This window comes from Chlorocebus sabaeus, chromosome 17 (assembly GCF_047675955.1).
Source record: "Chlorocebus sabaeus isolate Y175 chromosome 17, mChlSab1.0.hap1, whole genome shotgun sequence".
Classification (NCBI taxonomy): domain Eukaryota; kingdom Metazoa; phylum Chordata; class Mammalia; order Primates; family Cercopithecidae; genus Chlorocebus; species Chlorocebus sabaeus.
The window spans coordinates 7221995-7366173 of record NC_132920.1 but is presented as its reverse complement, the minus strand read 5'-3'; the positions used below and the strand labels follow the sequence as shown (position 1 = coordinate 7366173).

The following is a 144179-nucleotide window of genomic DNA, read 5'->3' as shown; positions in this document are numbered from 1 at the left end:
TATCTTAAAAAAAAAAAAAATTACTTTTTGATTTAGCAATTTCATTTCTGGGTATAAACCCCACACAATTGAAAGCAGGGACTGGAACACACACTTGCTATACACCATGTTCATGCAGCATTTTTCATGGTAGCTAAAATGTGGAAGTAACCCAAGGGTCTACCAACAGAAAAATGGATAAACAAAACATGGTACACATGTATCATGGAATATAAAGTCACTGGCCTTACAAAGGAAGGTAATTCTGACACATTATTACATGTATGAACCTTGAGGATATATGATGAGTGAAACAAGCCAACTGCAAAGTACCATAGGATTCCACTTGTAGGAGGTACCCAGAGTAGGCAAATTCACAGAAACAGAAGGTAGAAGGGTGGTTACCAAGGGCCGTGGGGAGGGGAATGCAGTTTCAGTTTGGGAAGATGAAGTTATGGAGATGGATGGTGGTGACGGTTGCACCACAAGGTACATGTACTTTATATTACTGTACTGTACACCTAAAAATGGCTAAGATGGTAAATTTTATGTTATGTGTATATTCTGCAAAAGAACAAGAACCCAGAACTGGTTCCCCTTGTGAAGCAAGTGATGGATGGAAACTCAGGGGATTCCAACATTTAAGGTTCAGGCAGAGGAAGAGGACTCTAAAAGAGGCTGGGAAGGGGCAGTTAGAGGTACGAGGAAGACTCAGAGCAAGAAATCATGCACTCTAAAGATCTCCAAAGAAGAGAGCAAGGTCAAATGTGTCAAATGCCTTGGAGAGGTTTGGCGAGATAAGGATTGAGAAGTGGCCATAGAGTTTGGCAAGGAGAGTTTCGGCAGAGAGATGAGGGTGGCAGTGGGCCGACTGCAGTAGGAGTGGGTGCAGCGGTGGGAGGTGGAGAAAAGACTTCAGGTCAATAAAGTGAGGAGACCAAAGCCATCCTTGATGGTAGAGCAGTGTCCAAGCCAGCCAGCGGTGGGTAGATGGAAAGACGGACTGAGTCCATGGCTGCAGGAGGAGAATGCTAGTAGTTAAAAAGGTGAGACCCAGCTAGGGGAACAGAAATGTTTAGGGGTTACAGACGAGTGCTTCTGGCTGGTAAAGGATCCTGAACCACCGAGCGCGTTCATTTCTGTTGCCCTTATTAATCTTAAGCATTGGTTATATTCACCCAGACAGGAAGCAAGAGTTCTCTAAGTGTTATTTAAGTGACCGGTGAACAGGAATTATTGAGCACTTACTATGGGCCACGTGCTGGAGTTACAAATGTAAATAGGTGCCTGCTCTTGAGTATCTCATATCCTTTGAAATACCTGCACTGAAAAAGGCAGAGTAGGCCAGGCGCGGTGGATCACACCCATAATCTCAGCACTTTGGGAGGCCGAGGCGGGCAGATCACCTGAGATTGGGAGTTCAAAACCAGTCTGATCAGCATAGAGAAACCCTGTCTCTGCTAAAAATACAAAATTAGCTGGGCATGGTTGGGGCATGCGTGTAATCCCAGCTACTCAGGAGGCTGAGGCAGGAGAATCACTTGAACTCAGGAGGCGGAGGTTATGGTGAGCCAAGATCGTACCATTGCACTCCAGCCTGGGCAACAAGAGTGAAACTCCATCTCAAAAAAAAAAAGGCAGAGTAAACCTGGATTAATTTCCAAAGCATCAAAAACAGTAAGGAATGTAGATTTTAACAAAGTCTCACTTGTTTTTTGTTATATTGGGTTCAGAGAAAAATGAATCTCATGAAGTTTTGCCTCTACAATTCACATTCCCAAGGTCTGAGGGGTCAAATGGAAATGAAGGCGAACTCAAATCTAGAGTTCCGTGAGAGTGGGATTTGGGTCAGGGCAGATGGAGAAACAGACCACGAGGCAGGGATGGGAAACTCGGGCTGGTAGGGCTGTTGGGACAAGCTCGAGATCAAGTTTACATGGTCTTATGCCAGATGGATATGGATTACAAATGGGAAAACTGCTTTTGGTTTATTGGCTGTATAGTTTTTGGAGAAAAAAGTGATTCGACATAAGAATACTAAAGGGGCACACGGTGAAACCCTGTCTCTACTAAAAATGCAAAAAATTAGCCGGGGGCGGTGGCGGGCACCTGTAGTCCCAGCTACTCGGGAGACTGAGGCAGAAGAATGGCGTGAACCCGGGAGGCAGAGTTTGCAGTGAGCCGAGATCACACCACTGCACTCCAGCCTGGGTGACAGAGCAAGACTCCGTCTCAAAAAAAAAAAAAAAAAAAAAACTAAAGGGAAATAAACTACTAGTCTTAACAGTGATTACCTCTTGGTGGAGTGATTAGGAGTGATTTCACTTTCCTCATAACTTTCCATATTTTAAATATTTGTGATGAATAATACTAATTTTGTAATCTGAGAAAAGATGCTATTTTTCAAATGCAAAAGAAAATATCAAAAAGAGACACAATACCGGGAGCGGTGGCTCATGCCTGTAATCCCAGCACCTTGGGAAGACAAGGCAGGAGGATTGCCTGAGCCCAGGAGTTACAGACCAGCCTGGACAACCACAGCAAGACCTTGTCTCTACAAAATATTTTTAAAAATTAGCTGGGCATGGTGGCATGCACCCGTGGTCCCAGCTACTCGGGAGGCTGAAGTGGGAAGATCACTTGAGCCCACGAGTTTGAGGTTATAGTGAGCCTGTGATAGGTTTTGCTCTGGGAGCGGCACATTTGCAACCACTTCCTCAAGGAGATTTTGTAATAGTGTCATTCACAGACATTTTATTTTGTGCTTGTGTCTAAAAATTACTTTGAGAGTCATAGTCATTTACACACACCTCCATCGCTACGTGTTGACACATGTGTGACAGCCAATCTGCTGTTTAATAATGTCTTTCTGCAATTACCCCTCCCACAGTGCGGCTGGGGGACGTGGATACGCGGTCCCCCCTCACAGCAGAACAGGGACGTGGGAAACTCGTGCTCTTTTCAGTCATGGGTGGGAGTGCCCGGGCTCTGACTCATCCATGCACCAAGCTGCTTTATCTCGTCCTCCCTCGCCCTACGCCCTCCCCATCCCTTACTCTGTAGAAGAGAGGAGCTGAGATAAAAGTGGGCACACTGCTCCCCAGCTGCGAGGAGGCTGCGGAATTAGGAGCCCGCCTGGAACTCACAGCGCGACCCTGATAAGCTTCGCGCATGCGCCATGACGCTCATCCCAGATTTTCGGAGCCCTTTAGAAGCACTAACGTAGGAATCCTCCTGCAGGCCCTAGGAAGTGATCTGGGCTTGTCAAAGTGGAGAAAAGTGTGGCGCAATGGGGCCCAAGGTCATGATGAGTATCTTGCAAGGGGATGCTCCTCCAAGAACTCAGGACTTACGCGTTGTTTTTTAACCCTTCCATCCTCATCCTTCTTCCTGTTATTTTCTGGAATTCAGCTCATATTTTCAATGAGTACGGGAAACAGAGTAACAATTCAGTACAAAATATCCATAAACAGCAACCCACTCATTCCAGACAGCCCAGACAATCTATGTTCCAGCGGCTTTTAGCAAAGCTTTTCCTCCTTAACTCTGCCAGGAGTATCTGATCTCTCAGGTTTAATTTCTTACAGTGCCAGCACCCTTTTAGAAGGCCATTGGCTCACGTTGTAAGACTCAGTGTTTCTCAGACTTAAATGTGCATAAAAGTCACTTGGGATCTTATTAAGCTGCAGCACCTGATCCAATAGATCTGGGTGGGGCCTGAGGTTCTGGATGTGGAAGAATCTCTCAGAGACCGCTGCTAGTCCACGGACTACAATTTGAGTGGCAAGGAGCTGGATCTAGGAATCCACCTGTAGACCATACTCCTCTTGATAAATGACATCTGGAGCCTCACAGTTCCTCCCTCACTTTCAGCTCTCTGGGAGCTTAATTATTCTGCACCTTAAATTATTCCAAGTTTAATCCTTCTGACTCTTTTGAGTCTTGCAAACCACACTAATGTTAGCATATCACAGCACTGTATAGAGGTAAGAAAATCATGTTTGTTTAAAAGCCTGTACTGGCCGGGCACAGTGGCTCAAGTGTGTAATCCCAGCACTTTGGGAGGCCAACACGGGCAGATCATGAGGTCAGGAGATCGAGACCATCCTGGCTAACACGGTGAAACCCCATCTCTACTAAAAAGTACAAAAAACTAACCGGGCGAGGTGGCGGGTGCCTGTAGTCCCAGCTACTCAGGAGGCTGAGGCAGGAGAATGGCGTAAACCCAGGAGGTGGAGCTTGCAGTGAGCTGAGATCTGGCCACTGCACTCCAGCCTGGGTGACAGAGCGAGACTCCGTCTCAAAAAAAAAAAAAAAAAAGCCTGTACTAACTTGGGAAACAGTATTATCTTTGATTGCACTCCACACAATTAATAGACATGCTCCTTTGAAGAGTAGCACCAGGTATAATTGTTTGCTAAGCAACATTCCAATGCAATAGACTGAAAAAAGAACAAAATTAATAGGAGGTAATTTGGGAGTGAAGAGAAAAATTATCTTTCAAAACAACCATCCAATGTGTCTCAAGTACATAGTCCAGGCATCTAAGAGGTTTTACAATATTGTTACAGTGTCCAACATGACCTTTCACTTCCACTGTGTTGTTTATGGGCCCTGCAGTTGTCATGGCAACACTGATAACCAGCTTCTCAATGCCCAAGGAATGCCAGAGTTATCAAAGCAATTTCATTTTTTTAAATCTTCCAGCCTGTCACCCTATAAACTAAGAGGGAGTTGAGGCTCGGAGGCACACTTTCTAAATAAGAAGGTAAATGGCAAAACAGGAGCCTCCCCTGACTAAAGACCTCAAGGCCCAGAACAGGAGACCATTACCAAAGGAGGAGCCTTGGTTGTGCCCCTCTGGCTCAGATACCAACTGTGTAGCTCCTAGGATAAGGACAACGTTTGCATCCGGCAGCATCTTACTGCCCACCAGCACCTCCTGAGATGAGTCTACATGGCGAGGACCACGGAGACAGGGTTATCAACTCATCCATCATGTTCCACCCCAAGGTAGGTGGAAGAGGAGGAGGAGGCTGAGGGGTGAGTAAGCAGCTCTCTTGGCTCTGGTTTCATCTGTACAGCACATTTTCATTCTCTGCACAAACTCCTACAGCCCGATAATATAAAACTTCACTTAGTTCTTTAGTGTTGGGAAATATTTCACCTGTACAGAAAAGTGCAGCTAATATTGCAAATATGTCTGTGCCAGTTTTATCAAACTTTAATTTTGTTTAAAAGAAACAAACCTGTATGGGTATTGTTAATATTCTCTGGGTCTCCCTTCCAATCCTCTTTCTCTTCCTCTTTCCACAGCTAACTACTATCTTGACTTTACTATTTATCATTCCCATGCATATTTTATGCTATTGCTTCATATGTTGTATGATAATAAAAACATGTTATTGTTTTGCATGACTTTATAGAAACAGTATCACACTGTATGCATCCACTTGCAAACTTGATTTTTTTCACTCAACATTATGTTAGTGAGATGTATCCGTGTTAATACATGTAACTCTAGTTCATTTTTTTTTTTTTTTTTTGAGAGGGAGTCTCGCTCTGTCACCCAAGCTGGAGTGCAGTGGGGCACAATCTCCGCTCACTGCAGCCTCTGCCTCCCTGTAACCTCTGCCTCCCGAGTTCAAGGGATTCTCCTGCCCCAGCCTCCCGAGTAGCTGAGATTACAGGCACCTGCTACCATGCCCGGCTAACTTTTGTATTTTTAGTGGAGATGGGGTTTCACCATGTTTGCCAGGCTGATCTCGAACTCCTGACCTCAAGTAATCCACCCTCCTCAGCTTCCCAAAGTGCTGGGGTTACAGGTGTGACCCACTGCGCCTCGCCGAGTTCATTCATTTTTATTTGCTGAACAATAATCCATTATATGAAGGAAAATGATTGACTTATTCATTCTCCTATTTGAGGGCATTTAAATTTCTTATTCTTTGGAGTCTAATTTGCAAACCACGCTAATGTTAGCACATCAGAGCACTGTATAGAGGGAAGAAAGTCATACTTGTTTAAAAGCCTATGCAAACTAAGGAGGCAGTATTATCTCTGATTGCACTCCACATAATTAATAGGCATGCTCTAACGGATAAGTTATTGCTTAAATTTTTCACTCTTCCAAATAAGGTGTTCATGAACATACTTGTAAATGTCTCCCTGTGCCCATGTCCCCAAGTTTCTTACCTAGGAGTGGAATTGTTCGGACACAAAGTAGGCATATCTTTAACTCAACTAGATGCCATCCTCCCTGGAGTTCTCAGTGTTCATGAAACTTCTGGACCTTTTAAGGTCCAATTAATTTACTCTTCCAACATGCACCAACTCACACTTCTGCCAGCAGTAGGGAGAGTAACTATCTCCTATCTCTCCAGATCATCACCAACACTTAGATTAGTCAGACTTTTTATTTTCTGGTAGTATAATGGAAAGCAAATGCCATCCCCTACCCCTTTTATAAATTTATGTATTTTATTTTATTTTATTTTATCTTTCTTTTTTTTTTTTTTTTTTTTGGAAGCAGGGTCTCACTCTGTTGCCCAGACTGGAGTGCAGTGGAATGAACACAGCTCACTGCAGCCTCAGCCTCCCAGGCTCAAGCAATTGTCTCAAAGTAGCTGGAACTACAGATGCACACCACCACATCCAGCTAATTTTTGTGTTTTTTATAGAGACAGGGTTTCGCCATGTTGCCCAGACTGGTCTAGAACTCCTGAGCTCAAGCGATCTGCTTTCCTCAGCCTCCCCAATGTGTTGTGATTGTAAGCATGATGCACTATGTCCAGCGTATTTATTTCTTTATTTTTAATTTTTGCAGCTTTATACTTTGTCAAGGCATACTTGACAAATAAAAATTGTCTATATTTAAGTTATACAACATGATATATATGGTAAAATGATTACCACTATCAAGCTAATTAACATATCCATCAACTCAAATGGTTATCCTTGTGTGTATGGTGAGAACACTTAAGATCTATTCTCACAAATTTCAAGTATACAATACAGTATTATTAACTATGTCAGCATGCTGTATATATGGTTTCCATCCTCCACTTTTTAAAAACAGCTTTATTGAGATACAATTTATATACCATACAATTTACCCATTGAAGGTGTATAATTCAGTGACTTTTAGTATATTCACAGAGTTATGCGTGCATCACCACAATTAATTGTAGAATATCTTCATTACCCCCAAAAGGAATTTCATTCCTCTTAGCTGCCACCTGCAATTCCTCTCCTCTCCTGAAGCCTCCCCTGCCTTAGGCAATGACTGATCCACTTCCTATTGCTATAGATTTGCCTATTATGGACTTTTGATATAAGTAGAATTATATTTTCATTTTCTTCACAAATTCCTATAACCTGAAACGTAACACATCACACATCTTTTTTTAAACATTAGGAAATATTTCAGTATTTTATTGGTACCTATATTAATTTGAATTTGCATTTCCCTAATTGCTAGCTAAGTCTAGCAATGTTTTCAGATGTTTATTGGCCATTTGGAATTCCTTTTTTTTTTTTTTTGGAGACAGGGTCTCACTCTGTCACCCAGGCTGGAGTGCAGTGGCACAACCTTGGTTCACTGCAACCTCTGCCTCCCAGGCTAAAGTGATCCTCCCACCTCAGCCTCCTGATTTGCTGGGACTACAGGCCCACACCACTACACTGGGCTAGTTTTTGTATTTTTAGTAGAAGCGGGATTTCACCATGTTGGCCAAGCTGGTCTCGAACTCCTTACCTCAGGTGATCCACCTGCCTCAGCCTCCCAAAGTGCTGGGATTCCAGGCATGAGCCACTGCGCCCGGCCTCCTCTTCTACAAAGTGCCAATTTACATTCTTTTATCCAATTTTTGATAGGATTGCTTACCTTCTCCTTGTTTGTAGGAATTAGCTAATTAATCATATATTAATCCTTTTTGGTTATATATGTTGCAGTTCTCGTTGGAAGGCCATCCTCCCTGGAGCTCTCAGTGTTCCTGAAACTTCTGGACCTTTCTGAGAAACAGAGAGTGACATGCTAAAAAGATAAAGAATGCCTCCTTTTCTCCAGAACCATTTGCTTGCATTCCAAAGGATTTCAAAACCCCAGAGACCTTCCTCTCCTTTCCCCAGAGTGGATTTGTGTTTGCCTTGGAGATCAAAGGCTTTCTCTCTGCCTCCAGAATGGGTGAGAGGCCCAGACATGCCAGCAGCATCTGGTTGTGCTCTGAGATGAATCATTTCCAAGCTTTTGCCTGTGGTATGGAGGCCCATATGTGCAGGGTACATCTGGGTCACACTGTGCTGCCCTGTGGGAAATTGAGGGATGGGGAATTGGCAATTGGACTGCTAGTCAAGCAAATAATTGGTTTGTTTTCTGATCCAAAAACCTTGTGTTTCCAGACGGGATAAATCAATGAATATAGATATAAAAACCAAACAGATGTCTTCTCCTAGTCCATAGCTTGTCTTTTCCCATTGTTTGTGTTGTCTTTTTAAAAACGTGGTGGCAAAATATACATACAAAAAATTTACCATCTTGACTTTTTCTTTCTTTTTTTTTTTTGACGGAATCTCGCTCTTTCACCCAGGCTGGAGTGCAGTGGCCAGATCTCAGCTCACTGCAAGCTCCGCCTCCTGGGTTTATGCCATTCTCCTGCCTCTGCCTCCCGTGTAGCTGGGACTACAGGCGCCCGCCACCTCACCGAGCTAGTTTTTTGTATTTTTTAGTAGAGACAGGGTTTCACGGTGTTAGCCAGGACAGTCTCGATCTCCTGACCTCGTGATCCACCCGTCTCAGCCTCCCAAAGTGCTGGGATTACAGGCTTGCGCCACCGCGCCCGGCCCTTTTTTTCTTTTGAGACTTGTTTTGTCGCCCAGGCTGGACTTCAGTGGTACCATCTTGGCTCACTGCAACCTCCTCCTCCTGTGTTCAAGTGATTCTCGTGCCTCAACCTCCCAAGTAGCTGGGATTACAGGCCCACACCAGCACATCTGGCTAATTTTTGTTTTTTTAGTAGAGACGAGGTTTCACCATGTTGGCCAAGCTGGTCTTGAACTCCTGACTTCAGGTGATCCGCCCACCTCAGCCTCCCAAAGTGCTGGGATTACAGGCGTGAGCCACCGCATCCGGCCTTGACTATTTTTAACTGCACAGTTCGGTGGCATTATGTACATTCACAATTTTGTGCAACCAACACTGCCATCCCTCTCCCGAATTTTTTCTTCTTCACAAATGGAAACTGTCCCCATTAAACACTAACTCTGCTTTCTTTCCTCCCCACAGTGCCCTGGCAACCATCATTCTACTTCCTGTCTCTATGAGTTTGACTACTCTAAGGACGTGATCTAAGTGGAATGACAGTATTTGTCCTTTCGTGTCTGGCTTATTTCACTAAGCGTAGTGTCCTCAAGGTTCAACCATGTCGTGGCATGTGTCAGAATTTCCTTGCTTTTCAAAAAATTGTGGTAAAATATACATCACATAAAATTTATGTTTCAATCATTTTGAACTGTACATTTCAGGGGCATTAAGTCCATTCACACTGTGGTGCTGCCACCCCCAGCAGCTATCCACAGAACTCTTTTTCATGTCGCAAAACTGAAACTGTAACATTAAACAATAACTCCCCGGCCGGGCGCGGTGGCTCAAGCCTATAATCCCAGCACTTTGGGAGGCCGAGACGGGTGGATCACGAGGTCAGGAGATCGAGACCATCCTGGCTAACACGGTGAAACCCCGTCTCTACTAAAAAATACAAAAAAACTAGCTGGGTGAGTTGGCGGGCGCCTGTAGTCCCAGCTACTCGGGAGGCTGAGGCAGGAGAATGGCGTGAACCCGGGAGGCGGAGCTTGCAGTGAGCTGAGATCCGGCCACTGCACTCCAGCCCGGGCGACAGAGCAAGACTCCGTCTCAAAAAAAAACAACAACAATAACTCCCCATTCTCCCTTCCCCCCAGCTCATTTCTTTTTAAGGCTGAATAATTTTATTTTTATTTTATTTTTTAGAAATAGGGCCTCTCTGTTGCCCAAGCTGGAGTGCAGTGGTGCGATCATAGCTCACTGCAGCCTTGATCTTCCCGGGTTCAAGCAGTCGTCCTGCCACGTCTGCCAGGTAGCTGGGACTACAGGCATGCACCACCACACCTGGAATTTTTTTTTTTTTTTTTTTAGACAACATCTCACTCTATCGCCTGGGCTGGAGTGCAGTGACACGATCTCAGCTCACTACAACATCTGCCTCCTGGGTTCAAGTGACTCTCTTGTCTCAGGCTCCCGAGTAACTGGGATTACAGGTGCCTGCCACCACTCCTGGCCAGTTTTTGTATTTGCAGTAGAGACGGGGTTTCACTATGTTAGCCAGGCTGGTCTCAAACTTCTCACCTCAAGTGATCCACCTGCCTTGGCCTGCCAAAATGTTGAGATTACAGGCGTGAGCCACCGCGCCCGGCCTAATTAATTTATTTTTTATTTTTTTTGTAGAGACAGGGGTCTCCCTGTATTGCCCAGGCTGGTCTCAAACTCCTGGGCTCAAGCATTCCTCCTGCTCGTCCTTCCAAAGTGCTGGGATTACAGGCGTGGGCCACTGCGCCCAGCCCCAAAGCTGAATATTGTATCTATTGTATGCGTCTAGCACATTTCGTTTATCCGTTTATCTATTAATAGACAGACATGTGGGCAGCTTCCACCTTTTGGCTATTGGGAATAATGCTGCTATAAAACTTGGCATACAGTATCTGTTTGAATTTCTGCTGTCTTGTTGGGGTGTATTGGTGTGATCACAGCTTACTGCAACCTCTGCTTCCTGGGCTCAAGTGATCCTCCTCAGCCTTGTTTATGCTGTCTTTTGACAAATAATAATAATAATAATAAAATAAAATAATATTAACACATTTACTTTTTCTACCCTTTCCTTGATGGTCTGTGCTAAAATTTTTATGTCCCATAAAACATCATTTTTAAATGTACTACGCTTGCTTGGATGGCCTGCCTGGTTTCTGGTTCCCACTGCCCCATAGTCATAATGTGAGACTATTTACCCCCAACTCAGGACCTAGACCAATGCTGGCTGAATCACAGCGTTGCTCTCACAGCCATGAGCCCATTGGCAAACACAGAGCTCATTAGCCACAGAGTGGCTAGTAACACTCAAGCCTCATGTCCTGGGTCCACTAATCAGCCTCTTCTGTCAGCATTCCTTGGGTCCAACCCCAGTTGAGTAACTCCGATGTCAGGCCCAGTTCCTCTTAGCTGAGCCTGTGTGTTCTCAGGGGTTCTTCTAATGAATGGAGTCTTGTATCTGAACTCAGTCCCAGGATTGAGTGTGGTTGTTTCCTGTGCCTGGACCCCCATACGCCTTGTTCAGAGCATAATTATCTGCATTCCACTCACCTACCAGGACTTTCTCCAACTGCTTGTGCCAGAAATCTTTCCTAAGCCTACTTCCTGGGTCAGTGAGGGTTAGGTGACCAGAGTCCTGGGGTCACAGCCTCCTCCCCATGCTGTTTAGACTATGACTAGAGGTGCCAACATTCCTCAGGTGCACAAAATAATCACAGTCATTCCACAATTTGTATACCATGTACTATGTGCCAAGCACTGCTTGGATGCAGACAGATAACACCCACACTCTCATGGTGCTTACAGCATGGTTGATGCTAAAATAATTAATTGGGAGGTCATTAGGCTGAGGACGCTGCAGCACCCTGGGTTCCTACCTAGCAAACTGAAACCCAACTCCCTGTAAATGGTCATATTCTAGGCATCAGAAACTGCCAACTAACCTCTGACAAGATTTTACACAGAAATGATTTCTTTGCCTTGCTTCCATGTTCACCCTGTAAAAGCCTTCCCCTAGTACCTCTTTGGGGGAAGCCCTAAATTACTTGTGGTCTTGGAACTGCCAGATTCATGAATTACTATTTGCCAAATAAACTCCTTTTTTTTTTTTTTTTTTTTTTTTTGAGACAGAGTTTCGCTCTGTGCCAGGCTGGAGTGCAGTGGCACAATCTCGGCTCACTGCAGCCTTTGCCTCCTGGGTTCAAGTGATTCTCCTGCCTCAGCCTCCCAAGCAGCTGGGATTACCAGGCGCCTGCCACTGCACCCAGCTAATTTTTGTATTTTTAGTAGAGATGGGGTTTCACCATGTTGACCAAGATGGCCTTGATCTCTTGATCTCATGATCCACCTGCCTCGGCCTCACAAAGTGCTGGGATTATATGCATGAGCCACCATGCCCGGCCCAAATGAACTCTTTAATATTTTAGTGTGCTTCAGTTCACCTTTTAACATGGAAGATCAGACAATAAATAAGTAAACAAAGGAAATTGTTGCAATATAGGCTAAGACTCTAACGGTTCTAAACAGGGTGTTAGGCTAGCGAATAACTTAGCCATGGAGATGCTGAGTCTAAGGTGTTTGGGGAACGCCTCTTTGAGGAGAAGATATGAGATCTGAGAGCTAAAGGTGGGGAAGGAGCTGGAGGAGGAGCATGCTAGGCAGAGGCTGACAGGAACTGCAAAGGCTTTCAAAGCCAGCTGGAGAGTCAATGTGCTGCTGCCTGGGCTGAACCACAGCTCCCAAGCCTATGCCAAGGAGCCCCAGTTCACCAGCAGTGCAGCCAGCTTTGTGATCTCCATGGCACTACCTCCTTATTTGAAATCCCCTCCTCTCCACCTGGCCCTCCCAAGATCTGATCTCCAAGGTGGACCTCAGCCAAGCTGCTGTGACCATTGCTGTTTCAAGATACTAATTTGACAAGATTTTAGGAGGTAACAGAGGATCAGCCTTGAAGATGCAAATGTAAATAAGCAAAAGAATTGAAAGCAGGCCCAAGGCAGTGGCTCATGCCTTAACCCTAGCACTTTGGGAGGCCAAGGCAGGAGGATCGCTTGAAACCAAGAGTTGGAAACCGGCCTCGGCAACATAGTGAGACCCCATCCCTACAAAATAAGAAAAACTAGCTGAGCGTGGCAGTGTGCCCCTGTGGTCCCAGCTACTCAGGAGGCTGAGGCGGGAGGATCACTTGAGCCCAAGATCACATGACTGCACTCCAGCCTGGGCAACAGAGCAAGATGGCCCTGTCTCAAAAAAGAAAAGAAAATTAAAAGGAGAGTCTTGAAGAGATATTTGTCCACTGATGTTCACAGCAGCATTCTTCACAGTAGCCAAAAGATGAAAACAAGCCAAGTGTTACACATGGATAGTTACCATATTCAAAATGTAATATTGAAATGTTTCAGACTATAAAAGGAAGGAAATTCTTTTTTTTTTTTTTTTTTGAGACGGAGTCTCGCTCTGTCGCCAGGCTGGAGTGCAGTGGCGCAATCTTGGCTCACTGCAACCTCTAACTCCCTGGTTCAAGCAATTCTCTTGCCTCAGCCTTCTACATAGCTGGGATTACAGGCACACACCACCACACCCAGCTAATTTTTATATTTTTAGTAGAGACGGAGTTTCACCATGTTGGCCAGGATGGTCTCAATCTCCTGACTTCATGATCTACCCACCTCGGCCTCCCAAAGTGCTGGGATTACAGGCGTGAGCCACCATGCCGGCAGGAAATTCTCACAGTCTACAACATGGATGAATCTTGGAGAACATTATGCTCAGTGAAATAAGTCAATCACAAAAGGACAAATACTGCATGATTCTACTTATATGAAGTTCCTAGAATAGTCAGATTCATAGAGGTAGAAAGTAGAATTGGTGTTTTCAGGGGCCAAGGGGAGGAGGAATGGGGAGCTATTGTTTAATGGGTACACAGTTTCACTTTTGGAAGATGAAAAAGTTCTGGCAATGGAGGGTTTTGATGGTTATACGGCAGTGTGAACGTACTCAATGCCACTGTCTTGTGAGAACCGCAAAAACTCTCAGCCTGAAAAACTTCATCTAAACCTCTCTTGAGAGCCTTGACCAAACTCTCACATTGCTTTTAGCAGCCTACAGCCTGACCCCTGGGAAAATCCAGCCCCCCTTGAGTTCCTGTCTGGAAAAACTCAAGGCTGACAACTGATCTGATTGTTCCAGGCACCTGATGATAGACCTCTGACCTCCCTTTCTTAGTGCATTTACTTAGAAAAAAAAGAAAAGTTTACAATTGTAAATCTTTCCTCTCTCTCTCTTTTTTTTTTTTTTTTTTTTTTGAGACAGAGTTTCTCTCTTGTGGCCCAGGCTGGAGTGCAATGGCATGATCTCAGCTCACTGCAAACTCTGCCTCCCAGATTCGAGCAATTCTCCTGCCTCAGCCTCCCAAGTAGCTGGGATTAGAGACGCCTGCCACCACACCCAGCCAATTTTGTACTTTTTGTAGAGATGGGGTTTCACCATGTTGGTCAGGCCGATCCTGAACTCCTGACCTCAGGTTATCCACCTGCCTTGGCCTCCCAAAGTGCTGGGATTACAGGCATGAGCCACCATGCCCAGCCTGACAGTACCCTCTTTTAACATTGCGATCTGCAGATGGATGGCATAGGTGTGAACCAGCTCACTGGACCCGCTGCCATTTTGCAAGGACAGAGGGCCAGTGTGACAGCTTTCTGTATCCCAAGCTCTTGTCCAGTGTACTGGAAGAATCAGGTCACACATGGACTTGAAAGACGAATGCAGGCGTTTTACTGAGTGCTGGAGGTGGCTTTCAGTGGGATGGATGGGGAGCTGGAAGGGGGATGGGGCGGGAAGATGATCTTCCCCTGGAGTTTGGCCGCCCAGCAGCCAGTCTCCTCTCCGACCATCCACAGCCGAACTCCTCTCAGCATTCAGATGCACCTTCTCTTCTCTCTGCCGCGCCATTCTGCATTTGTCTGCTAGTCTCCTTGTCTGCTTCTGGAGCCTGGGGTCTGGGATTATATAGGTACAGGATAGGGGGTGTGGCAGGCCAAAAGAAAGCTTTTGGATGCAAAAACAGGAATGCCTGTCCTCATTTAGGGCAGCAGATATCCAGGCTTCAGGATGGGACTTCCCACCCTGTCCCCCTTCCAGTTCTCCATCCGTCCCACTGAGAGCCACCTCCACCACTCAATAAAACCCCTGCATTCCCCCTTCAAGTCCATGTGTGACCTGATTCTTCTAGTGCACTAGACAAGAGCCTGGGATACAGAAAGCTGTCACACTGACCCTCTGTTCTTGCCAGGGAATCTCCCTCTTCTACCCAGCATTTCTCTGTCTCCTGTCTGTATCACTACTTCTCAATTAGGTAGCATTTCAGAGTTTTGAAATTAGGAGTGGCTGGATGCGGTGGCTCATACCTATAATCCTAGCACTTTGGGAAGCCAAGGAGGGTGGACTCCTTGAGCTCAGGAGTTGGAGACCAGCCTGGGGAACATGACGAAACCTTGTCTCTACAAAAAATACAAAAATTAGCCAGTTGTGGTGATGCATGCCTGTAGTGCCAGCTACTCGGGAGACTGAGGTGGGAGGATTACTTGAGCCTGGGAGGTTGAGGGAGGCTACACAGTGAGCCTGTCATCCAGCCTGGGTGACAGAGTGAGACCCTGCCACCAAAAAAAAAAAAAAAAAAACAATTTTTTTATTTTTGTTTTAGTGCAATGGTGTGATCTTGGCTCACTGCAACCTCTACCTCCTGTTTCAAGCGATTCTCCTGCCTCAGCCTGCTGCGTAGCTGGGATTACAAGCACCCGCCACCACGCCTGGCTAATTTTTGTATTTTTAGTAGAGATGGAGTTTTTCCATGTTGGCCAGGCTAGCCTCGAACTCCTGACTCCTAGTGATCAGCCTGCCTCGGCCTCCCAAAGTGCTGGGATTACAGGCATGAGCCACCACACCTGGCCAGCAAGAAAAGAAATTTGGGGTACTGCTATACTCCTGGCACATTTGCACCCAACCATGGGTGATGCCAGAGGCACAAGGGCTTTGGGTGATTGAGATTCATCCCAACTGTAATTTCTACAGAGACTGTGTTGTTCTATTGCTGTATAACAAATTACCCCAACACCGAACAGCTTGAAACAACAATAAACACTTATTAGCTCACACAATTCCTGTGGATCAGGAAGTTGGGAATAGCTTGTCTAGGCAGTTCTTGCTCAGGGTGGTTCGTGAGGTTGCAGTCAAGAATCAACCAGGGCTGCTGTTATCTAAAAGCTTGGCTAGGGCTGGAGGACCTACTTCTGAGATGGCTCAGTGGTATGGCTACAGGCAGGAGGCCTCAGTTCCTCACATGTGAACCTCCTCATAAGGCTGCTTGAGTGTCCTCACAACATGGCCACTGACTTATCCCAGAGCAAGTGGTTTGAGAGAGCAAGGAAGAAGCTGCAATGCCTTTGTGACCTGGTCTGGGAAGCCACACATCCTCACTTCTGCATACTCTACTCGTTGGCAGTGAGTTACCAAGTCCAAGCCAAACATAAGGGGAATTAAGCTCCACCTATTAAAGAAAAGAGTATCAAAGAATATGCAGACACCACAGGGACCAGTTTCTTTCTCATGCTGAGAGAAGAGGGAGGGAAAACAGGGGAGGAGGAGGTGCTAACACTGACAGTGCTGAAGGTGGGAGGACAAATAGAGCCACCAGTGAGACTGGTATCCAAACCACCAGCCCTGGAATTATGCCTTAGTGTGGTGAGATACTTAGATGCTTGATTTCAAGATCAGGAGGGAATCAGAAGAAAATTAGTAGGTGGTAGTCTTCTTTATAGAAGAAAATTGGGAGCATATCAGAAGGTCTTATAGGATAAAGCTCTTCAATCAAAGACCTAATGAAATGCTCCAGAGAAGATACCCAGAGAACCAGTGTCTGGGGATCATGAACACACAATTATTAAATACTGGTTACTATTTGAAAATTAAAAAGCAAGGAATTTTTTTTTTTTTTTTTTTTTTTTGAGACAGTCTTGCTCTTTTGCCCAGGCTGGAGTGCAGTGGTGCAATCTCAGCTCATGGCTCACTGCAGCCTCCACCTCCTGGGTTCAAGCAATTCTCATGCCTTAGCCTCTTCAGTAGCTAGGATTACAGGTGTGTGTCACCACACCCAGCTCATTTTTTGTAGAGATCGAGTTTCACTATGTTGCCCAAGCTTGTCTTGAACTCCTGGGCTCAAGTGATCCACCCACAGCAGCCTCCCACAATGCTGCAATTACAGGTGTGAGCCACTGAACCCAACCAAAATTATTTCTAAGTAAGATTCCTAGAAACCACAGAAGAAAAAAATCAATCAATTCAACCTCTTAAAAAAAAAATTTTTTTTTAAATGCTTGGAAAACTTATCTTCCCAACTCCTATCACAGACAAAGATATATAGGGGTTCTTGAAAATTAATAAGAAACTGAACAAACTCAATAAAATAATGGGCAAAGATAAGATAGCTCATAGAAAAGGCTCTTCACATCAGAATCTCTGTCAACTTCTCTCATAACAAGAAAATGCCGAGTTAATGGCCAGGCATGGTGGCTCACGCCTGTAATCCCAGCACTTTGGGAGGCCAAGGTGGGTGGATCACTTGAGCTCAGGAGTTTGAGACCAGCCTGGCCAACAATGCAAAACCCCATCTCTACAAAAAATACAAAAATTAGCTGGGCATGATGGTGCACACCTGTAGTCCCAGCTACCTGGGAGCCTGAGGCAGAGAATCACTAGAATCCAGGAAGTGGAGGTTGCAGTGAGCCAAGATTGCACCACTACAGTCCAGCCTGGGTGACAGAGTGAGACTCTGTCAGAAAAAGAAAGAAGAAAGAAAGAAAGAAAGAAAGAAAGAAAGAAAGAAAGAAAGAAAGAAAGAAAGAAAGAAAGAAAGAAAGAAAGAAAGAAAGAAAGAAAGAAAGAAAGAAAGAAAGAAAAAGAGAGAGAGAGAGGGAGGGAGGGAGGGAGGGAGGGAGGAAGAAAGGGAAAAGACCAAGTAAAAACCCAACTGAGACACATTTATTCATCATGTAGTTTGGCAGGGTGAAAATGCTAACAACATATTGATAGTATCTGGGGACGGGCGCATTCACCCATTGCTGGTGGGAGTGTAAACCCACACCTACATCTATGAAAGGAGACTGGAAAATATCCACCAAAACTACAAGTGCACATACCTCTTAATCACAATCCCACTTCTAAGAATTTAAGCCTATATATAACCTCCGTATGGGTGAAATCATGTATGAAGGACATTATTCACCGAAGTCTGAAAGGATCGGAAAGAACAAAATTTCCATCAAGACTGGGCCAGTTAAGCTGGGCATGGTGGCTCATGCCTACAATCCCAGCACTTTGGGAGAATGAGGCAGGAGGATCACTTGAACTTGGAAGTTAGAGACCAGGCTGGGCAACAGGGAGACCCTGGTCTCTACAAATAATTTTTTAAAAATGAGCCAGGCATTGTGGCCTGTGCCAGAGGTCCCAGCCACTTGAGAGTCTGAGGTAGGAGGATGACCTGAGCCTGGGAGGCAAATGGGAGAGTTCCCTGGTCCCCCCTCACAGGGCATGTGACAGGGGTGCAGCTCTCTGTTCGACTGCCCACAGCAAGCTCAAACTCCTTGCAGGAGGGGGAGCATGCAGATGGGCAGGTGCAGGAGACAGAGCGAGCACTTTGGGCTCCAGCCCTGCAGTAGTGTAGTGTCTAGGGGTAGGTGCCTGCAACCCCAGTGTTGCAATGCTCTTTTAGTTCTGCCATCCACAGACAGCTTAAGTATTAACCAGCTCAGGGCCCCTCTGCCTTTCTGCAAGGGCAGAGGTCCAGTGTGACAGCTTTCTGTATCCCAGGTTCTTGTTTAGCATCCCAGGAGAATTGAGTCACACATTGAACTTGAAGGATAAATGTGGGACTTTTACTGAGTGGTGGAAGTGGCTCTCAGTGGGATGGATGGGGAGCTGGAGAGGGGATGGAGTGGGAAGATGATCTTCCCCTGGAGTTTGGCAGTCTGGCAGCCAAACTCCTCTCAACGTTCAGACGTTCCTTCTCTTCTCTCTTTATCTGCTGTATTGTTTTGCTGTTCATCTGCTTGTCTCCTCATTGCCTTGTCTCTCTCTGGAGCCTGGAGTTTGGGGTTTATATGGGTACAGGATAGGGAGTGTGATGGACCAAAAGGCAACTTTTGGGGTGCAAAAACAGAAATGCCTGTTTCCCATTTAGGGCCATGGGTATCCAGGCTTGAGGGTGGGGCCTCTGCTGGGGAACTGTCCTCTTCTACCCAGTATTTCCCTGTCTCCTGTCCAGAGTAGGAGGTTGAGGTCACAGTGAGCCATGATGATCACACCACTACACTCCAGCCTAGCCGACAGAGAGAGACCCTGTCTCAAAAAAAAAAAAAAAAAAAAAAAAAAAAGAAGAAGAAGAAGAAGAAAAAGAAGAAGAGTGGGTCAGTTAAACAAATGACACATGTAATCCAAAGGCATATGTTGGACAAATGGCAGAGATCTACATACACTGATATGAGCAAAGTTTCAACCAAATGTGTTAGCTAGTGAAATAAGCAAGGTACAGAACCATGTGAATGTCACTATTTATTTAAAAAAGAGCAAGGGAAGAATATTTGTGTGTGCTTATTTGCTTGTGTACACAAAATCTGTGAAAGTCACACAAGAAACTGGTACTATTGCTTACTTTTTGAGTAGCTTCGGAATGACGAGGATGGGAGAAAGAATTTTCACTTTATATCTTTTTGTATCTCTTGAATTTTGAATCAAGTGACTGTAATACTATTTCTAGGAAGAAAAAAAAAATTAAATACAAACAAAAAGAGTAGGGCCAAAGTTGAAAAGTATAGTCACACAAACACAAACTTTTTTTAAAGTTGAGATAGTAGTCACATAACATAAAATTCACCCTTTTAAAGTATACAGTTCAGTGGCTTTTAGTGTACAGACACAGGTGTATACAACCATCATCACTGTGTAATTCCAGAACATTTCCATCACCCCAAAGGGAAACCCTAAACCCCATGGCAGTCACTTGCCATTCCCTCTTCCCTCTAGTCCCTGCCAACCACCCGTTTGTCCTCTGTATCTATGGATTTGCCCATTCTGGACATTTCATAAAACGAGAATCATACAATATGTCATCTTTTGTGGCTGACTTCTTTCACTCAGCGTAATGTTTTCAAGATTCAGCCATGTTGTTGCATGTTGCAAAAGAACTTACTCATTTTTAAGGCTGAATAATCATCTGTTGTTTGAATACTCACATCCATTTATTAGCTGATGGACATCTGAGTTGTTTCTACTTTTCAGCTATCAAGAATAATGTTTCATCAGGGCACGGTGGCTCATGCCTGTATTCACAGCTCTTTGGGAGACTGAGGCAGATCATTTAAGGTCAGGAGTTCGAGACCAGCCTGGCCAACTGGTGAAACCTGTCTCTACTAAAAATATAAAAATTAGCCGGGCATGGTGGTGCATGCCTGTAATCCCACCTACTCAGGAGGCTGAGCCAGGAGAATTGCGTGAACCCAGGAGGTGGAGGTTGCAGTGAGCCGAGACTGCGCCACTGCACTCCAGCCTGGGTGACAAAGCAAGACTCTGTCTCAAAAAAAAAAAAAAAAAAAAAGAAAGCAAAGAGTCAAAGTTTCGCTTAAGGCAAATCTTTTCTTTCCAGTTCCAAACACCTCTCACCCACCCTCCTCGGGTCCTCCCGTCTTTTCCTTTCTCCTTCTGCTGCTGCTGCTGCTGTCCTTAGATGCCCCTTCTCTCTCCCAGTCCTTCTCTCCTCTCCCCCCTACAGAACACCTTTCTTTCTTCCTTTACCATGCATTTTTTCATTCTCTCCTCTGTTTGCCAAGATGCACAATCATCATTGCCAAATTAAGTCATCCTGGAAAAAATTAAACAGCTGGCCCACCCAAGCTTTATTTAAACCATCATTTTTGCCATGAGCTCTTTGCCTGCAGGCCAAGAGGTTTGTTGAAACCCGTCCTGCCCCCAGTCTTGGGGAAGTGTGAGGCTGTGGTATTTTTCAAGCCCTGGCTTACTGAGCACCAAGAAACTCAATCTCGCTCTTTTTTTTTTTTTTAAAGACTAGTTGAAGCTGGTCAAGTGAAGCACTGGGAGTGGAGAACCAAGACTCTCTTAACAGAGATTAGGGTCAGCAGCAACTGGACAATGTTTAGCTCCAGATAAGTTCCGGAGAAGGTGCAGGGTGCAGTGGATCATGCCTGTAATCCCAGCACTTTGAGAGGCTGAGGCAGGTGGATCACAAGGTCAGGGGTTCGAGACCAGCCTGACCAACATGGTAAAACCCCATCTCTACTAAAAAATACAAAAATTAGCCAGGTGTGGTGGTGCATACCTGTAATCCCAGCTACTCAGGAGACTGAGGCAGGAGAATCATTTGAACCTGGGAGGCAGAGGATGCAGTAAGCGGAGATTGCACCACTACACTCCAGCCTGGCCAACAGAGGGAGACTGCATCTCAAAAAAAAAAAAAAAAAAAATCTGGAGGAGCAGATCTAGGAAAAGTCACACACATGTGCAGACACACAACACACACATACACCTGTACACACATGCGCCCTCCCGAGGAATCTCTGCTGGGAGTCTCTCCTGGGAGTCAGAGTAAACAAAACCAAATCATTAACACAAAAGATAAGGGCTCCCAGTCTTTCATTACCATCTGATTTCCAGGGAGAATTCCACTCACAGGGGGAGAGAAGGCCGAATTTACAAGAAAGGCATCCTTAGGAGTGAAAGGTCAGTTTCAGATCAGGTCCTGTTCAGAATATGAGGCCATTCTACTATGGCCTGAATGAAACTCATGTGGGTTTTAAAATTATAGGCGGTAGCTGGGCGTGGTGGCTCATACTTGTAATTCCAACACTTTGGGAGGCCAAGGCAGGAGGATTGCTTGAGACCAGAAGTTGGAGACCAGCCTGGCCAACGTAGTGAAACCTTCTCTCTATAAATAATTAAAAAGTTAGCTGAGCATGGTGGTGCACACTTGTGATCCCATCTACTTAGCAGGCTAAGGTGGGAGGATCACACAGTTGAGGCTGCAGTAAGCCGTGATTGTGCCACTGCACTTCAGCCTGGGCAACAGAGCAAGATCCTGTCTCAAAAGAAAAAAAAACTAACAAAAAAATAAATTATACATGTCATTGCCATATCAGTGGCTAAAATATTCTTTTTTTATTTTTTGTTTGATTTATTTTTATTATATATATATATTTTGAGACAGAGTATTGCTCTTGTTACCCAGGCTGGAGTGCAATGGCACAATATCAGCTCACTGAAACCTCCGCCTCGAGGGTTCAAGCAATTCTCCTGCCTCAGCCTCCCGACTAGCTGGAATTACAGGTGCCCACCACCACGCCCAGCTAAGTTTTGTATTTTTAGTAGAGACGGGGTTTCGCCATGTTGGTCAGGCTGGTCTTGAACTCCTGACCTCAAGTGATCCACCCGCCTTGGCCTCCCAAAGTGCTGGGATTACAGGTGTGTGTCACTGTGCCCAGCCAGTGGCTAAAATATTCTTTAATGGAAGATAGACACATTTTTTTAAACTGCATCTTTTGCTTTGGGAGTGGCAGCGTCATCTCCCCTGCATTATTGGGATAGTCCTAATTGGCCTCTGCTCCTCTCATCTAACCCAGTCCAGTCCACCTCTACACAGCGGTGCAAGCTGACCTTCCCCCCACATTGCCCTGTCAATCCCCTGCTCCAGAACACTCTGTGACTCTCTGGTACCAACAGGACAAAGTCCCAATTCTCAGCCTGGTGTGTGGACAGACAGGACCCTGGCTATCTTTCCACTCTCCTCCCACACACACCTGACTCCAACTCAACAGGCGGACTCACTTTCATCTGGACACTGCAAGCGCATGCTAGCCCCACACTCTACTCTGTCTAGAAGGCTCTTCATTTCCTCATTCAACAAACATTTATAAAGTCCTCACTATGTACCAGGAGGCAGACTTCACAATGAGACAGCTCATGAGGGCAGCCGATGAGGAATCAGGCAGCTGTGACCCCCATGAGAAGCGGTAAGGGGCTGGGGCCTGGAGAGCAGAGTTGGGGATTGGACAGAGAAAGGTAACTTCAGCTACACTTGCCAAGCACTTTCTGACAACTCTGTTAGTTAGGAATAGATATTGGCAGTCTGAAAAGCAGACAGAGAGCCAGCGAGTGACCAAGGTCTGAGGCAGGAAAACAGGGTCTGGAGGCAGGGAACGTAAGGCCGACTCACACTTCAGTTGTGACAGGGAATATCCTCTCCGTAGTAAATGACTTTGTAACATTACTTCAACCTCTTCATTTACATAGGGCATACCCCAAGTCCTCTAGAGGGTATTTAAACTCCCAAAAATTCTGTAACAGGGCCTTTGAGCTCCTATGCTCGGGCCGCTCCCACACTGTGGAGCGTACTTTCATTTTCAATAAACCTCCTTCATTCCTTCCTTGCTTTGTTTGTGCGTTTTGTCCAATTCTTTGTTCAAGATGCCAAGAACCTGGACACCCTCCACCGGTGACAGGTCTATATGCCACAGTGCACCTCACGAGGCCGCCTCCATGCAGAACCTTCCCGGATCACGGCAACCCTAAGTAACCACTTCTGGGGAACAGTGGCTCTTCGTTCTGTTTCCTTTGGCCAGGAACGGCAGGTAGCCTTGCTTGCAGTGTTTCTAAACCTTTGCATGCGTGTTCCATCTTGCTCCCCAGCTGGACATGTTCCTGTGGGCAGGGCATAGTTTCATCCACACTAATTTGTACAGAGTAGGCAGTCAATAAAAATATCTGCTGAATGAATAGTCAATGAATGTACTCACAGCACCTGGCTATCCATCCAAAGCCATCCCTCCAAGAAATAACTACAACCCAGGGTAATTAGTCTTTCTCACTTCCCAGGACTGCTGGTTAGATCACTTCATTTGTGTCCATAATAAGAATTGAGTTCTTCAGATGAAAAACACTAAATCTTTCTGGCTGAAGAAGAAAAGGCTTCAGCAGGCGTCTGCAGCCCCCGGACATGGACCAGTATCTGTGTGGCCTATTAGGAACTGGGCTGCACAGCAGGAGGTGAGCAGAGGGTGAGCAAGCATTACCGCCGGGTGCTCCACCTCCTGTCAGAACAGCGGTGGCATTAGTCTTATAGGAGCACAAGCCCTATTGTGAACTGCACGTGTGAGGGATCTAGGTTGCGTGCTCCTTATGAGAGTCTAACTAATGCCTGATGATCTGAGGTGGTACAGGGTCATCCTGAAACCATCCCCACCCTCCCATCCATGGAAAAACTGCCTTCCACCAAACCGCTCCCTGGTGCCCACAAAGGCTGGAGACAGCTGGCTTACAGAATGTATTTGACCCAGTAATAGGGGCCTCCATAAATCTTTTTAATGTGTGTATAACGTCTCCTTTAAACTCAAAATATAAGCAGTGGAGAGCCCAGAATGAGGGAGAAAAACTCATTTTTCCTCTTAAGGTATCTTTGTCTTCTCGCAGTGTCTAAAATGATCTCTGATCACTGCATATGCTTCAAAAACTCAGAAGAAAAATCAGAAGAAATGTACAAAGTAATGCACAGCTCTGAGTTGGCCTCTTCCTGCAGGGTGGGGCGGGCGGCTCCCCCAACTCGTCCTCCAGGACACCAGAGGATAGAGGAGTGTCTCACTCAGCAATTAGGGCTCCTGGAGCCACACCCAGGCCCCCAGCACCCTCCCGCCTTTGTCTCTGGGAGAAAATGCTGCTGAGCACTGACGAAATCTGCAAAGAGATTAAAAATAATTGAGGGAGATCCTCAGTTTTGCTCCCCTCGCCTTTCCCTCGGGGCTGCAGCTGCCTGCTCCCAGGAGGTGCTATGCAGGGTGGGAGGTGGCTTTCAGGAAGGGCAGTGGGCCTGGGTGACCACACCCTTCTTCTTTAAGGCTGTCCTCCTCCCCAGTCGGGGGACACCGTGTTGTCCTTTTCCTCCCAACTCTCCTCCTGGCCAGTTTTCTGACCCTACCACTTTCTCCCACCCACTCCCATGCTCACGGTCCTACCTACCTTGAAGGTTGACAACGTCGTTCTCTTCCTTCTGACTCCTCACCCTCTGGGTGACTCACTTATTCCTGTGATGTCCAGTAGCATCCCTGGATTTGGGTGACCCCAAATCTTCACATCCATTCCCACATTTGCCCGCTGATAGCCAGACTCATTGTTCCCCAAAGGATCTCATTCTGTTTCCAGTGCTGACCCTCCGCTGATTTCCCATCTTGATCACTGCCTACCCAGTTACTGTCCCAGTTGAAACCTGGGCGCCATGTGACCACTCTGCTCCCCTCTCTACAGCTACACAACTGCCGTATGCTGTCGGGTCTTATTCTTTCCACCCAGCTCCCACGGCCGTGGCTCCTGTCTCCATTTTCTCACAAGCTTCCCATGGGGCTTCCCTGCCTCCAATCTCTCTCTCAGTCCAATTTCCACATTTTAGTTAAAGAGATATTTCTAAAATGCCAGTCTGATTATGTTCTCCCCTACTCAAATTCCTTCAGTGGAATCGTATTGCCCAGAGCAGTGATTTCTAAGTCTGATTTATACATCTGGGAGCTTTAAAAAAAAAAAGAGAGACATGCCAAGGGCCCAAGAAGGGCTGAGTCAGGATCTCCAGGGAGTCTTAAGAGGTTATTCCTGCTGTGGAGTGGATTTTGAAAATCCCTTGCCTGAAGAATCATCTTCAGATCCCTTCAAAGGCCCCTTTCCCACCACGCATCCTACTCTTCAGCCACACTGAGTGATTTCATTTCCCCACTCTCTGCAGGAGCTGTTGTGCTATCTGATGTCCTCTCCAACCGAAGGCTTCCCTGATGCCCTCAGGCAAGATCAGTTCCATCCTCCTTTGGGCTTCTTTTGTAGCTCAAGTCAAGAAAACTTCTGCTGTACCTCTCCTCACGCTGGCCCTGTATTGCAGTATTTAAAAAGATGTCTCTCGGCCAGACATGGTGGCTCATGCCTGTAATCCCAGCACTTTGGGAGGACAAAGTGGGTGGATCACTTGAAGTCAGGAAGGAGTTCAAGACCTGCCTGGCCAACATGGAGAAACCCTGTCTCTACTAAAAATACAAAAATTAGCAGGGCATGGTGACACGCGCCTGTGATCCCAGATGCTGGGGAGGCTGAGGCAGGAGAATTGCTTGCACCTGGGAGGCGGAGGTTGCAGTGAGCCCGGATGGTGCCATTGCACTCCAGCCTGGGCAACAGAGCGAGACTCCCTCTCAAAAAATAAATAAATAAATAAATAAATAAATAGTAAATAAAGTAAATAAAAAGATATTTCTCTAGCTAGATTACAGACACTCCCCAAGAGAAGCCTTTTTTTTTTTTTTTTTTTTTTTGAGACAGAGTCTTGCTCTGTCACCCAGGTTGGAGTGTAGGGGCACGATCTTGGCTCACTGCAAGCTCCGCCTCCCGGGTTCACACCATTCTCCTGCCTCAGCCTCCATAAGAGCTGGGACTACAGGCGCCCATCATCACGCCCAGCTCATTTTCTTGTTTTTTGTATTTTTAGTAGACATGGGGCTTTACCGTGTTAGCCACGATGGTCTCGATCTCCTGACCTCGTGATCTGCCCGCCTCAGCCTCCCAAAGTGCTGGGATTGCAGGCGTGAGCCACCGCACCTGGCTTTTTTTTTTTTTTTTTTTTTGACAGTGTTTCACTCTTGTTGCCCAGGCTGGAGTGCAATGGCACAATCTCGGCTCACTGCAACCTCTGCCTCCCAGATTCAAGAGATTCTCCTGCCTCAGCCTTCCAGGTAGCTGGGATTACAGGCATGCGCCACCACACCTGGCTAATTTTTTGTATTTAGTAGAGATGGGGTTTCACCATGTTGGTCAGGCTGGTCTTGAACTCCTGACCTCAAGTGATCCACCCGCCTTGGCCTCCCAAAGTGCTGGGATTACAGGCGTGCACCACTGCGCCCGGCCGGGAAGTCCTAAATATCTTTGTGTCCTTCCCCTGTTCCGCAACACTGGCACATAATTGGTCAATGAATATGTATTAAATGCATGACTGGATGGAGTTAAATATGAGAACGCGCATTATTTCCACATATGGAATTTTATAAAGATGGAATAATATAAAGAGCTAGAAACAACCGTTACAGTTTCTGAAGTTTGAAAATTTCTGAAGTCCCAGAAATTGTCCATTTTCTGCTGAAAATCTAAAATCTCCCTATCATTGCTATAAGCCTGTTTGTCCCAAGATTCTCAACTAAAACCACCAGACAGATGCAAACAAGGAAGATTTTAAAGACAATAATAAACTGAGCGAGGTGCAGTGACTCATGCCTGTAATCCCAACACTTTGGGAGACCAAGACAGGAGGATTACTTGAGCCCAGGTGTTCGAGACCAGCCTGGGTAACATAGGGAGACCCCGTCTCTAAAAAACATTTAAAAAAAATTATCCAGGCATAGTAGCACATGTCTATAGTCCCAACTACTCGGGAGGCCGAGGTGGGAGGATCGGTTGAGTCTGGGAGGCTGAGGCTACAGTGAGTCGAGATCTCACCACTGCACTCTAGTCTGGGTGACAGAGTGAGAACCTGTCTCAAAATCAATCAATCGATTGATCAAAACTCTCTCTGCTTTTTATTATCATCATGGGCTGGAAATTCTAAACAATGTCAGAGATAAAATGCTTCCAATCCTTCTGCTCACCAAGTAAACCTGTCCTCTTGTGATTCCTTTTATCATTGTCATGAAGTGAGGACCTGTACGATCTTTAAAGCTTTATCAATGAGAGAGAGAGATTGATTAGAAAAAACTATTGATGACTGAATATACTTTCTCCTTTACCTTCCTTGACCTGCCTGACAAGATTATTTCGAGAATACAGAGATAAAAGAATTAGGCATTTATTCCAATATAATGGTTTTTTAAAATTTCCTTTTTTCTTAAGAGCACACACCAATGAAATAAGATTTCTAGTCATTTTTTCAGTGTCCGTGTATCCTTAACAACAATAAACAATTCTGTTACTTTATAGTTCAGAGGAAAGAGAGGTAACGAACAGACACACACACACCTAATTTTCTCTCCTGAATTGCTAAAAACAAAACAAACAAAAGCCCACAGGGACAGGGAGAACTGGAGAGGAGATAACACTGTGGAAAAAGGTGGAAGGCAGATGGACCGGTGTCAGGGGACATAGCTGACCTGAGAAAAGCTGAATGCCAAACACAAGGGGAAAGCTGAGACTTACACCCCAGAATCCTCAAAGCCTCTGGGGAAGTGGTAGCACCAGGTATCCCTGGAACTAGGTGGGGAGGAAGTGTGACTGGGTTCCTGAGGAGGAGCTGTTAAAGATGCTTTTAAATCCCAGGATCCCTTCCCGACTCCCCAACCGGCCCTTTCCCACTGCAGCACAAGCCTGGGGACGGATGTATTCTCAGGGGAGGGGAAAGGAGATGGTCTCTGCATTGGCGACCAGGGGCGCAGCTGCGGGGGAGGAGCCGAGACTCAGTGGGGAGGGTGGTGTGAACGTTTACACCCCAAACAATGGAGCAGTAAAAGCCCCTGCATGCAGCAGTCAGGTTCTCATCTCCAAGCACTACACCATGAATCCCAGCCTGTCTTGCCCAAAAGAAAGACCTAGAAAGGTGGACTTTGAGGGTTCCCCATCAGAGGGCTCATCCCGATCACCCTACAATGGAGCCATCAGTCAACACGCCGCGCTGTGCTCTGAGAGCTCCCGATCGGCCACTTAGTCCCAATTCTTAATCATGACTGTGCCACCAAGGATTAAGAGACATTCCACCAAAGTCTCTAACATCAAGGAGACCCAAAGAAGGGGGAAAAGAAACTTGGGGAAACGGGACCCTGCAGGGAAAAGATAACTTCCAGAATCCCGGTGAGTATCAATAAGGGAAACTGACCTGTCTCTAGCTGGAGACTCAAAACCGAGTCAGGACAGCATGTTTTTAAAGCCATATGACAGCAATATAGAGAAAAGAGAGTGTATTCATTAAAGAAGAATGCAGTGAGGTTTTTTTTGTTTTGGTTTGGTTTTTGTTTCGTTTTGAGACGGATTCTCTCCCTGTCCCTAGGCTGGAGTGTTGTGGCCCAGTCTTGGCTCACTGCAACCTCCGCCTCCCGGGTTCAAGCGATTCTCCTGCCTCAGCCTTCCAAGTAGCTGGGATTACAGGCACGCGCCCCCACGCCCAACTAATTTTTGTATTTTTAGTAGAAACGGGGTTTCACCATGTTGACCGGGATGGTCTCGATCTCCTGACCTCGTGATCTGCCCGCCTCAGCCTCCCACAGTGCCCGGATGACAGGCGTGAGCCACCGCGCCCCGGCCCACAATGAGTTTTTTTAAAGTAGCATTCAAGAGAACAAAGAAAGATCTGTTGGACATTAAAAATTTTCAGAAATGGAAAGTTCAAGGTAAAATTGGAAATCTCCCAGAGTAAAGTGACAAGGAGATGAAAAATAAGTTAAGGAACTGGAGACTTGATGGAGATGAAGAGAATCCCCGTGTGACGGGGAAGGGAGCCCCCCAGTGATTGCTGGACACTGGCGTGGGAGCAACGAACCCAGAGGGTCTGCGTGGAGACCAAACTGGGAAGATATGTGATGAAAATGAACCTATCGGGACAGGACCCAGACAATGAGCAGAGAGTTTGGAATTGAATTAGCCACAGTCACACAGAAAAGTAAGCAATTATTTTTAAAAAAGGACAGTTGTTATTTTGGGGAAAAACTAATAGCTAAGCACAAAAGAAAAAAGTAGTTGCAATATTACAAGATTGACTCTGAACACAGATAGTCACACTGACACAAATATTGGAAACTGATGTGAAAACTCCAAGCTACCCGGGAGACTGAGGCAGAAGGATGGCTTGAACTCTGGAGTTCAAATCCACTCTGGGCAACATAGTGAGACTCCATCTCTAACAAAAAGTAATAAAAATTAAAACATAACTGTTTGGGGATGACAGGCAAGAGGACAGAAGTGAAAATATGTGGAGAATGAAGAACTAAATCTTCAACTTTCATAGAAGAAAATAACTAATGTTTTAAACTGAAAAATAAAGCAATACAAGCTTGTTAATTAAAGTTATCCAGGTAAATACCAAAAGAATCAGTCAAAAGAACATAACTGACACTAACAAAGGAGAAATTGGGGAAGTGGGTATATAGAGGAAGTGGTCTTCCACTTGGGAAAAAAATGACTTTTTTTTTTTTTTTTAACTTAATAATTTGATTGACTTTGAAAACTAAGGGCTTGGCATGGTGGCTCACGTCTGAAATCCTAGCACTTGGGAGACCAAGGCAGGCAGATGACTTGAGCCCAGAAGTTTGAGACCAGCCTGAGCAACACAGTGAGACCCCATCTCTACAAAAAATACAAAAATTAAGTGGATGTGGTGGTGTGCACCTGTAGTCCCAGCTACCTGGGAGGCTGATGTGGGAAGACTGAGCCCAGGAGGCAGAGATTGCAGTGAGCTGAGATCGAGCTCACTGCAATCTCTGTACATAACTTTTTAAAAACGAAAAATAAGTACATACATATACATTTGACAAAAAGTGAAACAAAGCAATATTGGATGTTTCTGCAAGTGGAAAAAATGTTTATTCTAAACTACAGTAACTTACTAATATAAAGTTTAGACCTTTTTTTCACAATAAAGGAATAGAATCCCCTGGCTATCATTATAGTAGGCTAACACTAAAATGAATGAAATTTCTCATCCAAAACAGGTAGAGTTATTTAATTCCATAAGAAATTCACAACTCATCTTTGAAGCAATATTAATTACATGAAACATAGGAAGTTTAAATCGTGCAAGTATACATCCTTTCTACCCATGCTTTCTATAGAAGTGAAAAACAAGACCGGGCATGGTGGCTCATGCCTGTCATCTTAGCACTTTGGGATGCCGAGGTGGGTGGATCATGAGGTCAGGAGTTCAAGACCAGCCTGGCCAACATGGTGAAACCCTGTCTCTACTAAAAATACAAAAAAAAAAAAAAAAAAAAAAAAAAAGCCAGGCATGGTGGCACACACCTCTAATCCCAGCTACTCTGGAGGCTGAAACAGGAGAATTGCTTAAACCCAGGAGGTGGAGGTTGCGGTGAACCAAGATCGTGCCACTACACTCCAGCCTGAGCAACAGAGCAAGACTCTGTCTTGGGGAAAAAAAAAAAAAAAAAGAAGTGAAAAACGTCTTTACAAAGGCTAGTTTCCCATATTTCAATATAGATGAAAATTCAAATGGCTTTTAGAAGTTTTCAAATTTGTAGGAAAACTCTCCCCACCCAAAAAATCTTCTTGTCCAAATCAAGGTAAAAACTAATTTTCAGAATCTGAGAGTCAGAAGGGCCAGGCCCTCTGACTTGGGAAAGTTTCTCATCTAGGATTTGGGGCATGCTGAGTCCTCGGCCAGGCCTTTATTGTGGAAACCCATAGCATATTCACCAGCCAGGCCACAACACACATGGAACTAAAGCCTACTCCCTCCCCTTTTCTCTTTTCTTCAAATGAGCAGATTGTTCTCAAGACTTCCATCTTTCTTTTTTTCTTTTCTTTTTCTTTTTTTTTAAGACAGAGTTTTGCTCTTGTTGCCCAGGCTGGAGTACAATGGTACAATCTCAGCTCACCGCAGCTTCCGCCTCCCAGGTTCAAGTGATTCTCCTGCCTCAGTCTCCCAAGTAGCTGGGATTGCAGGCATGCACCACCATGCCCGGCTAATTTTGTATTTTCAGTAGAGACAGGGTTTCTCCATGTTAGTCAGGCTGGTCTCGAACTCCTGACTTCAGGTTATTCATGCACCTCAACCTCCCAAAATGCTGGGATTATAGGCGTGAGCCACTGCGCCCAGTCAGACTTCCATCTTAAACTGGGTTTGGAGTTTATTGTCTCCTCTCCTCACGGTTTTTCCTAGCTCAGACATCTGGTCAAAATACACCCTCTCTCAGTCATATTGTGGCTGTCTTTTTCTTTTCTTTTCTCTTCTTTCCTTTCTTTTTTCTTTTCTTTTCTTTTTTCCTTCCTTTCTGTCTCAGCCTCCCAAGTAGCTGGGATTATAGACACCTGCCATCATGCCTGGCTAATTTTTGTATTTTCATAGAGACAGGGTTTCACCATGCTGGCCAGGCTGGTCTTGAACTCCTGACCTCAGGTGATCTGCCCACCTTGGCCTCCCAAAGTGCTAGGATTACAGCATGAGCCACTGTGCCCGGCCTCTTTATTGCTTTTTATTCTATTTTCTTCTCTAATTGTGTGTTTTCAAATAGCCTGTCTTTAGCTCACTGATTCTTTGCTCAATTTGATCCAGTCTGCTGTTGAGAGCTTCTAATGAATTTTTTAATTCAGCAAATGTATTTCTTAGTTCCAATATTTCTGTTTGATTTTGTCTGTTGTTGTTATTTCAATCTCTTTGTTAAACTTCTCTGATGAATTTCTGAATTGCTTTTCTGTATTATCTTGGAGATCACTGAGTTTCCTTAAAACTACTATTTGACTTATTGGTCAGAGAGCTCATGTGTGACCATCCTGTTGGGGTCAATTACTGGTTCTTTGGTTTGTCCATTTGGGAGGATCATTGTTCCCTGTTTGCCATTGTTTCTTCTGGGTGTATGTCTGTCTTTGCATTGAAAGATTATGTTTTCCAGTCTTCTCTAGCTTGTTTGGGTTTTTATTGAATACATTTGCTTAGAAGTTCTTCACTGCTAGGCCACTGCCTGCTTTTCAGCCCTGGGTAGCACCTTAAAGCCCAGGTTCACTTTGACTCTAGTAACTGATCGGTATGCTGCCCTTCCTAGCTAGGAGTTTGTGCCCAGGGGACCTATAAGCTGAACCCCTTACAGTGTGGTGCTGCTAAATAGTCACTCTGATTTGGTGCCTCTTTTGGTTGAGTTACAGAACAGAATTTCCAGGGTGAGGATGGTAGTCCTACCTCTTCCCTTTGTCTCTGCCTGTTCTCAGAGCTATTTCTCTCTTTAGGTACTCGTTATGCTTCCTGTGGGTTAAGGAAGGAATGGGTCTCCTGCCGGGGAACCCAAGATGGTAGGGGAGCTGTTTGTTGACCTTGATGTTCCTTACTCCAGCGTAGAAACAGTGAGTTAGGGGGAAATTTTCCACACACTTGCTGCCAGGTAGAATGAGGGGAGGGGTGTCACAGATGTGGAAATCTGATTATCTTACTATCCTCTCAGGTTTTTTTTTTTTTTAACCTCTTTGTGGCCCTGATAACTGTCTTATCTTCATATTTCAGTTCTGGGATATTTCTGGTGATAATCTCGGTGCAAGTCAGGGTTTACTGTTACTTGCAACCAAAAGCACACCAATTGATGCACTCTTCCACCCACGCAGAGCAGGTTCTCTATGATCCACCTCTGGCATGTAGCTCAGCTTTTCACCCTCCCACTCCCCACCCAGACCTATCCATCCCTCAGTCTGGCTCTGGTCCTACCAGTTCCACCCAAACACTCCAATCCAGGCAATTTGCTCCTTTCTCTGTACATCTATGGCATGTACCTCTGGGCCACACAATTTAGCACTTAAACCTCACATTCTTTCCAAATCATTTGTGTGTGAGTGTGAACATGTGAGTGTGTGTGTGTATGTGTGTGTGCGCATGTGTGTTATTGCATAAGAAACAGCAACGTTAAGGATAGGAGATAACCTATAATCCTTGTATATTCCCCAATAGCATTCTGTTGATAGGCTTAGAATAATATTCACTTTAGATAAATAATACAGTGAATGAACTATATGGTTACTTTTGATTTTCATCAACTTTCTATTTGGTAGGGAAGAAGTTTTATTTTATTTTGATAGGAAGATGGATGTTGGGAAAAGAACCTAAGCCACGTAAGTCTATGTTTAACATAAACATTTACTCCTACCTTTCAAACCTCTGTTGCAACCTTCAACCAGCCTCCATGTGGTAAAAGTCTCTTTATGAATGCAGCATGAGGCCAGGTACAGTGGCTCGCGCCTGTAATCCCAGCACTTTGGAAGGCTGAGGTGGGCAAATCGCTTGAGCTCTGGAGTCTGAGACCAGCCTCGGCAACATGGCAAAACCCCATCTCTACCAAAAAAAAAATTAGCCAGGTGTGGTGGTGTGCACCTGTAGTCCTGGTACTTAGAGGGCTGAAGTGAGATGATCCCTTGTGCCTGGGAAGTTGAGGCTGCAGTAAGCCATGTTTGCACTACTGCGTTCCAGCTTGGGTGACAAAGTAAGACTGTCTCAAAAAAAAAAAAAATTGCGACTCTTTTTCGAAAACAAAAAAAATGCAGCATAGAAGCTACATAAAAAGAGCCCAAGGAAGGAAAGAGATCATTAGCCCATTTATGCCTTAGTGTTCCATTATTGGAATGCTAAGCTTATGGGAGTTATTTGTATCCTACTGCTCAAAGTCATCGCTAAGATCTGATTTTTCACACAAAAAAATTTGCAACAACCTCCGGCATAAATGGGTTAACTGGGTGGCATTTCATTCTGCTGTTCACATTTTCAACTTAAAAAAAAAAAAAAAAAAAAAATCAGGCTAGGTGCGGTGGCTTATGCCTGTAATCCTACCACTTTGGGAGGCCAAGGCAAGTGGATTGCTTGAGCTCAAGAGTTCCAGACCAGTCTGGGCAACGTGGTGAAACCCCATCTCTACTAAAAACACAAAAAATTAGCCGGGCATGGTGGCGTGCGCCTGTCATCTCAGCTACTCGGGAGACTGAGGCACGAGAATTGCTTGAACCTGGGAGGCAGAGGTTGCAGTAAGCCGAGATAGCACCATTGCACTCAAGCCTAAGAGACAGAACAAGACTGTCTCAAACAAAACAAACAAACAAACAAATAAGTAAATAAAGAAATGAATCAGAGCAGACTCATGGGAGGCCGAGAGGCTTTGCAGTTCTGCGGCTTGGCGTGCAGGAAGCAGCCCCAGAGCAGCACTGGCCACTCCCGGGGAAGGACAGACTGTTGACTTCCACACTAGGGCAGGATGCCGACAGTCAAGGCTACCACTTTTCAATTTCCCCTCCTCTTCTTGAAGTTGTGTGTGACAGAGAAAGGCCCTAATAGGCCATCAGAAAGTGGATCCCATTTCCACATCTAGGGCACAGATCAGATGACAGTCCTGCCCCTAAGCTGAGAAACCACCAAAGGAGCTCCTCTGGGCCTTCCTTGTCCTGCTTCCAGGTGTTAACTGAGGAAGAGACACGAACGTGAAGAGCAGCCCTTCAAGGGTACGGGTCATCAAACCCAAGAGCTGCCTGACTCTCAGCTGCCCTCCCAGGGGCAACCCAAGCTGTGAGGTCTGGCCTCTTGGTCCATCCACAGTTTCCACTCTGTGAACATCTGCAAGCACTGGCCATCCACATTCCTAAAAGCCACAGGGTTCCGATGGCTCCATCATCCACCCCCGTTTCCACACACTGCGCAGCCTTCTTTCCTATCTGTTAGTATTTGCAGACACTTTGTTTTCCACCTAGCACAGTCGGTGCGGGCGTTGCCTCCACACCCCTGCAGCTCCAGTGGGCAGCAGTTGGGCCTCCCACAGCACAGCAAGCCCTACCCGCACCCAGCCTCCACCCGCAGGATCCAGAGCCCCCATAATGTGCCGAATATAATCTTTCTCCCCTTCAAAACAACATAGTTCTAGGAAACAAATGCTGTGCTTGCTGGGATGCTGACGGTGGCTGGCACAAAGCCCATACCAAAAGGGGTGAGGCCCCTTTGATGTGACCCTGCGACCAGGGAGAGCCCGCCGAGGCTGGGGGTGGGGCTCCCTTTGGCTTGAAGATAGAAGTGGCTGAAATTTCAAACCCAAAATACAATCATGCAGCGATCTTTTCTGGACCTGCCTTCTCGTAGGGCCTTGTTTTTTCTTCAATGCAAAAATATTTTCCCATTGTTAACCTATTTGAAATGTTTGGTTGGTTTGTTTCCAGAACTGCCTTGTCTGCAACAGGCCCATCTAGTCAGAGGGCTGGATTTTTGTCTCTGTGACACCTCTGGAAACTTTACCTCTCTGGAAAGCCGGCCCCAGAGATTCTTCTCTTTGTTCCCCACCCCGTGCCTCCAGAGGCGGGAGCATGTAAGCCCTCTCGGCCACCCCAGGACTCAGAACCGCTCCCAAGGTCACGGTATTTTAGAGAGATGCTGGGAGAGCAATCCAGCGAATGCCTCAGGACTCCCGGCTGATTCTGTGGTCAAGGTACTTTCTTCTCCGGCCACAGACTGAAGGCAGCAAGCACGGGTGTACCTGTTCAGAAACCACCGCCGCAAAGACGCAGCTGGAGATCCTAACTCGAGCCGGCTTTCCAGCAGAGCCGCAGCTCCGGGCTCTCCACACTGCGGCAAGCTGGGCAACTAGATGCTCCACGAGGCTGCCACGAACAGAAAACAAACGGAACAAAACAAACATAAGCACCCAAAACAACAGCCTGGCTCTCCTCCAGAATCCAAATGACCCCTTGGCTTACAAGCCAGAGGAAAGTGGCGCGGGGTCGGGAGCTCGGCTGGTGCCACAGACCCCGCCCTGCTGTCCCGCCCTCTGGGACTCAGGCTGCCAGGTGTGGGCCGCAGCTCCGTTCCCAGCTCCACCTGAGCCCACAAGCTGTGTAGTGTGGTCCCACGTCCCAAACAGGGCGTGGCTTCCTGACGCGATGAGGAGGCCCTGAAAGTGAACCAGTTCCCCCCTCACCCCCGCCTCCTGGCTTAGGCCAGGGCAGGGCTGGCCCAGGTAAAACTGTGAAGTCAGTAAGTTTGGCTTTTGGTCTTCTCCACCCTCTCTTTTCTGGACTTCCCACCACGCCCCTTCCACTGCCCTCCACCCATCACCGTTTGCTCTACGCATATGAGCCATTTACAATGTAGTGTGAACTGATCTGCCTTTGGGGTCAAGGCCCTCATCTGCTCTTGAGACATATTCCCAGGAGCCGCGTGGGAGGTGAGGGCCATTTCCACAGTGATCCCCCTTCCTTCTCCACGGGCTGTGTTAAGGATGGAAAGACTACTTTGCCCTGGAGTGCTGTTTTTAAATCCAAAGGAGCCTGTTCGTCCAAGAACACTCACTTCCTCATTTTGGAAGAGGGTAACAGAACGACACAATGACACCGCAAATGAATTTGTATTAGACTCCGACAATTCGCAGGGGAAGCCAGCATTAATTGAGTGCTTCCTAGTGTCAAGCTTTGAGCTTTCACTGGCAGCACATTCACCTTCCTCACCATCCTCATTTCAGATGAGGGAGTGTGTTCAAAAAGTTGGATTTGCCCACGTTCACCCAGTTAGTCCATACTGCAGGAAGCGGCATCCAACCTCCGCACTGTGGAGGTGAGTGGACCCAGGCCAGGTGGAAAACGTCAGATGACTTCCTCAAGCTCACTGACCCTGCGCTCAGCAACTCAGGAAATTCAACTAAGCACCAGCTAGGGCAGCCTATTTGGTTTTGGCTATAGCACCTTCTCCCTTCCTCTGAATGGCTTTGATCTTTTTACTGATAGTATTGAGAATGTTACTTAATGAAGACTAGTTAAAAATTCTGTTTTTTGGTGTTTGGGTTGTGTTGTTTTTCTCTTTCTTTCTTTCTTTCTTTCTTTCTTTCTTTCTTTCTTTCTTTCTTTCCTTCTCTCTCTCTCTTTCTTTCTTTCTCTTTCTTTCTTTCTTTCTTTCTTTCTCTTTCTTTCTTTCTTTCTTTCTTTCTTTCTTTCTTTCTTTCTTTCTTTCTTTCTTTCTTTCTTTCTTTCTTTCTTTCTTTCTTTCTTTCTTTCTCTTTCCTTCCTTCCTTCCTTCCTTCCTTCCTTCCTTCCTTCCTTCCCTCCCTGCCTCCCTTCCTCCCTCCCTCCCTCCCTCCCTCCCTCCCTCCCTCCCTCCCTCCTTCCTTCCTTCCTTCCTTCCTTCCTTCCTTCCTTCCTTCCTTCCTTCCTTCCTTCTTTCTTTCTTTTTTTGAAACAGCATCTCACTCACACAGGCTGGAGCACCATCACGGCTCACTGCAGCCTCCACCTCCCAGACTCAAGCGATCCTCCCATCATAGCCTCTGAATAGCTGAGACCATAGTCGCGTGCCACCACACCTGGCTAATTTTTTTTAGTTTTATTTTAATAGAGATGAGGTCTTCTGTGTTCCCCGGCTGGTTTCGAACTCCTGAGCTCAAGCAATCCTCTTGCCTCAGCCTCCCAAAGTGCTGGGATTACAGGTGTAAGCCACCGTACCTGGCCTTAAAAATTATTAATAGGCAAGGTATACATTATTTTTAAAAAATTAAAAAGGAATAGCAGATCCTGGGCTAGAATCAGGTTCTCTTAACTCACATCTGGGACTTTTCAATTACAGCACATGACTGCCTACTAACACCTGCATAAGTATTAACAAAACTGTAGGCTGGGCGCGGTGACTCACACCTGCAACCCCAGCACGTTGGGAGGCTGAGGCAGGTGGATCACCTGAGATCAGGAGTTCGAGACCAGCCTGGCTAACATGGTGAAATCCTGTCTCTACTAAAAATAGAAAAAAATTAGCTGGGCATGGTGGCATCTGCCTGTAATCCCAGTTACTTGGGAGGCTGAGGCAGGAGGATTGCTTGAACCCGGGAGGCAGAGGTTGCAGTGAGCCGAGATTGCACATTTGCACTCCAGCCTGGATGACAAGATTGAGACTCTGTCTCAAGAAAAACAAAACAACAACAACAAAAAAACTGTAAATGAATGGGTTCCTATATGGTCCTGTAGCAGCCTCCACGCACTATTATACCTTAAAATATGCTTCTCTGGTACATTCAACATTGTCCAAGTCTGACAAAAAATGCCGTAGCCCTTATCCTTCATTTTATATGGAATGGCACCTGTTAGGAACCAAATGACAAAAGTAAACAGTATTTATTTCTATTAACGTGTATTGTGTGCTAAATGACACGCCTGCATTATATCTCATTTAATCCTAACTGCAATATAATGGATACTATTGTCCTCCAATTGACAAAAATCTTGCCATACTCTTTTTAGGAGCAACAAAATACACAATACAATTATGATCATCCTGATGTGCCTCAAGAAAACTACAGGTTCAATGTGGGGAACTACTTTCTGGAGCATCATTACTTGATGGGAGTTTAAAACTTCAAAAATAACAGAAATGTATTATGAACCGGAGTGAAAAATTCACATGAATTTTGTTTTAAGCTGATAGAAGAGATAAGGTGTGTTGTTGATAGATTAGTAGGCTGACTATAGTTAATGTTAATTGATTGTATATTTCAAAATTAGCTAGAATAATGCAAACGTTCCTAGGGTAAAGAAAACAAATTTTTTTTTTTTTTTTTGAAACAGAGTCTCGCTCTGTTCCCCAGGCTAGAGTACAGTGGCATGATCTAGGCTCACTGCAACCTCTACCTCCTGGGTTCAAGCAATTCTCTTGCCTCAGCCTCCCGAGTAGCTAGGATTACAGGTGTGCGCCACCGTGCCCGGCCAATTTTTTTTTTCTTTTTTTTCTTTTTGTATTTTTAGTAGAGATGAGGTTTCACCATGTTAGCTAGGCTGGTCTTGAACTCCTGACCTCTAGTGAGCTGGCCGCCTCAGCCTCCCAAAGTGCTGGGATTACAGGCGTGAGCCACTGCACCTGGCATAAGATAAAGATTTAAGGTGATAAATATCCCAATTGCCTTGATTTGACTATATGAATATATCAAACTATCACATGTACCGAAAAAAGTACATCTAATATGTATCAATTTTAAAAATAAATTAAAATGATTTAACAGGAATTTAATATGAAGTGGAATGAAAAATTCACATAGACTTTTTTTAAAGCTGAAACAAGAGATTTGAAAGAAATGTCATGCCTCGAGGTGGAGTAGAAGCAGCTCAGTGATGTTCTTCCATCTTTGGCAGAAAAGTTTGAGGAACAAACTAATAAGCTAACAAAATATTGTTGGGAAAAAAAACAGGTATTTTATGTCTCCTTTTATGTATTCTCAGGAAATCTCATTTTCCCCCATACTCTGTATATCATCTGTATTTAAACCAATTGGAATGGCAATTTTAACTTTTTGTTGTTTTTGTTCTTCAGGATTAATATTCCTGAATATGAAATTTTAAAGAATCTTTGTGTGTGAGACCGGGTCTCACCCTGTCGCCCACTGCTCACGAAGCCTCGACCTGCTGGGCTCAAACGATCCTCCCACTTCAGCTTCCCAAGTAGCTGGGACTACAGGCATTCACTACCACACTCAGCTAATCTGTAAATTTTTGGTAGAGGTGGTGTGTCTCTGTTACCCAGTCTGGTCTTGAACTCTTTGCCTCAAGGGAGCCTCAGCCTCCCAAAGTGTTGGGATTACAGGTGTGAACCACAGCATCCAGCCAAAAAAAGTATCTTATATAAGTTTAACTTGGACAGATTCTGGGGGAAAGTTCCTTCCTCTGTATGTTGTTTTATCCTGTATATCACATATCCACTAACGGAATTTAAATGTCCTATCTCACCAAAAGGTGGGTGAAATTAATGTAAATATTTATTTGACCCACTATATGCAAAATATTACCATTTCAACATGTACCCAACATTTAAAAATTATTCTAACATGTTTCTTTCATACTCTCTTCATAACCCAGTGTGTATTTTACACTTACAGTCCAAACTAGCCACATGCAAACGCTCAGTAGTCACATGTGGCTCTTGACTCCCTACTGAAGAGGGCAGCTCTGGACCTGCCAGAGGCTTTATCCGTTCAATATCTTCATTTTACAGATGAGAAAGCTGAGGCCCAGAAAGATGACGTGAGCCTCAGCAAGTTCATCAGCATGCACACTCCCAGTCTAAGGCCCTTTAGACATCTATTTTTGTTATTGTTATTCTTTTGTTAAAGCATGTGTTTTATTTTATTTTATTTATTATTATTATTATTTTTTGAGATGGGGTTTCTCTCTTGTTGCCCAGGCTGGAGTGCAGTGGTGCCATCTTGGCTCACTGCAACCTCCGCCTCCTGGGTTCAAGTGATTCTCCTGCCTCAGCCTCCTAAGTAGCTGGGATTATAGGCATGTGCCACCACACCTGGCTAATTTTGTATTTTTAGTAGAGACAGGATTACAGCATGTTGGTTAGGCTGGTCTCAAACTCCTGACCTCAGGCGATCCGCCCGCCTCAACCCCCCAAAGCGCTGAGATTGCAGGTGTGAGTCACTGCACCCAGCTTATTTTAAAGTAAACCAAATCCTGATTAGATGAACTACAACTTCTGAAAAATGTTACTGAGGAGTTAGTTCCTCAGGAGTTCTTTAATGAGGATTAATTATAAAATCAGCCACCAAACAGGCCGGGCGTGGTGGCTCACGCCTGTAATCCCAGCACTTTAGGAGGCCGAGGCGGGCGGATCACCTGAGGTCAGGAGTTTGAGACCAGCCTGGCCAATAGGGTGAAACCCCGTTTCTACTAAAAATACAAAAATTAGCTGGGCATGGTGTCAGGCGCCTATAATCTCAGCTGCTCAGGAGGCCGAGGCAAGAGAATCGCTTGAAGCTGGGAGGCAGAGGTTGCAGTGAGCCGAGACCCTGCCGTCGCCCTCCAGCCTGGGAGACAAGAGTGAGACTTTGTCTCAAAAAAAATAAATAAATAAAAAATAGGGCAAGACAGGCGGATCACGAGGTCAGGAAATCGAGACCACCCTGGCTAACACGGTGAAACCCCGTCTCTACTAAAAATACAAAAAATTAGCCAGGCGTGGTGGCGGGCGCCTGTAGTTCCAGCTACTCGGGAGGCTGAGGCAGGAGAATGGCCTGAACCCGGGAGGCTTAGCTTGCAGTGAGCCGAGATCCGGCCACTGAACTCCAGCCTGGGCGACAGAGCGAGACTCTGCCTCAAAAAAATAAAATACATAAAATAAAAAATAAAAATAAAAATAAAAAATAAAAAATCAGTCACCAAACATGCCCCCACTATCATCAGGGTCTGTTGATGTACTCCTTCTTTGAGGGGAATGCCTGCTGTCCTGCACAGTCTACAGTTCTGGCCCTCAGCAGCCTCTCCGCTTGCTTGAGTACAAGGTAATAATCGGAACCCAAGAGCACACCTCCCTCTAGAGGAGCAAACATTATTGCAAGGCCAATGAACAATTCTATAGCAACATTAAAATAGCACAGAGTAAAAGTCGCCTTATGAGATTACGATTCATAGAAAAAGCAAACCTGATCTGTGCGATCATCGACATTTTCAACCCATTATTTATTTATTTATTTATTTATTTATTTATTTATTTATTTAGAGACGGAGTCTCGCTCTGTCGCCCAGGCTGGAGTACAGTGTCGCGATCTCAGCTCACTGCAAGCTCGGCCTCCCGGGTTCACGCCGTTCTCCTGCCTCAGCCTCCAGAGTAGCTACGACTACAGGCACCCGCCACCACGCCCGGCTAATTTTTTGTATTTTTAGTGGAGACGGGGTTTCACCTTGTTAGCCAGGATGGTCTCGATCTCCTGACCTGGTGATCCACCCGCCTCGGCCTCCCAAAGTGCTGGGGTTTACAGGCATGAGCCACCGCGCCTGGCTATTTTATTTTTAATGAACAAGTCCTTTCAGGAGTTTTAATTCCAACCTGGCCGTTCCAAATCATTTGTTATTTTTTTTTAATAACAGAATTTTAAAGAAGAAATGTTATGACCATCTAGACCAAGTTGGACTAGATAACCCAATTCCCTCAATTTACAGATGGGCAATTTCACCCGAAAGGAAAGAGGCTTGCCCAGTTCCATGGCAGGTTACCAGTAACAGCCAAGAGAGGGACCTTGGACTAAAGCCGGCAACCTCATTTCCCTCGAGCAAGGTTGACAATGTTTACATGCAGAGGCAGCAGGAGACAACCTCCCAACATTGCTGTCATATTGGTACTATTTAAGGAAAAATTAGATTCGGCAAGACTAAGTACCCACTAACAATCACACCAGTCCCGTGGGGCTGGGGCACTATTTCACGCCCTGTTGGAGGAAAGGATCATGGCAGTGTCACTGTGGGAATTTGTCAGGCTGTCAAGTAGGCAGAGGTCTTGTTTAAACTCAGGGCCATCTCTTGGAATCAATAGCTCTTTAAATTTTTCAGCTATAACGTTTGGGAAGAGATGACAACGTGTGAACACATGTCTTGATTTCATAAAGCCTCCGGGCCGGGCGTGGGGGCTCATGCCTGTAACCCCAGCACTTTGGGAGGCCGAGGTGGGCGGATCACAAGGTCAGGAGATCGAGACCATCCTGGCTAACACAGTGAAACCCCGTCTCTACTAAAAATACAAAAAAATTAGCCGGGCGTGGTGGTGGGCACCTGTGGTCCCAGCTACTTGGGAGGCTGAGGCAGGAGAATGGCGTGAACCCGGGAGGCCGAGCTTGCAGAGATCCGGCCACTGCACTCCAGCCTGGGCGACAGAGCGAGACTCCGTCTCAAAAAAAAAAAAAAAAAAAAAAGGCCTCCCATTTTCTCATTTTCTTTTCTTTTTTTCTTCTGCTCACTGCAACCTCTGCCTCCTGGGTTCAAGTATTCACCCCCCTCAGCCTCCTGAGTAGCTGGGATTACAGGCACCTGCCATCATGTCAGGCTAATTTTTGTATTTTTGTAGAGATGGGGTTTCACCATGTTGGCCAGGCTGGTCTTGAACTCCTGACCTCAGATGATCCACCTGCCTCAGCCTCCCAAAGTGCTGGGATTACAGGCGTGAGCCACCGTGCCCAGCCCCATTTTCTCATATATTGTGGTGAGTTAGGATTAACTCATTAGGCAATCTTTTTTTGGCTGAGCCCTTTGGATGATAGTCAAATGGTCTCCCATGGTCAAGATTAAAATAGCAACATTCCTCGATTATCTTAGTCTAATTGAATCATAGTCTAATCAGTTCCATTGGCTTGAGTGCCTCCCACACCAAGGGTCAATGACAGAACAGGCTCTGCTGCAGGGTGTAGCACCTGAGCCCTCAGACCCGACTCCAGCTGCCATTGGAAAACATGGCCGCTGGTCACAGGGATGGTGTGATTAGAAGGTGCAGATCAACCCACATCGACTCCTTATTTTCATTTTTATGAATGTGAGGGGTGTGATCCATGGATCGAATAGCCTGATCTTTGTTTAGGAAACACAACATATTATTCAGTTAAGTCTTTATTGGGCATTGACTGTGTTTCAGGCACTATTCTAGGAGCAGGGATATAAAAGAAAACAAAGACAGAAATCCCTGCCCTTGTGGAGCTTACACTGTAGACAGAGGTGGAAGGTGAGGAAAGAGACACGGTATGTATAAGTAAATTCAACAGGTGAGATTAGTTTGTTAGAAGAGCTGTAGAAAAATAATGCCAGTGATCTGACAAGGCATGTGAGGCCTTTGGGAAGCAGGCAGGATGGCAATTTCAAATAGCATGGTTAGGACAGGTCTCACAAAAGTGGTATAGTCTTTTTTTTTTTTTTTTTTTTGAGATGGAGGCTTGCTCTGTCACCCACGCTGGAGTGCAGTGGTGCGATCTCAGTTCACTGCAAGCTCTGCCTCCCGGGTTCATGCCATTCTCCTGCCTCAGCCTCCCAAGTAGCTGGGACTACAGGTGCCCGCCATCATGCCCGGCTAATTTTGTTTTTTTTTTTTGTATTTTTAGTAGAGATGGAGTTTCACCGTGTTTGCCAGGATGGTCTCAATCTCGTGACCTTGTGATTCGCTTGCTTCAGCCTCCCAAAGTGCTGGGATTACAGGTGTGAGCCACTGCACCCGGCCTTCTTTTATTTTTTTTGAGACAGAGTCTCACTCTATCGCCCAGGCTGGAGTGCAGTGGTACAATGTCGGCTCACTGCAACCTCTGCCTCCCAGGTTCAAGCGATTCTCCTGCCTCAGCCTCCCCAGTAGCTGAGATTACAGGCGCACACCACCACGCCTGACTAATTTTTGTATTTTTAGTAGAGACAGGGTTTTGCCATGTTGGCCAGGCTGGTCTCGAACTCCTGACCTCAGGTGATCCACCCTCCTTGGCCTCCCAAAGTGCTGGGATTACAGGCATGAGCCACCGTGCCTGGCTGATACTATCTTTTAAAACAAGGATCAGGTTGGCAAAATTAATTATATCTGCATTTGTTCAATATACAAGTTCTCTTACTGCACCCACTAATAGGATATAAATTTCAGAACCAAAAGGGCATTTCATGACACCAGGCTAGGTCATTACTGGCATTATAATCCTGCCTAGACCTATCTTCTTAGCCCACATGGTTAAACCTGATGCCTAGGCAAAAGAAGTTACCTAAAAGTAGTAAGTAAAATAACAAATATATATAGACACTTGTATAATATAGCACTACTATGTGATAAGCCATATTGAGTGTTCAATATACTTTAACACATTTTTAGAAAATGTTTTATTGGCTGGGTGTGGTGGATGTAATCCCAGCACTTTGGGAGGCCGAGGCAGGAGGATTGCTTGAGCCCAGACAGTCGAGGGAGGCTGAGGTAGGAAGATCACTTGAGCCCAGGAGGCTGAGGGTGCAGTGAGCTAAGAAGGTGCTACTGCACTCCAGCCAGGGCAAGAGAGTGAGACGCTCTTAAAATTTGTTTTTAAAAACCTTTTTGTTAGAGAAATTTTTATACACAAAAACAGTGAGAACAGTATTATGAATCCCCACATATCCATTACCCAGCTTTAGCAATTATTAACATTCTGCAAATCTTGCTTCATCTACTGCCACTTTTCTTTAGAGACAGGGTGGAGTATTTTAAAACAATCCCAGACATCCTATTCATAAAGACTTCATAGATACTTGGATGGAACACATTTTTAAAAAATGTAACCACAATATCACTATCATATCCAATAAAATGGATAATTCCTTACTACCATCTAATATATATTTCATTTTTAACTTTCCTTATTTTTAAAACACCACACCAATTTTTTTACAATTGGTTTGATTTCATCAGGATCCAAATGCTGTACACAGCATGGGGATATGTGGTCTGAAACCACTTGTGCTTTTTTTTTTTTTTGAGATGAAGTCTCACTCTGTTGCCCAAACTGGAGTGCAGTGGCACGATCTCGGCTCACTGCAACCTCCACCTCCTGGGTTCAAGAGATTCTCCTGCCTCAGCCTCCCAAGTAGCTGGGATTACAGGCACGTGCCATCATGCCCAGCTAATTTTTGTATTTTTAGTAGAGACAGGGTTTCACTATGTTGGCCAGACTGGTCTTGAATTCCTGACCTCTTGATCTGCCAGCCTCAGCCTCCCAAACTGCTAGGATTACAGGCGTGAGCCACCGTGCCCGGCCTTCCTTTTTTTTTTTTCTTGTGGACTCTTCCTTATTCTAGATTTGGTTGTGTCCTCATAGGATCATTTATCCTGTTCCTGTGTCCTGTATTTCCTGTAAACTCCTAGTTATATCTAGTGGCCACATAGTTCAGGTTCAGTGTTTTTAGGGGCAGGTGAGGTATTTTGTAGATGGTTCTATATACTTCCTTTTACATCACAACAGGAGCACCTACCGGGCTGGCTGCTCCACTTTTATTGACAAAGCAATGGGTTCGGGTACTATCAGCCTGATTCATCCATTGCAAAGTTCCCCACCAGCTCTTCTCAGCATCATTCACAATAATCTATGAGGGAGGTACTGCTATTACTTCCACAGTGGTTACAGCATTTGCTTTCTTAATGGTGTCAGGATCTGAGACCCTGATGCACCCAACCCCACAGTGGGAGCTGCACCTGAGGTCCAATAAAAAATAGACTCCTCTTCAGCTTTGCAGACGCCGCTGCCGAGGAAAACCCTGTACTATTAGCCATGGTCAACCCCACTGTGTTCTTTGACATTGCTGTCCACGGCAAGCCCTGGGGCCGCGTCTCCTTTGAGCTATTTGCAGACAAGTTTCCAAAGACAGCAGAAAATTTTCGTGCTCAGCACTGGAGAGAAAGGATTTGGTTATAAGGGTTCCTGCTTTCACAGAGCTATTCCAGGGTTTATGTGTCAGGGTGGTGACTTCACACGCCATAACGGCACTGGTGGCAAGTCCATCTATGGGGAGAAATTTGAAGAGGAGAACTCCATCCTAAAGCATACAGATCCTGGCATCTTGTCCATGGCAAATGCTGGACCCAACACAAACAGTTCCCAGTTTTTCATCTGCACTGCCAAGACCGAGTGGTTGGATGGCAAGCATGTGGTCTTTGGCAAAGTGAAAGAAGGCATGAATATTGTGGAGGCCATGGAGCGCTTTGGGTCCAGGAATGGCAAGACCAGCAAGATCACCACTGCTGACTGTGGACAACTCTAATAAGTTTGACTTGTGTTTTATCTTTGCCCCGAGACCATTCCTTCTGTAGCTGAGGAGAGCACCCTCCACCCCATTTGCTCACAGTATCCTTGAATCTTTGTGCTCTCGCTGCAGTTCCCTTTGGGTTCCATGTTTTCCTTGTTCCCTCCCATGCCTAGCTGGATTGCAGAGTTTAGTTAAGTTTATGATTATGAAATAAAAACTAAATAACAACAACAACAAAAAAATGGACCCCTCTTCTCACCTTTCTGATTCCTGAAACACTCCCACAGTGCTCATGGTAACATACCATAAAAAACCAACCAATCAAACAAAAAAGCCCTTTATTCCCAACTTCTCTTCTGAGGGTTCCCTCCTCCTCACTGCATCTACACTCTGGCTCTCCTCTTGGGCGCCTCTTCCCTGCTGCCCCCTTCTGCCCTGTGTCATCAGACGCCACTCACTTCCCCTCCATCACGGGCATGGGTGATGTCCCCTCCTGTAGGGCACTACCCCTCACTCTGAACATTTTCAGCTTGTCTCTGATACTCTCAAACGATGCCCATCAGAACTCGAATGACTCTCCACAATTCTACCTCGGTCCTTGCCCTTCTAGCCTTCGTGCTTTATCTGCTACCCTACCACAGCCACTCACGCCTGTGGCTGTATCCTAGACACCGCCAGCAAGGGCAACCTCTATACTACAACTTCCAACACCCCATTCTCTCACCGCAGCCTCTCCAACCTAGCATTCTAGCATCCTGACTCCAACAATGTTTTGGCCCCAAAGTCACTACTTTTTCACTGCCAAGTTATATGACTGATGCCAGATATATACTGTACAGAATTGGTCATGGCTACAAGTTCACCCAAAGATGACAAAAGTTAATCAGCCTTTAAACAAACCCAAACATAGCACCCATAAAAGGCAATGGAAACCTGTCTCCGAGATCTGGAGATGGCTCTGCTTTATGCCAGAAGAAACTCTTATCATTCTGAAAGAAAAAAAAAAAAAAAGAAGAAGTCAAAAAGGATTTTGTGGCAGTGAGGCTACTCTAGCTGTAAGGGCCACCTCCTCACGATCATGACCAGCCAGTAACCAAAGCAGGATGTGCAGTCACACAGAAAAAGAAGCAAGCTGAAAACCAAAGTCAAGATTTCCACAAATGCAGTCAATATTCTCCAAATTCAGAGGATTCTACAACACCATCAACTGGGACTAAGATCTCTGGAAGGCATAGATGCGAGACAATAATTCTTTCCTTACAAAACTGGCTTTAATGATTTCACACCAATATTATGGTTTCCCCTGAAACACTTAAAAGCCTTCATGTCCAAGGCAACACAAACCCAAAGGGTATGAAAGTTAAATACTCCAACCAAAATGCAGGGAATGTGACACCCTAATCCCATTTAGGAGATAGAATGTGGAGAGTTCTTGGTTTTGATCCCTGTACCTGAAATCTTCATGGGAAACTATACTTAAGGAGAATGTGCTCACGCTGCCAATTCTTTTAGCTCTTCCATCAAAAAAGTAAACCTCAGAAATCAAAGTAAAGCTCTGAACACTCAAGGTCTTTATTTACGATGTGTATAGACCACTAGAAATTAGAGAGCTTATCAAGTTTTTGAAAATGAAAAGGATTTTCTAGAGATAGCATTCAGAGCCTGACATTTGAGATGTCCTTAAATTTCATTTTTACCTGCATCTGGAAGAACTTTTATTTAATCTCTTCCTTTTCTGAGCCAAAAGGTTAATGAAATCACAGCCACAAAACAGGATGGGCCCACAGCCAAGAAACAAGCTGCTAGCACAGAATTAAACAGAATACTCATGAAAACGAAAGATCTCAAACAACTCTTAGTGCCAAGCTATAAAGTTTTTCAACATCTTGGATCTGTCTTCATCAAGTTAGCGATAAAGTTGAAGAAAACCTGATGTTAGCCAAGAACCATGGATTCATACTTGATCAGACAGACCTGGGCAAAGATCTGCCACCATTCTCATTTCTCCACTAAAAGATCACATTCAAATGGTGGTGCTGGCCTGGAGTGGGGGTTCACGCGTATAATCCCAGCATTTTGGGAGACGAGGTGGGTGGATCACCTAAGGTCAGGAGTTTGAGACCAGCTTGGCCAACATGGTGAAACCCTGTCTCTACTAAAAATACAAAAATTAGCCAGGTGTGGTGGCGGGCACCTATAATCCCAGCTACTCGGGAGGCTGAGGCAGGAAAATCACTTGAACCTGGGAGGTGAAAGTTGCAGTGAGGCAAGATCGCACCACTGTGCTCCAGCCTGGGTGACAGAGCAAGACTCCATCTCAAAAAACAAAAACAAAAACAAAAAACAAAAAAGAAATGGTGGTACTTTCCGGCTGAGAAACGTTCTATTCCTTTTTTTTTTTTTTTTTGAGGCGGAGTCTCGCTCTGTCGTCCGGGTTGGAGTGCAGTGGCCGGATCTCAGCTCACTGCAAGCTCCGCCTCCCTGGTTTATGCCATTCTCCTGCCTCAGCCTCCCGAGTAGCTGGGACTACAGGGGTCTGCCACCTCGCCCGGCTAGTTTTTTTGTATTTTTTAGTAGAGACGGGGTTTCACCGTATTAGCCAGGATGGTCTTGATCTTCTGACCTCGTGATCCGCCCATCTCGGCCTCCCAAAGTGCTGGGATTACAGGCTTGAGCCACCGCGCCTGGCCGAAACGTTCTATTCCTAAACAGGTTTATCAAAGGAAGAATGAGTGACAGCAGCATAGGAAAGAGCTGTAATTTTGTGCTTCAAAGAAGTTATCTAGATTTCTCATAGTAAACTTTTAGAAACATCTGCATTATTTTGATGAATGAGAATAATCAACATATGAAATCAGATATAACTACAACCAACAAAATACTGTCCCCAGCTTTGGGCCAAGAGACCCAAACTTCACCTTTCCAAATAGAAAGTAACTGTACAACCAATAATCCATTAACCTAAAACCTGCCAAACGATCAAAACTCAATTGTTATCAAAGTCTGCAAGCAGCCCTGCTAGTTGTTTGCCTAAGATTAGGCTCCTTCTAAGTCTTCTGATGCGGACGATAATTTCAGACAAGGTTGGCAAGAATACGATGAGTGGCTATTTAAACCAGCCACAGCCTTATGACCCAGAAACCAAACAAGGATACAGCCATATCAGCGAGAGAGGTATCAAAAAAGCTTTTCTCAGGTTAGAATCTTTATGACCAACGCTTGATGTTTTACAAGTCACTTCCTCCCAGTAGCAATGTAAGAGAATGAACTGCCCCACAATCCTGCTATCGCTACATCTGGCCAAGTGGCACTGATTCCAAGCTTGGAAACTGCGTGATTCAGCAAAAGACAGCGCTGAGGAGCTTGACCTCCTGAGGCAAACAAACCATGTCAGAGAGTAAGACCGAAACAAACACAAGAATTGGAAGATCCTGAAGATAAACTCCCCAGATGTGTGCAGGATTGATGTCTGCTTTTGCTTTTTCTTTCATTGTGCTAACTGTAGACTATTTCACAGGGATTATTTCTGTGTTTCATTGAAATTATATTTCACATGTTGAACTTTAAAGTCAAAATAAACACAATAAAGAGCTCAAATGATTTCCCCCAATAACCTAGTCAAATAAGCAGGACTGAACTTCAGTTTCAGTGAAAACTAGGGGTTGGTTTTTGGAAATTATTTCTAAATGCAATGACTACAATAGTCACTTCTAACATAAAATGTACCATTAAAAAAACTATATTGGTAATTTCTTTTAGTATCTGTGCTATGTTGCAATGTAAGATTTTATCTCACCCTCTTACCCTCCCCAAACCTGCTCCCACCCACAGTCTTTCCCATCACAGTAAGTGGCAACTCTAGTCATCTCACTTGCTGCTCAGGTCAGAAACCCTGAAGTCACCCTTCACTCCTCGCAATCTCATCTCTTCCCTTAGAATGTGCAACCACTTCTCTCATGTCAGCCACCAACCTATACCAAGCCATCAGCGTCTCTTGCTTGGGTTTACTTCAATGAACATACCCACTGGTCTCCTACCCTTGCTTCCTGGTCGATTCTCCACAGAGGCCAGAGTAATCCTTTTAAAGCAGAAGTCAGATCGTATCACTCCCCTGCCAAAACCCTCCCACAGCCGTACACTATCTGATTGCATCGACTACTTTCTCCCTTGATGTCTCAGCTCTGTTTCTGGAAGATGTCACGTACACTCCTGCCTCAGGGCTTTGCAACTGCTGGTTGCTCTGCCTGGCATGTTCTTCCTTCCTGTTATGCACACGATTCACCTTCTTCAAGTATTTGCTCAAATATCGGCCCGCAGTAAGGCCTTTCCAGGAACCCTATTTTAAACTGCAAACTCCTGCAAAATAGGCGCCCTCTCATCTCTGCATTATTTCTCTCCATAGAATTTATCATCTGCTGATACACCACTTTTTACTTATTTTGGTTAATGTCTTATCTTCCTATCAAAATGTAAACTCCTCAAAGGTAGTAATTTTTGCCTAGTTTGTTTTCTGCTGTATTCCTAGCAGCTAAAATACTCAAATTTTTGATGAATGAACAAACATGCCAAATGGTTGAATGTAAAAAACTAGATGAACTGAGAGGTCCTAGCTCCAAAAAGAACATTAAAGATGAAGTGTAAGAGCATTACAAATGATCACCAATACACACAAGGGCAGAGTTGCCGTGAATGATTAAATCAACAGCCAGCTGAACTGTAAGTGAAATTCCCTTTACATAAACATGGCCTTATAATCAGATGGCCTCAGATGGGTCTCTGGTGTGTACAAAGAAAGCAAAACCAATTTTCCCATGAGTGCCTCTGGACACTCACGTAAGAGTTATAGATACTGACTACATTTAAATATTTATCATGCTTCCGAAAACATATTTGTAAGAGAAAAACATATAAAAATAAAAATGTACAAAGTTCTTTATTAAAATAATAGCTTAAATAAATCCTCTGTCAACACCAGAGTCAGTGACTGGATCTAGACTCTAGAGCTTAGAGCTTTTTACATAATTACATGAAAACACTGAATCCGTCTTCACAGACAGACATGATGACAATTTGGTTAAAATCAATAAGCCATCTTCCAGACGCAGCTTAGAGTTCAGGCGAGAAAAGTAACTGATGACAATGACTGTACATAATATGGTTCTCGTTCTATTTGCCTTTTTTCGTCTTGGCTGTCTTCTCCTTTCTTTTTTTCACATGTTTAGGAATTTTGTTTTTTCTTTTCTCTCTCTGGGCTTCCTTGACCATCTTTTTTCTTTCCTGTAAAAAGCAAACAAAAAAGCCAAATTTCATTCATTTGGAGTATGCATTTTTTTTGTTTTTTGTTTTTTTGTTTTTTAGACAGGGTCTTGCTCTGTCACCCAGGCTGGAGTGCAATGGTATGATCATGGTTCACTTCAGCCTCCACCTCCTGGGCTCAAGCAATCCTCCCACCTCAGCCTCCTGGGTAGCTGGGACAACAGGCACACACCACCACGCCTGGCTAGGTTTTTTTTGGTATTTTTTGGTAGAGATGGGGCTTCGCCAGATTGCTCAGGCTGGTCTCGAACTCCTGGGCTCAAGTGATCCATCCACCTCAATCTCCAAAAATGCTGAGATTACAGGCATGAGCCACTGCACCCACCTGCAGTATTCTTCTTCTTATTATAACTAAATAAAATATACACACAGAAGAAGAAAAGTGAGTGTAATATAAAACAAAGAAAAGAAAATGATTATGGGTTGGTGGAGAACTTGGGGTGAAAACTGTCTTTGAGCTTGTTCTTTTTAGAGACAGGGACTCACTCTGTCACCCAGGCGGGAGGGCAGTAGCAGGATCATTGTGCACTGCAGCCTCAAGCTCCTGGGCTCAAGCAATCCTCTTGCCTCAACCTCCCTAGTAGCTGAGACTATAGGCATGAGCCACCACCACTGGCCTTGAGCTTCCTTAATAGAAATGTGAAGACAGCCAAACAGAAATATCCCTGAGAATGTTATTAAATGTTTGCAAATACTTTTCTTTACAAGTTCCATATTCTAACAGAAACAGACATTGGAAAGAGACAAAGTATGTGTTTCTAGTAGACATGAGAAAATAGGCTAGCCGCTGAGTATGTCCCTCAGAAGTCTTGGGACCCACATTGCATATGGTTTAAAGGATTAGACTAAGATGGAATAATAATAGTTACATAGCATTCAGTCAGCAGTGTCTCTTATGTCTATGGCTAGGAATTAAAGACAAGAGTCCCTTCTTATCCATGGGGGATATATGTTCCAAGACCCCCAGTGGATGCTTCAAACAGTGGATAGTGCCAAACCCTATATATACTATGTTTCTTCCTATATATACATACCTATGATGAGGTTTAATTTATAAATTAGGCACAGTAAGAGATAATAACTAATAATAGAATAGTAACAATATACTATAATAAAAGTTATTTTATGTGGTCTTTCTCACTCTCAAAATATCCCACAGTATCATACTCATGTGACAGTAGCTTATTCATTGGCAGATGCAGCCTCTCTGGTAATTTTTCTGTTTAGTCCAAACCTACTCCTGAATCTGTTTAACTATTCCTTACAGTAAATGGCCTGGTGTCACTCATTTCAGGGGAACTCTTGCTGAAACCTTTGAAACCTTCGTATAGGCTCAATGCTTTCCAGTGCAACATGGTGCTGTCAACTGGAAGATGTTTTTGTTTACATCTTTCACCCATAAATTTAATGCCTTTTCCATCCTAACTAAGCACTTATCACATACTATGGGCCTAACTTTTGCAGTTTGGGGTGAGACAGCAAAACCAGCACAAACATCTTTTTCCCTCTCCACAGTGTCACGGATAAAAGATCCTCATCATAGATCTCAGCAACTTCAGCATATGATTCTTTTCCTTTTCTTATTTATTTTTTTGAGACAGAATCTCACTCTGTCACCCAGGCTGGCGTGCAGTGGCATGATCAGCTCACTAGAACCTCAAACTTCTGGGCTCAAGGGATCCTCTTGCCTTAACCTCCCAAGTATCTGGGACTACAGGTGCTCATCACCAATGTTTTAACAGACAGGGTACCACTCTGTTGCCCAGACTGGTCTGGAGTGATCTGCTCCCCTTGGCCTCCCAAAGTCCTAGGATTACAGGCATGAGTTCCTTGCTAAGTCAAGAATGGTCACCTTTCCACTTAAAGGAAGAACTTTATGGCTTCTCTAAAGCACACCTGAACTTCCAACATCACTACTCTTGTAATTTATGGACATTATTAAGCAAAGTGAGGGTTACTTGCACACAAGCACCACCACATCACAGCAGCTGAACCGATAGCCAAGAAGGCTACGAAGTGACTAACGGGTGGGGAGTGTCGACAGTGTGAAGACGCTGGACCACGTGGTGATTCACATCCCAGGCAGGATGGAGGAGGACAGCATAAATTTCATCACACTACTTAGGACAGTGAGCAATTCAAAACTTATAAATTCTTTATTTCTGGAATTTTCCATTTAATATTTGCAAACCAAGGCTGACTGCTGGGAACTGAAACAGTAGAAAGTGAAAGCATGGAAGCGGGGACTGTTATACAGTCTTTCAGATTCCAGAAACATCAAGCTGGGCTATAAGTCCCCCTGAAATGGCTCTTCAGTATTTACCCTGAGTCAACCCTAACATCACTTGTACTTCATACAAAATGTACTGAATTTAGTGCGTGCTCTCTCTAGGCAATGCCCAAGGTGCTCCGATGAGCAGTCCAATCTTGAGATAACGTTACCACCGAAAGTCAAGTTCACACTTAGATATTAAAACTGTAATTAGAGGTACTTACCAATAATGTTTTCGGCCATCACAATCTAGCTAGATCCTTGAGCAAAGAGAAACAAGAGCGGCTGTGCTCCCACACTAAAGAAAAGGGGAATGTATCTCATTGCTTACTTTTTTATCAACGTCAGGGCCCGTGGTGTGTTTCTTGGGGCGGGCATGGTCTCCCTGTTCTTCAGAGTCTGTGTCAGAGCACTCAGAGCTTCCAATATATTCTGAATCAGAACAAGTCCTTTCCTCCACTTGATTTTCTAGGAGTGCAGGGACCTTGAAATTATTAAAGAACCATGTTATTCTAAACCATGTAATTCTAAACAACACATAAACCAAGTTATGTGTTGTTGTTAAATGTGTTAATGCCAGAATTCAGATTTTAGGCTCGCAAATATATGTTAAAAACTAACATCCTGTACTGAAACATTAAAACACCAGAATGAACATCAGGAGGGAAACATGAAAGTAGCCACTCCAAGTAAGGCTCAAGAACACACCCAAATGAACCAGGGTTTTACTGCGTGACCTAGACCAACGACAAAACTGTTCTGCTTCTTTTAGCTAATCAGGGGCATTTAGTTGGGATTGGGAAAGAGGCTAAATATACATAGAGGTAGAAAATAAAGATTTATACGGATAACTGCACAGCTGTTTTCCTGTGAACCACATTTCTAGCAATAAACTAATCCAATTGAGAGGGAAAACAATATTCAAAGAAGAGAAATTTTCATTACTTCCTGAAATTTAGCAGTTGTCTAATACAGTGCTTCCCAGCAGTTTTTAAGAGTGAGGCTTCCTTTTTATAAGGAAAAAACCAGATCTTTAGAAGTCAATTGTACAAGATTTTCTAGCTTGCGGCAATAAAATCTTCATGGTCTGCAATCCAAAGCATAACTTCCTTATGACACCTGTTATTATAACTCAGAAATGCAAAATACCAGAATTCCCCTAATTCAATTCTTTCCACAGAAAAGACATGATTTTAAGAAAGCAAACTGTGATCCTTTAAGTCTTCAATTAGGAAGATTTGAAGAAATAAAGACTGCTTTTATGACTGCCTAAGTTAGAATTACTTAATCCCTGCCCTTCTAAAATGTAAAACAAAACAAGATTGTTTTAAGAAAAAAGAACATGACAGGAATCCAGCACAGCAGGATTGCTGAACTCATGAGATTGTTCTTTAACAAGTAATATCCTGGTAGGAGACCACATTCCACAGTTCTCCTAAGCTGGTTGTAAAAACCATCAAGAAGCACGAGGGCTATCATTAATAACTCCACAAATGACAACTAGAATAAAAAAGATAAATACCTCACCTGCAATCACAGAACAATTCAGAGACACAAAGAAAAATAATTTCCAAATTTCAGTGCTATGTGTAGAAAGAACACAAAAACGGCATTTCTGAAGATGTCCACAGACTTTGAAAGCAATTATAAAATTTTAACAATATAAAATAGAATTTAGTTCTAATAATATTAAACAATAAAAACAAATAATATGACTAGAGTTTTATATCCTTTATAAGTGTTTTCACATAAACAAACAGTAACACACGTTCTTCATACCTTCTGAACGCCTGACAAATCTTTCTTCAATCCAGTGACAGTTTGGTATAGAATCTTATAACCAAAAGGAAAAAAAAAAAGGATCAACATAAAACTAGACAATGAAATATGCATATTGTACTATTAAGAACAATGTGGGTTAAATAACATCTCCTATGATTATAAAAAGGTATCTAAAATTAATCTCACTGTAACACAGAAAGTTTACAATATTATTTCTGTCTACCAGATCTACTGGCCAAATCCAACCAGCCACCTGATAGTTGTTCTTTTTTTTTTTTTTTGAGACAGAGTCTTGCTTTGTCGCCCAGGCTGGAGTGCAGTGGCATGATCTTGGCTCACTGCAACCTCTGCCACCCAGGGTTCAGGAGATTCTCCTGTCTCAGCCTCCTGAGTAGCTGGGATTACAGGCGCCCGCCACGATGCCCAGCTAATTTTTGTATTTTTAGTAGAGACGAGGTTTTACCATGTTGGCCAGGCTGGTCTCGAACTCCTAACTTCAGGTGATCCACCCACATCGGCCTCCCAAAGTGCTGGGATTACAGGCGTGAGCCTCCGTACCCGGCCCTTATTTTTTTTTTTTTTTTTTTGAGACAGTCCTGCTTTATAGCCCAGGCTAAAGTTCAATGGTGCAATCTCAGCTCACTGCAGCCTCCGCCTCCTGCGTTCAAGTGATTCTTGTGCCTCAGCCTCCCCAGTAGCTGGGATTACAGGAGCACGCCACCATGCCTGGCTAATTTTTGTATTTTTAGTAGAGACGGAGTTTCACCATATTGGCCAGGTTGGTCTCGAACTCCTGATCTCAAGTGATCTGCCCACCTCGGCCTCCCAAAGGGCTGGGATTACAGGTGGGAGCTACTGCGCCCAGCCTACCTGGTAGTTTTTACAGATAAACATTTGCCATCAATTTGAAGATAGCAAACACAAAATTTGAGCCCCAATTAAGCGAAATATTATCTGCCCCACATCGAATAATTTCACTCTTCTTTAGTATATTTGTATTACACAAAAGTGTATTCAGTTATCATTAAAGTATTTCTAATTTCACGAATACAAATTGAGGGTGAAGTTTTTTCTCTCTTGTTACATAAGGACCTACGTAATCACCTTAATTCTGTTTCTTGGCTTACAAAGCCGAAAATATTTACTATCTGGCCCTTTACCAAAAAGAAATTTTTCCTGAATGATGTATGTTAAAGAAATATATGTTAACGGACCTCATATAATAACCATTAATAGCCTAAACTTCTATCTGAATCTTGTTTCTACAATTATAACTTGTTGGACTCATTCAAATGTGTTACCTCCTCTCATAAATTCCAATGAATTCCCTTTACATTCAATGTGCATGTAAGTTAACACAGTCATCTTGCTAGCTCAGAAGCCAACATCCAAGATTAGGGGAACTTAAAAGGCCCAAAGAGGTTTGGGACAGTCCCCTACTACTTTTGAAGAGCTGCTTGCTATACACCAACCAATCTACTTACATTATCTTGTTGGGCATTCACAGCCATGTCCTCCTCCTTCAATTTCATAATTAGGTCCATATCCCTCTCATAATGTTTTACTTCATTTAAGGTTCTAGGAATATATGCTCGCTTAAACACCTAACAGAGAGGAAAAGCAAAATCAAAACTGTTATTCATATACTTCTCACATTCACACAGCATACTTCTCCATTAGGTTACAGGGGAATCTATATATTCATTCATCCCCAACACTGATGCTTGGCCAAGCTGTCTGCACACACTGGTGTCCCATCTGCGATGTGGTGTCCCAAAAGTAACACTGCTAATGATAGAACACTAAATTTTGCATATGACTTATTTTAAGGAAGGGGAAAAAAAAAACATTAGAGCTGATTCAAGGTTACCCTTAGAATAACACTTCTCCTTCATTTGTGTTCCAAAAAGCTTTTCTGAGCAGGAGGGAAAGGGGTGGAATTACAGTTGGCAAGCGCTGACTGGCTCTGCCTTACAAAACATACCCAGCTGCTGCAGTGAAAAAGGTGGAGAGCTGCCGACAAACACAGGCACCTCACAGTCAACCATTAGGAGTTGTGAGAATTTTTTAAAAAGGCTACTATGGCTCCCTCACAAAAAAACACTCTGACTCATTTTTATCAAAGCATAATATTTCAAATCTACATTTCTAGAATCAATACTTAACTCATTTAAAAACTCACATTTGCAAACTAAAAACAGGCTTTTCCTTCTTGACTCCTACATCCTAACAGGCTCTTAAAAAATTTTCTCCATCTAGGACAATGGGCTAACAGGTTGCTGAGTGGACCAATACAGTGAAATGTAAACTATCCAACTTCGCTCACTTAAATCATTTACCATAAAATATCTCAAGGAAATATTACCATCATTTGAAAAAGCTGCTTATGTATTTAAATCAAGTTTATGCTCTAGCAACATAAAACAAACAAACAAACAAAAAAACCTCAAAACACAAGTGTTTCCAAAGGCTGTGAACAGATAATAAATTCTACCTCTTCATCCACATGATCTTGGCTAGACCTTTCTTCCTTGGTCCTTTGAGATGCTATTTCCATGGCCTTGGAAAGAAAATAAAAATGACTTTCTTTTACATTCCAACTGCAGAAAACACATCCATGTTCCAGTTTTGGTATAAACTTGTTCCAGTCTTTATAAGTATCACCTCCTCACACTTATGAAAGCATTTAGTGAGTTCTAATGGTGTAAGTTACCTTTCTAGCACAGACCTCACCAAAAAGGCTGCCATCAACCCAAAGGTAACAATAAATCAAACTCTTCTAGTCTGGGGGATCCCTAGCTTCCCCTTTTTCAAAAGTTATGCTACTTTTACTAAATTTAAATAATTAGCTTTTGCTAAAGCATTTACTAAAGGAATACAGAGACCTAAAGAATGAAAGAACCATTCCTTAAATCCTGAGCAGTGGGCGAAGGGAATTGCAAAGAAGGCTGGCTGGCTGTAAATCCTGAATATATGACTCTATTGCTGCTGCAGTATAAGCCACCAAAGAAAGCTCTCTGAGCAAACAATGACTGAAACGAGGGTGACAAAGATTCCAAAGGGTTCTTTTGGTTTGTAAAACTGAGTGTCTGTTCTCTTTTCTATATAGAAGAAAGGAAAAAATTGTGGGAGCAGAGTTGTTTTTTTTTTAAGTTTAGACATGAAAATCAGTGCTTACCCGGGCGCGGTGGCTCACGCCTCTAATCCCAGCACTCTGGGAGGCTGAGGCCGGCGGATCACCTGAGATCAGGAGTTTATGACCAGCCTGGGCAATATGGTGAAACCCCATCTCTACTAAAAACACAAAAATTAGGCCAGGTGCAGTGGCTCATGCCTGTAATCCCAGCACTTTGTGGGGGCTAAGGTGGGCAGACCATGAGGTCAGGAGTTCGAGACCAGCCTGGCCAACATGGTGAAACCCCGTCTCTACTAAAAATACAAAAATTAGCCAGGCAGGCTGGCACGCACCCGTAATCCCAGTTACTCGGGAGGCTGAGGCAGGAGAATCACTTGAACCCAGGAAGCGGAGGTTGTGGTGAGCCATGATCGTGCCACTGTACTCCAGCCTGGGTTACAGAGTGAGACTCCATCTCAGAACACACACACACACACACACACACACACACACACACAATTAGCCAGGAGTGGTGGTGGGCTCCTGTAATCCCAGCTACTGTGAAGGCTGAGGCAGGAGAACTGCTTTAACCCAGGAGATGGAGATTGCAGTGAGCCGAAATTGCACACTGTACTTTAGCCTGGGTGACAAGAGTGAAACTTTGTCGAAAAAAAAAGAGGCCAGGCACAGTGGCTCACACTTATGATCCCGGCACTTTGGGAGGCCGAGGTGGGTGGATCACCTGAGGTCGGGAGTTCAAGACCAGCCTGACCAACACGGAGAAACCCCATCTCTACAGAAAATACAAAATTAGCGGGGCATGGTGGCGCATGCCTGTAATCCCAGCTACTCGGGAGGCTGAGGCAGGAAAATCGCTTGAACCCAGGAGGCGGAGGTTGTGGTGCGCAGAGATTGCCCCATTGCACTCCAGCCTGGGCAACAAGAGGGAAACTCCATTTCCAAAAAAAAGAAAAACAAGTTGAGGAAGAAAAATGACACACTTATTTATTCCATTAAAGATGTGATTGCCTACTATGGGCCTGATACTGGGTACACGGCAATACACAAAACTCCTGTTTCATAAAAGTTCACAATTGAGGGTGACAGAATTAAGAACTTAGTATAATAAGTGACACAATGTGACTACTTCTATTATAGTTATATGAGACTATACCTATGAAAACAATTTCTGCTGAAATCCCCCTCCAAAGAGCTTTCTAACTGGAGCTTTAAAGTTCATAAGGCAGAGCAAAGTTGAGCAAAGGCAGAAATGGGAAGGTATTACAAGGAAATGGAAAAAGAGGAAAAGACAGGATAAAACCTGAAAACCTGGCCAGGCACGGCAATTTATGCCTGTAATCCCAGCACTTTGGGAGGCTGAGGCAGGCGAATCACCTGAGGTCAGGAGTTCGAGACTGGCCATGGCCAACATGGTGAAACCCTGTCTCTACAAAAATACAAAAATTAGGTGGGCATGATGAGAGGTGCCTGTAATCTCAGCTACTCAGGAGGCTGAGGTGGGAGAATCACTTGAATCCAGGAGGTGGAGGTTGTAGTGAGCTGAGATCGTGCCCCTGCACTCCAGCCTGGGCAACAGAACGAGACACCGTCTCAAAAACAAACAAACGTGAAAACCTATGTAGGGGCATACATGCCATGTGTTCAAAACTGTGATTCAGAGACAAACATAAAAATAGATAAACTGGATCACATCAAAATTTAAAACTTCTGTGCATCAAAGTTTGCAATCAACAGAGTGAAAAGACAAGTCAAAGAATGGAAATAAATATTTGCAAATCACCTATCTGACATATCCAGAAAATACAACTACAACTCAACAAAAAAACCCAAACCCGATTAAAAAAAGACATGGGGTTGGACCCTGTGGCTCATGCCTATAACCCCAGAACTTTGAGAGGCCAGAGAGGAGAAAGTACTTAAGCCCAGGAATTTAAGACCAGACTGAACACAGTGACACCCTGTCCCAGCAAAATGAAAAACAAAAACTGGCTGGGTGTCATGGTGTGCGCCTACAGTCTCAGCAGGCTGAGGCAGCTGAGGCAGGGGAACTGCTTGAGTCGAGAAGGGTGAGGCTGTAGTGAGCCAGGATTGTACCACTGTACTACAGATTGGGTGACAGAGAGACCCTGTCTCTTAAAAAAAAAAAACAAAACAGACATTTCTCCAAAGAAAATATATAAATGGCCAAGAAGCACATGAAAAGATGCTCAACATCACTAGTAATCAGGGAAACACAAACCAAAACCATAATAACATATACCTCACACTCATTAGGGGGTCTCTCATTGTCAAAACAAAACAAGGAACAAAATAATAGGTGTTGGTGAGGATGTGGAGATTAATAAGTGCTGGTGAGGATGTGGAGCGATTAACACCCTTGAGCACTGCTGGTGATGATGTAAAATGGTGCAGCCGCTATAGTAAACAGTATGGTGGGTTCCTCAGAAACGTGAAAATAGAAATACCACTTGATCCAGCAACTCTACCTCTGGGTGTATATTCAAAAGAACTAAAAGCGGGGTTTTGAAGAGATATTTATATATCCATGTTCATAGCAGCATTATTCAGAATAGCCAGAAGGTATAAGCAACCTGTATGTCCATCCACAGATGAAAGGATAAACAAAATGTAGTATATACATACACTGGACTATTATTCAGCCTTAAAAGAAGAAATCCTAGGCTGGGCACGGTAGGCTCATGTCTGTAATCCCAGCAGTTCGGGAGGCCAAGGCAGGCAGATCACTAGAGACCGGGAGTTCAAGACCACCCTGGCCAACATGGTGAAACCCCATCTCTACCAAAAGTACACAAATCAGCTGGGTGTAGTGGCTTGCACCTGTAGTCCCAGCTACTCAGGGAGGCCAAGGTGGTAGAATCGCTTGAACCCGAAGGTGGAGGTTGCAGTGAGCCAAGATTGCGTCGCTGCACTCCAGCCTGGGTAACAGAGTGAGACTCTGTCTCAAACAAAAAAAGAAGAAGAAATCCTGTCACATGCTACAACATGGATGAACCTTGAAGACATCATACTAAGTGATATAAGCCAAACACAAAAGACAAATACTATATGATTCCACTTATAAGAGGTACCTAGAGTAGGTGAATTCACAAAGACAGAAAGTAGAATGGTGATTGCTGGAGGACGGGAAGTTGTTACTTAATGGGTAGAGTATCCCTCTGGGATGATGCAACAGGTGTGGAGACAGACTGTGGTGATAGTCTGTACAACAATGTGAATGTACTTAATGCCACTGAACCATACATTCAAATGGTTAAAGCAATAAATTTTATATTATGTCTTTTATCAGAATTCTAAAAAATGATATATTCAGAAAGGCATCTGAGGCCGGGAGTTGTGGCTCACACCTGTAATCCTAGCACTTTGGGAGGCTGAGGCAGGTGGATCACTTGAGGCCAAGATTTCAAAACTAGCCTGGCCAATATGATGAAACCCTGTCTCCACAAAAAATACAAAAATTAGCTGGGTGTGGTGGCATGTGTCCATAGCCCCAGGTACTCAGAGGCTGAGCTGGGAGGATCACTTGACCCTGCAGGGCAGAGGTTGCAGTGAGCCAAGATTGTGCCACCATGTTCCAGCCTGCGTGACAGAGCGGGATCCTGTCTCAAAAAAAAAGGAAGAAAAGAAAAAAGAAAAAGAAAGAAAAAGGCCTCTGAGAAGCAAGTGAAAAGAATTAATGACCAAAAAACTGACAGTTTTCTTACTAAACTTTCACAAACTTTGACAGTCTCTGTAATCTTGCCAGATAATTAAAGTAAAAAAATCTTGGCTATCAAGTTGACTCAGGAGGGAAAGGAAAAAAAAAAAAACCTGGCTTTACCATTGGCTGTTGGCTGTTGTGCTATATTTTTTATTCTTCATCTGTTAAATAAGAAGGAAAAGGTGTCAGGAAGCTGTCAAAATGAATAAACTACACTATGCAATATGGGTCCCTCAGAAGTGTCAAGCAAATGCAATTACCGGTTAGCATCTCAAATCCAAAAATAAAAAATCTGAAATACTCCAAAATCCAAAACTTTCTGAGCACCAACATGATGTTCAAATGAAATGCCGAATGGAGCAGTGACGATTTTGGATTTTGATATTTTGGATGCTCAACTAGGGTAAGTACAAGGCAAATATTTCAAAATTGGAAAAAATTCAAAATCTGAAACACTTCTGGTCCCAAGCACTTGAGATAAGAGATACTGAACCTGTACTGCTATTTTCTATTCCTCCTTCCTCTCCCTGTCTTACCTTTGAGAGATAAGCATCCATGTTCTCATGTGTAATGGATGGATCTGTGACAAATTCAAAGAGCTCCCGCACAGTCATGACGGCAACACTGTGCTTCAGAAAGAAATCTGTCAGAAGGAAAAACGTTGATAGCTTTTATGAGGAAAAAGGTTAGTATTCCAACTATCTTATAGAGAAACAAGGAGATAAAACTACATACCATCTCCCCACAAATGGTTTAAGCGTCACTGCACCGAACAATTTAGTGAGAACATTTTATGCCAACAGCTTAACTGAGTATAAAACCAAAACCGACCAACGAGCTGTTTCGAAAATTCCCGTTTCTACTCACCATTGACGTTGGCGCAATCCTTTCTCAAGAACTCCAAAGCATGTGGGTGGTCGTGCTCCACGGACTGAGAAACGTCAATGATATGCACGCCTCCAGCGTGGTACCTATGGCCAGAGACACAGAAGCTGTGGGATGGAACTACTTTACTGCTTTTTGTTTAAAATAAATTCTACTCTTAAGAGCAAGGGAAGCAATTCACAAAATGACCAAGGTAGATAAGACGAGGCCATCCTGACTAACAGATGGAAGCTGGGAGAATTTCCAAAGTCCATTCACTGTTAATGATCCAAGCGGTCAGTTCTGTGACTGAGGTCACTGAAAAACGGAATCCTATCTTATGCCATTTGGAAGCCAACAATAAAACTTCAGATGTTAGTGTGGCTTCTTGGAGTGGGGTTTTGTTTGTCATTTATCATTTTAAAGGACACAAAACAACTTATAGGCAGTTCTTAAGAGACAAAATACACTCACAGCATGTTAAATTCACTGAGATCTGCATGGACGAGTCTGGCATTCTGATACATTCTTCTCATGTATTGAATGACCTGCAGGTACAACTCCCGAGCCTTGGATTCTGATAACTGGACATTTTTCAAGAGTGGTGCAGGCCTTGAATGAAAAGAAAATGAACTAAGACAAAATGACCAAGAACAAGTTTTCTTGCTTCTTACTATACTGTTACATGCCTTTCTCTTCTACAACTCATCATGTGAGCTGCATGTGGGACAATCTGCCTCACTGCAGATAAACCAAGACGGTACCAGCAAATAGATGCTTTCCCAACACACTGTCTAAGACCACCCTCCAACATAGGACTAACTTGCTCCTCATTCTGAAGCATTTTCAGATTTGAAAAGCTAGAATACATTGATAACATGTATTCACTAATATAGTGGGAAAGATTCATAAAAGAAGTTATTCAAATGGGAAATATTCACATAGTGGATAAACTCAAAGTACTTAAAAATACAGTTCTCAGAATGCAATTATTAGGGCTTCCACATACTTACATGTCATCTTTACCGATGAAACTCATGACAAGAACATGACTTCTTAGCATTATTGGTTCTGGACACGGTATCTCTGCTGTGTTTAGCCTGTGACATTGTAACAAATAAAAAGACAGCTGAAAAGTTGAAAAGGCATCTAAATAAATTACAACTGCAGGTCACAAAATTAATATGGCTGTTAAGAAATAGCACCAAGGCCTCTCAACTGTATTATAATATTTCATAAACTCTAAGATAATGTTAACTGGCACCATTATGTACCACTGAGAATGACAAAACACTAGCAACTCGACTATTACATCCCATAACCTATAATAGCCAAAGCAATTCCAGAGATGTTAAAGTGAAAAAAAAATGTGCATCTTACAATGGAGGAAATAAAGGAGATATGTCCACAATGTGAGTTGATTAGCCTGAAAAATGCTTAATAAAAATAGTTGGACTCACACCTAATAGCTTGTTGAACACAAAAGACTTTCAAAACGAGTAGTACTTACTCAATACTACACTATCCAATGTGTCACCTGTGTATAGCATATAAAAAGTTATTAAGACATTTTTTAAAACTCCATAATTTTCAGAAAACTTGATCTCAACTAGATGAGGCCTTTACCTGATAAAAAGGTCTTAGTGCAAACAAAGAATATATAAAAGTGTCCAAAACTGGACTGAAATAATAAAAGGAAGCCACGACAAACAAAGAGTTCACGACCTAACAAGATTAGCCCAAAACTGCAATACCTATGAAACATGACAGAGCATTATAACCACCTGATTGTGTCACTTCCCTGCTAAAATCCTTTAACAGTTCCTTATTGTCCTCAGTATAAATTGCAAATGTTTTCAATGGCTTACGAGGCCTTCCAAATGACCTAGCTTTGTGGAATAAATATGAATTGTGGCAGTATTCTTCTGCAATGGATTCTCAGAATAGAAAACAACAGAATAGGAAACAATCTCTATTTGTCCAGAAATGTGTTTCTTGTGCTTACTTCAGCAGACCTAATAGAAATGAAGGCCCTAACAAGTCCCTGCATTTGGGCAGAACCACACTGGGATCTGCTGGGAGGACGGGCTGATGTTCATGTGCAGGGCACAGGACAGACATACACACATCCCAGACAGTCACCTGATTAAGTTCCTCATTTCTTTTTCTGCCCAAGTTTTCACCATTTTCCTAGGGTTTCCTTTACAATAGCCATGACGAAATCTTGAATAAGAAAAATATTTATTATTTCAATTATTCCATTATTGTCTTAATGTTTTAGGAAACAGAAATTAAACCAACTGGAGGGAAAAATCTGAACTTACCTGAATTCCCCACTTACATATTTATCCCGATCTTTGAACACCAGAATAGAAGTTTTATAAATTTTGATTGCTCTGCTCTCTCCATTTGCTGTGCTAGCATGGTATACATTAGCCTATTTTAAGTCAAAAACAAAGAAAATGAAGTTTACGTTAAATAACTACTTTTTCAATATATTTGATTCTAACCTCAAAAGTCAAGTGAACTGAAATAACATGCATTAAAGAATACTACTGTCTTCTGAAGATGCGAATTAAAATATAAAACATTACATCAAAAGGACAGTAAATATAGCTCCAATATACAAATACAGTCATGTACCACATAACATTTTAGTCACTGACAGGTGGCCGACTATATTTATGAGATGATCCCATAAGATTATAACAGGTATTTTTACTGTACTTTTTATATGTCTAGATAAATATTTACCATTGTGCTGCAATTACTCCAGTATTCAGCACAGAAACCTGTTATACAGATTGGGAACTACCATATAGCCTGAGAGTGCAACAGGCTGTACAATCTAGGTTTGTGTAAGTACACTCTATAATGTTCTTCACATAATGACAAATTTGCCTGCTGGATTTCTCAGAAAGAATTCCCTTCATTAAGCAATGCAAGACTGTACAGTAAAATCCAATTTAAATATAGGTGAGAAGTGGTTTCAAACTTTTTTATATCTCAAGTATATGCAAAATAATTAAAGACCTTTTTTATCATACTTTAAGTTCTAGGGTATACGTGCACAACGTGCAGGTTTGTTACATATGTATCCATGTGCTATGTTGGTGTGCTGCACCCATTAACTCATCATTTACATTAGGTATATCTCCTAATGCTATCCCTCCCCTGTCTCCCCACCCCACGACAGGCCTTAGTGTGTGATGTTCCCCTTCCTGTGTCCAAGTGTTCTCATTGTTTAATTCCCACCTATGAGTGAGAACATGTGGTGTTTGGTTTTCTGTCCTTGCGATAGTCTGCTGAGAACGATGGTTTCCAGCTTCATCCATGTCCCTACAAAGGACATGAACTCATCCTTTTTTATGGCTGCATAGTATTTCATGGTGTATATGTGCCACATTTTCTTAATCCAGTCTATCACTGATGGACATTTGGGTAGGTTCCAAGTCTTTGCTATTGTGAATAGTGCCACAATAAACATACATGTGCATGTATCTTTATAGCAGCATGATTTATAATCCTTTGGGTATATACCCAGTAATGGGATGGCTGGGTCAAATGGTATTTCTAGTTCTAGATCCTTGAGGAATTGCCGCACTGTCTTCCACAATGGTTGAACTAGTTTACAGTCCCACCAACAGTGTAAAAGTGTTCCTATTTCTCCACACCCTCTCCAGCACCTGTTGTTTCCTAACTTTTTAATGACTGTCATTCTAACTGGTGTGAGATGGTATCTCATTGTGGTTTTGATTTGCATTCATCTGATAGCCAGTGATGATGAGCATTTTTTCATGTGTCTGTTGGTTGCATAAATGTCTTCTTTTGAGAAGTGTCTGTTCATATCCTTTGCCCACTTTTTGATGGGGTTGTTTGACTCTTTCTTGTAAATTTGTTTAAGTTCTTTGTAGATTCTGGATATTAGCCCTTTGTCAGACGGGTAGATTGCAAAAATTTTCTCCCATTCTGTAGGTTGCCTGTTCACTCTGATGGTAGTTTCTTTCGCTGTGCAGAAGCTCTTTAATTTAATTAGGTCCCATTTGTCAATTTTGCCTTTTATTGCCATAAAGACATTCTTAAATCCAGTGATTCAGGCCAGGCACAGAGGCTCACGCCTGTAATACCAGCACTTTGGGATGCCAAGGCGGGTGAATCCTTTAGGCCAAAAATTTGAGACCAGCCTGGTCAACATGGCAGAACCCTGCCTCTACTACAAATACAAAAATTAGCTGGGTGTGGTGGTGCACGCCGGTAGTCCCAGCTACTCGGGAGGCTGAGGCAGGAAAATTGCTAGTACCTGAGAGGCAGAGGTTGCAGTGAGCTGAGAACATGCCACTATACTCTAGCCTGGGAGACTGTCTAAAAAAAAAACTCTGTTAAGGCTCTGTTTAAAAAAAAATTAAAAATCCAATGATTTATAAGTTGAATTTTACTGATAATTGCTTCCAGCAGAATGGGTTTTACACTTTCAAGGGTCTGCAGACCCCTGCCATTATAGATGAGTAAATCACAGTAAGAGTTTCCTTCAAGCCAGAGTACTCAATTTTGAGTCAAAAGGATTTCAAAGTCTTCTCTAACAAACAGAAGGCAGTATATCCATATGTAAAGAAAAAAAATAAGAAAGACTTGCTGACTCGTAGAAACACGCCATAAACCCCTGGCCCCATGAGTAATTTATTTGATTAGAACTCAAGCCTGTAATAATCTGACCATCTGCCTTACTACTGGGCATAACTAGTTAGACTCCATGATACAATGCAGCAGTGGTAGTGGAAGGGCATAGTTATATGTACAATTTCCTCTCTAACCATAAATACTAATGTGTATGACTTTGTTTTCTTTCTCCTTAAAGGCATAATGTAGGGCTAAGTGTCATAGTTTCATTTGGTATCTGAAATAAGAAAACTAAATATTCAATCATCCAAAGAAGAGCTCACTTCTTTTCCTGTGCTAATGCAGCCATTTATCTCTGTTATGATTCCTCTAGTCAACATCTTGAATAAAATCATTCTTGTTCTGGGATCCAACACCTAAAAAGAAATGCAAAAATTAAAAAGTTCCAAAAGACAGTACCAAATTTTCCTCATTAAAATCTGTGACAATTAATAAACAGCAGAGCTTAACTGTATTATGCTATCTTGGTTGACTAAAGGAGAGTCACTATTTGGCGCTTTTATTCACTCTAATTGTTAATCAGTAAAATGTCAGGTAAAGGCAAAGGAACCAAAGGTAACCAACTAACAGGTTCATCCAGTCATGGAATTCAAAGGCTACCAAGTCCAAGGGAAACAGAAATGAACTCTAGGCTACTAGCTAATAGAAATATAATGTAAACTACATAAATAGTATTACATGTTCTAGTCACTACACTGAGTAAAAAGAATCAGGTGAAATTATCTTAATATATTTTATTTAACTCAAAATATCTAAAACACTATCGTTTCAACCTGTATCAATATAAAAAGTCATCAGTGAGATAGTCCTTGTTTCTGACACTAAGTCTGCAAACTCCGGTGTGTCTTTTGCATTTACAGCACATTCAATTCACACTAGCCACTTCTCAAGTGCCCAGTGGCTACTGCCATGGACAGGCAGCTTTAAATCAAGGGTCAGCACTCTCCGGCCCAGGGACCACATCAGGCCACAGCTTATTTTTCCTTAGCCTGCAAGCTAAGAATGGGTTTTACACTTTTAAAGGACTGCTTTGAAAAAAAAACAAAAAAACAACAAAAACCAGAAATTCTATGTGAGCCACAATGCTCGCATCTATTTACTAGCTGGCCCTTTCAAGAGTCTGCAGACCCCTGCCGTATAGATGAGTAAATCACGGTAAGAGTCTCCTTCAAGCCAGAGTAATCAATCTTGAGTAAAAAGGATTTCAAAGCCTTCTCTAACAAACAGAAGGCAGTGAATTTAAAGGCTGTTCTTGTTCCTCTCTGAAACTAGAGCAGCCAAATATTTGTATGCAATTTCTAAGGATACCAACCAATAACTCCTTGTGGCTCAGGCAGGCCCTCTAGCCCCCATGGGGTGAGACAGTATTATAAACTAGCCAAACTCAACTATACTTTAGGGTCCACCTTCAATGAAGTGGCTGGGGTCACACTAGAAACCTAAGGTTAATATAAACAAAACCACCTGGGAAGACTACAGGACTAAAAGCCAAATCACAACCATTGCAACTACAGAAGAATGAAAAGGCACTAGTTTCCATTCCTTCTCTACTGCACAGGTAAGCAAAGAGGGGAAGTCAGCTGGCTGAGTATGGGTCTCCAGGTACAGAACTGCACTTCTGCAAAGTTGGTAGTCAGACAAGTAAGGGGCATAGGAAGAAGTAACAAACTAAATGGCTTAAGAACAAAACAAGGAAAGAGAAATGATAAATGTATACACAACCATGTATTTTACACAGACAGCTGAAGACTCAAGCTGTGTACTCTATCATTCAAAATTAATTTTGAAAGAGAAAAAGAATGTCCTGCCAAAAATAACCCTAAACTTATGTAGGGTCTTTGAAACTTAAGGTTATCTCATTTTTCTGAGGTGAACCATACTTTGTTTCCAATTACAGAAATAAATCACAAAATAAACTAGAAGACAATGAAGACACAGCCCCCGACCCTGCTTCTGTCTGACGGTGGAATTCAGAACATGTGTTTGTGTATATGGGGGCGGGGGTGGGGGTGGAGAGGAGTGATAGGTGGCAGAGGCAAATGTTTTGACTCTTTTTATCACTTTCTTCACACCAAAAATCTGGGCCAAGGCTAATATTCAATCACATTCTTCTGAATGTGGGAAAATTAGGGGCCAATTTTTCCCCATTCTTGAATAGAAAGAATAAAACAAGCCTAATTTCTAAACAAAGGATTCCTAATTGGAAATTTGAAGAAATTATCTGCCCCTCTCTCTTTTACACCCACACTTTCTGCTTTGTGGCAGATACCCTACCTATCTTCTGGGAAAGCTCACAAGATTCCTGCGGACCTTTTCTAAAAGATTGCTGGTCTGATAATCTCTCCAAGAAGGGAAAGCATTGCATGGTGGCTCTGCAAGGCCACTGAAGGACTACGACCCTAATTCATCCAATAGTCCTATAAAAGCAAAATATGTCTCTAAACTCGAAACTATAAAAAGGAGTAATTGTATATAGGACTAATTTTAGGTAGCATTAGCATTAAGCCAAAAGGATAAAAGCAAACTACAATTCAAAGATAAAAGAAATGCTAATTAAAAAGAAGAGTTTGCAACACATTTAAATTGTACCTGTTCTACAGTTGCTCTGTCTGCCTTATCTTTGATGCGATACCTAACCAAAAACAAACACATATAGTTGACACATTCAAAATTCAGTGAGAAGCCAAAATAAAAAGCTTCTAAATATAATTTCATGAAAATTCCTAAGTAAATAGTTTCTTTAAATAACAGATTTTATGATATGATTGTATATTTCTCACTACTCAGTGAAACTTTCTTCATTTCCCCTGAATATGCAAAATTCAATTCTGTATTTTGGCAAAAGGAGTACGTATGCAGTAAAAAGAAAAATCTATTCCTATTTCAGAAGCATCAAAGAGCCGCCTGGGTAAAGTGAACAATGCTGAAAAAGAGAAAACATTGAGTATATTTATACTGTCCTTCAAATCTTTAATGATTCTATTAGCACGAATTAAAGTCTTGTCTTCTTTTCTTTAAAGAGACAGCATCTCACTATGTTGCCCAGGCTAGACAGACTCCTTGGCTCAAGTATTCTTCCTGCCTCAGCCTCCACATAGAGTTAGTAATTTACAAGGTTTTCTCTTTAGAGTCATTTTCTAAGAAGACACAAGTTTTTGTTTGTTTGTTTGTTTGTTTTGAGATGGAGTCCTGCTCTGTTGCCCAGGCTGAAGTGCACTGGCGCAATCTTGGCTCACTGCAAGCTCCATCTCCCGGGTTCACGCCATTCTCCTGCCCCAGCTTCCTGAGCAGCTGGGACTACTGGTGCCCGCCACCACGCCCAGCTAATTTTTCATATTTTTAGTAGAGACGGGGTTTCACGTTGTTAGCCAGGATGGTCTCGATCTCCTGACCTTGTGATCCATCCACCTCGGCCTCCCAAAGCGCTGGGATTACAGGCGTGAGCTACTGCACCCGGCAGTTTTTTTATTTTTTGAAAATAATTTCAAGACAGTCTTCAAATGCAGACTCTGATTTGCTTCTGCTCATACACTGAGTGACTCCACCTAGCACACTAACCTAAACTAATAAAGGTTTAAACACAAAGATTCAAACAGATACCAGTGAAATAACAAATGACTATGGAGTATCTCAAAAAGCTGATACCTCTTGGACATAGCAATAAATCGGAAGGAAGTTGGCTTTTAAGTTCAATTCTCATAGTTAGTTGTATGATCTTAGTGTCTTTTTCTATAATATAGTGTTAACACTTTAGAGTTAGTAGCATATAAGAGAAGTGAGCCAGATCTTAAATAATTGGCTTTGAGAACAGAAGTGTAAACAGAAACAGTTCTCAGTTATATCATTAGTTCATAGTCTTCCCTTAAATTTTTAAAAATACTTCATGGGAAAGAATAATTCTTAATAAATTTTAAGGGAACATTTTTGCACATTTTACTTTAAACCAAAATCTACAAACACTGTTCCCCTCATGAGAACACATTTGTAAATGTCATGAGATTATAGTTTTACTATGTATTTCTTAAAATTCATTAATTTTTATTTTATGTATTTATTTTTGAGATGGAGTCTCGCTCTGTGGCCCACGCTGGAGTGCAATGGCACAATCTTGGCTCATTGCAACCTCCACCTCCCAGGTTCAAGCGATTCTCATGCCTCAGCCTCCCGAGTAGCTGGGATTACAGGCGTGCACCACCACGTCTGACTAATTTTTGTAGAGACATGGTTTCACCATGTTGGCCAGGCTGGTCTCAAACTCCTGGCCTCAAGTGATCCCCCCAGCTCGGCCTTCTGAAGTGATGGGATTACAGGCATGAGCCACCAAACCCAGCCAAGATTCAATATTTTTAATTCACAAAGGCATAGGCTATCCTCATTTAAGCTAAGGAAAACACACACACACACCCCCCAAAATAATGATTGCTTTAAGTATACAAATGAACAACTTCTGTAAACGAATTATGATCAAGGTGCTGCTTAATCTAGACTAGTCCCTATCACCCATGCTTATTATTAAAATATTACTTACATAGCTGCTTCCTTTTGTCTAGACTTTTCGGTGACTTTATTTATGACAGAATCAGTAACATTTAGCTTATCTAAAATACAAGAAACCCACAATGTAAACAATACATAAGACAAAAAGACATTAACAGAGTTGCTGAACAGGGTATTTCTCCCCCTTCCTTCTTTTCTATACGTTCTAAATATTTTATTGTAGACAGAATACAGTTTAGTAATGAAAACAATGTCATGTTTTTAAAAGTAGGCACTAAACTGTGTTTCCTTGATAAGTGTTGTCACTTTCATCACTACAGCTGTAATATTTGAGCCACAGAATTGTAGATGCAGAAATGCTTCAAAAATACTAATGTGCATAATAAATGTTAGACACTTGCTAGTATTTCACATGACTAATATAACTGGCTGAATTTCAAGTTTAATTCTAAAAACTTGTTTCACTTCAAGTTATAAGTCTATGAAGGCAAAGAAGGCCCTAAAATACTTATATTAATTTAGCATGTACTGACAGCTTATACGAGAAACACTGTGCTGGGTTTAGAGTGAAGATCCACAAGAATAGAAAGATGGCCTTCCTTCCTTCCCTCCATCCCTCTCTTGCATTTTCTAAGAAGTGGTGATTCAAATCAACATTCTGATGCCTGGCATTGAACAGGTCACTAAATAATTAACACCTACATAAAAAACCTCTAGTGAAACAAAACGTAACTATATTCAATACCCCAGTATTTTTAACATCCTACTATGAGATAACCCTATTACAAAATCTCAAACAGGCTGGGCGCAGAGGCTCACACCTGTAATCCCAACACTTTGGGAGGCCAAGGCGGGCAGATCACTTGAGCTGCTCAGGTGTTCAAAACCAGCCTGATCAACATGGAGAAACCCCGTCTCTATAGAAAATAGAAATTAGCCAGGTGTGGTGGTGTGCATCTGCAGTCCTAGCTACTTGGGAGGCTAAGGTGGGAGGACTGCCTGAACCCCAGAAATCGAGGTTGCAGTGAGCCAAGATCGTGCCACTGCACTCTAGCCTGGGTGACAGAGTGAGACCCTGTCTCAAAAAACACACCTAAAACAGAACAGATGATAACTTAAATGGGTTTTTGTAACATTACATTCCTATGGCAAGGGGAAAACAACCAAAATGGCATAAGTTTAAGTCTTTTCCTAAGGTTATGTTTTTAAATTACTAAGATTTTAATGTTCTGTAAACACTACTGAGTCAGTAACACTTGAATACCTTCATTTCTTTTCTCTTTTCTTTTTTTTTGAGATGGAGTTTTGCTCTTATTGTCCAGGCTGGAGTGCAATGGCGCAATCTTGGCTCATCGCAACCTCCACCTCCCAGGTTCAAGTGATTCTCCTGCCTCAGCCTCCCAAGTAGCTGGGATTACAGGCATGCGCCACCACGCCCAACTAATTTTGTATTTTCAGTAGAGATAGGGTTTTACTATATTGGTCAGGCTGGTCTCAAACTCCTGACCTCAGGTCATCCACCCACCTCAGCCTCCCAAAGTGCTGGGATTACAGGCGTGAGCCACCCTGGTAAGCCTTCATTTCTTAATCTAATAAAATTACACAACACTTCATGGTTTTAGAAAAATGTCCTCTTAGCCCAGTGATGTATTTTGTAAACTCACCTAAATTAATTTTATTCTCAAATTTCCGTAAGACCTTGTCTGCTGGAGTAGACATTTTGGCTGAACTGCTGTCGGAGGTTTGTCGATTTGCCTAGAAAAGAATTCCAGAGTCTAAGGCACTAGTTGAAATACAAACCTAAGATTCATCATCACATTTCCTTAGTTCATAGTTAGCTATTCAAGCATCAATACTTAGAGGAGTATCTTAAGGAAAGGTAAGAGTCAATCAAATTGGCTCAAAAAATTTTTAAAGAGTTTTTGAAACAGAAGGTTAAAATTAATGACTAAAAGAGTCTGCATAATCCATTTTTTAAACTTCTCTATGATTCCTCTTATTATAAGTAACAGATTAAAATTAAATGTAGTTTTCTAATTTGACTGGTTTATAGACTTAAAATTAGAGAATGTTCATTTACCCCTAAAGTTTATAATAAAGAGCTAAGACCAACATTAAGCTGGTTCAGAATTTCATTTTGGGCCCAATGTCTCAAGAGAGGGAAATATTAAGTACGAGGCTTAGCACTTAGACTGATGCCATGCACAAACTTAAATAATGAAATTGCTCAAAGCTTCATTACGAATCAATGAAGGAGTCACCAAAACAAGACGATATGAAGATGTCAAATCTCTTGTTACTCACAATGTGGTTATTTTAAAATGTATACATTCTGGTCCATGATACAGCCATTTTATTGTTGCTGGTTTTTAGAGATAGAGTCTCGCTCTGTTGCCCAGGCTGGAGTGTTGTGGCATGATCTAGGCTCACTGCAACCTCTGCCTCCTGGGTTCAGGCGATTCTCCACCCTCAGCCTCCCAAGTAGCTGGGATTACAGGTGCCCGCCACCATGCCTGGCTGATTTTTGTGTTTTTAGTAGAGACGGGGTTTCACCATGTTGGCCAGACTGGTCTCAAACTCCTGACCTTTAGGTGATCCCCGCCACTTGGCCTCCCAAAGTGCTGGGATTACAGGTGTGAGCCACTGCACCCAGCCAATACAGCTGTTTCAATAGTCAAAGGAAGACTGTTGGATTAATCTTTATGCTCCAGGAAGATGTACCATGTTAATCCTATGGCCTTACAAACTCCTAACACACTTGGTACTTCCAGTATGAGAAGCAGCTGTACGTGGTTTGGTAACTTGTTTTTTGTACATGGTAAATAATCATAAACATATTCCTATCTCATTAATACAGTCTTCCATTACAACATCTTTTATGGCTGTATAATGCCTCATTGTGCGAATCAGTCCCATAGCAGGTTTAATCTAGTTCAAGGTTGTTTCCAACGTTCCTCTACCATAAACAATCCTGGAGGATCATTCTTGTAACTAGGTCTTGGCACACTTACAGAATTGCTAAGTCGAAGTATTTTGAAGCTTTAAAAGTTTTTATCACGTACCAGCCTATCCTGCAAGTAAGTGCACCTATTTACTCGACCATCAATGATATGTTTTGTCTTTAACAGTTTCATAGGTGAAAAAATGGCATCTCTACAAATTTAATCTGCATTTCTTTAGTTACTAATGGGGCTGAACTTTTTTTTACCATGTTTCTTAACTATTTGTAGTAAACTGCCAATTCGTGCCCTTTCCCATGAAGATTTTAAGCTCACAATCTTATGAAACCTTAAATAACTCTTCTTAAATTTACAGATTCTGGAAAGAATCCACACCCAGGAAATTAACAGAAATATAGAAAGGATGAAAAGTGATAATCAGTAAAGGCTGAGGCTATAGGACAGCATAACACAAAGAAAATCTTTTAGTTATTCAATTTCAGAATCACAAAACAGCCTTTTAAAAAAGAAGACCTAAGCAGACTACATAAAGATGTGCAGGATCCTTTATAAAATACCTGTGGGTTGCTTCCTCCATTCCAGACATAACCCTTAGTGACTTTTCCAACTCCTTCATCCCAGTCCCAATCGTCATCATCATCATAACCATCCTCCTCCTCATCTTCTATTTCACCTTCACCATTCTCATTCACATTGTCTTGAAGGTTTTCAAACAGAATGTCATCCTTCTCTTTGATTGTCTTCAAGTCTCTGTTTTCACTAGAAAAAACAATGTTTTATTATTTCATAACAATATTTCCACATACCCTAACTGATCTCTCATATTTATGATGTAAGATATTAAAATATTGATAAATCTAAAATAGATTATATATTTATATACAATACACCTTCTGATAACCTCCATCTCCTTAAAACCATGTTCTCCTGTTTTCCAGTTCTGTTGCAGTTGTTTGCTCATTCTCCATGCCCAAATCCTACTATTGAAGAGGCACATCAAGTGTTAAATCTGCTTCTGCCTTGGTGAACTTAGAAATTACATTGTTATCTTCTCTGTTGAATACACAACTCAGACCAGTATACCAGACTAAAATGATTCACAGAGCTGCTTTAAGAGAGAGGAAAATCTTTCTGTAAAAGAAGAAAAAAGAGAGAGGGGCAAAAAAGGCTGGTGCAATGGCTCATACCTTTGATCCCAGCTACTTGGGAGGCTGAGGTCATAGGATTGCTTGAGCCCAGGGGTTCACGGCTGCAGTGAGCCATGATTGTACCACTGTACTCCAGCTTGGGCAACCCTGTCTCTAAAAAAAAAATTGTAATTAAAAAAAAAAAAGCTTTCTGACAAAAAATTTGGGAATAAGTCTAAGGCAGCCTTACTTTGAACTCGGTAACACTTTGCAACAAAAGAAGTTACATCAAGATTTGTGTCCCACAAAGAAATCCAAATCAACCCTGTTCATGATGGGAAAAAACGGTGAATACAGGGGCCAGGCACTACAAATGAGTGAAGTAGGCTGCATGATAGAAGCGGGGACTGGCAAACTGGGAGAAGAGATCCAAGGTAAAGGGAGCGCAACTAGTAAGGGCTTTTTTGTTTGTTTGTTTTTTGCCATATTAGAATTCAGGCCTAGTGTTACCAGATCTTAAGTTTTCAAGAGAAGCTATAAGTCGATTTCTGTGTAAAATCTATCCCTTCATTGGCATAGTCAATTTTTACAAATAACTGTGCATACCAAACAAAACATATCTGCAGGCCAAATTCAACAGAGGCCAAATTCAGTTTTTACCTCTCACGTACAGAATAAGGACAGAAACCATAAAAAAGCAGCTGGTAATATGAGATACCACCTGAAAAACATACATAACTTTAAGTAAAGTCAGATTATTAATCCAATTTATTAATTAGCCATGGCTCTGAGGGCTCCCCATGGACATGTGGAGGAAGAGAACAGATAATCATCAAGCACTTGCTATTTACCAGGACTTCATACATATGCTCCATAGATTGATACATAATTGCCTAGAGTGGCATGTTGAAGTTATAACTTTGCCAGATAGCTCTTCATTGTGGGGGAGTGTCTTCTGCATTGTAGGATGTTTAGCAGCATATCTCTGGCCTCTACCTACCAGATGCCACTCATGCACCACCACTCCCAGTTGTGACAAATAAAAACGTCTCCAGAAATTGCCAAAAGTCCCCTGGGTAGAAGTCGGGATGGCAACATCTTCCCTGATGGAAAATCACTGGTGTATCCTTACAATACCCTGGGGTGAATGGTAAATTAGTGTCCTCTCATTACCATTAACTACCCACCAGCTGTGCTGGCTGTGTTTCTTCCGCTGCTTAACTTCTTCCCTAAGGCTTTTTGTACACTTCTCTGTAACCATAAAACTGGAATGCCCTTCCTCTTTCTCTGGCTAACCCCTACTCATCTATCAGATATCAGCTCACTATCACTTGCTCAAGGAAGTCTTCCCTATTTTTCACCCACTTCTCCTTTGCACTACTTACCCACTTCGAATACAAATAGTCTAATTATTTAATAATATCGGTATCCCCTGCTAGGGTGCAAGCTCTGTGTCATTCAGGAGGGTGTTTACCAACGCCTCCCTACCACCTAAGACTAGATCTGACACACAGAAAGCAGTCAACATACATATATTTATTAAAAACATCCCCAATAATTAATAAAATCTACATGTAATGAATCCTTACTGTAAACATAAAGTATAAACTGTTTTCTTGGAATTCCAAAATAACTCCAATATGTTTCATTTTGCTTTTAGGCAGGAGTTATCCTTCATTCCTCTTTCCCCAGACCCCACGTCCAATCTACCACCAAACCCTGCCACTTCTACCTCCAAGACATATCTTCAGGATCTGAGCTCTAGTCCCCACCATCTTTGAATCTGATTACCTTATTACTTTTAAACTGGTCTCTCTGTTCCACTCCCACCCTCCATGAACACCATCTACATAGAAGAATGATTCCTTTCAATCACTAATGTCATTCTTCTGCTAAAATCTCTCCTATGGCTTTCCGTAAGACCCAGATTAATATCTGAACTTTTCGCCATCACTTGTAAGGGTCTCCATGATCTGGCCCCCCTTCTTACTTCTCTATCATCACCTTACCAATCTCCTCAACTACCTCCACTGTGCTCTAGGCACTCTGGCCTCGGGGCCTTTGCTCTTGCTGTCCCTTCTGTGTGAAATGCTGTTCCCTCTGCTCTTGCCAAGATTAGCTCCTCGTCATTCAAATCTGGACTTAACCTTTCCCTACCCATTCAGTCAGCACTTGGTATATTAAACGATTTGCACAGTCTACATCATTATTTGGTTTTTAAATGGTGTGCCCTCTCTTTCACGTAGAAGGTAAAGTTCCATGACAGCAGGAAGTCGGTTCGTCTTGTTCATCACCATCTCCGGCGCCCAGGACAGAACGTGGTACATACCAAGTGCTTAGTATTTGTTGAACGCTAAATGTGGTTAAAGCGCAAAAACCCATGTTTCCTAATCGCTATCCCCAACTCTGCCTTCCAGCGACACTAACCGACCTGAAAACCGCAGACTCCCTTGACAAGCGGCTTTCACTAACTTTCGCGTGAACGGGGAGAAAGACCCGGCGGGGATGCAGAAACAGGCAAAAGGTTTTCAAGAGAGACGCTGAATGATGAACCACTAGTCTCCCTCTAAACTACAAACAAGAATCCACGCCCCAAGGGGGCGGACAAGGTGAGAGCAGTAACCAGAGCCAGGGCACTGTACGGCCGCCTACCTGTCAGAGGAGTCCGCGTCGTCGAACTGCCCGGGGACCACCCGGCTCATAAGAAAACGCCGGTAGTCCATGGCTGGAGGGCGCCGCCGGAGGCCGCCGCTCTGCGCTGGGACAGGAACGGCTCAGACGGATATACCCACGGCCGATCCAACGGCCTCGGCGTGGATCTCCGCCCTGCAAAGCATTCAGAAGCCAACAGTGGCCACCACGTGCGATAGGAAAACGGGACCAACAGATCCACCACCCTGCCACCCGGCCACCCCAACCGGAAGCCCCGCTCCGCCTCGCCCGGAAGTCTGGCTTGAGCGGAAGTCCTGCCCCTGCGCCGGGCTGAGAGTCCGGAGCTCGCTCTGAATGGCGGGTTGTATCGGCTTGTGGGTGTTTTGCGCTCCCGGGCAGGCGTGTTGAGTAGCTGGCCCGGCGAGGCCCGTGCTGGCTGTTTCTTCTCGGAGTTTTGGGTTTTTTCCCCCACTTTGTGTTTACTGCGGCAGGAGGCGCCAGCTAGCCCACAGGCTGTTCGGCTTAGGGGGTCGTACCCTCCTAACTTCACCACTCTCTGGGAAGACAGACCCAAGGCCGTCCCCCGCCTCACCCACAGTGGTTCGGAACTCGCGGGCTGCGCCGGTCCCCGCGGAGATCCCCCGGCGCGGGCGGACGTCACACAGGGGCGTTCCAGCACTCTGGGAGCTCCACTGCGAGTTTGTGAGAGTCCTCGGTGGAGGAGGTTGGAAAGCGTTCTCCCTCCCACAAAACCCGGTGCAGAGGGAGGGAGCGCCAGGTCCGTAGCGTGGGTCCAAGAAACTCTATGGATCCTGGAAGTGAGCACACTTTTGTGTCTTAAAAAGTTTGGTATCTCGTTTTGAGGTGAAAAATGAATGAGATAAGTGCTTTTTAAAAAGGTAAAGTTTGTCGTACAACTGAAAAAGCTTTTAAACAAAATTATAGTTTTTGCCAGTGACGCCCGTGACACCTCTTTTAACTCCTATCCTAAAACAGCTTTAGAATGTCTGGAACATCTATTCAAACATTTGATAAATATGTTAAAAATCCAACATAAACCTGTAAGGACAAATGAAAGATGGAAAAAATAGCCTAACTTTAAATTAAAAAGCGAAACTGGCAGATTGTGCAGTGCCATATGAGGGATGAACAAAGTTGTAGAAATGTAATCGGAAGTGCTGGGTTGACAAGAAAACTTAAGAAACAAGTCCTTTGAGCTGTTTTGCATTGAGAAAACAAAGCAAGAGTTTTTCAGATCTCGGCACAATCCAGGCAGCATTATTTGAAAGACAAGGGAAAGGTGAACGTGAAGTTGGGCCTTTCACTGATCCTGACTAGTCTGCTTGGCTTTTTTGTCTTTTACCGAGTGATGACATAGGTTTGAAAACTAATTTTCAGTAAACCATTCAGACATTCAATAGAAGAATCCAGGCAGATGAGTAATGACTATAAATTGAGAGAACTTGATAGAAATAAATCATTAGAATGCAGGTTTTATTCAGTCAATGTTTGCTGTGTAGACAGCACCGGTCCATTTGCAGTAGGGGATATTGGAAAGCCGTAAGTCTACTCCTCTTAAGACATTTATGATCTGTAAATACAAACACTAACACCCTTGAAACAGTGGTGAAGCTCTAAAACAGTAAACGAAATCACCAAGTACTGAATTGTAAGATAGAGATTTAGAGGCTGAAGACATTGAAGCAATTTTGAAAATAGATAAATGGGTAGACCGGAAGGTTTTAGGAGAGAAGCACATGCCAGGGCAGATGACTGAAGCTTAATTCGTAAGGAACATTATCTGTTTGCAGGGAAATGAGCCTGATCTGAGTAGAGCAGGGGAGTACTGGGCAGGTAATGCCACTCCAGGCTGTGGATGGCCTGGAAGGATAAGAAGAATTTATAGACTCAATGTGAGTGGCCATCCTTTCCACTCAGCCCCAGAGAGGCCTGAGTAAGTCAGGAGAATGTGGACCAGTGTGGCAACATGGGATGGAAAGAAAGCACAGGTTACTGAAAGACTTTTTTCTTTTTTTGAGACAGAGTCTCGCTCTGTCACCCAGGCTGGAGTGCACTGGCATCATCTCAGCTCACTGCAAGCTCCGCCTCCCGGGTTCACGCCATTCTCCTGCCTCAGCCTCCCGAGTAGCTGGAAATACAGGCGCCCGCCACCACGCCCGGCTAATTTTTTTTTTTTTTTTTTTTTTTTTTTTTTTGTATTTTTAGTAGAGACGGAGTTTCACTGTGTTAGCCAGGATGATCTCGATCTCCTGACCTTGTGATCCGCCCGCCTTGGTCTCCCAAAGTACTGGGATTACAGGCGTGAGCCACCACGCCTGGCCCTGAAAGCCTTTTTTAAAGGAGACATGGACGAGACTTGGTATCTGAATAGCCATGGATGGTGAGGTAGAGGGATGCCACGACAACTCTAATTTGCAAACACAGGTACCTGAGGGAATAGGCGCAGTATGGGAAAATGAGGAGGGAAAACTGAGTTACAATGCTGTATTTGACTTGGTAGTGAGGTGTTCAAATGGCAGGTATCAAGTAAATAGAAATCCAGCATTTTGTGGAAACTAATAGGTCTCTGATAATATTTTGTAAATATCCTTTGATTAAATAACATAGCGATCCCTTCGCCTTCTAGGTCCAAAGCCGCCTAGGGAATTATTGGATAGTAGCCAATACTATTTGTTTTTCTCCAAGTCAGCATTTACTACCATATCAAATTATGGTATACTCAGACTAAAATTTTTAATTTTTCTAATAACTTGACAAATGACATTTCAAACAAGGGCAATGAACTTTGCTACTTAATGAGAAGAAGAATAGGGAAAAAGCTTTTTGTTTGCACCTACTAATAGACACAATTTTTTTTTTAAAGAAGCCTTCCATTATTCAACAGTTATGAACAAGGACTATCAAATATTTTGGCCATCACCTTCAGATCCTGTACGTTTTGAAGTGGATACTTCTCATGAAAAAGTAGAAAGCATATCAGAATCGGATACCATGAATGTCAGCAATCTTTCTCAAGGCATAATGCTTTCAGATTCTCCCATCTGTATGGAAACCACCAGTACCACTTGTGACTTGCCTCAGGTGTGCATTGCTTATAAGTTCCGGGAGGCTCAGATGTATTCAGAATTCAATTTCTTCAAAAATATAAGGAACAATAAAACAATCTTCAGTGGACACAGAAAGGAAGGGAATACAGGGTCTGGTTTTCCCAGTTTCACTAGCGTAAGATACATTTTGACCAGCCTGGGCAACATGGTGAGACCCCATCTCTGCTAAAACTATAAAAATTAGCCAGGCATGGAAGCGAGCACCTGTAATCCCAGTTACTCTGAAGGCTGAGACAGGAGAATCACTGGAACCCGGGAGGTAGAGGTTACAGTGAGCCAAGATCGCGCCATTGCACTCCAGCCTGGGCAAGAGAGCAAGGTACATTTTTACACAGCGTTAAAACTGATCCTTTCTAGCCTCATGAAGTCCCAGGAGTGCAGCCAGGGGACATGACCACAACAATTCAGGCACAGAGGCAGGACAAGAGCCCAAGGAACCTGGCTTGTAGTCTAATGCATCTTCCACTTATGTCAGTATGCAAATAATTCAGTTGTCATTCATAATGACATTGACAGCACCCTGCATGTAAATGACAACTTTCCTATCTTCATGAAAATGCCTAGCTCCTTTTATTACAAAATAAAAGATTGTAATGTCCCAATATCTTCATGAATGTTGTTCTAAATATTTGATAGTCAGTGACATCTGATTCCACTAAATAGGAATTTATAAAAATATGTCACAGATATATGCCTGTTTTATATATCTTCAGTGTTAAAAGACTAGAATAACAACCATCTTAATGCTGTTTAGACTAGATTTAATTAACATCAAAGAATTATCAATACATAAATATGCTATCATGTATCCCTAAGTTTATAGTCACATGATTTGACTTACCAAAAATCCAAAATATTAAAGTAGCAAGCTATTTGTTACATTGTTGTTTAATATTGGGACTCTGTTAGCATAGTTTTACTAAAAGGGAACCAAATATATGCTGGGGAAAGATACCAGAAAGCACATTCTATCTGTGTAATGAAATATTCTAATAGCAGAATTACATAACAATGTGGAAATACCTTTAGAAGAAGCTTATGATGTTTGCTTGAAGTATTAATGCCTTTTTTATTAATACAGAATGAAATAAAGAATTTTGAAAGGGAAAATGAGTATGAATCCACACTTTGTGAAGATGCTTATGGCACACTAGACAATTTGTTAAATGGTAAGTATCTATTTGTTAGCAATATGCAAAAGAGAGAAACATTTTTTTGTGTGTTCTGTGATAATAACAATAGCCAGGTATTGTGCTAAGCACTTTATATATATCTTCACACTTAATCCACAATCTTATTGAAATAAGGCTTTTAAAAAATTGAAATAAGGGCTGTTTTTATCTTCATTTTACAGATAAGGAAAATAAGACTCAGAGAGTAACTTGCCCAGGATTGTGTAGCTTTAAATGAATGAGCCACGATCAAGTCCCAGTCTCAGACACAAAAATTTTCTACTATACAAGTATCTTTAAATGTGTATTGAGGTTGGGTGTGGTAGATCATACCTATAATCCCAGTGCTTTGGAAAGCCAAGGTGGGAGGATTGCTTGAGCTAGGAAGTCCACGGCTGTTATGAGCTATGTTCATGTCACTGCACTCCAGTGGGCAACAGAAGGAGAACCTGTCTCTTAAAAAAAAAAAAAAAGAAAAAGGGCCAGGCACAGTGGCTCACGCCTGTAATCCCAGCACTTTGGGAGGCCTAGGCAAGTGGATCACCTGAAGTCAGGAGTTCAAGATCAGCCTGACCAACGTGGAGAAACCCCGTCTCTACTAAAAATACAAAATTAGCTGGGCATAGTGGTGCATGCCTGTAATCCCAGCTACTCGGGAGGCTGAGGCAGGAGACTCCCTTGAACCCAGGAGGTGGAGGTTGCAGTGAGCTGAGATCGCGCCATTGCGCTCCAGCCTAGGCAACAAGAGCGAAACTCCATCTCAAACAAAACAAAACAAAACAAAAAGCAACAGGTACAGTGGCTCACACCTGTAATCTCAGCTCTTTGGGGGATCAAGGCAGAAGGATTGCTTGAGTTCACTAGTTTGAGATCAGATTGGGCAACATGACCCCGCCTCTACTAAAAATACAAAAACTTAGCCAGGCGTCATAGTCCTAGCCACTTTGGAGGCCTAGATGGGAGAATTACCTGAGCCCAGGAGGCTGAGACTGCAGTGAGCTGAGATCACGCCACTGCACTGCAGCAGGGACAACCACAGTGAGACCCTCAAAAAAAAAAAAAAAAAAGAAAGAGAACTGTGTGTTGATGTAACTCCAAATCTGTTATTCTAATCCTAAATTGATACATGAAAGCTATTTGGGATTTAATAATCTAATGAGATATTTTGATCATGTTTTTGGTTTTGTTTTTGAAATGGATCTCACTGTGCTGCCCAGGCTGGTCTCAAATTCCTGGGCTCAAGTGAGTCTCCTGCCTTGGTGTCCCAAAGTATTGGGATTACAGGTGTGAGCCACCACACTGGAACCTACACTGATCATGTTTATTAAAGCAAATCTAAATGCTGTATACAAATGTCTTTATTTTTAATACTTGTAAGTAATACTAAAATGAAAAGATTTGACAAGGCTTATTGAAATTTTGGAATTTAATACCTGCAGGTATGAGAAAAATAAGTACTGCCGAGGTGGGCGGATCACGAGGTCAGGAGATCGAGACCATCCTGGCTAACATGGTGAAACTCTGTCTCTACTAAAAATACAATAAATTAGCCGGGCATGGTGGTAAGCATCTGTAGTCCCAGCTACTAGGGAGGCTGAGGCAGGAGAATGGCGTGAACCCAGGAGGCAGAGCTTGCAGTGAGCCGAGATGGTACCACTGCACTCCAGCCTGGGCAACAGAGCGAGACTCCGTCTCAAAAAAAAAAAAGAAAGAAAGAAAGAAAGAAAAATAAGTGCTATAAGCATTAGAAAGGAAGAGAAGTAATGAAGTAATTATCATTATTTGCAAATACGTACTTTTCTACATAGAAAAGTCATAAGTACCTACAGATGAGCTATTAAAACTAATAAGAAAGTTTAGAAGAAAGCTAGATATAAAATTAATATTAAAAAACCAATAGCATTCCAATGTACTAGAAACAACAGATGTAAAACAGTAATTCTTAAAAACTTACTATTATCAGTAGCAGCACAAACTAAGGTACCTAAGAATAAATCTAACAAAAAGTGTAAGATTTCCATTAAAAAATATTATAAAACTTTCCTGGAGGCCATAATAAATAATTAAATGTTTCATGTTCAGATTGTAAAGATGTCAGTTTTCCTGAAGTCTATTAATTAATGCAATTTCGTGTATCCTACCTTAATCCTAACATTCCCATTCAGAAGTGAAAAAGTTAAAAGAACACCCAACACAATTTTGAAAAAGAAGATGTGGAGACTTATCCTGCTAGATTACAAGAGTTATTAGTTATAGTGATTATAATGATGTATTATAGGCAGAAGGGTAACAAACCAGTGGAATAAATAACAGACAAAGTAGACCCATTTATGTATGAGGACACGTGGTATTTGATAGAGGTGTCATTATAAACCAGTGGGGGAGTTCATTTGGTTGTGCTGGAACAGTTGGCTCTCTCAATGTAGGAAATGATTAGAACCTTACCTCACACCAAATACAAAATAAAGTGCACATGGATAAAGGCCTACATGTGAACTGCAAAGTTCTAACTTATAAAAGAAGTGTAAAAAATGCTGTATTAGTCTGTTTTCACCCTGCCATAAAGAACTACCCGAGACTGGGTAATTTATAAAGAAAAGAGGTTTAATTGGATCACAGTTCCACATGCCTTGGGAGGCCTCAGGAAACAGAATCATGGCAGAAGACAAACAGGAAGCAAGGCATGTCTTAAATGATGACAGGAGGGGCAGGGGAACTGCCAAACACTTTAAAACCATCAGATCTTGTGAGAACTCACTGTCGCAAGAACAGCATGGGGAAAACCGTCCCCATGATTTAATTGCCTCCCACTAGGTCCCTCCCTCAACACATGAGGATTACAATTGGAGATGAGATTTGGGTGGGAACACAGAGCCAAACCATATCAAATGCCTTTGTGACAACAGAAAATATTTCTTTTTCTTTTCTTTTTTTTTTTTTTTTTGAGATGGAGTCTTGCTCTGTCACCCAGGCTGGAGTACAGTGGAGCGATCTCGGCTAACTGCAACCTCCACCTTCCGGGTTCAAACTATTCTCCTGCCTCAGCCTCCTGAGTAATGAGACTACAGGCGCCTGCCACTATGTCTGGCTAATTTTTTTGTATTTTTGTAGAAACAGGGTTTCACCATGTTGGCCAGGCTGGTCTTGAACCTGTGACCTTCTGATTTGCCTGCCTCAACCTCCCAAGGTGCTGGGATTACAGGCATGAGCCACCGCGCTCCGCCTAAGATTTCTTAAGACATGAGAAATGCAGGGTCAGGCACGGTAGCTCATGCCTGTAATCCCAGCACTTTGGGAGGCTGAGGCAAATGGATCAGGAGGTCAGGAGTTCAAACCCAGCCTGGCCAATATGGTGAAACCCCGCTTCTACTAAAAATACAAAAATTAGCTGGGCATAATGCGCGTGCCAGTAGTCCCAGCTACTTGGAAGGGTGAAACAGGAGAATCACTTGAATCCAGGAGGCGAAAGTTGCAGTTAACTGAGATCTCGCCACTGACTTCAACCTGGGTGATAGAGACTCCATCTCACAAAAAAGACATGAGAATTGCAATCCATAATCGATGCATTGACTACATTAAGAAAATGTCTGCATGGCCAAAGTATAATAAAGTAAAAAGCATGGACTGAAGATACATGCAATATATATAATTGACAAAAGATTTGGTATCTAAACTACAAGTCACTTAGAAAAAGGCACATAACGGCTGGGCGCGGTGGCTCATGCCTGTAATCCCAGCACTTTGGGAGGCCAAGATGGGTGGATCACGAGATCAGGAGATCAAGACCATCCTGGCTAATACGGTGAAAACCCGTCTCTACTAAAAATACAAAAATTAGCCGCGTGTGGTGGTGGGCACCTGTAGTCCCAGCTACTCGGGAGGCTGAGAAAGGAGAATGGTGTGAACCCGGGAGGCAGAGCTTGCAGTGAGACGAGATAGCGCCACTGCACTCCAGCCTGGGTGACAGAGCGAGACTCTGTCTCAAAAAAAAAAAAAAAAGAAAAAGTCACATAACTCAGGCCGGGCATGGTGGCTCACACCTGTAATCCCAGCACTTTGGGAGGCCGAGGTGGGCAGGTCACATGAGGTCAGGAGTTCAAGACCAGCCTGGCCAACATGGTGGAATCCCATCTCTACTAAAAATACAAAAATTAGCCGGGCATGGTGGTGCATGCTTGTAATCCCAGCTACTTGGGAGGCTGAGGCATGAGAATCGCCTGAACCCAGGAGGTGGAGGTCGCAATGAGCCGAGATCGTGCCATAGCACTCCTGCCTGGGTGACAGAGACTCGAAAAACAAAATCACATAATAGAAAAACAGGCAAAGTATATGTATTAGTAGTTTGCTAGGGCTGCCATAACAAAACACCACAAACTGGGTTGTATAAACAACAGAAATGAATTTTCTCATTCTTAGAGGCTGGCAGTCCAAGATCAAGGTGCCAGCACGGTTGCTTTCTCCTGAGGCCTCTCTCCCTGGCTTGCAGATGGCCAGCATCTTGCAGTGTCTCACATGAACTTTTGTCTTTGTGTGTACGCCTTCCTGCTGTCTCTTCCTCCTCTTACAAGGACACTGGTCATACTGGATTAGGGCCTACCCTTGTGACCTCTTTTAAGCTCAATTACCTTTTTAAAGGCCATATCTACAAGTAAGAGTCATATTTTAAGGTACTGGGGATTAGAGCTTCAGCATATGAATTTTAGGGGCACACAATTGAGCCCATAACAGTATACAACAAGCAGATCACAGAAAAGGAAACCTGTAAGACCATTAAATACATGAAAGGATGTACGTTAAGAAGATCACAGTAAAATACCATTTCATACATATGAATTTGACATGTTTTGGAGGGATGTGTAGAGCAAAGGAACCCTGAGGCTACTGGTAGAAGCATAAATTGGTACAAACACTTTGGAGAGTAATTTTGCAATATCTAGTAAAGTTGAAGATATGTATTTTCTATAATCCAGCAATTTCACTTCGAGGTGTATCCTCAGAGCCTAGACAAAAATTTTTACGTTGGCATAGAAGGAAACATGTTCACTGCAATACTGTTTTTAAGGGCAAAATTAGAAGCAACTTAAATAGCCAACAAGAAAGGAATAAAGCGTAATCTTTCAGTATAATGAACTACATATGTATGTATTTATATGGCTAAGCCTCGAAAGCAAAATTTTGTGTGAAATAAGGACTTTTTTTTTTTTGAGACGGAGTCTTGCACTGTCACCCAGGCTGGAGTGCAGTGGCATGATCTCGGCTTAATGCAACCTCCGTCTCCCAGGTTCAAGTGGTTCTCCTGCCTGAGCCTCCTGAGTAGCTGGGATTACAGGCGTGCACCACCATGCCCTGCTAATTTTTGTATTTTTAGTAGAGACGGGTTTCACCATGTTGGCCAGGCTGATCTCGAACTCCTGACCTCAGGTGATCCACCCACCTCAGCCTCCCAAAGTGCTAAGATTACAGGTATAAACCACTGCGTCCAAGACTTTTATATGGATATAGATATAGTGATATGCTATTTATGTAAAATATAAAAGCACATAAAACAATACTATATATTAATCATTCACCTAAAGTGTTGCAGGGTATTTTGGAGTTTGAGGGAAACGTGACACTGGACATCTATCAGACCCCCACAATCTGTTAGCTGTAGTTTTCACTATAAACCCATATTATAGTCCTTCCTGTGATATCTTATTTGTAAAGGTAGGTTTTTGGAGGTTGCTGTAATAAAAAGCAAGTCCTGCATGAAAATCATTGTGGAATAGGAAGTGAGAGTGGTGGTCTCCAATCTCATTCCACGGTTTGAGGTGCTGTACCTAACAGTGTACATCCAAGTAGTAAAGTGTGGTTGTTTAAGAATAAAATATTATATTTTTCTTTTAGTTTATGTTTATTTTCAAACAGCTAATAACTTAGGACAAATACTAGTTTGAACTTAATTATTTACTAAACGGAACTTAAATATTCGTTTGGTCCAGAGGTACTGTGAAAAAAAGTACTGAGACATTAAGGGTGTCACAAAATGAAGAAATCTGGGAACTTTATTCTTTGGGAATGATTATGTTGATAACGATTATGTTGATTCTTATTTGCTTCTGATTTTAAAAAACATTACACCTGCATAATTTGTCATATTGAAAAATAGTACAGCATAGCATTTAGAAGTAGTAGTCTAGAATCTCAGCAGCACTGCTTAGCAGCTCTGTGACCTTAGACAAGTGACTTTAACATCTCTTGTACTTCAGTTTCCTTATCTGTAAAATAGGGATAATAACAGTACTGACATCAAGGGATTTTTGTGAGATTAAGCAAGTTTATATGTGTTTTCTATTATACTATCCCTGTCCTTTTGAAAGATTTTGTAATTTAAAACATCTTAAAATTACAGTACAACAAAATAATTTTGAAGATATCTTGAAATTTATTGTAATTGTATTTGACCAGAATTACATATAACAAACTTTTTTGTAGCAGTCATGTGGGGACTTCTTTCCCCCATGTAAAGTTTTGTTTTGTTTGCTAGCATAAAACCATGCTAAAATTCACACAGTAAATAAGGTTGAAATAATACTTAATTTGTAAGTGGCTACAGCAGTTTATTTGATAAATGTAAATATAACTGTTACCATCCAAGTTCATGGTCTACTCGTTTTTATTTCCTTCATTCTCTTTCTTATGAGACAACAACATTGAAAATTACTCAAAGAACGTACTAACTCAGCCAGTTGACACCATCAGCATATCTTCCTTGAGACAATTTGACACCGTTTGCAAATTTCACTGTGTAGAAGCATTTGATGATGAAATGACAGAGAAACCAGAATTTCAAAGTCAAGTGTATAATTATGCAAAAGACAACAATATAAAGCAAGACTCATTTAAGGAAGAAAATCCAATGGAAACTAGTGTTTCTGCAAGTACAGACCAACTTGGTAACGAGTATTTTAGACAGCCTCCTCCTAGAAGCCCGCCTCTAATCCACTGCAGTGGAGAGACCCTGAAATTTCCAGAAAAATCACTGGCTAAAAGTACTGCCAAAGAATCTGCCCTCAACCCTAGCCAACCTCCAAGCTTCTTGTGTAAGGAAAGTGTACACAATAATATTGTAAAACCATTTATAAAGAGAATAGTTCTAACCTAGTTCATCTGAGAGTTAATTATAAAGCAGAGGAAGTACGATTGTGATGGTCAGTAAAGCCTGTGGAGTATTAAAGGATTCGTTAAAAAAAATTATATGTATATATAAAATCTGAGACTTTTCTAAGTAGTGCTAAATCACCTAGTTAGCATGAGGGACTTTGCTTCTCCGGGGAAAATGCATTCTGAGATCTTAGCCAATTCAGAAATAAATTTTTTTGGTAAAGAAAAATAATCCTCAAGTCCATACTTGAGGATTAGCTCTACCAAATGGTAATTTCTCTAAGGCTCAGGACTCTGTCTTACCCTCTTATGCACCACAGCGTCTATGGTTCCTTGAATGTAATAAGCTTTTTTTACTATTTTTTTTTCATCGAAAGCAAGTGTATTAGAGAAGTAAAGAAACAAAAGAATGGCTGCCGTGTAGACAGAGCAGCCTGAATATAATAAGCTTTTATATTTGTTGGATCAAACTGGCTGGCAGTAGCAGAGTTTACAGTAATGGAAAGGTTAAGAAGAGGAAGGAGTGCTGAAGCACTAATTAATTTTTCAAGAAAAACAAGATTTCTCTGTCATATTGGACTTCTATTGACAAGCAAAAAATACTAATTTTTCTACTAAAGTGAAAATATTAGTTTATCATTTGGTTTATTGATTCCGAGCACACATGTAGTATCCTCAGAACACTGAAGATACCGACAGTATACATTCTGTGTACTTTCTGAACAAAAAAATTAAAAATACTAGGAATTGGTATGGGAAAATAGATAAAATTCACGAATAGTACAAGTAATACCTTTTCTCTCTTTTCTTGTTGTTTTGCTTTGTTTTTGATACGGAGTCTCACTCTGTTGCCCAGGCTGGAGTGCAGTGGCACGATCTTGGCTCACCGCAACCTCTGCTTCCTGGATTCGAATGATTCTCCTAGTGCAGCGTCCTGCGTAGCTGGGATTACAGGCATGTGCCACCACACCTGGCTAATTTTTTTTGTATTTTTAGTAGAGACGGAGTTTCACCATGTTGGCCAGGCTGGTCTTGAACTACTGACCTCAAATGATCCACCCGCCTTGGCCTCCCAAAGTGCTGGGATTACAGGTGTGAGCTACCGCACCTGGCCAATAATACCTTTTCAATGTGAGTTTGATGGGAAATTCTATGACTATAATGCCTTATTTACAAGTATGAGCATTTTCATTTTTTTGAAAGTAGATGACAGTACTTAAAAGAACTTTATTTGTCCATGTGGATTTCTGGAAAACAACATTTAAAAAATCAGCCTAAATAGGGTTTCTCAAGATTGTTCTTTCCTCTTTCCATTGCATTTAGCCATTTTTCATTCAGTCAAAAGATACTTTTAGGCATCTATTGCATGCCAGGTCTGTACTATGTATTAGGTAATGGTTAGAAAACAGACAAAAAGATGCAGTTCTTGTCCTCATGAAAACAACATCCTACTAGAGGAGGTAGTCATTAATCAAATAATCACACAAATAAATGTGAACTTGCAACTATGATAAGATCAATAAGTTATGTGAATAAAGTTACATACAAAGTATATGTAGAGCATGTTATATAAAGTTACTATATATGCTATGATGCTATATAAAGTTACGTATAAACTTGCAACTATGGCAAGTGCTGCAAATATAAGTAGGATGGGCATCTATGATTAGGATACAACCCTGATCAGGGAGTCTGGGGAAGGCATCCCTGAAGAAATGATCATTGAGCTGAGCTGTAAAGAATGAGTAGGAGTGAATTAGGCAGCTAGGGGTAGGAGAACATGCCATACAGAAGGAATAATGTCTGCAAATCCTGTGGCTGCAGGAAGCATGGTACCTCCTGGGACCTGAAGGAAGCCCTGAGTCCAGGAAGATCAGAGTTGGAGGAAGGAGGAGGGGTATAGCAGATGAAGACAGGTGGTGCGGGCCAGCTACTGCTTTAGTTCATTTCATACTGCTGCAACTATATCACAGACTGGGCAATTTATAATGAATAGAAATTTATCTGGCTCACGGTTCTGGAGGCTAGGTCCATGGTGCCAACATCACACAAGGGTCTCTGTGCTGTCATTTCATGATGGGAGGTGGAAGGGCAAAAGAGGGTGAGATCAAGGGAGCAAGTGGAGGCTGAACTCACTTTTGTTTATTTATTTATGTATTTATGTATTTATTTATTTATTTTGAGATGGATTCTCGCTCTGTTGCCCAGGAGTGCAGTGGCGCCATCTTGGCTCACTGCCACCTCCGCCTCCTGGGTTCAAGCAATTCTCCTGCTTCACCCTTCTGAGTAGCTGGGATTGCAGCCATGTGCCACCACGCCCAGCTAATTTTTTGTGTTTTTAGTAGAGATGGCGTTTCACAGTGTTAGCCAGGATGGTCTCAATCTCCTGACTTTGTGATCCACCCGCCTCGGCCTCCCAAAGTGCTGAGATTACAGGTGTGAGCCACTGCGCAGCCCCCAACTCACTTTTGTAATAAATCCACTTGTGATAACTAACACACTCCTGCGATAACAACATTTAGTCATTTTTATTCACCTCTTACTAGGCCCCATCTTCCAGCACTGTTGCATTGGGGATTAAGCTTCTGGCACATGAACTTTAGGGAATGCATTTAAACCATAGTAGATATCAAGAGCAAGATATTAGGACCTTGTAGGTCTCAGTAATGATAGTTATCTTTATCCCAGAACAATGAAAAACCATTAAGATGCAAGGTTCTGCAGAAGGATGAGCTCAATAAACAAAATACAGAAGTCCTTGTCTCTAAATTCCAGAGAATTATACAGTGCACCACTACCTTTTACTGGGTTTTTATTTATTTATTTTTTACATACGAGGTCTTGCTCTGTTACTCAGATTGGAGAGCAGTGTGATCATGGCCCACAAGAAATCCTCCTGCCTCAGCTTCTGAAGGAGCTAGGACTACAGGCACGTGCCCCCACACCTGACTGATTTTTAAAATATTTTTTTGTAGAGATAGGGTCTCACTATGTTACCCAGGCTGGTCTCGAACTCCTGACCTCAAGGAATCCTCTCACCTTGGGCTCCCAAAGTGTTGGGATTACAGGTATGAGCCACTGTGCCTGGCCTGGGGGTTGCTTTTTGTTTGTTTGTTGTTTTTTGAGATGGAGTCGCTCTGTTGCCCAGGCTGGAGTGCAGTGGCATGATCTCGGCTCACTGCAGCCTCTGCCTCCAGAGTTCAAGCAATTCTCCTGCCTCAGCCTCCTGAGTAGCTGGGACTACGGGTGTGCACTGCCACGGCTGGCTAATTTTTGTATTTTTAGTAGAGATGGGGTTTCACCATGTTGGCCAGGATGGTCTTGATCTCCTGACCTCATGATCCGCCCACCTCAACCTCCCAAAGTGCTGGGATTACAAGCATGAGCCACTGCACCCGGCCCTGGGTTTTTAATGTCACATTCATTTCACCATTTCTTACCACAGTGTACTGTCTTTTTTATTTTTATTTGTTTATTTTATTATTACTATTTTTTGAGACAGAGTCTCGCTCTGTCGCCCGGGCTGGAGTGCAGTGGTGCAATCTCAGCTCACTGCAACTTCCGCCTCCTATGTTCAAGTGATTCTCCTGCCTCACACAGCTTCCTGAGTAGCTGGGATTACAGGCATGTGCCACCACGCTTGGCTAATTTTTGTATTTTGGGCAGAGATGGGTTTTACCATGTTGGCCAGGCTGGTCTCAAACTCCTGACCACAAGTGATCTACCCACCTCGGCCTCCCAAAGTGCTGGGATTACAGGCGTGAGCTACCTTGCCCGGCCCACTGTCCTTTTGTAACCTCCCCGAAACCTGTACCGTCAGCATAAAGTCAATCATGAGGCATGTTCTTCTGCCATTCTAATGTTCCTAAGAGTCACAGAATAATTAGAAAACAGTCTAAATGTGGAAAAAAAAAATTCAAAAGAGAAGAGACCTTCCCTAAAAATCCAAACTTTTGGCCCAATAATAAAATGTAAAAAAAAAAAAAAAAAAAAAAAAAAAAAAGAGACCTTGCAGTCTATAAGGTAATTGATAGATTTATTTGTCTGAATTCATTTGAAGTCAAAGCATCTTATATGTGTGCAGGGAAGTTTGCATAATAGAAAATGGTAAGAGGACAAAAGTTTAATTTTCCTTTTGTCAAAGTAAATGGGATATATATCTGTCATATACCTACTGCCTGTGCTCTGCTGTGCTGTTAGGTGCTGTACAAACATTTAGCAATTAATACATAGGTATTAACTTTTGTTAATAGGCATTATTATTGGAAGTAGGTACTATCGTTACTTTATAGTGGAGGAAACCAAACAGGGGATCTACTAACAGAATTCAAGGCCAGCCCTATCTGACTTGAAAGTTCATGATCTTTCTACGCATTCACATTTACTTTGTTTATTATAATTTACAGACTGCAGTTCCTTCGAAAGAAATACAGAATTATGGGGAGATTCCTGAGATGTCAGTCAGTTATGCAAAGGAAGTCACAGCAGAGGGTGTGGAGAGGCCAGAAATTGTCTCAACTTGGTCTTCGGCAGGCATCTCCTGGAGGAGTAAAGCATCTCGGGAGAACTGTGAGATGCCTGACATGGAGCAAAGTGCTGAAAGCTTACAACCTGTTCAAGAGGACATGGCTTTAAATGAAATCTTGCAGAAATTAAAACATACTAACAGAAAGCAGGAGGTGCGAATCCAAGAACTCCAGTGTAGTAATCTGTATTTAGAGAAGAGAGTTAAAGAACTACAGATGAAGACTACCAAACAGCAAGTGTTCATTGATGTCATCGATAAGCTAAAGGAGAATGTTGAAGAATTAATTGAAGACAAATACAAAATAATCCTAGAGAAAAATGATACTAAAAAGACATTGCAGAATTTGCAAGAGATTTTAGCTAACACCCAAAAACATCTTCAGGAATCCAGGAATGACAAGGAAATGTTACAGCTTCAATTTAAGAAGATCAAGGCTAATTATGTGCGTTTACAGGAAAGGTTCATGACTGAAATGCAACAAAAAAATAAATCCGTAAGTCAGTATTTAGAGATGGACAAAACCTTAAGCAAGAAAGAGGAAGAGGTAAAGAGACTACAACAACTCAGAAAAGAGCAGGAAAAGGTCACAGCTTCTGCTCTGGACTTGTTGAAACGGGAAAAAGAGACCCAAGAGCAAGAGTTCTTGTCTTTACAGGAGGAATTCCAGAAACGTGACAAGGCAAACCTGGAAGAAAGACAGAAACTGAAATCTCGACTTGAGAAATTGCTCACTCAGGTTAAAAATTTGCAATTTGTGTCTGAAAATGAAAGAGCTAAGAATATAAAACTTCAGCAGCAAATCAACGAAGTAAAAAATGAGAATAAAAAACTTAAACAGCAGGTTGCAAGGAGTGAAGAGCAAAATTATGTCCCTAAATCTGAGACAGCTCAGTTAAAGGAGCAATTAGAGGAAGTCATGAAGTCAGATATTACCAAGGTATTGATACACATTCTAAATCTCTAATGTGGATTTTCAAGAGTTTCTAGTGGTCTGGTGATGCATATTTAGATGTGTCACTTACTTATATTTGTTTGCAGAAATAATTATTAAGGAAAGAAACAGATCTCGGCACTTTGGGAGGCTGAAGCAGGAGGATCTCTTGAGGCTGGAGTTTGACACCAGCTTAGGCAACATAGTGAGACCCCATCTCTACAAAACATTTTTTATATCAGCCAATCTGCCATGCATGGTGATGTGCGCCTGTAGTCCTATCTATTCGGGAGGCTGAGACAGGTGAATTGCATGAGCTCAGGAGTTTGAAGCTGCAGTGAGCTATGACTGTGCCAGTGCACTCCAGCTTGGGTGACAGAGCAAGATTCTGTCTCAAAAAGAAAAGAAAAAGAAGAAGAAAGAAAAACAAAAAACAGATATGGAAAGGAAAATATACCACAGTTTGGAGAAGTTTCTTTTGGTTCATGAGTGTTCAAAGAACAGCTATTCCTGCCTTCTTGTGATTATTTTGGTAGAGGTGGCAGTTAACCTGGGAATTTTGTGGGTACTCATTGCCAGTATTCAACAGCATCTCCCAGCAGTTACCTTTTTTTTTTTTTTTTTTTTTTTTTGAGACAGTATTGCTCTGTTGCCCAGGCTATAGTGCAGTGACGCTGTCATGGCTCACTGCAACCTCTGCCTCCCAGGTTCAAGTGATTCTCTTGCCTCAGCCTCCCGAGTAACTGGGATTACAGGCATGCGCCACCATGCCCTGCTAATTTTGTATTTTTAGTAGAGATGGGGTTTCACCAAGTTGGCCAGGCTTGTCTCAAATTCATGACCTCAAGTGATCCACCTGCCTCAGCCTCCCAAAGTGCTGGAATTACAGGTGTGAGCCACCATGTCCAGCCCCAGGGTTCCTTTGAGAAAAGATTTTCTAAGTCATCTCTCAATCCTATTCATCAACAAAACAAAATAATACAATTGCATGTTTGGTTTATAAGGCAAAACAAACCTATATCATATGATAGTTTTATGCATTTAAGAACAGCATCAGAACCATATCAATATGTTTGGAGAAGCTGTAATCCTTTATTATATGTAGTTCAAAAGGCTTTTTTTGGCAACCAAGAACCTGGAAACACACTGCGGAGGTGATAATTTTCACAAGACAGAGCACATCTATTTCCGTTGTGTAGGCCTGCCTTAAAGTATGTATAGTAAACTCTTATTAACTGATTACTTGGAAAGAAGGCAAATCTGAAGTAGAAAAATGTGTAAGTTAATTTTTTGTATTTGATTATTTATTTAGACAGACTCTCACTCTGTTGCCCACTCTGGAGTGCAGTGGTGCGATCCCCTCTCACTGCAACCTCTGCCTCCCAGGTTCAAGCGATTCTCCTGCCTCAGCCTCCCGAGTAGCTGGGATTATAGGTACACACCACCAAGCCCAGATAACTTTTTTTGTAAGTTTGGTAGAGACAGCGTTTCACCATATTGGCCAGCCTGGTTTCGAACTCCCAATCTCAGGTGATCCACCCTCCTCGGCCTCCCAAAGTGCTAGGATTACGAGCGTGAGCCACTACACCTGGCCTACTTTTGTATTTGTTTTAACAACTTGAACTGAGCTAATGTTACCTTAAGATGTCGTTAGTGGACCCTCTTTTATGAATCTGTAATCATTTTAATTTTTCTTTACAAGTAAATGATTTTACTGTTTTTAAGGATTCTTAGGAAAATATTCCTTTCCTAAATTAAAAAAAAATTCTAAGATCTAAGAAAAAAGGATTATCTAAGCTAGTGATTTTCAAACTTGAACATTCTTCAAAATTCCCTGAAACGCTTGTTAAAACACATATTGCTGGCCCTACCCTAGAGTTTCTGATTCAGTAATTCTGGGGTGGGGCCTGAGAAGGTGCATTTCTAGCAAGATCCCAGTTGTTGATGCTGCTGGTCCTGGAGTCACACTTTGAGAACCACTGACCTAAGCCATCTTAACTGGAGCTCCTAACCAAATCATGATGCATTTTGAATTGGTAAGCTCTAAATGAGTTAGTTTAATTGTACAGAAATTTAGCATGGTATATAATTTTCTTCTTGAGCCTTTTTTTTTAAGTTCCTTATTTTATTTTGATTAATCAATTTCTCTAACACTCTGAATTCATACTTACTCTGCTTATAGTTTTGCTTTTCATGAACTCTAGTTCTGTTTTCTCAAAGTATGGCCTGGGAGTATCTGTGAAGTCAAAAGTATTTTTATAGTGATATTAAGACATTATCATCTTTTTTACTCTCATTTTTTCACAAGTGTACCGTGGAGTTTTCCAGAAGCCACACGATGTGCGATGATGTAATTGCCCTCACGGCTGATGGAATGTGTGAAGCAAATATGAGAATCCAGCTATCTTCAATTAAGCCAGCATTAAAAATATTTGGAAAAAATGCAAAACAGTGCCATTCTTTTCACAAATGTTTTGTTTTGAAAAATGTAGTAATTGTTCTATTTAAAAATTGTTATTAGTTGGGCACAGTGGTTCACACTTGCAATCCCAGCACTTGGGAGGCTAAGGCAAGAACAGTGCTTGAGCCCAGTAGTTCAACACCAGCCTGGGCAACATGGTGAGATCCCCATGTCTACAAACAATATGAAAAATTAGCCAAATGTGGTGGCATGCACCTGTGGTTTCAGCTACTGGGGAGGCTGAGGTGGGAGGATTGTGTGAGCCTAGGCATTTGAGGCTGCAGCGAGCCGTGTTCACACTACTGCCCTCCAGCTTGTGTGACAGAGTGAGACCCTGGCTCAAAAATAAATAAATAAATAAATTGTTATTTATGTTTATACATAATGGATTTATTGCTACTTTAAAAGAATTAGTAAACAAATGTTTTAAAATATTCTCAGTTTTAATTTCTAAAGGGATCCTAAGATCAAGGAGTTTGAGAACTATCACCCAAGGTTTTTAAGAGTGGCATTTTATACGGCATTTTACTTAAAAGATATTTCAGGTTCTTCGTCATTTTTTGACAAATCTGAATTACGTGCATGTAGGATACAAAAACGACACATTCTAATCTGCTCCTGGATTGCTCACCTTGTGAAGAAGAGAGCCTGAATCCTGCAGATATAAAAAGATCTTCTCAACTGGCCTCCAAAATGCACAGTCTTCTGGCTCTGATGGTGGGACTTCTCAAGTGCCAGGTAATAAAACATATATTAGATATTTTAGTAGGGGAGGAATAAATAATAGGGTTGGACTAAAAGAGAGGCAATAAAAGGAATTAAGTTGTGGAAGAAGAAAATGAAGAATTGAAGATAAAATACAGACCCCTAAGCCATCCATCCAGCCCTTCTTCGCCCCATGTCTTCTTTCTGCTTATCTTTCTTGAACACCTAATCCTCACAAGTGTATAGAAAGATAAAATGTAATAAGATAAAAAGAACCCCTTTATTAAGTACTTCCCACATTTTAGGAATGCCTTCCCAGAGCAGTAGTCTTGTGCTCTGGTCAGTCTGTGCCTGGTGATTAGTGATTATTCACATTAATGAGCTGTTTGCCCAATCTGAAATACCACTTTTGGTTAGGAGCCGGGGAAAGGCAGTGTAGAGTTGTGTCCATTAGTAGAATGAAAAGTGAAGTTGCTGTCAGAGGAGTTCAGATGCTGGCTTATCATTTCCTAGCTGTGTGATTTGACCAAGTAACCTAACCTCCACTTCAGTTTCTTTATCTTTAAGATGGGGAAATGATGCTTCTGTCCTGGGAGTTTATAAACACTGCATTTAATGAAAAAAACAATTAAGGGACATGCACAACCAGGTGGCTCACGCCTGTAATCCCAGCACTTTGGGAGGCCGAGGCAGGCGGATCACCTGAGGTCAGGAGTTCAAGACCAGCCTGGCCAACATTGTGAAACCCCATCTCTACTAAAAATACAAAAATTAGCTGGGCATGGTGGTGGGTGCCTATAATCCCGTCTACTTGGGCGGTCGAGGCAGGAGAATCACTTGAACCCCAGGGGGAGAGGTGGCATGAGCAGGGATCGCGCCACTAAACTCCAGCCTAGGCAAAAGAGCAAAACTCTGTCTCAAAAAAAAAAACTTAAAATTAAAATTAAAAGAATGAAGTCTTTCCGTACTAACCCTTTATTAGATGCCTTCTGATGAGTAATTGAGGAATAGAGTGCAATATGATTTTACCTCTTTTGATTTGCTTACTTATTGAAAGGAGATTTATTTTTGTTTCATATGCATGTTTTTTACTTCCTTTTAGCTTTAGTAAAAACTTTTTCATCTAGCTTCTGAAACTCTTATCCTTAGGACATCACCAATTCTGATGCCGAACATTTCAAAGAGAGTGAGAAGGTTAGTGATAGAATGCTGCAAAAATTGAAGAGCCTCCATCTTAAAAAGAAAAATTTAGATAAAGAGGTACTATATTTATTCTTCATCTAAAATGTTTATTATTTTTAGCAAAAAAATAGTTAAAAGGTAGTGAGGAAGTAACTCTTTTTTTTTTTTTTTTTTTTTTTTTTTTTTGAGACGGAGTCTCGCTCTGCCGCCCAGGCTGGAGTGCAGTGGCCGGATCTCAGCTCACTGCAAGCTCCGCCTCCCGGGTTCACGCCATTCTCCTGCCTCCGCCTCCCGAGTAGCTGGGACTACAGGCGCCCGCCACCTCGCCCGGCTAGTTTGTTTTTTTTTTTTTTTGTATTTTTTAGTAGAGACGGGGTTTCACCATGTTAGCCAGGATGGTCTCGATCTCCTGACCTCGTGATCCGCCCGTCTCGGCCTCCCAAAGTGCTGGGATTACAGGCTTGAGCCACCGCGCCCGGCCTGGAAGTAACTCTTAAAGGTGGAATGATTTAAAAAATTATTTTGGGGGACTAGATTAGTTTTACTGTGCCCCTCACTAAAGAGATAAAATGTTCAACATTTGACTTGTTTTATTGCTTGTCTATACTGGAAAACCTACAAAAAATTTAGTATGATTATTTTTTTCATTTTTGCATGGCACTACTGATTCCCGAAGGGTCATTTATTTTGATTTTCCTATAGCGATTTCAAACTTCATCCTTTGGAATAATAGAAACATTTAAAACAATTTTATTTCTCAGGTGGGTGAAGGGTGAGTGCAGAGGTTCTTGAATTTTGTTTAGCTACTCTTTTCTTTAATTTTTTTTTTTTTTTTTTTTAGACAGAGTCTTGCTCTGTTGCTCAGGCTGGAGTGCAGCGGCATGATCTTGGCTCACTGCAGCCTCCGCCTCCCAGATTCAAGTTATTCTCCTGCCTCAGCCTCCCAAGTAGCTGGGATTACAGGCGTGTGCCACCACGCCCAGCTAATTTTTGTATTTTTAGTAGAGATGGGGTTTCACCATGTTGGCCAGGCCGAATTTAATGAAATGCGACCATTGAACAACTGACCTCAGGTGATCCACCTGCCTTAGCCTACCAAAGTGCTGGGATTATGGACATGAGCCACTGCACCTGGCCTCAAGTATGCTTTTCTAGGTGTTGCGGAATAGAGATTGAAGGATAAAATGAAGAGAATTAAATAGGGAAGGTGATAACAGGATGTCAAATTGTACCATTTTGAATCTGAGAGGAATGCAGAAATGACAACTTTTTCTGGCTAAGGAATCAAAATATATTCAGACCTGGAATCTTGGATCATAACAAATTCAGTTCTGTAGCACTTCTCTGAACTGACGTCTTGCGGGTATCCTGAAGAATCTCTCTGCCTCCTAGCCAGCCTGTAAAGGACAGGACCAAGGTACGAGCATAGCCATGCAGAGAAACAACTGGCATCCACTTCTCTAAACAGCTTTCAAAAATAAGCCCAACTGAGGATATTACAAAAATACAATTTCAGGCTGGGCACAGTTGCTCATGCCTGTAATCCCAGCATTTTGGGAGGCTAAGGCGGGCAGATGGCCTGAGCCCAGGAGTTTGAGATCAGCCTGGGCAACATGGGGAAACTCTGTCTCTACAAAAAATACAAAAATTAGCCAGGCGTGGTGGCACACACCTGTGTCCCAGCTATTCTGGAGGCTGAGGTGCAAGGATCACCTGAGCCCAGAGAGGTTGAAGCTGTGGTGAGGCAAGTCTCAAAACCCTGTCTCAAAACAAACAAACAACAACAACAAAAAGCAAAACAACAAAACAAAAAACCAAAAATACTTCTTTCAGATATTTATGTTCTTTTGGTTAATTCCTATGTAATTACTGAAGTATTGACAGGTGATATGATGTCTGCAGTTTGATTCAGTAAAGGGGGGTGGACGGAAGAGGGCAGTGATTGAGGATACAAATGACATTGACCATTAGCTGTTAATTATTGAAGCTGAATGATAGTTACATGGGGTTCATTGAAGTTTCTTCTCTATTTTAAATATTGGAAAATGTTCACAATAAAGAATAAAAAATATTTTGCGCACCACACTTCACTAATCAGTTTGAATATTAGATATTAAGATTATTATTATACTGAAGGAAAAAATAAGAAATGATTATAAATTACACCCAGATTTGGCTATTTTTTTTTTTCTTTAAGGAAAAATTTTAATAGCCCGACTGTAACAACAACTGTATGTTAGGATAACTCCTTGGAGACTCCAAGACCACCCCCAGGTTTGATGATTAGCTGAAGGGCTGTGAGTCGTCCTCATAGCTATGACTTACCACAGCAAAGGGTACAACGCAAAATCAGCCAAGGGAAAAGCACAGGGGCATCGTCTAGAGGAAGCAAAACCCAGGCTTCCAAGAGTCCGCATGGAGTCACACGGGATGCATTTCATTCCCCCAGCAATGAGTTACAACCACAGGTGTGGAAGTGTCATCTACCAGCGAGGCTTCTTAGAGACCCAGTGCCCGGGGTTTTTATTGGGAGCAGTTCACATAAGCACCCTCTGCCTAGTACGTGCCAAAATTCCAGATCCCTGGAAGGAAAGCAGATGCTCAGCTTAAGTCCCATGCTTTGGGCAAGTAGGTTAAGCACCGTAAGCCATTTACATCAGAGAGCGGTGGAAAACTTCCCACAGTCCAACTTTCCAAATGCCAGTCACGGGGCGGCCTTGCCAGCAGGCCTCTCTCAGCCTCTCAGTCTTGGACCTGCTGTGTGAATTATTTGCCTCACGAGAGCTGTAAAAATATATTTTTTGTATGTTTTTTGAAGACTGTTAGACTGTGCATGGTTTGATTTTTATTTTATTTTATTATTATTATTATTATTATTTTTGAGACAGATTGTCGCTCTGACGCCAAGGCTGGGGTGCAATGGCGCCATCTCGGCTCACGGCAACCTCTGCCTCCTGGGTTCAAGCAATTCTCCTGCCTCAGTCTCCTGAGTAGCTGGGATTACAGGTGCCCACCACTATGCCCGGCTAATTTTGGTATTTTTTAGTAGAGACAGGGTTTCACCATGTTAGTCAGGCTGGTCTTGAACTCCTGACTTCAGGTGATCCACCCGCCTCGACCTCCCAAAGTGCTGGGATTATAGGCGTGAGCCACCACGCCCGGCCCGGTTTGATTATTTTATTACAAATATTAGAGTGTAGTTGTATTTCCTCTCTAAAATACAGAATGTTTTCCTTTTCTTAGCTACTGAAACATAAAGATAGAATCACAACCTTTAGAGATTTAATTGCTAAGGAAAAAGCATTTCAAGATCATGCTATTAAGGTGAGCTTAATATTTACTATGTACTATCTTTAACATAAAAATACACATTTTCAGATATTTCTGCTCTTTTGGTAAATTTGTTGAAGTCCTTCTAGTTCTAAGTTCTACACTTTTATTATTTCAGCCACTGATAATCTCTTTGATTTTTAAACTAATAAGTATTTATTGTCAAGTATTCCAAGGAGTATGAAATGATTGAAAGTGAGAGCAAATATATTTAATCTCAGGTCACAGACTGTGATTCAGATGAAGCCAAGAGTATCAGAGATGTACCTACCTTTCTGGGAGCCAAACTGGATAAGTACCACAGTCTAAATGAGGAGCTTGATTTCTTGGTAAGAAAGACCTTTTGTTACCTTGCTATTATTTTTATACACAACATTATTTTACTAACAAGTTTAAGAAATTGTCCTTCAAAAAACTGGCTTATTAAAATTGTCACACACTGACATCATGGCATTATTATTTACCCACAAGAATATAGAATTGAAGTTTGCATTTTTGGGTTTTGAAATTTTAAATATTGTCCCACCTCGTTTCTGTTAAGACTAATCAGATTTATCTCCTTCCAAATGCAGAAATTAAAAGAAAAAGTGCTGTTTTTTCATAGTAGATGAAGTACACTAATACTGTTGTATATGCTACAGTAATAACTGTGTACAACAACCATGGTTAAGGTGTGCTTTAGGCAATAACACTCATAATGTACTTTAGATGGTATTGTAAAGATAAAGGCAGATAAAATAGGAAAAATATGTTAAAAGAAAATGAAAATGTGATCTTAGAATCTAGATAGTTATAGAGCAATTTCGGAACTCAGTTGGATCTCACTAAAATGAAAACGTCTAATTAACATAAGGAATTTTTATAGGAGTTAATTAGATAAGTCTACCATCATATATATTTTTAAATTTATTTATTATTATTATTATACTTTAAGTTCTAAGGTACATGTGCATAACGTACCATCATATTTTTAAATGCTTAAAAGCAGCATTCTATACCAAATTCATTACATACAACTCACCTTTAATAGAAAAGAAACTGTCTAATAACATGAAGTTTCAAAGCTTTCCTCTTTTCTAATTTTTTTTTTTTTTATTTAAGAAGTAATTATTGGCTGGGTGCAGTGGCTCACACCTGTAATCCCAGCACTTTGGGAGGCCGAGGAAGGTGGATCATGAGGTCAGGAGTTCAAGACCAGCCTGGCCAAGACGGTGAAACCCCATCTCTACTAAAAATACAAAAAATTAGCCAGGCGCGGTGGCAGGCATCTGTAATCCCAGCTACTTGGGAGGCTGAGGCAGGAGAATCGCTTGAACTCAGAGGGCAGAGGTTGCAGTGAGCTGAGATCACACCACTGTACTCCAGCCTGGGCGACAGAGTGAGACTCTGTCTCAAAAAAAAAAAAAAAAAAAAAAAAGTAATTATTATTGACTTCTCAGAAAAGATTAAACAAGCTAATCACTAAGGAGCTAGAAAGCGAGACAAAATATAAACCCTGCTAGTAAGGAGTCTAGAAAAGAAGATAAGATACATAAATAACTGTTTATCAGGAGGAAGGGGAAAGTTTTTAGAGAAGAGGTACAATGACTGGCATCTAACAGAGTGGATACTTGTCTGAGGACTAGAAGAGGTTATTTCTAAGTGCAGGTTATGAAGGAGATGGCAGTTGGGTCTTAAAGACCAGTAAAATTTGGGCATAGGGAACCAAGAGGACAGCATACAATACATTCTGTTGTCCATTAGCAATACCTATGCTTCAGGCCCTGGTGATACAAAGATGATGATGAGAGTGACCAGTAGTGTTCCCAGCAGTGGGAGCTGGAATGGGAACAAGGTCACAAATGGCAGAGTGTCAAACACACCGTATCACCTTTAAAATGCACTGTGGGCTTTGCTGTACAAACCCTATCTCAGAGTATCCAAATAATTGATGAGGGAGAGTTCTTTATTGAAGAATGTAAGCTATTAAAAGCCGAAGAAAAGATAAGTTTAGCAAATTATATTTTGCACTCCTGAATAGATTAAGGAATGTAAGCAGCTATCATCATGGCTGCTAAAACCTTTAGGTTCAAGATTGATAAGGAGTTTTTAATGAATGAGTCGTACTGACCAAAATTTGAACCCACTGATGAATCTCAACCCCACTAATGGTGAGACAGGCAGACCTGTGCCCCTTGACATGGTGCAGAGGAAGCGTGACACAACACCATCCACAAGGCTTCTTACCAAAACTGCTGAATCCAAAAGCTAGCGTATAGACCTAACTACCAGCAGACAGGAACTACAGTGGGTAAAGAAATGTACTTGATCATACCATAATGACAAATCCTGAATGCGGAGGACTCTAATAAAGAAATAATTGTCACAAGAGAAGGGAAGGAGAGGGGAATAACTGTTATAGACTAAGAGAGGCTAGAGACTTAAAGGACAAATCAGCCAGAGGCAGTGTATGAAACTCAACCAACCACTCTAAAAAGACATTTGTGAGATAATAGAAAATTGAACTCAGCATATTAGATAATATGACGAAATGATTGTTGATATTGTTGATTTTAATAGATGTGATAGTGGTATCATTGTGTGTTTAAAAGCCCTTCTCTGGTAGTATTACATTTGCTTGCTTGTTTTTAGGGATGGAGCCTCGCTCTGTTGCCAGGCTGAAGTGCAGTGGCACTTCAACCTCTGCCCCCGGGATTCAAGGGATTCTCCTGCCTCAGCCTCCTAAGTAGCTGGGATTACAAGCGCCCACCACCATGCCCAGCTAATGTTTGTATTTTTAGTAGAGACAGTGTTTTGCCATGTTGGCCAGGCTAGTCATGAACTCCTGAGCTCAGGTGATCCACCCGCCTCAGCCTCTCAAAGTACTGGGGTTACAGGTGTGAGCCACCACACCCATCCTGTTAGTATTACATTTTGAAAAGTATTTATGAATGAATTAATATGATGACAAGGTTTGCTTTAAAGTACTCCAGGAGAACAAAAAGGTGGCATAGTAGGGGTAGGAGCAGAGTTGGAGAAAGATAAAACAGTAATGGAAAATGTTGGTAATTGTTGAAGTTATGTGATGGAAACATGGAGGTCCGTTATGTTCTTCTTTAGACTGGCATGAAAGTTTTCAAGATAAAAAGGGTTTTGTTTTTATTGTTTGGAAGTGCAGAATGTACTCCAGAAGATTCACACCTCATTCTCTAAGGAACTCTGGGCCAGCAAGATGTGGCCGCTGGAGTGCAGGGTGATGCTTATGCTTCCCCTGGCACATCGTCGTGTGCTTCCCTCATGTCCTTCTGACCCCTTGCTGTTGGCTCCTCTTCACAGTTCTGACCCTGCCATCTGCTCCATTTACAGCCTGTCCTCCTCCATCCTGAGACAGGGTCCTTGACTTCAGCTTTGCCTTCCTGCTGGCTCGAGCATCCTGGGTGTTTAACTGTCAAGTGCAAAATGTCTCCTGGTCCAGGAAGACCTTGATACAGTCAGAGATTTGATCACTGGGAACAAGGCAAAAGTTCATTTAATGGTATTGATGTTCAGAGTTCAAATAGGCTTATAGTAACTTCCTCCTAGATCCCATCTTCAGTAAAATAGATACCTTTTAATACAAATGAGATATCCTCTCACTAGTATTATCGAGTAGTTAAAATTTACAAACCAAAATCTGTCCTAAAACATACCACTTCAATATGGCAATCATATATTACATAAAACATTTACCTAATTTATTATTTTGGTAGCCTTTAAAATTAACAGTTTGTTAAATTGTAAAGAAGTCACAAGAATAAGAAAGGAATAGGCAAAGTGGAAAATTACTGCTCTAGGAAAAATTTTCCAAGTGAGCCAAAAGAAAACAATCAAAACCCAGTACCTTGCGGTCCACTTGAACGACAGAAGGTACCTGCCAGTATCTGAATTTGGCACGGTGTTACTTTGAGTATACTTTATAGTTTGCCGGCCTCTCTGCCACTGACCAACCTCCTAAGGAAGAGACTAGAGTCATCACTAGAACTTGGGTCGCACAGGTGGGAGGGCTGTCCTGCCAGATGGAATCTTACATTCTTAGTTTACATAGATGTCAACTTTACCATCTGTTTTCTTGTTCTCTCAAGCATCCTGGCATTTTACAGTAGTCCTTCTGATACTCTGACCCTATCCCTTACCTTCCTGGTTCTGATTTTCCTAATTTCCTTTCTAAAGCAAGAGTGGGAAACAATATTTGAACCATAGACCCTTGCTGAAGGATATCACATCAATCTATTTCCTGACCAGCTCTTGGCAAGAGCTTCAGAGCTCTTGTATCTCTGAAGGATTATCTTTGCAGTCCTTTTGTTCCTCTAGTAGTAATCCTCAGTTTAGAAAAAATACATTTTACGTCTTCATGGAATACTTATATGTGTACACACACAGCTAAAACATTGGGTTTTAAAATTCTATTTTGTTCTGTTCCATTTCTTTTTTTATGTTGGTCATAAATTCATTTTACCACTTAATAAAGAGTCATATCCTGAATCATGTTCATGATCTGAAAGCTGCTGCTTGGAACATACTATCTCGGCCCTCACAGAATTGCTTTTACTGAGCTGTGCTCTGATGTTAGACCCTCAACAATCCTAGGAAACATCCTTCTCATTTGCTGCGGAGACATGGTTGCTTCACTTGGGTGAGAACTTCCTTAGAGATCTCGGGCCCACTAGGACAAGCTTCTCTTTTAGAAGCAGGTATATTTTCATCACATAAATAATGACAACCAGATTCGTCATTATTTGTGTAACTGACCAGATTTCCATTTCGTTTTAGCTATGAAGAAGTTCATTAACAAATATGGCACTGGAGTGTAGGTCTTAGTTACCTTCGTATCTGCATGTTGTTCCTCACCTGCTCTATATATTCTGGCTTAATGTTTAGTTTCTGATTGATATTGTATTTGTTTGTTTGTTTTTCGAGACAGAGTCTTGCCCCATCATCCAGGCTGGAGTGCAGTGGCATGATCTTGGCTCACTGCAACCTCCACCTCCTGGGTTCAAGTGATTCTCCTGCCTCAGCCTCCCAAGTAGCTGAGAATACAGGCATGCACCACCCCACCCGGCTAATGTTTTGGCATTTTTTAGTAGAGACGGGGTTTCACCATGTTAGACAGGCTGGTCTTGAACTCTTGACCTCAGGTGATTCGCCCGCCTTGGCCTCCCAAAGTGCTGGGATTACAGCCGTGAGCCGTCACGCCCAGCCAGGTTTATATTGTATTGTATGTACACAACCTCAAAACCATTATGTGGAGAATTGGAAACTCAATCAGCCAATTTTCTTCCCATATCTCAATCTGCAAGCCTATTAATAATGATGGCTGATTTATCCACTGTTCATGGTGAATGTTATGTGTACCTTGACATACTTTCCCTCTAAGTTGACACTACCAGAATGTAAGACAACCCGATATGAGGAAAGTGTGTTAATGCAAGTAAAAGCCTCTTAGCAAACCTTGAATTACAACCTAGATAGAGCTAAATACCCTGGCTTCACCATATGGCCAGGTCACCTGCACCTCAAATCATGGAGGGCCTCAGTGAACCTCATAAAAGGTGTGTGGTAGCAGGATAATGGCACCCCCAAAAATTTCCACACCATAGTCCCCAGAACATGGCAGAATGGACTTTGCAGATGTGATTAAATCAAGGGCCTTGAGATTCAGGGGTAGATTATCCTGGATTGTCAGGGTGGGTCCAATGTAATCATGAGTTCTTAAAAGTAGAGGACCGGCCGGGCGCGGTGGCTCAAGCCTGTAATCCCAGCACTTTGGGAGGCCGAGACGGGCGGATCACAAGGTCAGGAGATCGAGACCATCCTGGCGAACCCGGTGAAACCCCGTCTCTACTAAAAAACACAAAAAACTAGCTGGGCGAGGTGGCGGGCACCTGTATAGAGGACCTTTCCCAGACATGTCAGAGGGAGATATGACTACTAAAGAATATTCAAAGCTTTAACACTTGCTGGCTCTGAAGTTGAAGAGAGGGGACCTAAGCCAAAGATGTGGGCAGTGTTTAGAAGCTGGAAAGTCTCCCCTAAGGCCTCCAGAAAGGAGCACAGCCCTGTTGACACTTTGACTTTAGCCCAGTGAGACCTATGCCAGACTTCCCACCTACAGAAAAATCACTTTGTGTTGTGTGAAGCCACTAAGTTTGTGGTAATTTGTTACAGCAGCAACAGAAAGTGAATACAAGATGTATTGACCTCAGTTTTTTAGCGATTTGGATTTCAGTGCCTCATAATATATTGAAGCAAATTAATATATTATTAACTTGGAACTGTGTCCACAAATTTGGGATACAGAGAGGAGCAAACCCAGGATATGTTTGGAGGGCTCACGACTGAGCAGTCTTACCTGGACCGAGTGAACCTCATCTTGGCTTCTCTGCCTCTCGCTGGCTGTCATCCATGCTGCCCAGGGAGCAGCTCTCCAAGAGGACCTCCTCCTCTGCTATGTCAAATGTCTGTTGCTGTGAACATGACCCAACATGGGTGTCCAGCCTCTGCCTAACTCACCCCTGCCCTTAGAGCCTGCATCTTCAAGGCAGTCAGTGAGGCCCATCACAACTTCTGTGGGTCTGTGTCTGCGCTCTGTGCTACAGCACACAGGGGCAGGCCACTCAGGAAAGGAGGTGCTGAAGAGGTGGGAGAGATACTTAACATCATTAAGATGCAAATTAGGCCGGGCAAGTTGGTTCACACCTCTAATCTCAGCACTTTGGGAGGCCGAGGTGGGTGGATCACCTGAGGTCAGGAGTTTGAGACCAACCTGACCAACATGGTGAAACCCCATCTCTACTAAAAAATACAAAATTAGCCGAGCATGGTGGCACATGCCTGTAATCCCAGCTACTTGGGAGGCCAAAGCAGGAGAATCACTTGAACCTGGGAGACGGAGGTTGCAGTGAGCCGAGATCGTGCCACTGCACTCCAGCCTGGGCAGCAAGAGTGAAACTCCGTCTCAAAAAAAAAAGAAAAAGAAAAAGAAAAAAAAGATGCAAATTAAAACCACAAAGAATACCACTGCACCCCTTTTAGAATGTCTAAAATTAAAAAGACTGACCGTACCAAGGCTTGGAGAGAATGTGAAGCAAATGCAACTCTCATTTGCTGCTGATTGGGATGTAAAATGGTCCAACCATTTTGGAAAACATTTTGGCAATAGCTTTAAAAGTTAAACACAAACCTACCATTATTCTACTCCTAGTTTTTTCTTTTCTTTTTTTTTTTTTTTGGTTCTCGTTTTTAAGAGACAGGGTATCTCTCTGTCACCCAGGCTGAAGTGTAGTGGCACAATCTTGACTCACTGCAGCCTCCCACCTCAGCCTCCAGAATATCTGGGACTACAGGTGTACATCACCAGCCCTAGCTAATTAAAAAAACTTTTTTTTGTTTTTTGTAGAGCTGGAGTCTTGCTTTGTTGCCTAGGCCAGCCTCAAACTCCTGAGCTCAAGCAATCCTCCCGCCTCCATCTCCCAAAGCACTAGGATTATAGGCATGAGACACTGTGCCTGGCCTACTCCCAGATATTTACCCAAGAGACATGAAAGCTTATGTTCATACAAATATGTATGAGGTCTTTGTAGCTTTATAATAAACAGCCCAAATCAGAAAGCAATCCCAATATCTGTCTACAGGTGAATGGGTAAATCCATTGTATATATTCTACTCAGTCATAAAAAAGGGATGAACTACTGAAACACATGCAACATAGAAGAACCTCAAAATAATTATACCAAGTGAAAAGAACTAGACAAAAAAAGAGTAAATACTGTTTGGTTCTATTATATAACATTCTAGAATATACAAAGTAATCTATGATGACAGAAAGCGGATCAGTAGTTGCCTGGGACTGGCAGAGTGTGTGGGGGTCAAGGAAGGCAGATGGGCAGGAGGGAGGGGTTGCTGAGTGGCAAGAGGAAACTTCGGTTGTGGAGGGTGATGGGTAGGCTCATTATCTTGATGACAGTGATGGTTTTGGAAGCATATTTTTTATATATATATATATATCAAAACTTACCTAACCGCAGCCTGGCCAACATGGTGAAACCCCGCCTCTACTAAAAATACGAAAATTAGCCAGGTGTGGTGGCATGCACCTGTAGTCCCTGCTACTAGGGAGGCTGAGGCAGGAGAATCACTTGAAGCCTGGAGACAGAGGTTGCAGTGAGCAGAGATTGCACCACTGCACTCCAGCCTGGGTGACAAAGCGATACTCCATCTCAAAAACAGAAACAAACAACAACAACAACAAAACCTTACAAAACCGTACACCTTAAATATGTGTTATTAATCATATGTCACTTACACCCTTAAAGCAGTTAAAATTTGTACTTTAGCAGAAACTTACAATGTTGTATTCTTTTCATGATACTCTAAAAACCCGGCTTCTCCAGAGCAATTCCTTTATCTCTAAAATAAATATGATTCTGTAAGGAAGCTTTTGCTATTCTTTCTTTAATCTGAGGTTAGCAAATTTTTAAAAAATCAATCTGCAGACTTAAAAGGGTTGTTATTTTGATCTTGAAAGCTATTAAATAATTCAAAGTGTGCCATGAAATCTATGATGAAAAATAGAAACTGAGAAGGAATTCCACATTGCTTCAGTCAAGTGTCATGAAGCAGAGTGGAACACCCCCTCCAGGACGTAGTGAGGAGATGCAATGAAAAGAGCCTAACATTAATAGCTGAGAAATATGGATTCTAGCATTTTCTACTTCAAAAATCTTTTAAATTATCTTCACTTTGGTTCCAACTGTTAAATTGAGGTAATAATAACTGGATTAAGTACCTTAAATAATGTATGTTGTTAGAGAAGTGGGACCACTGATTTGATATTGTCCTCATTACTTTATTCATATAAGAGAAAGAAAGTTGCTGTTTCTGCTGCAAATTTGCTCTGTTATTGATTCCTCTAGGGTTCTTCACTACAGACACATAAGTATATTTAAAACATTAGGCCGGGCGTGGTAGCTCACGCCTGTAATCTCAGCACTCTGGGAGGCCGAGCGGGGTGGATTACCTGAGCTCAGGAGTTCAAGACCAGCCTGAACATGGTGAAACCCCATCTCTACTAAAAATACAAAAATTAGCTGGGCATGGTGGCGCACACGTGTAATCCTATCTACTCAGGAGGCAGGAGAATTGCTGGGAGGTAGAGGTTGCAGTGAGCTGAGATAGCACCACTGTACTCCAGCCTTGGCAACAGAGCGAGACTTCATCTCAAATGAATAAATAAAATAAAAAATAAAACATTAGATGATTAAAAGTCATCTAACATTGTTATTTCATGTTTATAGTTTTTCTTCTATAACTGCTTTGAAAATTAAGGTAACTGCTAGGGAAACTTGTGAATACCATTTCCTGATAATTAATTTTAGATGTCACATAATTTTTCATTTTTAATGGCTTTTTTGCAAATAAAAATTGGACCATAGGTCAGAAAATGGAATACATTAAGCTGAACCTTTTTAAAAACTTGCAGTCATTTATGCAAGGGAGAGGATTTCTCAAACCTGAAAACATCAGTGCTTTACTTCATGTACCGTCAAATATGCCTATGCATTGACCATATAAGGAAAGATGATAAGGGGCTGATAAATATTTGTGTGTTCCAATAGGTGTTCAGTTGTTTGCAATGATGTTTTATAGTATAAAGAGAAAAGGTAAAACCCCATTATAATTTTTGTTTATCTGTTCTAAGTGCAGTCTAACCATTATCTGGTTTATAGCCTCTCATGCTTCACCTATGGTTTAGAAGAATATTGGAATAAAGTATTGGTCACTTTTCTTGTTTGTTCTTGGCATCCATATATAGCTTTCACGGCAGGTTCCAGGTTAGTGTTTTTACTGATGTTTCTCCATAGATCACAAAATTGGGATGTCTCCTAGAGTCAAAAGAAAGCCACTGCAACAGACTCATTGAAGAAAATGACAAGTATCAAAGACATTTAGGCAGCTTAATAAAGAAGGTACATATTTTTTTCCCTTTGTTTTTTGAGATAAGATCTCACTGTCAACCAGGCTGAAGTACAGTGCAGTGCTAACTACAGCCTCAATCCCCTAGGCTCAAGCAAGCCTCCTACCTCAGTCTCTTTAGTAGCTGAGATTATAGGCATGTGCCACCACTCCTGGCTAATTTTTAAAATTTTTTTGTAGAGATGTGGCCTCACTATGTTGCATAGGCTGTTCTCAACCTCCTGGTCTCAAGCAATCCTTCTGCCTCGGCCTCCCAAAGTCCTGGGATTGCAGACCTGAGACACTGCTCCTGGCCTGGTACAAATTGTCTTACAGAAATATTTGTGCCTTTGAAAAACTAAGCCAAATATTAATAGGATTTTAGAGCTAAAAAGGGTCTGTGGGATGATGTAGCACATTTATATTAATCCCTTTTACTTCACAATGACATTATAAAACACCCCCGTTATCCTTTTAGCTGAAAGCTATCAAAGATTGTTGTGTGCGTCTCTCCATTCTGCTGTTGGCAATTTAAAATCTTAGTGTTGCTACTTCGCTTTCAGGATAATTCTAAATCTTGCCAACTTAGTGTTCTAGTTTACCTTATTAAAACTGCATTAACTTTAACCAAATGAACTACAACCCTTAGTTGATGCATATAGTGCTTATTTGGAAGACAACTGGATTATAGTTGACTCACTACTGTTGTCCATTTTTTGGCACTTCACGTTTCCTTCATAATGAATGGGCATGTTATAATAATTTTTTTTCATATTCCTGATTTCAAAATGTAAGGAATCTGTTTTGCCTATTGTGAAAGTTTCATTAATGGTCAAATAATTAAATTTCAATTTGTAGTAATAATAAAGGAAAAAAAATTAAAATTCTAGAATGAAAAATAATTGGTTTAGCTTATTTTTTTCAAGGTTACATCATATGAAGAAATCATTGAATGTGCTGACCAAAGGCTCGCAATATCCCACTCCCAGATTGCACAGTAAGTTGAAAAAACGAATCCTTAATTTTGTGAATATTTACTAATAATACCTTAGTCTTTGGATTCTAAATTCTTTTTTTCAGACTCCTAGAAAGAAGAAAAATGTGCAGTTTTATGAATTAGGTTCATTCTTTATTAATAGAGGTAGACTGCTTAATGTCTGGACTACTTCAACAGTTAAGCAACCAGATTTTCATCTTCCTTTCTCAGAGCTCCCCTTGATTTAAAGGGTTGATGAAGGAATTAATAAGAAACATTCAACAATTTTAGAGGATATTTTCATAGTATTCAAGTAAAATCTTGCAGTGCTTAGAAATTACTCACAAAAAGATATTGAATGCACACCAAATTAAACATATTCATACATATATCAAGAAGGAAATAAATTCTCTCATGAGAATGGGATTCAGCATGAAACACTGCAAAATTTGTGTTCCTAAACTCTGCATAGTTCTTATTTGTTCATTATACTCATTTCTAATATGCTGCTTCTTCCATCCTTCCCCCAATTTCATTTATGCTGTGCTGGCTATCACTGGAGCTTAACAAAAGGTCTAATTTTATAGAGACAGATCCCCCCAAATATGAGCTTTCTATAAGCCTGCCTCACCCAAAATAATTAAAAGTACATGCATTTGTATCTTAGAAAGTTTGCTTTTGGTTTTCACAATTGTTATAAGCAGAAAAAATGTCAAAATTTTCCCATTTTTTCAAACTAATGCAGGCAAGTTTTAAATTTGAAGAAGGGAGAGGATGTTGTATACTCAGGAAATGTAAAATTTGATTCCTCTTCAGCTTATAACCATGGAAATTCAGCCAGTGCTCAATCATCATAGGCTAATGAAATATCAAAATTAAAAAACTAATATTTTTAAAATAGTATCAAACTATCACTTTGGTCTTACTGCTTTGCCTCAGTTATTTTTATTTTTTAATTTTATTTTTTATTTATTTTCTTTCCGTAGGTTATTGGGGTATAGGTGATACTTGGTTAGATAAGTTCTTTAGTGGTGATTTGTGAGATTTTGTTGCACCCATCACCCAATCAGTATACACTGCACCATATTTGTAGTCTTTTATCCCTCGTCCCCCTTCCACCCTTCCTCCCAAGTCCCCAGAGTCCCTTATATGATTCTTATGGCTTTGCATCCTCATAGCTTAGCTCCCACATATCAGTGAGAACATACGATGTTTGGTTTTCCATTCCTGAGTCCTTCACTTAGAATAATAGTCTCCAGTCTCATCCAGGTCACTGCAAATGCCATTAATTCATTCCTTTTTATGGCTGAATAGTACTCCATCATATAGATGTGTGTGTGTATACATATATATAATAAAAGTTTCTTTATCCACTCGTTGATTGATGGCATTTGAGTTGGTCCCACGATTTTGCACTTGTGAGTTGTGCTGCTGTAAACATGAGTGTGCAAGTATCTTTTTCATACAATGACTTCTTTTCTTCTGAGTAGATACCCAGTAGTAGGATTGCTGGATCAAATGGTAGTTCTACTTTTAGCTCTTTAAGGAGTCATCTCCACACTGTTTTCCGTGATGGCTGTTTACATTCTAGTTTACATTCCCACCAGCAGTGTAGAAGTGTTCCCTGATCATCGCATCCATGCCAACATCTACTGTTTTGATTTTCTTATTATGGCTGTTCTTGCAGGAGTAAGGTGGTATTGCATTATAGTTTTGATTTGCATTTCCCTGATCATTAGTGATGTTGAGCATCTTTTCATATGTTTGTTGGCCATATGTATATCTTCTTTTGAGAATTTTCTATTCATGTTGTTAGCCCACTTTTTGATGGGATTGTTTATTTTTTTCTTACTGATTTGTTTGAGTTCCTTGTAGATTCTGGATATTTGTCCTATGTCAGATGTATAGAGTGTGAAGATTTTCTCCCACTCTGTGGGTTGTCTGTTGACTCTGCTGACTATTCCTTTTGCCATGCAAAAGCTCTTTAGTTTAATTAAGTCTGAACTATTTATCTTTGTTTTTATTGCATTTGCTTTTGGGTTCTTGGTCATGAAATCCTTGCCTAAGCCAATGTCTAGAAGGGTTTCTCCAATGTTATCTTCTAGAATTTTTATGGTTTCAGCTCTTAGATTTGAGTCCTTAATCCATCTTGAGTTGACTTTTGTAAAAGGTGAGAGATGAAGATCCAGTTTTATTCTCCTAGATGCAGCTAGCCAGTTATCCCAGCACCATGTGTTGAAAAGGGTGTGCTTTCCCCACTTTGTTTTTGTTTGCTTTGTTAAAGATCAGTTGGCTGTTTAAGAATTTGCATTTATTTCTGGGTTCTCTATTCTGTTTCATTGGTCTATTTGCCTATTTTTATGCAAGTACCATGTTGTTTTGGTGACTATAGCCTTATAGTATAGTTTGAAATCAGGTAGTGTGATGCCTCCAGATTTATTCTTTTTGCTTAGTCTTGCTTTGGCTATGCAGGCTGTTTTTTGGTTCCATATGAATTTTAGAATTGTTTTTTCTAATTCTGTGAAGAATGATGGTAGTGTTTTGATGGAGATTGTGTTGAATTTGTAGTTTGCTTTTGGCAGTATGGTCATTTTCACAATATTGATTCTACCCATCCATGAGCATGGGATGTGTTTTCATTTGTTTGTCATCTACGGTTTCTACCCTGTAGAGGTCTTTCAACTCCTTGGTTAGGTTTTTTGTTGTTGTTGTTTGTTTCTTTCTTTTTTCTGTTTTGTTGTTTTTTTGTTTTTGTTTTGTTTTGTTTTGTTTTGTTTTGTTTTGTTTTTGCAGCTATTGTAAAAGGGCTTGAGTTCTTGATTTGATTCTCCACTTGGTTGCTGTTGGTGTATAGAAGAGCTACTGATTTGTGTACATGTATTTTGTATCAGGAAACTTTGCTGAATCCTTTTTTTTTTTTTAGATGGAGTCTCGCTCTGTCGCCCAGGCTGGAGTGCAGTGGTGCCATCTAGGCTCACTGCAAGCTCCGCCTCCCGGGTTCACGCCATTCTCCTGCCTCAGCCTCCTGAGTAGCTGGGACTACAGGCGCCCGCCACCATGCCTGGCTAATTTTTTGTATTGTTTTAGTAGAGACAAGGTTTCACCTTGTTAACCAGGATGGTCTCGATCTCGTGATCTTGTGATCCCCCTGCCTCGGCCTCCCAAAGTGCTGGGATTACAGGCGTGAGCCACTGCAATACAGGCCTGCTGAATTCTTTTATCAGTTCTAGGAGCTTTCTGGAGGAGTCATTAGGGTTTTCAAGATAAATGATCATATCATCAGCAAATAGTGACAGTTTGACTTCCTCTTTGCCAATTTGGATGCCCTTTATTTCTTTCTCTTGTCTGATTGCTCTAGCTAGGACTTCCAGTGCTATGTTGAAGAGGAGTGGTGACAGTGGGCATCCTTGTCTTGTTCCAGTCCTCAGAGGGAATGCTTTCAACTTTTCCGCATTCAGTATTACGTTGGCTGTGGGTTCGTCATAGATGGCTTTTATTACATTGAGGTATGTCCCTTGTATGCCAATTTTGCTGAGAGCTTTAATCATAAAGGATGCTGGATTTTGTCAAATGCTTTTTCTGCATCTATTGAGATGATCACATAATTTTTGTTTTAAATCCTTTTTATGTAATGTATCACATTTATTGACTTGCATATATGAAACCACACCTGCATCCCTGGTGTGAAACCCACTTGATCATAGTGGATTATCTTTTTGATATGTTGTTGGACTCTGTTAGCTAGTATTTTGTTAAGGAGTTTAGCATCTGTGTTCATCAGGGATATCAGTCTGTAGTTTTCTTTTTTGATTATGTTCCTTCGTGGTTTTGGTATTAGGGTGTTACTGGCTTCATAGAATGAATTACGGAGGGTTTTCTGTTTATCTTGTGGAATAGCATCAAAAGGATGGATACCAATTCTTCTTTGAATGTCTGGTAGAATTTTACTGTGAATCCATCTGGTCTTGGACTTTTTTGTCGGTAGTTGTTTAATTACCATTTCAGTCTTGCTGCTTGTTATTGGTCTGTTCAGGGTATCTAATTCTTCATGATTTAAGCTAGGAAGGTTGTATTTTTCCAGGAATTTATCCATCTCTTGTAGGTTTTCTAATTTATGTGTGTAAAGGTGTTCATAGTAGCATTGAATGATCTTTTGTATTTCAGTGGTGTCAGTTGTAATATCTCCTGTTTCATTTCTTAATGAACTTATTTGGATTTTCTCTCTTCTTTTCTTGGTTACTCTTGCTAATGGTCTATCAATTTTATTTATCTTTTCAAAGAACCAGCTTTTTGTTTCATTTATCTTTGTATTGTATTTTTCGTTTCAATTTAATTTAGTTCTCTGGTCTTGGTTATTTCCTTTCTTCTGCTAGGTTTGAGTTTAGTTTGTTCTTATTTCTCTACTTCCTTGAGGTATGACCTTAGACTGTCAGTTTGTGCTCTTCCCATCTTTTTGATGTAGGTGCTTAGGGCTATAAACTTTCCTCTTATTGCCACTGTTGCTGTATGCCAAAGGTTTTGATAGGTTCTGTCATTATTTGAACTGTAGTTCAGTTCAAAGGATTTTTACATTTTTAAATTTTCTTCTTGATTTTGTTTTTGACCCAATGCTCATCCAGGAGCAGGTTATTTAATTTACATGTATTTGCATGGTTTCGAAGGTTCCTTTTGGAGTTCACTTCCAGTTTTATTCCACTGTGGTCTGAGACAGTGCTTGATATCATTTCAATTTTCTTAAGTTTATTGAGGCTCGTTTTATGGCCTATGATATGGTCTATCTTGGAGAAAGTTCCATGCACTGTTCAATCAATGTGTATTCTGCGGTTGTTGGATGAATGTTCTGTATATATCTGTTCAGTCCATTTGTTCCAAGGTGTAGTTTAAATCCATTGTTTCTTTATTGACTTTCTGTCCTGATGACCTGTCTAGTGCTGTCAGTGGAGTATTGAAGTCCCCCACTATTATTGTGTTACCGTCTATCTCATTTCTTAGGTCTATTAGTAATTGTTTTATAAATTTGGGAGCTCCAGTGTTCGGTGCATATATGCTTAGGATTGTGATATTGTCCTGTTGGACAAGGCCTTTTACCATTATATAATATCCCTGTTTGTCTCTTTTAAATGCTGTTGCTTTAAAGCTTGTTTTGTCTGATATAAGAATAGCTACCCCTGCTCACTTTTGGGTCCATTTGCATGCAATGCCTTTTTCCACCCCTTTACTTTAAGTTTATGTGAGTCCTTATGTGTTAGGTGAGTCCCCTGAAGGCAGCAGACAGTGGTTGGTGAGTCCTTTTTTTTTTTTCTTTTTTTTCTTTTCTTTTCTTTTCTTTTTTTTTTTTTTTTTTTGAGACAAGAGTTTCACTCTTGTCACCCAGGCTGGAGTACAATGGTGCGATCTTGGTTCACTGCAACCTTGGCCCCCGGACTCAAGCGAATCTTCTGCCTCAGCCTCCTGAGTAGCTGGGATTACAGGTGTGCACCGCCACACTTGGCTAATTCTGTATTTTAGTAAAGATGGAGTTTCACCATGTTGGCCAGGCTGGTCTCAGACTCCTGACCTCAGGTGGTCCACCCACCTTGGCCTCCCAAAGTGCTGGGATTACAGGCATGAGTCGCTGCACCTGGCCAGTGAGTTCTTATCCGTTCCGTGGTTCTGTGTCTCTTAAGTGGAGTGTTTAGGCCATTTATATTCAATGTTAGTATTAAGATGTGAGGTACCATTGCTTTCATCATGCTATTTGTTGCCTGTGTACTTTGGTTTTTTTTATTTTTTGTTTTTGTTTTTTAAATTGTATTTTTGTTTTATAGGTCCTGTGTGATTTATGCTTTAAAGAAGCTCTGTTTTGATGTGTTTCCAGGATTTGTTTCAAGATTTAGAGCTCCTTTTAGCAGTTCTTGTAGTGGTGGCTTGGTAATGGGGAATTCTCTCAGCATTTGTTTGTCTGAAAAAGACTGTATCTTTCCTTCATATATGATGCTTAGTTTCACTACATACAAAATTCCTAGCTGATAATTGTTTGATTTGGGGAGGCTGAAGATACCCCAATCCCTTCTAGCTTGTAGGTTTTCTGCTGAGAAATCTGCTATTAATCTGATAGGTTTCCTTTATAGGCTACCTGGTGCTTTTGTCTCACAGCTCTTAAGATTCTTTCCTTCATCTTAACTTTAGATAACCTGATGACAGTGTGCCTAGGTGATGATCTTTTTGAGATGAATTTCCCAGGTGTTCTTTGTGCTTCTTGTATGTGGATATTTAAGACTATAGCAAGGCGGGGGAAGTTTTCCTCGATTATTCCCTAAATACGTTTTCCATACTTTTAGATTTCTCTTCTTCCTCAGGAACACCAATTATTCTTAGATTTGGTCATTTAACATAATCCCAGACTTCTTGGAGGCTTTGTTCATATTTTCTTATGATTTTTTTCTTTGTCTTTGTTGGACTGGGTTAATTCAAAGACCTTGTCTTCTAGCTCTGAATTTCTTTCTTCTACTTGTTCAATTCCATTGCTGAGACTTTCCAGAGCATTCTGCATTTCTATAAGTGTGTTCAATGTTTCCTAAAGTTTTTATTTTTTTCTTTATGCTATCTATTTCCTTGAATATTTCTCCCTTCCCTTCTTGTATCGTTTGTTGGATTTCCTTGAATTGGGCTTCACCTTTTCTCCAGTGCCTCCCTGATTAGCTTAATAACTCACCTCCTGAATTCTTTTTCAGGCAAATCAGGGATTTCTTCTTGGTTTGGATCCATTGCTGGTGAGCTAGTGTGATTTTGGGGCATGTTAAAGAGCCTTGTGTTGTCATATTACCGGAGTTGGTTTTCTGGTTCCTTTTCATTTGGGTAGGACCTGTCAGAGGGAAGGCCTAGGGCTGAAGGCTGTTGTTCAGATTCTTTTGTCCCATGGGGTGTTCCCTTGATGTTGTAGCAGGAAAAGCCGCAGACAAAACCCCTCAGACAATGAGTTAAAGAAGAAAGGGGGGAAAAAGGAAGAAGGAAGGGGTTTATTCAGCCGGGAGCATTGGCAAGACTCCTGTCTCAAGGGCCGACCTCCCCAGTTGAGCAATTCCTGTCCCTTTTATGGGCTCACAACTCTAAGGGGGTCCATGTGAGAGGGTCGTGATCAATTGAGCAAGCAGGGGGTACGTGACTGGGGGTTGCATACACCAGTAATTAGAACGAACAGAATAGGACAGGGATCTTCACAGTGCTTTTTTAAGCAAATAACCGATTAGGTCAGGGGTCGATCTTTAACTACCAGGTCCAAGGTGTGGTGCCAGGCTATCTGCTTGTGGATTTCATTTCTTCCTTTTAGTTTTTACTTCTTCTTTCTTTGGAGGCAGAAATTGGGCATAAGACAATATGAGGGGTGGTCTCCTCCCTTAATGTGGTACTCTCCCCATTTCCCTGTGGATGTGGCTTCTTGTGGGCCTAGCTGCAGTGATTGTTATCTCTCTTTGGGGTCTAGCCACTCAGCAAGTCTACCTGGCTCTGGGCTGCCACTGGGGGTTGTCTGCACAGAGTCCTGTGATGTGAACCATCTATGGATATCAGCTGTGGATATCAGCACCTGTTCCGGTGGACATGGCAGGGGGTGAAATGGACTCTGTGACGGTTCTTAGCTTGGGTGGTTTAATGTTTTATTTTTGTGCTGGTTGGCCTCCTGCAGGGAGGTGGCACTTTCCAGAGAGCATCAGCTGTAGTAATATGGCGAGGAACCGGTGGTGGGCAGGGCCCTAGAACTCCCAAGAATATATGCCCTCTGTCTTCAGCTACCAGGGGTGGATAGGGAAAGCCCATCAGGTAGGGGCAGGGCTAGGTATGTCTGAGCTCAGACTCTCCTTGGGCAGGTCTTGCTGCAGCTGCTGTGGGGGATGGGGGTGAGATTCCTAGGTCACTGGAGTTGTGTACCTAGGACGATTATGGTTGCCTCTGCTGAGTCATGCAAATTGTTAGGGAAGTGGGGGAAAACCTGCAGTCACAGGCCTCACCCAACTCCCACACAATCAATCCAAAGGGCCTGTCTCACTCTCACCATGGCCCCTCTAACAGCCCCAAGTCTGTTTCCAGGCAGTGGGTGAGCAGGGCTTGAGAACTTCCCCAGGCTACCCACCTCCCAGCTGTGAAAGAACAGGGCTTTGGTTCTTTTCCCTCCTGTGGAGTCTGCAAGCCAGATTCCCACCCTCTCCCATGTTCTGGCCAGGAGGCTCCTTGCTCAATTCAAATTGTCACAAAGTTCAGCTGGAGACTTCCTTCTCCCTGTGGCATTTTCCCCCCGGCCTCTGGCTGCCCTCCTAAAGAGTCCCTGTGGGGCCAGGCAGGAATGGCCTGCTTGGGGACCTAGTAAACTCCCAGGGCCTTTCCCACTGCTTCCTCTACCCCTGTATTTCACTTGGCTCTCTAGATTGACTCAGCTCCAGGTAAGGTCAGAAACTTCTCTCGCAAACTAGACCTTCATTTTCTTCAGTGCGAGTGTGTGTTCGGGAGCAGAGGCTCTCCCTTTCCCAGTTCCGCAGTTTGGGCACCCACAGGATTTGGGGTGTCTCCTGGCTCCTGCAGGAGCAGTCTGCTTCCTTCAGAGGGTCCGTTGGTCCTCTCAGGATTCCTGATTTGTTCTTGCAGTCATTCTGGAGCTACAATTCATGATGCAAGCCTCCACACACTGCTCTGTCCGACCCAGTCAGAGCTGCAATCTTGTCCTGCCTCCCATCTGCCATTATGATTGTCCCAGTTATTTTTACATTAAAAAATTTAAATGTTCTGCGGGACTTGGGTGGAAAGAAAAAAATTTTTTGATGTATATTTCAGTTGAGTGGTTAACCCAATTTGTGTTGAAGAAGAGACCATAGGTCAAAATCTGAATTTAGGCTTTATCATAAGCATTGTCAACTGTGACTGCTTATTAGAATTTTCTTTCTTTCTTTCTTTCCTTTTTTTTTTTTGAGACAGTGTCTTGCTGTCTTGCCCAGGCTGGATTGCAGTGGCACAATCCCGGCTGGAGTCAGTAGCACAATGTCTGCCTCCCAGGCTCAAGTGATTCTCCTGCCTCAGCCTCCTAAATAGCTGGGACCACAGGCGTGCACTACCACACCTGGCTTTTTTTTTTTTTCTTTTTTTTTAGTAGAGTCAGGGTTTTGCAATGTTGGCCAGGCTGGTCTCTAACTCCTAGCCTCAAGTGATCCATTCACCTCCCTCCAGTGATCCATTCACCTCAGCCCCCCAAAGTGTGGGGGATTACAGGTATGAGCCACCGTGCTCAGCCAACCTTTTTGTTTTTTGAGACAGAGTCTGACTCTGTCGCCCAGGCTGGAATGCAGTAGTGCAGTCTTGGCTCACTGCAATCACCAGCTCCTGAGCTCAAATGATCCTCCCAAGTAGCTGGGACTACAGGCATGCACCACCATGCCTGACTTTTTTAAAAATTTATTTATTTATTTTAGAAACGGGGTCTCGCTGTGTTGCCCAGGCTGGTCTTGAACTCCTGGACTCAATCAATCCTACCACCTTGGCATCCCTAAGTGCTGGAATTATAGGCATGAACCACTGTACCCAGCCCTGATTTATTTTTTAAAAAATCAAATCTAGTCTGTTATATCCATGAAGAACAGTATTTTTGTTTAATTATAGTGAATTAGCTTTAGTCTCATTAAAAGGTATACACTGCTTCAAAAATCATCAGGTTGTTCTGCCTATGGAGTAGCCATTCTTTTATTCCTTTACTTTCTTGATAAACTTGCCCTCACTTTATAGATGCACCTAAAATTTAATAGAGTTTGAGGTATTGTTCTTCAAATGCATTCATAGGTTATACTGTAATTTTTCAATGCATAGGCCTTGGACTTTAGAAACAGCTATTTACTACAAAAGCTTTTGGTGACATTTTATTTTTCTAAAAGACTAAAAGAAAACTACTTGGCGAAGTCCACTCTGTATATGCAACCAGAGTGATCTTTCTGAAATATAAATATGAGTATGCCATTTTGTATCTTAAAAAAACTTTAGTTGTTTTCCATCACCTTAGGTAAAAGCAAAAATCCTTACCATGGCCTTCAGTCTTCTTCCTGATCAAGCTCCTCCCTGCTTCTCTGATCTCATCTTACCATTCCCTGACTTGCTTTTGCCACACTAGAGATATTATACTTTTTCAAATGTACCATATTCCCTTTGCCTCCAAGTTTTAGCATGTTGTTCTACCTGGAATGCTCAGGCTGTCTTCACCCCCATTATCTTGTACTATCTTCATATCTGCTGAAATGCCATTTCCTTAGAGATACATTCACTGCCCTCTGAGTCTGAATTGATAGCTTTCCCACAATGCTAGAGATCGGAGTAGCCATGCATCTCTCCTTCCTGAATACCACTTTCTCTCTAACACTTTTGTCCAGATCTGTCTGTTTCAGATGTAGAAGTCCCTGCTCCAAACATTCCTGGTTCTGGAACACCTTCCTACAAAATGTGAGACTTGTTCTATCTATCTTAGTCCCCATCACAACCAGGCGAGAGGTGGATCCTCTCGTAAAAATGTCCCAGTGGCTTCCCATTTTATCAAGCCCTGCTACCTTGTTATTCAGGGGGATCTTCTATTCCATTCCTACCCATCATGTGGTCCCTGATCATAATCTGTAGTGTTTGAAGTCACTCATCAAAGTCTTCTGCATTAACTTATTTACTATTCACCATCCACAGAATGCCAACAGAGTCCTAGAAGAATACTTCCAGTGCCATATCTCCTACAGACAACACTGAATTCATAAATGACAGCTCACTGCCCTGTCACAGCAACTGTGATTTCTACCCACATGAAGCCACTGTAAATGCTTTTCCATGCAAAACCATATCAAAAATCACAGAAAATTTCAGTGTAAATCCACAATTTTTCTTTCAAAGTTTCATGATAGTTTGAGTACAGGATGATCAAAAAGTTTGAACATTCTTTTAAAAATCCATGCGATTTTATACCTTGATCACAGAGAATAAAGTGAACATTTGTTTACACCCAAAACTTGTAAATCCCACAAAAAGCTGCATTTCAGTATATAGTAAAATTATTAGTACTGCCCTTATTTGTAGTCACAATCCCGTTGTGTTTCTTTGACTTTTTTTTTTTTTTTGAGATGGAGTCTCACACTGTTGCCTGGGCTGGAGTGCAATGGTGCCATTTCAGCTCACTGCAACCTCCGCCTCCTGGGTTCACATGATTCTCCTGCCTCAGCCTCCCAAGTAACTGGGATTACAGGCACCCACCACCACGCCCAGCTAATTTTTTTTTGTATTTTTAGTAGAGACGGGGTTTCACTATGTTGGCCAGGCTTCTTTTTTCACGAAAAAAACGTTGACATAAATACAGCCAACTGGTCTTCAACAAAGCAAACAAAAGCATAAAGTGGGGAAAGGACACCCTATTCAACAAATGGTGCTAGGATAATTGTCAAGCCACATTTAGAAGAATGAAACTAGATCCTCATCTCTCACCTTGTACAAAAATCAACTCAAGATGGATCAAGGACTTACATCTAAGACCTGAAACCATAAAAATTCTAGAAGATAGCATTGGAAAAACCCTTCTAGACATTGGCTTAGGCAAAGACTTCATGACCAAGAACCCAAAAGCAAATGCAACAAAAACAATGATTAATACATTCAATGAGGAGAAGGGCGACAGAGCAGGTCCCTGAGCACTGACAATCACAGACAGTTTCCTCAGTCAGGCTTTAGGCTGGAGAGAAGATAAGTGAAAACAGAGGCAGAGGTGCCAGCCAGCCTTCAGGGGCCACTACAGATAACCAGAGTATGAGTCATCAGTCAAGACACCCTTCCTGTGCCCTCTGGCCAGATGAGAGGCTAGGTCCTCAGAGACCAGAGCATCTATACCCAGCTGTTGGAGATGATGCTGCATTTGCGGCAGACCATGAGGGAGTACTTCCAGTACAGCTGACAGCAGGCAGGGCCTGCCGCTGGAAGAACGGAGGCACACTCAGGCCGTCTGTGAGCAGGAAGCCCTTCTGGGTCGCTTAATGTGCCGGATGATCCAGCTCCTATAGTCTGGGGTCACGAGTGGCCTGGAGCTCCAAGTGCCTTTTCCTTCCCAGGACTCTAGGGGTGATGTCAGATATGGGCAGGGGGCCCAATTGCCCGGGCAGCCTGATCTAGTTCCCCAACTAAGTGGTTGTGAAGCTGCCTTCGTCAGCCGTGACCTGTCCAACTGTGGGATTGACATCTCTGTCTTCTATCAGTCGAGCTTCCAGGACTACAGTGCCTATCAAAAAGACAAATATCATAAAGACAAGAACACCTTAGGCTTTGTTAACCTTGGCACCAGTGAGAACAAGCTCTGCATTGATCTGATGATTGAAAGATTGCAAGAAAGTAACGTGAACTGCATTGAGGACATCTTGCTGCAGTACCCTGATTGGAGAGGGCACCCGTTCCTGCGAGAAGAAGTGGCCCGGTTCCTGACCTACTAGTGCAAGGCACCTGCCTGACTTGATCCAGAAAATGTGATTGTTCTAAATGGCTGCTGCTCTGTCTTCTTTGCGCTGGCCATGGTTCTGTGTAATCCAGGCGAGGCCTTCCTGGTCTCTGCTCCCTTCAATAGTGGCTTTGACTTTAGCTCCTGTCTGTACATGAAGGTTGAGTTGATTCCTGTCCACCTGGAGAGTGAGATCACTGTTACAAACACCCATCCTTTCCACCTCACTGTGGACAAGTTAGAGGAAGCCCTGCTTGAAGCTAGGCTTGAGGGGAAAAAGGTTCAAGGCCTTGTGCTAATCAATCCTCAGAATCCTCTGGGTGACATCTACTCCTCAGACTTGCGATGGAATACCTGGATTTTGCCAAGAGGTATAACCTACATGTGTTCATAGATGAGATTTATATACTGTCTGTGTTTTTGATGAATCCATCACATTCCACAGTGTCCTGAGCATGAAAAGTTTGCCTGATCACAACAGGACCCATGTGATCTGGGACACCAGGAAGGATTTTGGCATTTCTGCCTTCCGCTTTGGTGCTCTGTTGACACCCACAACAAGGAGATGGCTTCTGCTGTGAGCACCTTTGGCTACCTCCGCAGTACCTCTGGCATCGCCCGGCACAAGCTGTGTCAGCTGCTCCAGAACACAGAATGGATTGACAGAGCGTACCTGCCCACCAATAACTACCGGCTCTGGGAAGCTCACAAGTACATCACTGCCAAACTGAAGGCATTGGAGATCCCCTTTCACAACTGCAGCTCTGGCCTCTGTGTCTGGATCAACTTGAAAAAGTACATGGATCCCTGTGCATCTGAAGAGGAACAGCTCCTCTCGCTGCTTCCTGGACAACAAGCTGTTATCCCATGTCAAAGCCTGCATGCATAAGGAGCCAGGCTGGTTCCACCTCATCTTTGCAGAGGAGCTCCCCCGGCTAAAAATGGCCGTGCATCAGTTATGTGGTGTGCTGCAGGAACAGAAGCAGGCTTTGAGAGTGAAGCAGTTGGAGGATGCATTGACGGAGTAGACTGTCTGCCTCCCAATGAGCAGCTCCAGCCCATCACTTGCTCAGGGACCCCCTAATGTCAGCCTCTGGTCCAGAAGGCTGGGGTGTATTTTCGTCAGTGCTGTGACTAAGAAAATGGTGGGCTTCTGCAGGAAGATCTCATCTGACCCAGTCATCACCCTCCTTAAGCTGAGTGCCTGCTGTCTTTGGAAGTTTTGCATCTTTTTAGTCTTTGCTAGCCATTATACATGCAAAATGTTTTTATTGGGGTTGGGATGGGAAGGCCTGGAGGCACCTAGAGAAATAAGGGAAGCTCCCTGGGCCCCTATTTAGATGGTTTATTTTTATATTCAATATCGAATAAATTCTATATTCTCTTAAAAAAAACTGATAAATAGGTGGAACTTAATTAAACTAAAAAGTTTCTGCACAGCAAAAGAAATAATCAGCAAAGTAAACAGACAACCCACAGAGTGGGAGAAAATCTTCACACTCTGTACATCTGACAAAGGACTAATATACAGAATCTACAAGGAACTCAAACAAATTAACAAGAAAGAAAAATCGCATCAAAAAGTGGGCTAAGCACATGAATAGACAATTCTCAAAAGAAGATATGGAAATGGCCAACAAACATATGAAAAAATGCTCAACATCACTAATGATCAGGGAAATGCAAATCAAAACCACAATGTGATACCACCTTACTCCTGCAAGAATGGCCATAATCAAAAAATAAAAAAATAACAGATGTTGTCAAGGATGCAGTGAAAAGGGAACACTTCTACACTGCTGGTGGAATTGTAAACTAGTATAACGACTATGGAAAACAGTGTGGAGAGTCTTTAAAGAACTAAAAGTAGAACTACCATTTGATCCAGCAATCCTACTACTGGGTATCTACCCAGAGGACAAGAAGTCATTATTCAAAAAAGATACTTGCATATGCGTGTTTTTAGCAGCACAATTTGAAATTACAAAAATATGGAACCAGCCCAGATGCCCATCAATCAATGAGTGGATAAACAAATTGTGGTATATATATACCACGGAATACTATTCAGCCATAAAAAGGAATGAAATAATGGCATTTGCAGCAACCTAGATGAAATTGGAGACCATTATTCTAAGTGACGTAGCCCAGGAATGGAAAACCAAACATCATATATTCTCACTCATAAGTGGGAGCTAAGCTATGAGGACACAAAGGCACAAGAATGACACAGTGCCTTTCCTTTCGGCGGAGCATGGCGGCAAGATGTCCATGCAAATTTCCAAGAAGAAGTTTGTCACTGATGGCATCTTCTAAGCTGAACTGAATGAGTTTCTTACTCAGGAGCTGGCTGAAGATGGCTACTCTGGAGTTGAGGTGCGAGTTACACCAGCCAAGACAGAAATCATTACCTTAGTCACCAGAACACAGAATGTTCTTGGTGAGAAGGGCTGGGGGATTCGGGAACTGACTGCTGTAGTTCAGAAGAGGTTTGGCTTTCCAGAGGGCAGTGTAGAGCTTTATGCTGAAAAGGTGGCCACTAGGGGCCTGTGTGCCGCTGCCCAGGCAGAGTGTCTGCATTACGAACGCTAGGAGGGCTGGCCGTGCAGAGGGCCTGCTATGGTGTGTTGTGGTTCATCATGGAGAGTGGGGCTAAAGGCTGCGAGGTCGTGGTGTCTGGGAAACTCTGAGGACAGAGGGCTAAATCCATGAAGTTTGTGGATGGCCTGATGATCCACAGCAGAGACCCTGTTAACTACTACATTGACACTGCTGTGCGCCATGTGTTGCTCAGACAGGGTGTGCTGGGCATCAAGGTGAAGATCATGCTGCCCTGGGACCCAACTGGTAAAACTGGCCCTAAGAAGCCCCTGCCTGACCACGTGAGCATCGTGGAACCCAAAGATGAGATACTGCCCACCACCCCCATCTCAGAACAGAAGGGTGGGGAGCCAGAGCCACCTGCCGTGCCCCAATCAGTCCCCACAGCGTAACAGGATCTCATTGGCAGCTGTATTCTGGAGTCTGGATGTTGCTCTGTAAAGACCTTTAATAAAATATTGTACAAAGACAAAAAAAAAAAAAAAAGAATGATACAGTGGACTTTGGGGACTTGGGGGAAAGGGTGGAAGGGGGTGAGGAATAAGACTACAAATTGGGTACAGGATATACTGCTAAAAACGTCAGGTAAAAGTAAATGGCGAATCCATGTTCTAATCCCTAGAATCTGTGAATGTTACCTTACATAGCAAAAAAGGGCCAGCTTTATATGTAATAACAATTGTATCCATCATTGTTAGTTAGCATATTTAAAAAATTAAAAAAGAAAAAGCATATGATAATTTCGACAGACGGAAAAACCATTTGACAAAATCCAACATCATTCTTCATGAGAAAACATAACAATCTAGGAAAAGAAAGGAACTTTCTCAATTAGGACAAAGAGCACCTACAAAAAGCCTACTAACATTATACTTAATGATGAAAGACTAAATGCTTTCTTATCATCAGGAACAAGACATTCCAGTACATTCACATTGTACTGGAAGTTCTGTCCAGTACAATCAGGCAAGAAAAATAAAATTCATCGAGATTGGACATGAAGCAAAGCTGCATGTATTCACAAACACGTAATCATCTATGTAGAGAATCTGATGGAATCTACAAAAAAGTTACCAGGACTATTAAGATTAGCAAGGTTGCAGGATCCAATATCAATATGTAAAAGTCAGTTGTCTTTTTATATACTAGCAACAGACAATCAGAAATTAAAAAACATTTCTGATAGCCCCAAAAATATAAACTACATAAGGATAAATTTGGCAAAAGTATGTAAAAGACTCATACACTAAAAATTACAACACATCATTGAGAGAAAGTAAAGAAGAGTTAAATAAATGGAGAGGCATAGCTCTTTCATGGGTCCATTTTGTTAAGATTTTCCCCAAGTTCATTTATTGATTCAGTGCAATTCCAATTTTAAATAAACTTAACAAGCTGATTCTAAATTCATATGGAAATTCAAAAGGCATAGAATAGCCAAAAGAACTCTGATAAAGACAAATAAAATGAGAGGGAAACTCTGATTCTAAGACTTTTTATAGAGCTACAATAATCAAAACAGTGTAGCGTTGGTGTAAAAATATAAAAATCAATGGAACGGACCAGGGAATGCAGACATGGACCCATACATATATGGACAAGTGATTTTTGACAAAGATACAAAGGCAACGAAGTGGAAAAAGGATAACTTTCTCAACAAATGGTGCTGGAATCATTGCCCATTTTCAAAAAAATTAACTTTGATTTATACACTCCACTACATACAAAGTAAACTCAAAATGGATAGTGTACCCAAAGATAAAGGCTAAAACCTTAAAACATCTAGAAGAAAACAGAAAATTGCTATGACTTTGGGTTAGGCAACAATTTCTTAGACATGTCACTAAAAGCATGATTCATTAGAGAAAATTTTGATAAATTTGACTTCATCAAAATTTAAAAATGCTCTTCTTTTTTTTGTTTGTTTGTTTTTTGTTTTGTTTTTTGAGATGGAGTCTCACTCTGTCACCATGCTGGAGGGCAGTGACGCAATCTCAGCTCACTGCAACCTTCACCTCCCAGGTTCAAGTGATTCTGCTGCCTCAGTCGCTCAAGTAGCTGGGACTACAGGTGCACGCCACAACACCAGGCTAATTTTTTTGTTGTTGTATTTTTAGTAGAGATGGGGTTTCACCATGTTAGCCAGGCTGGTCTCAAACTCCTGACCTCGTGATCCGCCGACCTCAACCTCCCAAAGTGCTGGGAGTACAGGTGTGAGCCACCTCACTCAGCCTAAAACTACTCTTCTAAAGACACTGTTAACAGATCAAAGACAAGCCATAGTCTGGAAGAACATATTTGCAAATCAGGTATCTGCTAAAGAACTTCTATCCAGATGTAATGCACTCTCAAAACTCAGTCATAAGAAAACAAATAACCCAATAAAAATGGGCAAAGATTTTAGTAGAGATTCCACCAAGAAAATACATGGATGGCAAATAAGCACATGAAATATATTCATGTCAGCTGGGCACAGTGGCTCATGCCTGTAATCCCAGCACTTTGGGAGGCCAAGGTGAGAGGATCACTTGAGTCCAGGAGTTCAAGACCAGACTGGCTAATACGGCAAAACCCCATGTCTACTAAAAATACAAAAATTAGTCAATCATGGTGGTGCACGCCTGTAATCCCAGCTACTTGGGAAGCTGAGGCATGAGAATCACTTGAACCAGAGAGGCAGAGGTTGCAGTGAGCTGAGATTGCGCCACTGCACTCCAGTCTTGGTGACAGATCGAGACTCTGTCTTAAAAGAAAAACAAGAAAGAAATACAGTCATGTCATTAAATGCAAATCAAAGCACTCATTGTACTCCACTCAGTGGTGCTGCTTTGCTTGCCTAGCTCTCAGCAGAGTTCTGTCATGGCCTCTATGGAGGACATGACTTCCTCCAAAATAAACCAAGGACTCCATTTAGGTAGGCTTAGATTATAGCTATTTGCCCGCAGCTCAACACACAGGAGCACAGTGTCAATATATTCCACTATTGCCGTGTTGCACACTTGGAAATACTTTTCACTTTCTTTCCTTAGGTATCTCCCTCCTTCAGGAGTTGGGCTCATTCTTTGCAATTCTAGAAATACAGATTTATTCCATGCTATTTCTCTGATAATTAAGCATGATAGACTCAGGCTTTTGGTTTACACAGAGTTGTTTCACATTATCTTCTGTTCCTGGGTTTGACAACTTCTCTTTATCCCTTTAAAACAAAAGCCTGATATCTCTGAAAGAAAGAGTATAGGTTTCAAAATGATAACTTACAAGTTATATTCTGGGGCATTTGTGTTTTGTCCATATAATGTTTAAAGTATTTTTTAAATTAATTGCCAAAATTGAAAAGGGAAGATATTCTGTAAAAATCTAGATTTCTATCTCCTCTTTAAAAACAAGAGTAGGCTGAGCATGGTGGCTCATGCCTACAATCCCAGCACTTTGGGAGGCTGAGGCGGGAAGATATTTTGAGGCCAGGAGTTCAAGACCAGCCTAGGCAACATAGCAAGACTCTTGTCTCTATAAAATATTCAAAGAATTAGTCAGGTGTGGTGGCATGCACCTGCAGTCCTAGCTAACTCAGGAGGCTGAGATGAGAGGATTGCTTCAGCCCGGGAGTTTGAGGCTGCAGTGAGCTGTGATTGCACCACTACATTCCAGACTGGTGACAGGGTGAGACTCTGTCTCTCAATAATAAAAATTTAAAAATAAGTAAGACAAGAAGATCTAATCATGGCTGCAGCATTCTCACATGGCAACATTTGGCAAGAGCTAAGTAGCAACTTCTTTTAGGCAGGGCCTAGGGGTGTATGCGCTTTGGTTTGTCTGAATCACCGTTTAGCTGGCTTTGCTCATTTCACATACCTGCCTGACCCTTCTATAGGCATTTGAGTTTAGACCTCTGCAGTAGAATTTCATCTCCTCTCAGGGCCTATTTATCCTCCACAGTAGGCTGGGGAATGGCCCAAAGACATGCAAGTTCTAATCATGAGAACCTGTGACTGTTACCTTATATAGCAAAAGAGCCTTGCAGATGTGATTACATCTTGAGTTGCGGAGATTATTTTGGATTATCTGAGTGGGCCCTAAATGCATCACAAGGGTACTTATAAGACAGGGGAGGCAGAGAGAGATTTGGTGACAGAAGAAGAAGAGTCAACCTGACAGTGGAAATGGGGAAAAAAGGTGGTGTGATGTGGGGCCAAGCCCCCTCAGGAATAAGAACAGCCTCCAGATGCTGGATGAGGCCAGGCAAAGGATTCTCCTCTCAAACTTCCAGAGGCTGCACATCCCTGCCAATACCTTGATTTCAGGCCAGTGAAGCTTCTTTTGGACTTCTGACCTCCAGAAGAAAATAAATGTATGTGTTTTAAGCCACAGAATTTGTGTTGATTTGTTGCAGCAGCCACAGGAAGCTCATACAACCTCCCTGGATGGAAAAATAGGTTTGTGACGGTCCTGTAATGCTGTCACATATTTTTGCATGTTAAGCTGTTTCTAGCTCAGGGTTTTTTGTTTTTTCTTTTCTTTCTTTCTTTCTTTTTTCTTTTTCTTTTTTTTTTTTTTTTTCTTTTTTGAGACAGAGTCTAGCTCTGTCGTGGGCTAAAGTGCAGTGGCATGATTTTGACTCACTGCAACCTCCACCTCCTGGGCTCAAGAAATCCTCCCAGCTCAGCCTCCCATGTAGCTGGGATCACAGGCATGTGCCACCATGCCTAGCTAGTTTTTGTGTTTTTGTAGAGACAGAATTTCACCACGTTGCCCAGGCTGATCATGAACTCCTGGGCTCAAGAGATTCACCTGCCTTAACCTCCCAAAGTGCTGGGGTTACAGGTGTGAACCACCACGCCTAGCCAGGAGTTTTGTTTTTAACATGTTACCCCCAGGATCATATTGGATTTACTCAGATAGAAGGATCAGTATGAGTAAACCACTGTGTAAGCAAATGGGAGAATATCTGAATGCTACTTTATATATTTGCTACTGTCTACTTTCCTTCTTCACCACTGGAACCTATAAAGGGAAAAACTGATAGAATAATTTTGAGTTGCTAGGAAACAATCCCAAGTTTCTATATGGATAGTGTATAGATAATTAGATTACCTTTTTTTTTTTTTTTTTTTTTTTTTTTTTTTTTGAGACAGAGTCTCGCTCTGTCGCCCAGGCTGGAGTGCAGTGGCCGGATCTCAGCTCACTGCAAGCTCCGCCTCCCGGGTTTACGCCATTCTCCTGCCTCAGCCTCCCGAGTAGCTGGGACTACAGACGCCTGCCACCTCGCCCGGCTAGATTTTTGTATTTTTTAGTAGAGACGGGGTTTCACTGTGTTAGCCAGGATGGTCTCGATCTCCTGACCTCGTGATCCGCCCATCTCGCCCTCCCAAAGTGCTGGGATTACAGGCTTGAGCCACCGTGCCCGGCCTTAGATTACCTATTTTTATCTACTAAAATCCTCTAGTGAATCTAACAAAATAATGGTCTAGAAAAGTCAGTTTTAGTCATAAAATTCAATTGTTTCTTCTTTCAGTTTGGAAAAGAGAAATAAACATTTAGAGGATTTAATTAGAAAGCCCAGAGAAAAAGCCAGAAAACCAAGGTAAGTTTCCCTCTCTTTTTTAAATTAATGTCTTTAAAATATAGATAATACAGCTGGGTGTGGTGGCTCACACCTGTAACCCCAGCACTTTGGGAAGCCAAGGCGGGTGGATCACCTGAGGTCAAGAGTTTGAGACCAGCCTGGCCAACATGGTAAAACCCCGTCTCTACTAAAAATACAAAAATTAGCTGGGCATGGTGGCACGTGCCTGTAATCCCAGCTACTAGGGGGCTGAGGCAGGAGAATCGCTTGAACCTGGGAGGTGGAGGTTGCAGTGAGCCAAGATTGTGCCACTGCACTCCAGCCTGGGCAACACAGCGGGACTCTGTCTCAAAAAAATAGATAGATAGATCGATCGATCGATCGATAGATAGATATTAAAAGAAAAAACTATTTCTTATCTCAATTTAAGGTAAACAAGATATATTATATGAAAGTGCTTCATGTTTTGCCTAGCATAAAGTAGTTGCTTGATTAATGTTTTTTGTAGAACCTGAAATGGAAAGCCAGATTCCCTGCTCTCATGGAATGTACAGTCACTCTAAGGAAGAAACCATAAAAGATTATGGGCTAAGATTTTTGTCTACAACGAAACTACTTTCCCTGCTCTGTATTTTATCACCAGATTTTCTTACACTAACATTAAGCCTTACAGTCTGCTATTTTAGAAGAGGCTCAATATCTGATGCTACAAGGTGTATGCACAAACCCTGTGGGGTTGATTAAGAACATAGCAGTATGGGCAGGGCACGGTGGCTCATGCCTGTAATCCTAGCACTTTGGGAGGCTGAGGCCGGTGAATCACTTGAGGTCAAGAGTTCAAGACCAAACCCCATCTCTACTAAAAATACAAAAATTAGCCAGGCATGGTGGTAGGCACCTGTAATCCCAGCTACTCGGGGGTGAGATGGGCAGAAGAGCTCTCAAAACCCTTTCCAGCCAAGAAGTACATTTGTTAGAAAACTCCAGACCTACATCAGCTTTCAGCCACCACCCTCTGTGAAGCCTGTGATGATTGGCCCAATTGATCTCGGTATATTCGACATGCAAACAAGCTTCAGCTTACCTCTGCAGCCTCTCAAAATTATGGCATTGCTGTTGCCAGTTCTCTTCACTAGTGGAAATAGTGGGACATAAGGATATAAAAGCAAGTATCTTAATAGCCTCAGATGTTTTATTTTTGCCTCTAGTTCTTCATGACTTTCAAGTAAATTCATTAAGTTTTCAAGTTAGTCAGAATCGTATCTTAAGTAAATCTATGGGAATGTTAAATGTAGTGAGAGAGTGCCTCATTTTATTTTATTTATTTATTTTTTTTATTTGAGATGAAGTCTCACTCTGTCACCCAGGCTGCAGTGCAATGGCACGATCTTAGCTAACTGCAGCCTCCGCCTCAAAGGTTCAAGTAATTCTGCTGCCTTAGCCTCCTGAGTAGCTGTGGTTACAGGCACATGCCACCATGCCCAGGTAATCTTTGTATTTTTGGTAGAGACAGGGTTTCACCATGTTGGCAGAGCTGGTCTTGAACTCCTGACCTCAAGTGATCCACCCACCTTGGCCTCCCAAAGTGCTGGGATTACAGGTGTGAGCCACCATACCCTGCCTCATTGTTTTTATTTAAATGAAGTGAGAATGATCCACATGTTATATACCAAAACGCTTGATCTTAATCTCTGAGGGTCTCATAGTTCTATCTTAATTGACGATTTCTCCTTGAAAGTGAGGGGAAAATATGCTAAATAATGGCATACTTGCTCACCATGTTCACTATTTCAGTCCCCCCTTCCTCCTTTTTACATTATTTTCTTTCTGTTTCTTACAGATCGAAAAGTTTAGAAAATCATCCAAAGTCCATGACTATGGTAGGTCACCTTGATGATCATGATAAATAATCTTACCATTTCCATGTAATTTGACAATAACACAAGATTTAATAGGAGTTCCTGAAGTCACATTTCCATACTGTGGAACCTAGCCTTCCCTTCCGTCCTCAGACGAGGGCTCTTCCATCTCCTGTCATAGCTGGTGCTGTAATTGGAAGCCCCTCCTCTAACCTTGTAGGGCCCCTTTACTCCATCCCCACTGCTACTGCTTCATTTCAAGCCCCTGTCATTTCTCATCTGACCTGTTGCACTCACCTCCTAATTATTGTTTCTGCCTTCAGTTTTGGTCCCCTTCATGCCATCCTCCATAGAGTAGACATATTTTGATCTTTCAAAAGCAAAATATTTTCATGCCCCTCCCTTGCATAAAGCCCTTCAGTGGTTCCCAATCACATTCTGGATCAAATCTGAGCTCCTTAGCATGGTGTATAAAGTTCCCTATGATCTGACTCTGGCCCTCCTATCCATTCACTGCTTTCTCCTTGTCATCATGCATATCAGCCATGTCTAACTGATTGCAGCTTTCTAAACATGTGATTTTCTTTTCTTTTCTTTTTAGTTAGCATATTAATTGTACATATTTATAGGATACAGGCTGGGCATGGTGGCTCACGCCTGTAATCCCAGCACTTTGGGAGGCCGAGGCAGGTGGATCACTTGAGTTCAGGAGTTCAAGACCAGCCTGACCAACATGGTGAAACCTCGTCTCTATTAAAAATACAGAAAATTAGCCAGGTGTGGTGGCGTGTGCCTGTAATCCCACTTACTTGGGCAGCTGAGGCAGGAGAATAGCTTGAATCCAAGAGGCAGAAGTTGCAATGAGCCAAGATCTCACCACCATACTCCAGCTTGGGTGACAAAGAGAGACCACTTCTAAAATATATATATATATATATATATATATATATATATATATATATATATATACACACACACACACACACACACACACACACAACACACACACACACAATACAGACTAGTATTTCCATGCATGTACACAATGTGTGATGATCAAATCAGTGTAATTAGCAAATCTATCACTCCAGACATTCATCAGTTCTTTGTTTTGGGAGGATTCAAAATCCTCTCTTCTAGCTATTTAAAAATATCCAAAAAATTGTTGTTAACTCTAGTTACCCTGCAGTGCTATAGAACACTGGGACTTATTCCTCCTATCTAGCTGTAATTTTGTATCCATTCACTAACTTCTCCCTGTCCTCCTCTCACTACCTTTCTCAGCCTCTAATAACCATGGTACTACTCCCTACCTTTATGCATGGTATGTTATTTCTGTGCTTTCCTTTTATTGCTCATGCAGCTTCTCCTACTTGGTAGGTTCTTCTCCAGCTCCTTTTCTCTCACTTACTCAGTTCCTACCTCACAAACGCCTGTCATCTCAAGCTCTGCCTCCTCTCTGAAGCCTTTCCTGCTCTGTCTCCAAAAAGGAACTGACTTGCTTTCTCCCATGTGCCCACACTGTAACCTTTGACATAATAGCACCTATGACACAGCATTATAGTTCTCTGCTTGCATGTCCTTTGACTTGACTAGAACTCTTTGAGTACAGGAATTGTCTCATGTTCATTTTGATATCCTCAACTACCGATCTCATAAAAGGTACTGAATAGGAGTGAATGTTAGACTTGGGACCCAGGACCAATGCTACACTTGCTGGCGTGATCCCAAACAGCAGACACAGCTGCTGCCACCTCTGTCCCTTTCCAGGACATGGATATGTTCATAAATGCCGTGGCCTATTTGTAACATAGCTTTGGGGATGAGGGGGCACTCAATAAGGCATGCCTCCATATGCTGCCATTGAGACCCAGCTTTTCTCATAGTTGAATTAAGATCAATTTTTTTTTTTTTTTTGAGACGGAGTTTCACTCTTGTTGCCCAGGCTGGAGTGCAATGGTGCGATCTTGGCTCACTGCAACCTCTACTTCCTGGGTTCAAGTGATTCTTCTGCCTCAGCCTCCCGAGTAGCTGGGATTACAGACATGCACCACCACGCCTGGCTAATTTTGTATTTTTGGTAGAGACAGGATTTCTCCATGTTGGTCAGGCTGGTCTCGAACTCCTGACCTCAGGTGATCCACTCAGCCTCCCAAAGTGCTGGGATTACAGGTGTGAGCCACCACACCCAGCCAATACTATCAATTCTTAACTATGCCATGCTGCTAAGTCACTTTTGGATTATTCAGATTATTTTTTCTACATTCTGTCAATTGCCAACCAAACCAAGGAAGATGAAACTCAGTCCACCTTGTTCTTCATGGTGTTCCTTAGTGGGAAAAAGGTTGAAAGAAACAAACAAAAATACAAATTAAAATATAGTGTTGGAGACCAGGTGTGGTGGCTCGCACCTGTAATCCCAACACTTTGGGAAGCTGAGGCAGGTGGATCACTTGAGGTCAGGAGTTCGAGGCCAGCCTGGACAACATGGCAAAACCCCATCTCTATCAAAAATATAATCCCAGCACTTTGGGAGGCTGAGGTGGACAGATCACTTGAGGTCAGGAGTTCGAGACTAGCCTGGCCATCATGGTGAAACCCCGTCTCTACTAAAAATACAAAAATTAGCCAGGCATGGTGTTGAGCACCTGTAATCCCAGCTACTTGGGAGGCAGAGGCAGGAGAATCGCTTGAACTTGGGAGGCAGAGTGAGCCAAGATTGTACCGCTGCACTCCAGCCTGGGTAACAGAGCGAGACTCTGTCTCAAAACAAACAAACAAACAAAATATAGTGTTCATATTATCTGTGGAATTCACTTATTTATAGGCTTACTTTGCACCCCTTTTCCATATGTAATCAAAAATTGGCTGTTTAGGGGTTCTGTCACTGAATGTTAGTCTTTCCCCAAAACTTATAAAACATTTTTCCTTTCATTTTTAGATGCCAGCTGTTTTTAAAGAAAAGAGAAATGATTTAGATTAAACAAGCCTGAGGATTAAACAGTAATCATTTTTGTCAACCACTCCAGGAAGAGTCGTTACTACATATGCTAGCCAAATCAATCCATGCAGATGATATATTAAAATCTGTATAAATGGTAAAGTCTTACATTCCAAAAATGAGATTACTTCTAATTTCTTCCTGTGAATAATCAAATATATTCTATTTAACATAAACAGAAGAATACAGTGGGTTTTTTGTCAAATATTTTCACAGAATACCACTCCCATGTTATCAGGCCTTTAATGATGCACAAAAATAGTCATGGATTTCACTTCAACTTTTTATTTCCTCTGCAAGACATCCTTTTTCTGTCCAGGCAGGCATATTCTTTTAATACCAACCAAATTTTAAAAGACACCAACTCTGAAATCCTTTGGAATTAAAACCCAGATAAAAAAGCCTGGGCGGCCAGGCGCAGTGGCTCACACCTGTAATCCCAGCACTTTGGGAGGCCGAGGCGAGCGGATCACAAGGTCAGGAGATCGAGACCATCCTGGCTAACCCCGTCTCTACTAAAAATACAAAAAATTAGACGAGCATGGTAGCGGGCGCCTGTAGTCGCAGCTACTTGGGAGGCTGAGGCAGGAGAATGGTGTGAACCCAAGAGGCGGAGCTTGCAGTGAGCGGAGATTGTGCCACTGCACTCCAGCCTAGGTGACAGAGCGAGACTGTGTCTCAAATAAAAAAGAAAAAACGTCTGGGCAACATAGGAAGAGCTCATCTCTACTAAAAATCAGAAACATTAGCCAGGCATGCTGGCAAGCACTTGTCCCAGCTTACTGGGTGTCAGGGGAGGGGAGTGTGGTGTGGGGGTAAGGAGGTGGGGATGGGGAGTTGCTAAGGCAAGAGGATGGCCTGAGCCCAGAAGGATGCTGCAGTGCGCCATGATCATACACTGCACTCTAACCTAGGCAACAGAGTGAAACTCTGTCTCAAAACAAAGAGAAAAACCCAGATGAAAGGAAAGGACTGGCTCTTAAGACCTAACCCTTATAATTTCCACTTTAACATAGTTTTGAGGAATTAGTTCTGAATTTAAACAAAGGAGCCAGAGATAGCTGATTTTGTGAGATGCACTAGAAAAATAAATGTATTTAACATACATATTATCCTTTTGATAAATCCCAGAACCAGACTGGAGGTGTAGCTATTGATCAAAATATGCCTTACGACTGGGCACGGTAGCTCACGCCTGTAATCCCAGCACCTTGGGTGGTCAAGGCAGGTGGATCACTTGAGGTCAGGAGTTCGAGACCAGCCTGGTCAACATGTTGAAACTCTGTCTCTACTAAGAATATACAAAAATTAGCTGGGCATGGTGGTGAGTGCCTGTAGTCCCAGCTACTTGGGAGGCTGAGGCAGGAGAATTGCTTGAATCCGGGAGGCGGAGACTGCAGTGAACCAAGATCTCACCACTGCACTCCAGCCTGGGCAACAGAGTGAGACCCTGTCTCAATAAATAAATATTTTATATATATATATATATACCCACACACACACACACCTTAGGTGGAAGAGAAAAATTATTTTATCTCACTAAAGTTAGTTTTGTACTTAAATTAGATAAATACAAGATGAAAATTTATGTAGAGTATATATCTGGTCCTGAAGGAAGTGGTGAATAAATAAAAGCTATTATTATTGTTGTCATTTTTATTGAGGAATTCTATAAGAGAGGTCTTATATGAATGTTGAAACAAAAATATTTAATTTTTCAAATTCTAAAACTTAGAATGACAAATTAAACCATGAGAAATGCACAGTGGGTGCAGCTCTAATAGTGTAGTTTCATTTTAGAAAGTGAAGCATTGAAAGCTTTGGAAGTTACTCATATTTTAAAAAGAGATATTATTATTAGTTTCATGGAATCTTCTAGGGAAAATGAGAAAATATGATAGGAGAAGGATGGCTAATGCAGCCCCAGAAATCTGCACACAAATGTGACGAAACAGGTAGAAAGGAAGCACTAACACATTGCGAAGAGGACTGTGTGCATAAGTGCTGTATGCAATGTGTGTATTATGAGACACCTATGGGTTTTTACCTAGAGGTTGTCTGAGAATGAACGTGCCTGCCTTGGTGTGTGGCATTTAAGCCCATCTTTCTTTCAATAAACATTTAATGACTTTCAATAAGCACTGGGACAGGCTCTGTGTCAGATGCCAAGGATACAAAGAAAAATGAAGATCCTAAGGAGGTGATAAATAAGTATTCTAGAACAATGTAAGATGTAATGGTGGGAGGAAATGGCTCTGGACTGTGTTGGAAAACCTAGGGAAGATTTTACAGAAATGATGGCACTTGAGCCAGATGTTCACAGCCGATGAGGTATCTCAAGACGACAGGAAAGCAAGAGCACGCTCAGAGCATGGAGGCCTGAGATGCCGGTTACATTCCCTGAAGTATAGTTAATGTCCAAAACTCAAGCTCTTCAGAGGGTCAGAGATGAAGAAGATCATGAGGAGCATTCTGTGCTGTACTAAGAAATTTGAACTTAGCCAGGCACAGTGGTCACAACTGTAATTCCAACACTTTCGGAAATTGAGGCAGGAAGATCACTTGCGCCCAGGAATTTGAGATCAGCCTGGGCAACATAGTGAGACCCTTATCTCTACAAAAAATTTTTAAAAATTAGCTGGACATGTTGGTGCACACCTGTAGTCCCAGCTATTCGGGAGGCTGAAGCAGGAGGATCACTTGAGACCAGGAAGTCAAGGCTGGGAAGGCTGCAGTGAGCTGGAATTGCACTCTGTACTGTAGCCTGGGCAACAGAGTGGGACCTTGTCTCAAAAAAAAAAAAAAGGAAATAATTAATTTGAACTTTATTCTGATGACAGACTCTGAAAGGTTTTAAGTAGAGAAGTGATGTGGTTGGGGTGTGCATTTTTGAAAGATTGCCCTCATAATGATAGAAAGGGTAGGTTGATGGTGGATGAAGCTAGAATCAGGAGTACCAGTTAAACTACTGATACGGTGCTACAGTCAAGAAAAACAGACTAGTAACTAAAATAGTGGCAGTGGAAATAAAGAGGAAGATGTGCATGCTGAGTGATTTCAAAGGTAAAACGAAAAGGATGGGG

General features: G+C 42.3%; 2 protein-coding genes, 1 long non-coding RNA gene and 3 pseudogenes across 3 annotated transcripts; 5 read left to right on the top strand and 1 right to left on the bottom strand.

The window, feature by feature from the left end:
• The first annotated feature begins 4708 nt into the window (after window positions 1-4708).
• Window positions 4709-8510, top strand: LOC119626755 (uncharacterized). Its single transcript, XR_005242890.2, has 2 exons — window positions 4709-4992; window positions 7933-8510. It is a non-coding gene; the product is annotated as an uncharacterized lncRNA (long non-coding RNA).
• A 38098-nt stretch (window positions 8511-46608) lies between these two features.
• LOC103222213 (peptidyl-prolyl cis-trans isomerase A pseudogene) lies at window positions 46609-47285 on the top strand (annotated as a pseudogene).
• Window positions 47286-51997: 4712 nt separating this feature from the next.
• On the bottom strand, window positions 51998-80378 carry RIOK1 (RIO kinase 1). The gene is made up of 17 exons (XM_007973771.3): window positions 80085-80378; window positions 76863-77064; window positions 75010-75100; window positions 73377-73446; window positions 71438-71480; window positions 69112-69204; window positions 66496-66608; window positions 66314-66394; window positions 65185-65271; window positions 64646-64783; window positions 64175-64278; window positions 63844-63950; window positions 58948-59013; window positions 57938-58057; window positions 56451-56504; window positions 55003-55155; window positions 51998-52360 (listed from the first exon to the last, which is right to left on the bottom strand). The coding sequence occupies exons 1-17, from the start codon at window positions 80153-80155 to the stop codon at window positions 52250-52252; spliced, it is 1704 nt and encodes a 567-aa protein (XP_007971962.3). The 5' UTR covers window positions 80156-80378; the 3' UTR covers window positions 51998-52249.
• A 511-nt stretch (window positions 80379-80889) lies between these two features.
• Window positions 80890-141078, top strand: CAGE1 (cancer antigen 1). Its single transcript, XM_038005718.2, has 14 exons — window positions 80890-80902; window positions 82969-83186; window positions 84294-84381; window positions 91068-91477; window positions 95934-96992; window positions 100036-100185; window positions 101302-101412; window positions 104578-104658; window positions 104886-104993; window positions 114543-114647; window positions 115560-115630; window positions 136186-136254; window positions 138077-138116; window positions 141037-141078. The coding sequence occupies exons 1-14, from the start codon at window positions 80890-80892 to the stop codon at window positions 141076-141078; spliced, it is 2565 nt and encodes an 854-aa protein (XP_037861646.2).
• LOC103222336 (probable inactive 1-aminocyclopropane-1-carboxylate synthase-like protein 2 pseudogene) lies at window positions 123640-129100 on the top strand (annotated as a pseudogene).
• On the top strand, window positions 130260-131162 carry LOC103222214 (small ribosomal subunit protein uS3 pseudogene; annotated as a pseudogene).
• Window positions 141079-144179: the final 3101 nt, after the last annotated feature.

What these genes read in the sequence shown, in the direction of transcription:
- RIOK1 (XM_007973771.3), bottom strand. Translation starts at nt 80,155, where the DNA reads ATGGACTACCGGCGTTTTCTTATGAGCCGGGTGGTCCCCGGGCAGTTC. An exon ending in AAGATCATGTGGATGAAGAG is followed by an intron (nt 58,058 to 58,947) that starts GTAGAATTTATT and finishes CCTCTCTGTTAG; the next exon opens with GTGTTTAAGCGAGCATATAT. An exon ending in GCCCTGACGTTGATAAAAAA is followed by an intron (nt 52,361 to 55,002) that starts GTAAGCAATGAG and finishes TGCTTTTTACAG; the next exon opens with GAAAGAAAAAAGATGGTCAA.
- CAGE1 (XM_038005718.2), top strand. An exon ending in TAGGCAGCTTAATAAAGAAG is followed by an intron (nt 114,648 to 115,559) that starts GTACATATTTTT and finishes ATTTTTTTCAAG; the next exon opens with GTTACATCATATGAAGAAAT. An exon ending in ATCCAAAGTCCATGACTATG is followed by an intron (nt 138,117 to 141,036) that starts GTAGGTCACCTT and finishes TTTCATTTTTAG; the next exon opens with ATGCCAGCTGTTTTTAAAGA.